The following is a 109,876-nucleotide window of genomic DNA, read 5'->3' as shown; positions in this document are numbered from 1 at the left end:
CCCGCCACCATGCCTGGCTAATTTTTTGTATTTTTAGTAGAGACGGGGTTTCACCATGTTAGCCAGGATGGTCTCGATCTCCTGACCTCATGATCTGCCCACCTCGGCCTCCCAAAGTGCTGGGATTACAGGCATGAGCCACCGTGCCCGGCCCAAAACACTCTTGAACTTGTTTGTCATTTCCCCTTCTAGGGCACTGGGCAGCAAATGTTATCTGAACCATTACTTCACTGTCAGGAAAACCCTGCAGTGGGAGAGAGCTTGGGAAGATGTATCCAATCAGAGCAGAATGCTCTCTGGGGCCCTCCAGCTGGCTCACGGAAAAGAACCCCTTCTTCCTGAGGCCTCCCGTTTCTGTAGCAGAAGGCAAACAATTCTCTCCCTTCTTCAGAGGAATTCCCAGCTTGTTACTTAGGAAACTTCAAAACCACCACTGCAGGTTGCAGGGAAAGAAAAGCAAAACAGACCCGCCTCATGTATTCACTTCTTCAGATACTCATCCCCTTTTGAGAGATGAGCACAGAGCAGGTGGGAGCTATAGCAGCACAAAAATCAAGCCTTACCAGGCCTAAAATTCGAGGTGGAGCCACACACAGATCCCTGCTCTGACTGCAGTCCCTCTCAATGGTGTGCCAGTGTCTGAAAGGAAAGTGTTCTCTCCCTTGCTGCTGAGAAGCTTCTTTCATACAGTCATGAAACCCAGAGTCATAGCTAAGACTCAGCAGCCTCTCTCCTTCAGCTTTACTCAGGGGGTCATCAGTGGATGACTTCAGGGGAGAAGGAAGCAGGCTGGATGGGGAGGCAGAGCTCATCATGCTCGAGCACTATATGCCAGGTGCTGTTCTAAACACTCTACTGATTGGCTCTGAAGTCTTCACAAGAACCCTATGAGGTAGGTACTGTTATTAACCCCATTTTACAGATGAGGAAATTGAAGTTGAGTGAGATTAGGCAATTTGCCTAAGATCAGACAGCTAGTAAGTGGCAGAGTCAGGATTTCAACACCAGCAGCCTGGCTCTAGAGGCATAATGTTCTTAGACATTATGCCATCCTGACGCTACTTCTTTTCCTACTTTCCATTTAAAGACAACTGAAAGCTGTAAGCAAGGAGAAAGTTTCCATGTTCTATAATCCTACCCAGACACAAGGCTCAGAGTGGGCTCAGGAGGAAAGAGGGAAATGAAAGGCTCTCAACCTGAGAAAATTCAGTCTTGAAAGCAGAGTGATGGGACATAAATCATGAGCCCAGAACAAATGGGGGGAGCAGTGAGTCAGACAGAAGCTCCTTCCACTGGGGTTTTAGTGGAAATCTCATTCTTTAAATGCAAAATAAAAAATTAGGGAGTTGCTGGGTAGAATGGAACATGGAGGAAATGTTCAAAGTTGGAGCAAAAAGGTCCCTTCTCCCTCTTCCCTCCAGGGAAATATGGGAACTGTGAGAGGCAGCAGGCAAGTTTTGGGCAGAAGGCAGATACAATGAGTTCATGTGGGAAATCTCTGGTCAGACTAGGTCTGTGGTTCCAAAGGCAAAGGCTGCACCTTGGGCGAGATGAATGCCCTTCCTTGTGTTTATCGCTAACACTTCAAGTGGCAAGCCAGGACATGCTAGCAGGTCAAAGGCCCAAACAGGGCAGGCCCACTATCTGCGAAACAGAGCTCCACCTGGACCTGACTCAAGGAACATTTATATGCAACTGAGGAGCTTTTGTTTAATTTCATTTTGAATAGTCAAGGCAAGTCAATCTTGCTTTCTCTATGTAAAGTTTTACAGTAACCTCCTTTGTAGTCCTTTGAAGATGAGGATTTGAGAAATCCTAACTTCTAAAGTAGGGGAGAGACAGCAGCAGAATAAGGCCCACAGCCAGACCCAAAGGGGCTACCCCGACCCCTGTATATATTGTACCTCTCTCTCTACCCACCTCTCCCCCACTTCTCCCCCATGCCCCACTCTCTCTTATCCTGCCTGTCCCTCTCCCCTACTTCTCTGTCTGTCTCTTTCTCACATACACACACACTCACTCACAAGCAGTACAGTCACTAAGTTGGCTAGGTAATATCCAAAGCATTCTGATTGTCCTACTTTTTGTAAATTGAACTTATTTAATATATTTTAGAAGAGATGAGTCATCTCTTCCTTTGACTCTTCACCCATAACACACATATCATTCTCACAGGAGGCCGCATGGTGCAGTAGTCAGACTTTGGTTCAAAGCCCAACTCTGTCACGTGACAGTGGGCTTGAGTTTCCTCATCTGTAAAAAGGGAAGATTTCCTACTTCGTAAAGTGGTTGGAGAAATTAAAGAAATAGTATATGAAGCCTTGTACATAAGCAGCATTTGACATCTATTAATGCCCTTTTGCACAAGAGGTCAAGAATTGCTTGGGTTCTACCTAGAAATCAAGAGCCTTATTTCTGAGCTGGGTTACTTGGCACCTGTGTTATTTCTCTCTCAAAACTACATAATGGTAGGAGGAGTAAAAGAAAAAGTCCCCCCCTCCCAGAGAAATTGAAGGATCCAGAAAGAAGTGCTTATAGCAGGGAATGTCTTCCCTCACCTCCTGTATGAACATCTCTCTCCTTCCTCCAGTATAGGAGGGTCTACAAAGCTAAAGGAAGGGTTCCTTTGTTACGAGATAGAAAAGTGGTGCCACTTTTAGGATGATTTCTCAGTTCTCTCCTTAGATACTAAACACAAAGGACAAGGGATCAAGCTCAGCAAAGGTATCAGGCATTTAAGGTATCAGGCAGCAATGCGGGAAAAGGCAAACTTTCTTCAATCAGCACAGGATGGTTAGGGAAGAGCATTTATCACTTTGGTTCTTATCCTTCAAGCCATGGGAAAAGCAACAGTGAGTTGGGACATCAGAGACAAAAGCATTTATAGAACTAACGCAAACATTTGACAAGTGAGAAAGCTTTATTAAAGCACACGTACATGTCGGGGGGTGGGAAACAAAAGAGCAAGTTACAACCTGGGATCCCAAGTTATGCCTTCCATTACAATTGCAATCCACACCAAATCAATCTTTGAAAACATTCCTCCATTCGGTTCATACATACAATAGAAACCATTGTAGCTGCCCTTAATCCAGTGTCCTTATAGGAAATCAGTTAGCAGCTGACTCTGTTGAAAGGGATTTCCTCTCTGCTATACACTCCTTCCACACACAACTTTGGCTAGAAACGCTTATAAGAACAGAAAGGTCAGTTTGGATCAGTGAGTACCAGAAGATGAAACTTAGCTCACTAGACCCTTCTTTGAAAAGCCTCAACACACTACACCCATGTAATATGTAGGTCAAATTTAGGAAACAATAGCAAAAACAGGAACTGAAAGCTCATCAAGCAGGAAGTCAGAACCACAGGGAGACTGTCTACATTCCCTTAGAGCCCTTAACAGTCCCCAGCCTGGAGAAACACTGGGCCAGCTGAGATAACACTTGGTTCTTCTGACTGACACAGTGGTATGTAGACCATGCTGTCTGATAACACACCCTAGACACAAACACTAAGACAGATGTGGTACATGAGGATGAATATATCTCATCTTTCATTCGAGAAATGAGGAGCTCTCTCTCCAATGACTGCAATATCAGTTTAAAATACAGAAAATTCAGCATGGGCTGTGAGACACTTTACCCTCAGTCACTCCAGTCCTCTGAGATCAGCTAGAAGCTCTCACTGGGCATGCTCATGACTTTTAGTCAAAATACATTATCTAATTAAAGTGCTTTTCTAAAGCAGCTCCATTATAAGAGTCCCCCAAAGGTCTAGTAAAGATGTCTAGAACTGGAAAAAGCTTGGGAATTCTATTAGCATTTCAAAGAAAAGCATTAGACCAAAGCAAGGTGGAAACTGCTTAAAAACTAGAACAGTTAAATTTAAAAGCCAAGTTCCAGAAGTTTATCAAGGTAGAAAATAAGTTAAAAGCATAAACTGGAGAGGAGAAAGAGGAAGGAACTACTCACCTCTCCTCCACATTCCTCTGTCTTTAGTAACCCAACCCTGCTTCCCAGAGCCTTAAAACCCAGACTGGTCCTAATGCCAAAGGTAGCCAGGGTTTCCTAGGGAAGTAGGAACAATGATAGCAAGACAGAAGATAAAAGCTTGTTTTAAAAGATGTTTTTAAGTTACGTAAACCTTGTAAAGACATAAGAAAAAATGGACTCTGAAAATATACTAGATTATACACAGAAACATTTTGAAGAGATGCTTATTCTTGAGACTGCTTTAAAAAGGAGAACAAGTCTGCATCACTCTAGCCAGCATAATGAGATTTGCAGAAAATACATGTTTGTACACGTACACACACACACACACACACACACACACACACACACACATCTATACACACACATTAAATTATAAATCTTTGCTCTTGGTTTCTTCACTTCCTCTGCCTGGCCCTTGCCAGGGCTGGACCTGCAGAAGAGGACAGGGACTCATAAACCCAGCTTCTGCTTGGCCATTGAGGAACGGAGCTGCAGAGTCCCTTCTGCCCAAGACCCTGGGTACTGTCGCATCTTCTGCCACAGGCTCACTTCTTCCCCAGTCGAGTCCATCCAGTCCACCACTTCCCCATTACTGTTCCCTGAGGAGAAACACCAGAGGAGGCTAAAGAGGGGCCCCACTCTCAGCCCACCAGGGAAGATGGGTTGTACAGCAAGAGTAGCCACCCCATAATAGACAGTTTCCTGTGAAGATGGGCTGATGGGCGCGGCAGTCTGGGAAGAGCTCCCTCACCTGTACTCCTGAGACACTTGTCAAGAGACTCTGGGTTGATGAAATCAGACTCCAAATGGCACGCAGTTACTAGAGACTTTGTATTCTGAGGCTGTTACAGAGTTCTAGCGCCTGACACCTCATGCCAGAGCTATTGCCAAATGTACTTAAACTTTTTCTTTTATTATTATTGTTATTATCATTCTGAGACAGAGTCTCGCTCTGTCACCAGGCTGGAGTGCAGTGGTGTGATCTTGGCTCACTGCAACCTCCGCCTCCTGGGTTCAAGCGATTCTACTGCCTCAGCCTCCAGAGTAGCTGGGACTACAGGCCTGCACCACCACGCCCAGCTAATTTTTTTGTATTTTTAGTAGAGACAGGGTTTCACCATGTTGGCCAGGATGGTCTCAGTCTCTTGACCTCATGATCCACCCGCCTCAGCCTCCCAAAGTGCTGGGATTACAGGCGCGAGCCACCGCGCCCGGCCAACTTTTTTCTTTTAAAGCTAAACACCTTTCCTCTAGCTGCAGACTCCAGGTCAGAAGTAAGGATCGTATGTGGCCCCATTCCTATTATCTTGTATATTCACCCATTAATTCAGCAAACATTTATTGAGTGCCTACTGTGTGCCAGGTACTCTTCTAGGCTCTAGAGACACTAGTAAACAAAGCAGAAAACGTCCCTGTCCTCAGGCAACTTTTACTGGAATAGAGAAGACAGAAAACATACAAGTAAATAAGAGTATTTCAGATAGTGAGATTAACATTATGATGTAAATAAACAGGGTGATGTGTAGTGCCTGATTCAGGACCTACTGTGCAGATGGAGTGGTCTGAGGACTCTCTGAGAAAGTGACATTTGAACCAAGACCTGAAGGATAAGAAGGAACCAGACTTTCCATTCAGAGAAAACAATAATTGCAAAGGTTCTGAAGTGGGAATGAGCTTGGTATATTTGGAGACCAGAAAGTTATGTGGTTGAAGCATAGTGAGCAAGGGGAAGAATGATATGAGACGGATCAGAAAGGAATAGAGGGCACAGGTTACACAGGGACCTGCAGGCATGGTAAGAACTTTGGATTGTTTTCTAAGCACAACAGAAAGCCACTGAGGGGTTTTAACAGGGGACTGACATGAATTGACTTACATGTGTAAAAACATCAGTCTATATGCTTCATGTTAAATGTTCTGTGTGATTATTAATATGTAAGTATATTAATATACAAGTGCAGAGACTGGACAGAGGGCAAAGAAGAGGATCCGAGACTAAGCTCTACCAAGCACCAACATTTAGAGTTTGGGTATAGAATGCAGCAACTACAAAGAAAACTGAGAAGGGGTCAGCAGTAACTTAAAAGGGAATCAGAATGCAGTGTCAATAGAAGTTCAGTGTTTCAAGTGAAGAGGAGTGATCTACTATGTTAAATAGTGCTGAAAATTCTAGTGAGATGAGAACACCACTTTGGCAAGAGCAACTGCTCAGCAGAGTGATGGGACAAAAGCAGATCACAGTGAAGGAGAGCTGAAGGAGAGGTGAGAAGTGGAGACAATTCTTTCTAAGAAACTAGAAGGGGAACATGTGGTCAAGGGAAGGTTTATTTTTGTTTCATAAGATTGGAAATACCAGAGCATATCTGTATTCACCACTGGTAGGTAGGGAGGATGAAACTGAGAGATGAAGATTATAGAAGCGAGGTCATTGAGAAGGGTGGGGAGAGGTGGCCCAGAGCACTTGGAGAGAGCTTGGCTTTTGCTAGCAAGGACCCTTGTTTCATTATTAACAGGAGGGAAGATGGAATGTATAGGTACATACATATAGGCAGGTTTGTACATTTTTTTGGTGGGAAGATTATGGAGTTCCTGGCAATCAGGGTTACATTTATCTGTGCATATATCAGTGTATGAGCTCAGCCTTCCCCTAGTCCTGGCACATAGTAGGCACTCAATAAGTATTGGCTGAATGTTAACTGAAAGGAAAGAAGACAACTGTCATCACAGAGGAGCTTTGTGTTGGGGGGGTGGGGGTGGTAATAGGAGTCAAACAGACAAGAAGCCTTCAAACAAGTGAGGATGAGGGAGGGGATCTCACCAGTGCCAACACCCAGCCTGACCCCTCCCAGGAAGTCATTGCTGGCCAGGGGCTCCCGGTCCCACACAGTCAGTTCCAGGCACATATGTTGTAGATCTTCCAGCCTCACACCATTGTAGACAAACGTATGGTTGTAGTGAGGATTCAGAGTCTTCTTCATCACAGGAGTTTTACGTTTACTGGCCTTGTTCCTCATAGGAAGGAGGTATCTGGCAGAGGGTGGGGAGTAATCAACAGCCTACTCAAAGCTGGCAGTTATCTCTCTAAATTCCCCTTTCCCCTACCACAGGTCTAGCCCAGGAAGATGAACCCACATCCAGATCCTAGTACACACGCCCCTCCTTGAATCTGCTGAAGCAGAGTTCCCACTATCTCTACTAGATCATTCACCTGATTCAATTCCTTTAACCTAGACAGAAAATGAATGTAATAGTATTAGTGAGGCTATTCTGTGCTCCACTGAAAATGGGTTTTAAATATTTGGCTCTGTTTCTACTAGACAATTTATCTCTTTAAATAAAACCAACAGTAATATCTATAAGCTTAGCCAAACATGATTTCTAGATAAATTAAGTCAAATCTGTCATTTGGGGAAAGCTTAAAAATTGTGGGAAACAAAGCCCTGAGCTCCCAAATCTAGACAGTCAGAAGGCACAGGTTTTTACCCAAAATTAATTAAAAGCATGAGTCAGACAAAAGTCAGAACCTGTCTACAACCCTCTTATTTGGAATATCAAGTCTACAGCCCAGTCCAAACTGGGCTCAGAGCAGTGCAAAGGTGGTGGAGGTTTTGTCATTACCTAATTTCAGGAACAAATTTTGTTGCCGGGAGTGGTAAGACACACTGGATAATATCCACAGAGAAAGTTAAATTGGGTTCTTCTCTTAGCTCTCTTGTTCCGAAACTGGTTAGTTTGGGGCTGGTCTAGGGACTCACCCCTTGACAAAGCTGTCTGAAGTCCCTCCTGCTTTGGCAGCCGTCAAGTTCTTGGCTTCTTTGATCCACACCTGGAGCTCTCCCCCTTCCCCACCTTTACCTGCAAGGGATGTCAGCCATAGCAAGTGAGCCCCTTACACTTCTAGGTTTATCTTGAGCTTTGTTTATGCAGCACTTTCTTTCCTTGCTCCTAAAGGCAGCGAGCTCCATAACAGAACCACGCCTGTCCTGTTTCCTCAGTGCCTAGCACAGTGCCTGCCAGTAAGCAATAGGCGCTGTATTAATAACAACCACAATATCAATAAATGCCTATTGAAAACTGGCTATGTGCCAGATACCATGTTAAGCATTTAATTCTCAAAACAACTCTAGGAGAGTCACACTATTTTGGTCCTCATTTTGTACATGAGAAAATTGAGGTTTAGAGACATAAAGTTGCCTGATATTTGTTCAATTATTTAAAAAAGAGGGAACTCCGTTTGAGTTCTTGATTCCACCCCTACTTCACAGGACACACCAGGCATCATCAATTTCAATCCCCACCTCCCAATTGAAATATCTCTTTCTCCACTAGTCCCTACCCCTCAGTCTAAATATATACTAATCTCATCTCTTTGAAAAAGTACTTCTAAAAGAAAAGCTCCCTTTAACCTTATCTCTTCTTCAAGCTATTATCCATGTCTCTACTTTCTTTCACCATCAATTATCCTGAGGGAAAAAAAGTCCACACTTACCACCTCTACTTCTTTGCCCATTCACTCACCCTAGTTTCTAGCGAAATCTGGTTTCTGCTTTCACTGATCCACTGAAAATGCAATCTAATGCCAATTGGCCATGTCTTCTCAGACCTCATCTGGTCTGACCTCCCTGTAGTATTTCAATACTGTTGATAACCCCCGCCCCTTCTTCTTGAAGCTCTCTCCTGATCACCTTTTACTTCACTGGTGCTTCTTTCTCTCTTCATGCTTCAAAATGTTGCTGATTTCTCTGGTTCTATACTTGCCTCTCTTCTCTAATCATTCTACATACCCTCATTGGGGATATCATTGATTCCCCCAAACCTTCTAGATGTGACTCTGCCAAAGGTGTATTTTTTCAAAGAACTTAGGCAACACATTGCCAGTGGATCAAGTGAAACTCTTTAAGTTCAAGGCCCTCTTCAGTCAGGCTCCCACCTCATGTCCAATTCCAGCCCCACACCCACATCTAGTGTACCAAAACTCCAGTCCCACTAAAATAAGGGACACACTCACAACCCCACATTTACCATGCCTTTTTAAAACCTCTGCTTATGTTATCCCCTCTTCTAAAAATGCCCTTCTCTCCTCATCCTGCTCCTTTTCTGTCTGGTAAAGTTTTAAGATCCAGTTTTAATGTTACTTCTTCAAAACTCTCCCAAATGTAACCAGACATAATTGACGACTCCTATATCTGTGTCCTTTTAGCACATGACAGTATTTCTTGCCAAAACTTAACCTCTTCAAGGGAAAGCAAGTATGTTTTACTCATCTACACAACCGTAGTCACTAACCCAGTGGCTGGCATGTTGAATTATTCTTCCCCAGCTTTCAACTTCCTGTCCTTCACACTTTACCACCTCTCCCAGCCACCCTTCTCAGCCCCAAAGTTTCTGTTCTCTTCTGCCCTCTTAGTAGCTTGCCACAGCTGGACCAAGACCAAGTCCATTTAATAGCCTGAAAAAAGAAAAGAATGCCAACCCTAAGGCATTCTCTTCTGGTTGGAAAAACGCAGAGAGGCTTCCTTAGTAAAGGAACCTCCCTAGCAGATCCAGGGAGCACCCCAATCTGGTCTCTTCAACAGTGCTAGCCAGTAGCAAGCACCGGCCTCGCACAGATCCTGTGCAGAAGACTGAGAGCTAAATCCAGGACCCCAAAGAAAACTCACTCTTTTTCCGGTCACCTCCAACAGGGGGTTTGGAGGCTGGGATGTATTTCAATGAAACCACCAACTCGCCTTTGTGTGATGGCAAGCCAGTCGGGGACTCAGCACTGATCTGAAACACAGGGAAACCCAACAGGTCAAGCTGGGTCTCTCAGGAATTGCTGGGACTTCTCCCTGAGAAAATTCTAAAATTACCCCCCAAGAACAGCATCAGGGCAAAAGAGGATCCTTCTTCATATGAATATAATCCAGGGTCCCTAGGCCATGGCAGCCACAGGTTTCTATGGCAGTTTCTTTATAAGGAAACAGGGCAGAACCAACAAAGGGTCTTCTGCAATACCCACTATTTGGGGGTATAGTTACTCTATTCCAAATACTCTCAAAGATCTTCAAGCAAGGTTGCCATACAAACTCACGAAGGACTGACAGCATGACGGAGAATCTTGCTACCAGCATTGTTAGTAATAGCCAAAAAGTGGAAACGACCTAAATGTCAATCAATATAGAAAGAGTTAAATGAATAATTGTAGTGTCCTTGTATGGCATATGGCACGCAATCATCAAAAAAGAATGCAGTGAATCTGTACATGCTGACATGGAAAGATATTCAAGACATAGGGTCAAGTCAACAAAGCAAGATGCAGAAAAATGTTCCACTTATATTAAAATATATTCATATTTGTATATGTGACTATAAATGTATGTAAATAACAATTACCATTATCACTTATGTTAGCCCTTACTATGTGCTAGGCACTGTTATAAGTACTTTGGGTGTATCATTTTGTTTGATGACTGTCTCTATGAGATAGGTACTATTATCCCCATTTTACAAGTGATGGAAGAGAGGAACAGAGAAGCTAAGTAACTTGCCCAAGGTCACACAGTTAGTAATCAGCAGAGCCAAGATTCAAATTCAGACAGACTGGTTCCAGAGTCCATGCTTTTAAACACTATACCACACTGCATAGAAAAACCCAGGATACGAACAAACTTATCAATGTTTCCTCTAGGGAGGGAACAGAATAGGGAAATGAAAGACGATGTTCCCCTTTTTACTCAAATAAACATTTAGTGTCTTTTTAATGTGAATAGTTCATATCATTTGTATGGTATTTCAAATACTTTGTATTTTTAAAAAGAGGGCTTGTTGGGGGGAAAAAAAGAGAGAAAGAGGGCTTTCAGCCAGGGGCAGTGGCTCACATTTGTAATCCCAGCACTTTGGGAGGCTGAGGTGGGCAAATGCCTGAGTCCAGGAGTTCGAGACCAGCCTGGGCAACATACCAAAACCCCGTCTCTACAAAAAACACAAAAATCAGCTGACTGGGTGGTGTGGGCCTATAATCCCAGCTACTTGGGAGGCTGAGGCATGAGAATCACTTGAACCCGGGAGGCAGAGGTTGCAGTGAGCCAAGATCATGCCACTGCACTCCAGCCTGGGTGACAGAGCCAGACCCTGTCCCTCTCCCCAAAAAAAGAAAAAAGGAGGGCTTGCAAGGAGTTGAAGGATAGGTGAAACTCTGTTACACGAATTTGAATATGCCACAATTATAAATTTTGCATTTATGTAAATTACCTTTGATCAATGTCTGTCTCTACCACTAGAGTCGAAGTGCCAAGAGACAGAAATCAAGCCTATTTTTGTTCATCCTAGTATGCCCAACACTTAGCAAAGTATCTGGCACATAGTAGGTGCTCCACAAATATTTACTGAATGAATGTAAGAGTGAACGAATGAATTTCTGGGATGAGCAGCAAGTGGCCTATTGTCTTTGGCTTTGATTGGCAGAACTGGTTTACTCTACTGGATCTCTCTGCATGACTTTGTTCCTTATGCTTTAGTATCCAGAGCACGAGCTGATGCAGACTAAAGGTGCCCTTTCACCTGCTTGTTTTGTTTTTGTTTTTGTTTTTGTTTTTGTTCTTGTTTTTGTTTGAGACAGGGTTTCACTCCCACAGCCCAGGCAGGTTGGAATGCAATGGTGCAATCTCAGCTAACTGCAATCTCTGCCTCCCAAGCTCAAGTGATTCTCCAGCGTCAGCCTCCCAAGTAGCTGGGACTACAGGCGCACACCACCACACCCAGCTAATTTTTGTAGAGGTGGGGTTTTGCCAGGTTGCCCAGGCTGGTCCAAAACTCCTGAGCTCAAGTGATTTGCCTACCTCAGCCTCCCAAAGTGCTGGGATTACAAGCAAGAGCCACCGCACTTGGCCTTGCCTGTGTTAATTGGGGTTCCTCTAACCTAGGTCCTCACCAATGCTAGGAAGGCATAATCCCCACAGGTTTGGATCAACATACCACACACCCAGAACACACAGTTTAATATATGTGAGAGAGACAAAAGAATCAGGAGGTAGATGCAGGCAAGGGAAAACTGAATAGGAGCAAATGGATTGCTAGGGAAAAAACAAAAACAAAACCAGAATCAACAAATGTAGAAGTTAAAATCGATATATAATATGGGAGTGGTCTTTCCGTTGTTTATAAAATGTCTACACAATTTATTCATTTCTAGAAAATTAATTTTTTAGAAAAGTTCTGTGAGTTTCAGTGGATTCTTAAAAATTGGAGTTTAGCATTAGCTAGAAACTGGCATATTTATTTTAGTAGCACATTTTTATTCTGGCTCCAAATATTTGCAAAGAGCAAATACCTCCATGTTAATGTGATTTCTTCTCTTTATATAAAACAGTTTCATGGCAGTAGTTCAAGATGATTTACAGTGACATTTCCAATATAATTATATTGACTGTAGAGAATGACTTGGGTGCCAAATGGTTAAGAAATTCTAAATTTGTAATAATATGTTATAGTTTGGTAATAATTTCTTTCCTGTCTTTTTACTGATGTATAATATTTGTATGTATTTATGGGGTACGTGTGATATTTTGTTACATCCATCATTTTGAACATTTATCATTTCTTTGCATTGGAAACATTTCAAATCTTCTAGTTATTTTGAAATACACATATTTTTGTTGACTATAGTCACCCTACTGTGCTACTGAACGAATTCCTGTTTTTATTAATATTTAAAGGGACAAATTTAATGTTGTCACTATTTTTTTTTTGCAAGGGCAACAGCTATCAAAATATTGGATGTATATTTCCTTTCACTCAGCAATTCCACCAACAGGAATTTCTCTGACAGTTACATTCACAAAAGAAGACCAAGATATATTACAGCATAGTCTTAAGAGCGAAAAAGAATTCAAACAACTCAAATGCCTATTAGTCGGGGAATGGTAAATAAATTATAATACAGGCACATGAAAAAACACTATGCAGCAGCAATTAAAATGAGATAGATCTGTATGTGATGGCACAAAAGGATGCCCATGATATATTGTTAAATGAAAAAACAAAGATGTGTACAATGAGGTGCATGTGAGCCCACTTGTGTAAAAAAAGAAAAAATATACATGTAAATACACGGATGCATATCTGTGCTGCTTAATACAAAATCTCTTTTTCTTTTTTCTTTCTTTTTTTTTTGAGATGGAGTTTCACTCTGTTGCCCAGACTGGAGTGCAAAGGCGCAATCTTGGATTACTGCAACCTCCGCCTCCTGGGTTCAAGCGATTCTCCTGCCTCAGCCTCCCAAGTAGCTGGGATTACAGGCTTGAGCCACCAGGCCCAGCTAATTTTTTTGTATATAGTAGAGACGGGGCTTCACCATGTTGGTCAGGCTGGTCTCAAACTCCTGACCTCAGGTGTTCCGCCTGCCTCCACCTCCCAATGTGCTGGGATTACAGGCGTGAGCCACCACACCCAGCCATAAAAAATTTATAGAAGGATACACAAGTAGCATTAACACTGGTTATTTCTAAGGAATGGAACCTACTTTCCTTTTAATATACTTTATGTTGTTTTAATTTTGAACCATGTGTACATAAGTCCTTTTTTGCTTAATTTTCTTAATATGGTAAAAAGTTCAAATGCTTAAAAAGGGGATATAGAGAAAACTAAATATTCCTTCTACCTCAGTCTCCATTCCTAGAGGCAGCCACTATGACTAGTTTCTCATCTAACTTCCCAAAGATAGTCTATGGACCATGTAAAACCATCCCACATTTAAAACGCTAGTGTAAAAAAAATTAAAGATGAACTTTGTCATGTCATTGTATAGTTCTGATAATCAAGAAGTTGCTGAATAAGTCCTCTGTTTTAGCAGTTTCTTCTTAGCCAGATGATTTCCCTACATTATTTTATAAGTTAAGGGACTCATCTAGTTGGCCAGTGACAGAACCAGGATTCCAATACAGGTCAACACTCAGATCCCAGGCATGATTATGCCATACTGCTACACCCTGGCCTGAGGTGCCATCTCCAAAGTAATATTTCCCTGGCCTCTGTAACCAAGAGCATAGCAATTGGAGCTCCATGAATTGCTTTACTTCCCATTTGGAAGTAAAGCGGTGGCTTGGCAAAAGGATACAGATTAGGATATACACAGAAGGTTAGCTTGGAGAAGAGGTGCGAGTTAGGATGTTAGGATACACCCAGATTCTGGAAGGTTAGGAGACAAAGCTTGGTACACATATGAAAATTTTTTCAAAGCAACACCATGGCTTCATACTTTGCCTGGTTTACACAGAACTCACACTTGATATACAAATGCCTCTGAAATTGCTGTCAAACTCAGAAACAGCAGCAGGGGGCACTAGAACTCCAGAGAAGACTACATTCAAAGACACTACCAACATAGACCAGCAGAGGCTACTGCAGACAATTCTACCTCAGATCCAAACTGCAGGAGTTGTTAAAGCAGACTACCTTTCCATGTAAAGGGAGGCAATGATCCAGTTTCTTATCAAGCTTCCAGGAATCCATCTGGATCTCTGCCTCTCCAAGGAAAGTGTTTCTGCCAAAACGGCCATGATGCCAAACTGAGAACTGCAGGGTCCTCTGAGTCAGGAGAGATTCTGGGATCTCATACTGTGAAGGGAAAGTAGAAGCCCAAGATGATTAGTTTAGGGTAATTCTTCAGACAAGATTATTCCAAAACCTGAGCAACCATTCCTGAAGTCACTAGTCCTGAATACCAAATTACTTTATACTCCCTAAGCACTTTGAGTTTCCTGACTCAAAGCCTCAACTTAACCCATTTTATAAAAACCTACCATATTCCATAGAAGGACCTGGAAAATTAATTTTTTCTTGAGTGGATGAGATAACACTGGATCGTCCAAAAAGAACTGCCAAGGAGACGCCTTATCTCAAATGTCTTTTTAAAATGAGATCTGTGGTCATGTGAATCTCCAACTTCACAACAATCCAGGAAAGGCAGATCGCCTTTGTTCTCTTCACTGGGAGTTCAGGATGTGAACAGATACCCGATGTATCCTCAGACACAGATATGGCCCACTGAAATCCGTGTCACCTGGCCATGTTGCAGAGGAATAGCTACAGCTTAGGGCACAAGACAGAACAAGTTCTCCTACCCTTGGGGTCTAGATACTTACCCTGAGGGTCTCATCATATAGTGGATTAATGGTGTCCCGCTTGATGCTGGTTTTTCTTTTTCCTTGGCGGGACTTGTCAGGCAGAAGGTAAGTCTTCACATATCTAGAAACCAAAGAGAGTACTGAGTAATTTGCTGGCCTTTCTCAAGCCTGCTTTTCACTTTCCTGCTCTCCATATAAATATGCCATGGTGACAAGTGATGACAAAAAAGTCACCTCAAGCCCTCTTAGACATGCCATTCTTGCTTCTTCCCAATCCTGGCTCTTTTCCTACATCACACCTCCCTGCTCCCCCAGAAACAGATAAGCTCTGTTCGAGAGTGCCCAGACAGATGCTGGGGTCTGGTCTCTGGTCTCAGAGCACCCCAGTCAGGTTCCAGAAGCACTCACGGGTTAGAGCGCTTCTTGGCTTCATCAGCATAGGCCAGCTGATGGCACTCCTTCACATGGACAACCAGACTCTGGGTTTGCTGCTCATACTTCAGGGAAAAGGCAATCCTGCCAGTCACAAAGATGTTCCCGAAATCACCAGCTTCACTGTAGATGCTCATCATGCTGCCGATTGTACTCTGAAGACAAAGCACCCACGAACATCTGGGGAAGGCACACTCCCCCGCCCACATCACTCACATCTTCCCTCATGATAAAGCCACAGTCACTCAACAGAAGTTTCAGAAGCCCCTGCAATAAGCCAGTGCTGCTGACATTCCTTGACCCAGAGGGTAAGAGAGAACTACCAGCACTTACAACTGTTCAGGTGAATAAATCAGCTCATGGCTCACCTACCTCTTAGCTTCTCTTCCTCTCCTCTTTTTACAAATTTTAGTGTTCATTTTCACCTGCCCCAGGAGGTGGGCAGGGAGCAGAGGCAAGGCGCAGGTAAGTCCATTTGGGGAATGCGTTATATACACTAAAACACCAGCTAGAAGGGGGCTAGTCACTAACTAAAACAAAGTGCCTTAATTATCTGTGGGTTTCTCTTATCCACCTTATGTCTATCAGGGCCTATAGAGAAAAGAGATTTGGCCAGAATTGGAAGTGAGTGGGAGGGAGGAAACCCCACCAGAAGTGAAAAGGCACCTTCCTCTCTGGTAGTAATCGGTCATGTGAGCTGACATTCTCTTCCCATGTGTGAGTGTGAACAAATTCTGTTCACCCTTTTTCCTATTTCCCTAAATATCAATCTTCATGCTTATGACAGAACCAGGCCCTGATTCTTAAATGTTCCTTTAACTTCATTATCCTGACTGGTATTACTACTTGTTAACCATACCCTGATGTCGATTAACCCTGCCAGAGCCCCTTTCATGACAGTCACTTTCCTCTAATGTTGAGAATTTGGAATGGGCTATGATGACGAAATCTGATCTTGCTCACTTCATAGCCTGGGTACCCCTTCAGAGGATAAGTTAAGGTTATTGTTCACAAAGCTGTGATGAAAAATGTCCCAAGCCTTAATTATCCAATGTCATAATCTCCAGGTGGGGACTCAGGAAGTCACCTAGATGTACGCTAAGCACCTATAGTCTAAACTGAGGATAGGAACAAACAAATGATCTTACTTACCTGAAAAGAGTGACTAGGATGGTTTCCCCAGGTTCCGAGTCTGCTCTAGGGAGGTGCTTCTTTTCTTCCTAGTACCCCAACATGCCTGTAACCACAGACCTAATAGAACTTACCATGGAGGAACCACTTTGCATGCTGCTTCTGGCTAGCTTCTGGCGATGTAACTTCACTAGGTGGTCAATGTCTTCTTCTTCCTCCTCTTCCTGGAACAATAAATGTAGATTCAGAGTTAATAAAAGAAAGACTTTTCTTTAGCTTCAAAGAATAATATCTTTCCTTTAAAGCTCTGAGTTGTCGTGTGTATGCATATGCACATATACTTCTTTTTTTTCTTTTTTTCTTTTCTTTTCTTTTCCTTTTTTTTGAGACGGAGTCCCACTCTTGTTGCCCAGGCTGGAGTACAATGGCGCAATCTCAGTTCACCGCAACTTCTGCCTCCTGGGTTCAAGCAATTCTCCCTGCCGCAGCCTCCACAGTAGCTGAGATTACAGGCACCCGCCACCACAACCGGCTAATTTTTGTATTTTTAGTAGAAACGGGGTTTCTCCATGTTGGCCAGGCTGGTCTCGAACTCCTGACCTCAGGTGATCCACCTGCCTTGGCCTCCCAAAGTGCTGACATCACAGGCGTGAGCCACCGTGCCCGGCCTCATATCCTTCTTTTTACATGTCTTCCCATTTCAGGGTTCCCAGCTCTATTCCAACCATCCTTCTCATATCTCAAAAGAATAAGATAAGAATATTTAACGTTTTTCATAGAAGCTATAACTCTTTTCCATTTGACTTTCCCCAAGCCTCTTTACATTTTAATCAAAAGAAGTATTTATTTGAGCCCCAGCCATATATCCAGCAATTTATTAGAAAATAAAAGAGATGGCCAGGTGTGGTGGCTCACGTCTGTAATTCCAGCACTTTGAGAGGCAGAGGCGGGTAGATCACTTGAGCCCAGGAGTTCCAGACCAGGCTGGGAAACACAGTGAGATCCCCATCTCTCAAAAAAAAAAAAAAAAAAAGTAGCCGGGTATGATGGTTCACGCCTATAGTCCCAGCTACTCAGGAGGCTGAGGTGGGAGGATAGCTTGAGCTCAGGAGTTCAAGGTAGCACTGAGCTATAATTGTGCTACTACACTCCAGTCTGGGCAACAGAGTGAGATACTCTCTCTTAAAAAAAAAAAAAAAATTGGGAGGCCAAGGCAGGTGGATCACCTGAGGTCAGGAGTTTGCGACCAGCCTGGGTCGCCTGGCCAACATGGTGAAACCCCATCTCTACTAAAAATATAAAAAATTACCCGGGCATGGTGGCGCACACCTGTAATCCCAGCTACTCAGGTGAGACAGGAGAATTGCTTGAACCCAGGAGGTGGAAGTTGCAGTGAGCCAAAATCGTGCCATTGCACTCCAGCCTGAGAAACAAGAGCGAAACTCCGTCTCAAAAAAAAAAAAAAAAAAAAAAAAAAAAAAAAAAAAAAAAAAAAAAAAAAAAAAAAAAGAAAGAAAAAGAAAACAGAAAAAAAAAGAGATAGCAAAGACAGTCCTTTCCTTTAGAAACTTGGGGGTATCAAGTTTCATGTTGCCTTTTCCTAAATAATTAAATAGGTTGATTGAGAATATCAGGTACTAAAGCCAACTCCAGATAAGTAAAATTTCATGTAGTGACCAAGTAAAATATAAGGGCACCTACCATATCCACATTGAGGCCTGGGACGGATTTGCTTCTGTCTCCCAAGGAGCCACTTTCATGTCCCACATCTTCTGGGCGAAGATCTATCACAGATTTAGTGTACTCTGAGGGCAAGACCAAAAAAGCCAAATCAAAGAGACTTATTCATACCAAGAGCCCATCAAGGGTACTCAGAACTTCAGTCTCAAAAGACCAGTAAGGAAAACCAGTTACCTGAAGGCCTGAGGATTTTTCTGGTGTTCTTCTTAAATATCATCTCACCCTCATCCACAAATACCACATTTTGACCTCCAGGCTGAGTTTCCTAGGAAGGAACAAGGGCAAGAAAATGGAAAAGGACAGACGGATAGGAAGAAGGAGTGAGTAAGGAATGACAGTCTTAAGAAGAATAAGGCTCAGATTTTCGCTAAACTACGACAAACTTAAAGGAAAGATTAAATGCCTAGAAATAGTACAAAACCTATTTTCTCACACATTTCAACCAAAACTTTAGAAAATGCTCCCAAATGAAATCTGAACTGAAATTTGTTTAGTTGAAATTCCTGATTTAAATTCTGCCTAAGAGAATGGAGGGAGGGAGGGAGGGAAGAAAGAGGAAGAGAAGAGTGAGGGGGAGGGAGGGAGGGAAAGATGGAGGGAGACAGGGAGGTGAAGGAGGAAGGGAAGGAAGGGAGGAAGGAAGGTGGTTCAATAACCTGAAACTTACCTTTTCTACTTGAGATTTGGGAGCAGACATCTTCTTCCATTCTGGAAAGAGGCCAGATTTATCCAGAGAGTCTCTCCTGGAGGTAGATTCAGAAGTTATAACTAAGTCACCTCCTACCCTTCCCCTTCTACCCAGGAATCAAAGCTCTATGGAAGGAGAGCCAGTGGCTTGGGTCATCGTAATAACCAAATTCAGAAGATACATTTCGCATGTGATTTACCTGGGAGGAATGCAGAAGATCAGAGAGGCAACTTTGCATAAACACAAACACTCATACCCTCATTCTTAAGGGACAGCAGCATCAGTTGCTACTGGGCTAAGAAGAATACTCCAAGGTACTGGGGGAACTGACTAGGGATGCCAATATGTTCCAAGAAGCTGTGCTCAGAGCCAAATAGGTAGACATGCTACTTAAAAGACTTCTGGTGAGGACACAGAAAATACTTCGTTCAACTTCCTGAGGACAGAAGTCAGGAACACTGATGATGCAGAACAAAATCACAACTTGGGTTTAGAGGAGATGAGGGAAATGGGGGGAACCCCACCTGGAGGTGCTATCCGAGTCAGCTGTGAAGCTATCCAGACTCTCACTCTCAGCTTCCAATGCACTCTTTCCACTTTTCAGCTTTGGCACTTCAAATAGCACACTAGAATAAAAACCAAGAGCCAATATTGAAAGGAAGCAGGTTCTCCTGCCTCTGGTCAGGCCTCTTTCCAATCCATTCACAATCGTAGCCTGAGTGATCTTTCTAAAATAAATATGAGTATACTTTAAACATATAATAAATAAATTAATTAAGAAATAGGGTCTCACAATGTTGCCCAGGCTGGAGTACTGTGGCTATTCACAGGTACCATCATAGTGCACAACAGTCTCTAACGCCTAGGCTCAAGCAATCCTGCTGCCTCAGCCTTCTGAGTAGCTGGGAGTACAGGCATGTACCATGGTGCCCAGCTGGGTACTTTTTTGTTTTTTGTTTTTTTTTTTTTGAGACAGAGTCTCACTGTGTCTCCCAGGCTGGAGTGCAGTGGCACGATCTCGGTTCACTGCAAGCTCTGCCTCCTGGGTTCACGCCATTCTCCTGCTTCAGCTTCTAGAGTAGCTGGGACTACAGGTGCCCACCCCCAATGCCCGGCTAATTTTTTTGTATTTTTAGTAGAGACATGGTTTCACCGTGTTAGCCAGGTTGGTCTCGATCTCCTGACCTCGTGATCCACCCGCCTTGGCCTCCCAAAATACTGGGATTACAGGCATGAGCCACCGCACCCAGCCCTGAGTATACTTTTAAAACTCTTCAGTGGTTCCCCATTGCTGTTGGGATTTAGCTGAAACTCCTTAGCATGGCAAAAAAAATCCTCATGATTTGGCCCCTGCTCACCCTCTCCAGCCTCATCTTTCACCCCCTACTCCTCCTCAAGCTTTATATTTTAGAAAAACAAAGTTATTTTGTTTCTCTGAATATCCTGAAGCTCTCCATCTTCCCTCTTTTATCTGTCTAAGATATTCTTTTCACAATGGCCACTTTTTTTCACCTGGCTCAATCTACTCCTTCTTCAGGTCTCTCCTTATATGTCAATTCCTCCAGATCTCTCTGGCCACGCCCCCCTAAGTCTGGATTAGTAACCTTTCTCTGCGCTCCCATAGCATCCTAATTTCTTAGTAACAGTCACCACATATGTAACTATTTATGTATTTTAAACAAATGATTTAATTGGTTCAATAATTTAAACAAATTAATGTCTTTCTCCTCCATTCGACAAAGTTCCATAGGATCAGTGACCACCTATCTCATTTACTGATGTGTTCCCAGTGCCTTGAAAAGACACTAGCATAGAGTACGCACTCAAGAATTTTTATTGACTGAATTACTGAATAAATGCCCTCAGTGGGACTGAGATATATCCATAAATAAGCAGTATGTCTAGAAGACAGTATTCAGGTGACCAGAATTCTTTTATTTTAGCTTAATCGCCTTAATGATGGATGACTCTGGGCATTCAAAACACCAGTTCTCATCTTTCAAAGGAAGGACATCGTTCCTGGGCCCCTTACCTCAAAGAATTAGTGAGAGCAGTAGGAAAAAGGAAAAAAAAAAAATCCATTCTTCCTCAAATATCTCAAATGACTTCCCTTGGCTCCCAGGACACCACATTCTCCTGGTTTCCTCCTCCAACCTCACTGGCTGCTGCTTCTCAGTCTCCTTTGCTAGTCCTGCCTCCTCCCATAGACCTCTAATATTTAGATTATGTCCAAACTTCTTCCTCGGGCTGCTCCTCCTCTCTATCTAGAATTATTCCTAAATGATCTCATCTAGTCTCATGGCTTTAAATATCCTCAATAAACTAATAACTCAAATATATGTATTTTTACTTATTTTTTATGTTTTTTGAGATGGAGTCTCTGTCACCCAGGCTGGAGCGCAGTGGCACAATCTCGGCTCACTACAACCTCTACCTCCTGGGTTCAAGCGATCTCCTGCCTCAGCCTCTTGAGTAACTGGGATTACAGGCTTGTGCCACCATGCCTGGCTAATTTTTGTATTTTTAGTAGAGACAGGGTTTCACCATGTTGGCCAGGCTGATCTTGAACTCCTGACCTCAGGTGATCCATCTGCCTCAGCCTCCCAAAGTGCTGGGATTACAGGCGTAAGCCATCATGCCCGGTCTCAAATTTATCTCTTACTCAAACTCCAGACTTGTTTTCCCAATGGCCTACTCAATGTCTCCACGTGGATGTCTCAAACACAGCGAGCCCAAAACCAAAGCCCTAATCTTCCCCCCAAAACTGCTCTTTGCTCTGTCTCATCAAATGGCAATTCCCTTCTTTCATCTCTCAAGTCAAAAATGCTAAAAATCATCTGTTACTCCTTTTTTTCTCACAATACAAATCAAATCTTTCAGCAAATCCTCTTCAATGTATACCTAGACTCTGATCTGTTCTCACTGCTCCACTGCCATTACTCTGGTCCAAACCACCGTCATCTAGCTCTTGGATGGTTGCAGTAGCCTCCTAACTAATCTTGCTTCTTCCCTTGGCTTTGGCTTTCCCTCAACAGCCAAAATGAGCTTTTCAGACATAAAACTATCATATGACCCAGCAATTCCACTCCTGGATACCTACCCAACAGAACTGAACAATATATGTCCACACAAAAATGTTACATGAATGTTCATAGCAGCATTATTCCTAATAGCCAAAAGGTGAAAATGCCCTAAATGTCCATCAATGCATGACTAGACAAACAAAATGTGGTACATTCATATAATGGATTATTCATCAATAAAAGACAATGAAATTCTGATACATGCTGCAACATGGATGAACTTTGAAATCATTATGCTAATTGAAAGAAGCCAAACACAAAAGGCCACATATTGCATTACTGCATTTATATGAAATGTCTAGATTAGGCAAATCCATCAAGACAGAAAGCAGATTAGGGGCTGGAGTAAATGGAGGTGACTACTTAATGGCTATTGGGTTTCTATTTGGGATGGTGAAAATGTTCTGAAATTAGATCATGGTGATGGTTGCACAACATTCTGAAAGTACTAACAATCACAGAACTTTATACTTTAAAATTGGTAAAATGATTTCATGTTATGTAAATTTTACCTCCATTTTTTAAAAGAAGACAAAATAAGGCTGTGTCCCTCAGAGCCATCCTTCTTACTTGGAGTAAAAGACAGAATGCTTACAAGTGCCACCAAAGTCTTAACATGATCTGCTTCTCACCCCATCTCTGTTCTCATCTCCTTCCTCAGCCTCTCTTGCTCACTCAGTTTCAGATTACTCAAAAGTGCCAAACAAAAACTCATCCTAGGATCTTTATACCTCCTTCTTTGCCTATCTACATGCTCTTCCCCCAGATACCCTAAGGGTTTGCTCCCTCATTTGTTTCATATCTTTGTTCAAATGTTACCTTGTTAAGACTTGCCCTGGCTATCCTAAAGAAAACAGTATATGTACACACATTCATTCCTGGCACTCCCTATACCTTTGGTCTACTTCATTTTCTCCACAGCACTTGTCAACATCTGAAATACCATACATTTACTTGACTATCTGTTTATCTCCCACCCCAGAAATCTAAGCCCTACAAACAAGGGGCCTTGTATTCACCAGTGTATCTCAGGTTCTAAAACAATGCCTGACACATAGTAGGCATCCATAGATATTTGTCAAACAAACAAACAAATAGATGCACAAAGAATGAAGTAACCAAAATATATAATGTCTTAGCCAGTAACGAATAAACTCTCCAAGTTGGCACATGATGTTTGAAATAGTTCTGTGAAAACAGACAGCAGGGTTGAAATCCTAGGACTTGCAAGAGGTGAAATGTCGGTCATTCCTTGAAAGATGTATCAGCTGTATAGTACAAGACATAGCAGGGGGGCTTGATTTCACTTTTTACTTTAGAATTGTCCTTTTTCCCCTTTTGCCCCCAACCCCACCCCCACCAAAAAAACCCAAGCAGAACCATTCCTCCAGCGAGGTACTTTTAACGATGGCCCATGGAGAGTGTTTTTTGCTTGTATTTTTTTCCAAAAGATTAATACATACCAATCCGAGCTAATACAAACAACCCAAGGGCAAAAAAGCAATTATTTGACATCTGTGCAGTAAAAAATAGACTAAGAGATGGGAGCCCTGGGCTCTAACTATCTGTATGATCTCAGGTAAATCACTTATCCTGCTTTCTTTTCTGCAAAAATAAAGTGGTTGAATTAAATTATCTCTGAGGCTCCATAATTTCATGGGAAAGATCATTTATGGTCACTTAATCTGTTTTCATGTTTAGGGTAAATAAGAGTCTTCTGGGTCCAATGAGACAAGAGATCACAGACAACCAGAAGCAGTAGGTTTCAGAAATTACATTCTGACTGATGATGTCAGATGTGTTAATCAGGTTCAGCAAATAAAAGCCATTCTTATCCCTAACTCACAAAGAAAAAAGGGGGCCTCATCACCTGGAACAGATGAGTCACCCATCCAAGGCTGTGCAGATAAAAATCACAGTCCGTATATACAATGAAACATCATACAGATGTCAAAAGAATGAAACAGATCCTTGGTGCTGACACAGAAAGATGTTCATGTTATATCTTTCTACAATTCTTTTCTTTTACACTTTGAGTAATAACTGACAAAAATAAGCTGCACACGTTCAAGTGTGCAACGTGACATTTTGACAAATGTAGATATCTGCGAAACTATCACCAGAATTAAGTTAATGAACATATCTATCACTCCCAAAGGTTTCCTCCTGCCCCTTTCTAATCCCTCCCACCCTTCCTGTAAGTGTTGATCTGCTTTCTGTCACTGCTTTCTAGTTTGTATTTTCTAGATTTTTATACAAACAGAACCATATACAGTATGTACTCTTTACTGCTTGGCTTCTTTCACTCAGCATGATTGTTCTGAGATTCATTCATGTTGTTGCATGTATCAATAGTTCATTTTTTCCACTGCTGAGTAGTATTCCATCATATAAACAAATCGGTTATCCATTCACCTCCTGATGGACATTTGGGTTATTTCCAGGGTTGGGCTATTACAAACAAAGCTGCCATAAACATTCACGTAGAAGTCTTTGTACAAACATACATTTTCCCTTCTCTTAAGTAAATACCCAGGAATGAAATGACTTCATCACAAGGTAGGTGCACAACAAACTTTTTAAAATACTGCTAACTGCTTTTCAAATTAGCTATGCCATTGTACATTCCCACCAGCAGTGTACAAGAATTCTAGTTGTTTATAATAGCAAGGAGGAAATGTAGAAAAGAAAAATTTTTTTAAATCCAGTTGTTTTACATCCTCACCAACAATTGGCATGGTTAGTCTTTTTAATTTTAGTCATTCTAGTGGGTATGTAGTAGTATCTTATTGTGATTTTTAGTTCAAATTTATTTAATGACTAAAGGTGTTGAGCATCTTTTCATGTGCTTATCTGACATCTCTATATTGTCTTTGGTGAAATGTCTGTTCAAATATTTTGTGCATTTTCTATGGGATTGTCTATATTATTGAGTTTTTAAAGTTCTTTTTCTTTCACTTTTTTTCACTTAACATGTATATAGGATCATCCTTTTTTTAAAAATAAGAAATTAAAAACTTAGGAACCCAACCCATATATGTATATTTAGACAGTTTGGTAGTCCATATGCCAAAACTATTCACAACTATTAACGATAATTATCTAAGGAAGAAGCAGTGAGGTTACTGGAGGACTTACTTTATACATTTCTATACTGTTTTTCAACAATCATATGAAACATGATAAAGTCATTTCCCTTTGGGTGAGTGAAAGTTTGTGGAAAAAACACACACACCATACAAAAGCTAAAAATTCACCGCCACAATCAAATGAGTCAAAAATAAAGCCTCAAGTCAGATTTCAAAAAGTCATGCCTATGAAAACAGAAGATTTAATTCAGCAAAGCTCCTTAAGTAATCCCTTCCAATGTAGCAATTTGCAGATTAAGTGAGTGAGTAGTCAAGAAAAACAGAAGTCTTCAAGATTTATAGCCCCAGGTACCACTGTAGAACCCCAACAGAGACAGACAAGACTGCTGCAAAATGTCATCTCCCAGGGCACTGGTATGAGCTAAGGGATTAACCCAGATCTGGGACAAGTAAGCACTGAACCAGGACATTTAAGAGAATTTCAAGAGACCAAAACTCAGGACCCCAAGTTGCCTTCTGCACCCACCCCTTCAGGTTACAAGGAAGGAAATATAAAAAGCAATATTCAGTCCTTAAACTAAAGTACAGCTGGGAATGGGGAAAAGATAAATTGTTTCAAGTTGAGGTGAGCAGAAGAATTCACATACACTGTATCAGAGGAAACAAAAGATACAGAGAAAACTTCCCATATTAAAGTTGAGTGAAATGAAGTAAAATAGTCTGGCAGATATATAAATAGCCATGGGGTGGAGAGAAATGAAAATAATTTGCAAGATGGATGAAGAACCGAAGAACCGTGTCTGGAGAAGAATTAACCCTAGTAAAACAAGTAGGTTTCATGTGAGTGCTTTACACTACAGGGGAACTAATAATATAAATTCAATAAAGTGCAAGAATTCAAATACAAGATGATAAAACAAAATAAGAGAAAGAAGATTAGAGCAAAGAACAAATCGAAACCTAAATAATTTACTCAAATAATTAAATTAGAAGCAGCAAAAAGTAAGGAAGGGAAGGGAAAAGGGGCATGGGAAGGGAAATAAACTGAAAACCAAATTAATAGCATGGAGGAATGGGTTGGGCTAATCACAGTTAGCTGCTTTCACCATTTTTCCGATTCCATTCACCAATAAAAGAAAATGACAAAAATAGAGGATAAGAAAATCCAGTATCTCTGAGGTGGAGAACTTAACTAATAAAACAGAAAGAAAAAGAGTTCAGAGATATGATACAGAAAAATTTTCCAGCAATGAAGAAAGAACTCATCAAGGGTATATCACATATAGGGGAAAATGATACAGAATGATCACCATTGAGTTATAATCTTGTTAAATTACTAAACTTCAAGAAAAAGAAAAGAAAATTTTCAGGCAAGTCTAATCTCTCTCTCTCTCTCTCTCTCTCTCTCTCTCTCTCTCTCTCTCTCATCCATAAGAAAGAAAAACAAGAGTCAAGGTGTCCTCAGACTTATTCACAGTTACATTCAATGGAAGAAGACAATGGAACAATGTCTACAACATTCTGAGGGAAAGAAAATGTGGCTCAAGAATATAATATCCAGCCAAGATACCACTCAAGTATAAAGGCACCTGGCAGACATTCTGAACATGTAAGAATACAATAAATATAGCACCTGCAAGCTCTTCTTGAAGGAACTCCTCAATGATGAAATCCAGAAAACCAAGAAATAAATCAGAAATAGAGAAGCTGTGGTATAAGGCCTGGTTGTAAGCATACAGTCCTTTTAAGTATAAAACTAAAAGGAAACAAACAGATAAAACAAACAGATGATTTATGGTTATATAAGAGAATGTAAATATTATAAACCCTGACAAATGAAAAATAATTTGAGTAACAAATAGTGGGGACGGAAGAAAATAACTGGAGGGAAATGTAAGAAAGCTAACTGCTTCCTCTTTCACAGTAAAGCATCCACTGATAATGTTAAATATTGAAACAGGTAGATATTTTAAATGACCACTAACTCCAAAGTATCTATCTTAGAAAAATGAAAACAGGCCAGGCATGGTGGCTCACACCTGTAATCCCAACATTTTGGGATACCAAGGCGGGTGGATCACTTGAAGTCAGGAATTCGAGACCAGCCTGGACAACATGGTGAAACCCCGTCTCTACTAAAAATACGAAAATTAGCTGGGCTTGGTGGTACGTGCCTGTAATCCCAGCTACTTGAGAGGCTGAGGCAGGAGAACTGCTTGAACCCAGGAGGTGAAAGTTGCAGTGAGCCAAGATGGTGCCACTGCACTCCAGCCTGGGCGACAAGAGCAAAACTCCGTCTCAAAAAAGAAAAGAAAAGAAAAGAAAACATACATCCACACAAAACCTTTAATGAAAGTTCATAGCAGTATTACTTTTTTTTTTTTTTTTTTTTTGAGATGGAGTCTCACTCTATTGCCAGGCTAGAGTGCAATGGTGCGATCTCGGCTCACTACAACCTCCGCCTCCCGGGTTCAAGCAATTCCCCTGCCTCAGCCTCCCAAGTAGCTGGGACTACAGGCGCGTACCACCACATCTGGCTTTTTTTTTTTTTTTTTGGTATTTTAGTAGAGATGGGGTTTCAACATGTTGGCCGGGATGGTCTTGATCTCCTGATCTCGTGATCCACCCACCTTGGCCTCCCAAAGTGATGGGATTACAGGCGTGACCCACCGCGCCCGGCCCAGCGTTACTCTTAATAACCAAAAAGTACAAACAATCCAAATGTTCTTCAACAGATGAACAGATAAAACATGATAAATACATATCATGGGTATTATTTGACTATAAAAAGGAATGAAGTTCTCATACATGCTATGACATGGATGAACCTTGAAAACGTTAATGTTAAGTGAAAGAGGCCAGTCAAAAAGGACCATATACTGTATGATTCCATTGACATGAAATACCCAGGATAGGCAAATATATAGAGACAGAAAGTAGACCAGTGATTGCTTAAGGATCGGAGAGGGTGATAGCTAAAAGGGTAAAGGGTTTTTTTTTTTTTTTGAGGTGATGAAAATTTTCTAAAATTGATTCAGGGGATGGTTGCACAACTCGGTGAATAGACTAAAAACTATTGCATTGTATACAAAAAACGGGCAAATTGTATAGTATGTGAATTATATCTCAATAAGGCTGTTACCTAAAAAAAAAATCCACTAAAAAAGTGGCCAACTGCTCAATGGCTTTCATAATATTTTTTCTTAAGCTTAGAGGAATGTTAACAACTAATATCTTTTACTTTAAAAAAACATTTGTCTGAAGATGAGCTATTCTTTCATTTTATTTTGGTGTTTTATTCTGTTAAATTCAAGTAAAATTAAACAGGATGATTTTAATTTATTATACTATGATCCAATATTAAAAGGATTTTTCAGTTTTTCCATCCAGTCAACCCGTTATGTATATACATAGAAGATACATGAAATAATTTCCACATAATGTGAAAACTGGGGTAGTAGGAATGTGGGTGATTTGTTGCTTAATAATGAGTATGCGTTATTTTTATTTGTCTTCAAATTGTTCTTATAAAGAACAAACTATTCAACTTGAGAAAGCTGACTGCAAACTATAAAAAATAAAGAACTAAGTGAATATACCAAAATGTTAATGTCTACATATGAGCAGTGGGATTAGGAATGATTTTTTCCCTCCTTTACTATTTTCTGTACTTCTCAAGTTTTCCTATAATAAACATCTATTATTTTATAAACAGAAGAAGTAAAAAGAATAGTAAAAGAATTAAAGGGATATTGTAAGCATTTCTTTAAACAATTACTTGATTCTTACCTGGGCTCCCTCTGCCGCTCCTGAATGATCTTTCTTCCTGGCCAGATGTCACCCATCTGTGTCTGATGAAGGAGGGACTGTCCCACTGTCTCTCTTTTACTCACTTCAAGACAAACAAAAGTATGCCAGGGTGGTGGTTATGAGTAGGAAAAAAAGGAAACAACCCTCATAGCAAATCCCCTGAAGTACACCATGCTTGCAGAAGGGATGACAATACAATCTTTGATTCTCCACAAACTGGCTGAGCCCATGGATTTAAGATGCCACCAGTCAGAATACACTAGGATTCCATACCAAGAACCATCTCTAGACAGGTCCAGTACCTGCAGGTTTGTGGCGCAGGGACATCCTGATTAGCTCACTACCTGTGCGGTAAGCAAAACGATTCACTTTCTGGTCATAAAACCAGTCCCCAGTTGCTTTCTTCAACTCTCTGGGAAGAAATAAAAGAAAACGATAGATGGATAAAGAATGGTTCTTGTCTAATAAAGGCTAAGGAAAGAAATTCTCACCACAACCAGGGCCTCATCTCCTCTCTATTCAGCCATAGGTGACACTCACATTTCCTTGGCGCACACCTTGCACCTCCAGGTACCATTGCTTTCCTGTATGCGGCAGTCCCGACACACCAGGTGATTACAACCCCGACAAGTATTGGTTTTGGGACTCAAACGGCCCAGGCTCTCCTGGCACCGGGCACAGGTCCGATCACTGTAGTGTTGGCTGCCCCTCTTGGCCCCTTTCCTTTTTATCTCCAGTAACTCATTCTTTAATCGCCTGCCAAGACCCAAAAAAGAAGCATAAGTGGATTCGGGATATGCATAGATTGGATGGAGAGGGGTTGAAAGGTAAACAGAGTAAGACTATTTGGTTCTGTGGAAGCAACAAACTCAGAGCCCAACGTGACCCAATATGTAGTGGTAAACATCACATATACAAATTCCTATGAAAGTCAGGTGGGAGACATAAGGAAAAGCCCAGACATCATTGGTCAAAGGCCTGGGACCCTATTCGTTTTGGGGAACTCTTACTTAATCCTTTTCTCATCTGCCTTCCGGACCTCCTCATCTCGCTGTAGAACACTGAGAATCAAATCCTTTTCTTCCTCAGACAGAAAAGAAAGGTCCAGTAACTCCGACATGATTTATTCAACTTTTTCTTCTACTCTTCTTTCTTCAAAACAACCAGACAAGGAGAGCTACCAGAGTTGCCTGAAATGACAAAAGAACTAATTTCACACAGATGATTTACTCAAGAATAGGCCCACAGCCCTAAACCCTTTCAATAGGTTACTTTCCCCTTGAGCCAAGCTAAAGAGACAAAGTAGAAGTATCTGACCTATTTACTCTTCCTACTCCCATCCGAATCATGCCCTGAAAATGACGAGTCCTTGATTTTTCAGAAAGAAAAAGTTATTCATGACTCTGGGAAAAGGACTGGTTATTCAGTATATGCATCTTAGTCTGGAAAGAACATAGAACAGCTGAGTCAATCTCCCCCTCCACCAAGTGAGTCCTCAATCATCCAATTTTTAATACTTTAAATGTTCTCAAATCTCAAGCCTATTAACCCAAATAACCAGGCAACTGGTCTCTGCAGTGAAGGAGAAAAGCACATGAAGGCTCCTGCCAGTTTTGGCCCAGTTCTCTATTCCTGACCAGCTTCCATTCTCTCAGGAGTCAGTCAGCTTTCTGCTATGCTTCAAAACTTCCATCACCTACTCTATCTCTCAAAGTTCTTATCATACTAGTACTCTAGCACTACCTCCAGGATATCTTTCCCAAATTCATGAATACTTGTTGAGCACTACTCTGACAGGCATTCTGTAAAGTGCTGGGGATACAAAGATGAGTAAGGCACAGTTCCTACCCTTACGAAAATCACAGAGTAGCATAAATACAGTACAACGCATTAAGTGCTATCAGAGGGATTATAAATTAAGTGCTATGAGAACTTAGGAAAGAAAGTAACTCATTCTATCTTGCATAGAGAGAGGAAAGACAGCAGCGTACATGGGAAATTTTACAGAAGAGGTGGATTTTGCCTTATCAGAGGACAAATTTCCTGGTAGGAAAGAATGGTAGGAAAGATAGTTTGGGCCCAGATTATATAACTCTTTTTTTTTATTATTATTATACTTTAAGTTCTAGGGTACATGTGCACAACGTGCAGATTTGTTACATATGTATACATGTGCCATGTTGGTGTGCTGCATCCATTAACTCGTCATTTACATTAGGTATATCTCCTAATGCTATCCCTTCCCCCTACCCCCTCCCCACAATAGGACCCAGTGTGTGATGCTCCCCTTCCTGTATAACTCTTAAAAACTTTTAAAAAAATTTTAAGAATTTTGGCTCAGCATGGAGGCTCTCACCTGTAATCCCAGCACTTCAGAAGGCTGAGGCAGGAGGATCGCTTGGGCAACACAGGGAGATCAGCCTGGGCAACACAGGGAGACTCAGTCTCTACAAAAAGAAAAATCAAAACTCAGCTGGGTGTGAAAGTTCACACCTGCATTCCCAGCTACTCGAGAGGCTGAAGTAGGAGGATTGTTTGAGCCGGTGAGGTTGAGATTACAGTGAGCCAAGATCACACCATCACGTGTGGCCCACTCTAGCCTGGGCAACAGAGCAAGATCCTATCTGGAAGAAATTTTTTTTAATCTTAAAACTTACTGCATAGACAATACAAATCCATCAAACATCTCTGATGTTGCTTTTTGATTCTGGGAAATCACATGGTGAAATTCATTTTACAAAGACATATTATAGCTATATTGCTCTAGCTATAATATGAAAGACCGATTTAGAGGACAAATCAGAGGACAATTTGGTAGTACATACATTTAAAATAAGTATACTACTTAACCAAGCAATATGACTTCTAAGAATCTACCTAATAGAAATATTCATACAAATGCACAAGCAAGATTATATGCACAAGACTATTACTGCAACATTATTTTTAAGAACAGAAACAGTTTTTTAACAGAGGAATCATAAAACAATACGTCCACATAATGGAACATTATGTTGCTATTAAAAATGTAGTAGATACACACATATTGACATAAAAATATGGCCATGAGTGAAAAAGTAGTTGTAGGACAATAAAAAAAGATCTTGTATAAAGAATTTATCTAAATATTTGTATATGCAAAGAGAAAGGTCTAGAAAAAAATCTGCTATCATTGGTTTCCCTTGGTGAGTAGAATTGGGAAGGGGCAACTTTCACTTTTTACTTTATATAGTTCTAATTTGTTTTTATACATATCTTCCATTTATATCTCAAAAAAGAAAACAATGCAAATGAGGCAGAGATATTATTACAATACTCCAGCAAAAAACAACCTAGATTTACTAACTGTGAATCTAAATAATTCGACCAGTCATTTTATTTTTCATTTCATTTTATTTTTCATTTTTAGAGACAGAGTTTCACTATGTTGCCCAGCCTGGACTCAAATTCCTGGGCTCAAGCGATCCTCCTGCCTCAGCCTCCCAAGGAGCTGGAACTAGAGGCAGAGCCACCATGCCCAGCAGAAGTCATTTTATTTCTGACCCTTTCGTTTCTCATCTACAAAACGACCCACCTCAAACGTTGTTTAAAAAATTAAATAATGTGTATTAAAGGGCCAATCACAATGTTTGGAGTACAATGATAAAGGCCTTAGCCGGGCAGCAAGAAAAAACAGAATAGGTTTGAGAAGTAGAATTGACAGAATAGGGAGACTGACTGAGCAGAGAGGATGAAGAAGGTGAAGTCAAAGATGCCTAGTTCACATGTCTGGATTAAACAACTGACTGGCTAGTGACAGCCCTCATAGCGACAGGAGATAGAATGAAAGAAACAGGTTTGGAAGTAAGGCAAAAAATTTTGTTTTAACCCTATTAAGTTAGTGTTGCATACTTGATATCCAAGTAACTGGGCCCAGGAAATAGTTGGAGACACAGGGCTGGACCTCAGGAAGAAAAACTGTATCTGAAAATATACATTTGGTAGTCATGAGAGTCAAAGAGCCCAGGGTAGACAGAGAGTGAAAAAGGAAATGAGAATCACACTTACCTTCTCTCCTCTCCTTTGAAACTACACAACAGGCCCCTTTCACTTTTTTATTTTTTATTTTTCTTTTTTTACTAATTCCCTACAAGACAGTGGAGAAAATAAACAACACGGCAAAGCTATACAGGTTCCTGCAATATTTCCTCAACTTGTATATTTCCTGGTCTTTATCGAACTATAAGATGTTAAGCCTCTTTCACACACCCTTTCTTAGTCTTGAGGAAGTCTTCTTAGTTCTTATCACCAAGGAGAATATATACTCTCCGTGAAAACAAGGACTTTTTCAATCTTCTCCTCTGTATCTGCCCTAGCACTTAATGCAATATCTGGTATGTAATTTTGCATATGCTGCCAATATTGCGATCACTGTCATTGTCACCCCAACAGTATCCTTTATTGAGAATTGACTATATGCCAAACAAGTACCTTACATATATTAACTAATTTAATCCTTGTCACAACACCAAGAGTGAGTGACTATTATTACCCCATTGTATAGATGAGGACTCAGAAGAGGTTAGGCCAACTTGCCCAAGAATAAAGAGCAAGTAAGTGAAATTGCAGGGATTCAAGCCCAGAAAATCTGACACTAGAGTTGGTGCTCTACAGGCTCAGTCTAGGCAGAATTATAACCAAAGCAACTATAAAATACTAAACAGACAAATCAAAAGCATTGTGGAAATGAATTCCCATATGTGTGATTACGGCTGAAACACTGTGCGAAAAAATCAGTGGCTCCTGGATAAAAGAGGTATTATCAGTTACCTGTCAGCTAAAAAGCAAGGATAGCACAGGCACACTAGAAATGAGAACCATAGCAGATTAAAAAACTGGTGCCTGTGGAGAGGCAGCAGAATACTGTGATGAGAAAGGCATGTTGGCATAATAATGAGACCAAGTAATATCAAAATCCAGGGAAGTAAGAAGATCCTTGAAGATAGTATCTTAAGAAAATGGAACTACCAACATTGTACATCTTCCCTTTCTTTTTCATTATGGACCTGACCATGTTGAAAAAGGTCTGCCTTTTTCAGAACTGCCCCCTCTGAAATCTTAAATTCAAGAATTCCCACTTTCCAACCACAGCTCACTCTTGCTGTATCTGTTCTTCAACCTTATCAAGACCACAGTCTCTTGAGCTCCACGTTGTCTCTTGGTCCACTTGCCTTCTGCTGATCTATCTTCCCTCCATACCCATCCTGGATTCCAGATGGCTCAACATTTGAACCACTCTCACCAGTACCTTCCATATCCGTATACCTTCATCCCTCTGCCACAACTGCCCATGAAAATCCCAAACCTGTGCTAATGCTCTAGCCTGCCTTGTCTGCTCCCATACCCAGGTTCTACATAATTCCTGGTCTACAACCTCAGCTGAACCCTCACTGTCACCCATAAATCCTGTTACTTATGCCTGTTCAATTCCTTTACCTAGTCCCTTTGGGTTCTATTTAAGCCTTCATTCATCTCACACTCCCACTTCCCTTCCCGCAAGTCCCATCAGACATGCTAGTCTTATACTTGTAAAAAGATTTTTATAAGACCATCAGCCATGGACTCTATCAGCTCCCTGCCTCCTCTTCCCCATCACTTGCCAATCTGACTCCTTTCAGAAAAGCCATATCCCACCCCAAGCCCCACCTTCCACCATAGGTTGCTGTTGTTTCCAACACTAACCCTGTTAACAGCCAGCTTGTTTGCAATGGGATCTTGCAGAATCAGTAACAAGGAGAAGAAAACAAATTAAGAACAAAAATTAAAAGGCAAGAAGACAAAGGTAAGTGCAGAAAAAATTGAGACAAAGAGAAAACAAAAGGTAAAATGGTAAAAACAAGTTCAAATATATCAATGAATATGAAACTCATATATGAGCAAAATTCACCCTTTGAAATACAGGGATTAACAGACTGGATAAAAGGAAAAAATCCAGTTATGTGCCATTTATGAGAGACACATCTAAAACATAAATTGAAGGGAAAATTGAAAGTAAAAAGATGGGAAAAGATAAACCAAGTGCTAGCCAAAAGAAAGCTGAGGTAGCTACATTAATATCTAAAAGTAAAAAAGATAATAAAAGCATTATAAAGGATAGATAAGATCACTACATAGACAGAATAAACATGCATCCACTAATAAAACATCACTAAATATACAAAGGAACAAGAGAGAGAAATCGAAAAATCGACCATCAAAATGAGAGGTTAACATATACCTCTTTGTTGTTGCAATTATGAATGGTACGAACAGATAAAAACTAGTAAATATATAGACAAGTTGAACAACAAAATGAGCTTGATTTAATGGAAATACGAAAAATTTATATATCCAACTGAGGAATTACATTATTTTCAAGCACATATAGAATATTTACCCCCCAAACTGACCATGTACTAGGCTGTAATGCAAGTCTCCATAATTTAAAAAAATTCCTTCCCATACAGACCAGTCTCTGACTTCGAGGAAATTAAATAAGAAACCAATTTAAAATATGATAATTTCTTATCATGATACTTTTTGAAAATTTAAAAAGACACTTCTAAATAACCCACATGTCAAAGAAGAGATCATAATGGTACTAAATCTATCCTTAACATCTTAGAGAAAAAACCTGCCTCCTACCTCAATACCATCCCCACAGTATGGCATCTAATGTTCTCTAGAAATTCAAAAAGGAAAATATGAAAGAAAAATACAGCTTTCATATGCAATAAACCAAGCAATATATTTTTATGGTAAATAGTACATCATATTTTGAAAACTAGAACTCAGGAAAATAATGGAGGCACAAATACAGTCATAATAAGAAAATCAGACAGATGTGAAGTTAGAAAAGCTATGACTATTCAGATACTCCCAGTTTGTGGCTACTAGGGTTTAATAGAGAAACCAAAGCCCAACAAAACTTAAGACCCTTCATTACGTTCAGTCCCAGGTGTATAATCAAAAAGGCAAGATGATCTGTTGAGAAGATCACGGCTCAGGTAACATGAGTGTCAGAATCTGAGCTCAGATGGACAACTTGTTCTGTGTTAGTCCTGAGGTGTCAAGATTCAGATGAAGTATCTTAATATAGCATCCCTGTGGGACCCGTGCCCATAAAAAGATATTTTAGAAAAGGTGGTTTGTATCATTCTCAGCAAACTAACACAAGAACAGAAAACCAAACACCGCATGTTCTCTCATAAGTGGGAGTTGAACAATGAGAACACATGGACACAGGGAGGGGAACGTCACACACTGGGGCCTGTCGGGGGGTGGAGGGCTAGGGGAGGGATAGCATTAGGAGAAATACCTAATGTAGATGATGGGTTGATGGGTGCAACAAACCACCATGGCACATGTATACCTATGTAACAAACCTGCACATTCTGGTATCCCAGAACTTAAAAGTATAATAAAAAATGTTAAAAAAAAAAAAAAAAAAAAAAAAAAGTAAAGATGGCTTACTTAGCAATTATACCTATTTATTGCTAAAAAAAAAAAAAAAAAAAAATGAGGATAATATGTTAATGCAAATACTTACAAAACCAAAGGAAAAACTAAATCTACCATAAAATGGGAAGTTAGAAGTTACCATACCTCTCTCAATTACTGATAGTACAACAGATGAAAAATGAGTAAATATGTAGACAAGTTGAACAACACAATAAGCTTGATCTAAAGGACATATGTAGAATTCCATATCCAATTGGATATATCCAGTCTATATCCTAATCCTAATGATTGAGAAATAATAACAATGAATGAAAATAAACACTAACACAACTGGTTTTCAAGAAGGGGATGGGCGAGCTATCTCAAATTATTTCAAATTCTGAAAACCAATTTTAAAAATGAAAAACTAGGCAAAACCTGACAGGAAGCATAGAATCATGAAAATAGTGATGAAAGACAGACTTGGGTTCAAATCCTAGCTCTCATATAGCTTAGCTATATGACCTTGGGCACGATACTAGAATATTAAAAAGATGACTAAAAATACAGAATTCCTCGTAAGAATAGTACTCAAATTAAAAATAATAATTGGTGTTCCCAAAATGAAAACTGATGTGAATTAGGAAAACACCAAGTAATGTCCCTGCCCTGAACAGCAAATACAACAGATTTTGCTGTGTTGCATGCAGGCCACACATAAATGTGAAGATGGTAATATATTGTACTTATGCTCAAACTAGAAACATCTACCAGATGTAACCTCTTTGAAGGTAGGTACTATATCTGGATATCATAGCCCCAGGAGCTTGGCACAGTATGTGACACACAGTATGAGTTCAACAAAAGTTTAGTGAATGTCTTTATCCAGAAATCTATCTGTGTTTGCATGTTTAAACTTAAACCCATGGAAATTGAAGAGCTGTAATAGAGCTGAGAGAAAAATGTTTTTGTTTTCCTGAGGCAGTGTGTGAGCTGTGGTTAAAAGCTTGGACTCTGGGCCGGGTGGGTGGCTCACACCTGCAATCCCAGCATTTTGGGAGGCTAAGGCAGGTGGATCACTTGAGGCCAGGGGTTCGAGAACAGCCTGGCCAACATGGTGAAACCCTGTCTCTACAAAAAACCACCACCAACAACAACAACAACAAAAATTAGCCGGGCGTGGTGGCTGGCGCCTGTAGTCCCAGTTACTCAGGACACTGAGGCAGAGAATGGCTTGAACCTGGGAGGCGGAAGTTGCAGTGAGCCAAGATGGTGCAAGTGCACTCCAGCCTGGGTGACAGAGTAAGACTCCGTGTCAATAAAACAAACAACAAAAAAGTTTGGACTCGAGCCAGACTGCGTGAACTAGAATCCCAACTTCCCTATTTACTAGCTGTGTGACCTTGGGTAAGTTACTAAAGCTCTCAGTACCTCAATTTCCTCACTTGTATAATGAAGATAAAAATTGTACCTACCCTTTGGGGCTTGTTGTTATAAAGATTAAATGCGTTTTTAAAATATGTAAAGTGCTTAAAGTAAGGAGAACACAAAGAATGCTAAGTGTTACCTATTTTTGTCAGTTTGTATATGTTCATTTGTGCTTTCAGACTTAAACTAGCTCTTAGAAAATGACATTTATTTTCTTTTAAAGCATGCAGATGAATTGTGAGTTAAACTGTCTAGACATCAGTTAAAGTTTCAGGCTATTGTTTTTGTTATTTAAATTTTTTTATTTCAATAGCTTTTGGGGTACAAGTAGTCTGGGTTACATGGATGAATTTATAGTGATTAATTTCAATGCACTCATCAGAGGTCACTGTTTTTGAAGTGAGGAACCATGCTCACAGTCTTATAGATGACAGAAAATTTTCTTAAATATTGACCCATGCTCAAGGACCAAAAGGCTGAACTGGTATTAAATTATTTCTCTAAAGTTATAAGTAATAATTATATGATGGTTTTGCAAATACCTTCTAATGGATTATCATATCCTGCCAAAGTGATATAATAACAGTATTTTGCTGTTTAGGCTAAAGACAATGGACAATTTTATACCTCACTGAACACGAGAAAGTGACCCAGAGTCTTTCAAAATATATTTGTTTAACCAAGAAGCCTGAATTAAACTGCTCTTGTTAAAATGATACTGTTTTACACAGAAACTGATTAATGAGTTTTATACTGATGTGAGATTTACACTGCTGCATGCCAGATTCTGTATACTTTTGAACATGGGTATTTAGAACTGATTTAGCTATGTCAAGAAATGTGATGGTGTCTACACTTTTTTCAAAAGATGAGAATTTAAATTGGGCTACAAATTATAATTGGTCATAATTGGGGATTATAAAATGTCAAGGTGGAATGAACTTCTACCCTGCCTGAAACAATAACAACAACAACAAATGCACCAAACACATGAAACAATGGTTTTCAAATCGCTGAACATCAGGCAATCAAGGACTATGATTTCTGAGACGGGAAACAAATAAGGTGAGCCCTTTGATTTTCCCAGATTACTGTCTTAAGGGACTTTCCAGATAATGGTACAGAAAGGAAGAACCCAGGTAGAGCCTAGTAAACTCCCTGAGTTCTGGAGACAGAGCTGAGAGTCTGGGAAAAAAACAGGTAGCTGGAGTTCATAGGACAGAGGACCTGAGAGAGCTCCACAGAAAGAGAAAGAGATCTTCAGAGGCCTGCAGAAGATTTCACTCAAGTATTTAGCAAAGGAGTGATTAGCCCATGATATGCCTGTGAGGAAATTACTCTGGGCCAGGGAAAGAACTACCTGAAAGGATTCGAAAGAACAATGCCTGTCATTCACACAGGGCTAAGAATAGTGCCTGTTTCCGCCAGCCGAATTGGAAAACCTCATGATTCACAGGACACGAGCTGAAGGACTCAGAAGGGTCTTGCCTCAGTGGTGGGAAACAGCCCAGATTATGCACTGTTCTGGTCCTGCCTAACAAATATAAACAGCAAAACCTTAAAGGGTCACTCTGTATCTAAGTAATTGAAGTGCATGCCAGAGCTCAAGTATATTTATAGTAATACAAAAATATGCAGTACTCAACAAGGTCAAAGTCATATTTGGTACCCAGTAAAAAAACTCACAGGCATGCACAAAAGCAAGAAAATATGATCCATAATAATGAGAAAAATCAATCAAAAAGACCAAGAACTGACACAAATGTTAGAATTAGTAAACAAAGTCATTAAAGCAGTTATTATAACTACATTCTATATGTCCAAAAAGTTAGGTAGGGGACATGGGAGATGTAAAAAGACTCAAATCAAACCTACGGATAAAAGGTACAATGTCTGAGATGAAAAATACACTACTTGGGATTAACAGCAAATTGGACATTACAGTAGAAAAGAGTTAAGAACTTGAAGACATAGCAATAGAAATTATTCAAAATGGAACGCAGAAAGAAAAAAATTGAAAAAAAAGAAAAAGGAATTAATGAGCTGTAGGACATCAAGCTACCTTCTATACATGTCATTGATGTCACCAAAAATAATGGCCCAAATTTGGTGAACACTATAAACTCACGGATCCAAGAAGCTCTATGAACATTAAGCACCAGAAACATAAAGAAAAATACACCATGTGGCACACCATAAATTGCTTAAAACCAGAAATAATGGGAAAATCTTAAAAGAAGCTAGAGTCGTGGGGTGGGGTGGGGTTGGGGTCTTGGGGAAGGACACATTATATATATACAGATGAACAAAGATCATGATAACAGCAAATTTATCATTGGAAACAATGCAGTGTAAAGACAGAACGACCTCTCTAAAATACCAAAAGAAAAAAAAAAAAAAAAGATCGACCTAGATAGAATTCTACACGCAGCAAGATATTATTCAAAAACAGAGGTGAAATAAAGACTTTTTCAGACATGCAAAAGTTGAAAGAATTAATCACCAACAGACCTGCACTATAAAAAGTGTTAAAGGAAGTCCTTGAGGCAGAAAGAAAATGGTACTGCACAGAAATATAGGTCTACAAAAAGAAATACAGAGCACATGCAATGGTAACAATGTAGGTAAAAATGTTTTTTTCTTATTATTTAAATCTCTTTTAAAATATAATCGACAGTTTAAAGGAAAAATAACGATATATTGTGAAGTTCAAAACATATGGTAGAACAAAGCTGAAACTTAACCTGATTTCAAGAGACACTATAAATCCACAGTAATCAAGTCACTGTGGTATTGGGCATGAAGATAGACAAATAAATAAAAGGAACAGAATAGAGAGTATGGAAATAAGCCCTTATGTTTACAGTCACTTGATTTTTGTAATAAAGGTTAAGGGAAGTTTAGTGGAGAAATGACAGGCTTTTCAACAAGTAGTGCCGGAAAAACTAGATATCCATATGAAAAAAAAAGCAAGCATTTCTGACATGACACGTAAAAGCGTGATCCAGAACTTGATAAATTAGGCTTTGTCAAAATTTAAAACCTCTGCTTTGTAAGAACTTTATTAGAAAATAAAAAGATAAGCCATATACTGGAAGAAAATATTTGCAACTAGTATATCTGATAAGGACTTATATCCAGAATATATAAAGAACTCTCAGAATTCTACAATTTTTTTAATAACACACATTTTAAAAATAGACAAAAGATATGAATAAACATATCACCAAAGAAGATATACAAATAGCAAATAAACACAAGAAAACATGCTCAACATCATTAATCATTAGGGAAATACAAACTAAAACCACAGTGAGATATCACTACACACTTATTAGAATGACCAAAATTTCAAATACACCAAATGTTGGCAGGCATTTGAAGCAACTGGAACTCTCATACACTACAATGGGAATGTGAAATGGTATAGCCGTATCAGAAAACAGCTTAGTAGTTTCTTAAAAAGTTAAACATATATCTCCCATATGATCCATGCTTTCCACTTTTGGTATTTATCCAAGAAAAGCAAAAGCATATGTAGGCCGGACACGGTGGCTCACACCTGTAATCCAAGCACTTTGGGAGGCCAAGGTGGGCAGATCGCTTGAGGTCAGGAATTTCAAACCAGTCGATCAACAGATCAACATGGTGAAACCCCATCTGTACTAAAACTACAAAAAATTAGCCAGATGTGGCGGCAGGCGCCTGTAATCCCAGCTACTTGGGAGGCTGAGGCAGGAGAATAGCTTGAACCCAGGAGGTGGTAGTTGCAGTGAGCCAAGATTGTGCCACTGCACTCCAGCCTTGGCAACAAGAGTGAAACTCCGTCTCAAAAGAACAAAAAACAAAAATTAGCTGGGTGTGGTGGTGGGCGCCTGTAATCCCAGCTACTTGGGAGGCTGAGGCGGGAGAATCACTTGAACCTGGGAGGTGGAGGTTGCAGTGAGCTGAAATCACGCCACTGCACTCCAGCCTGGGCAACAGAGTGAGACTCCGCCTCAAAAGTGGGGGGGGGAAGCAAGCACATGCCCACACAGATTTGCATGGAAATGTTAACAGTATTATTGGTAATAGCCCAAATCTGGAAACAACCCAAATGCCCACTAAGAGGTAAGTGAATAAACAAATTGTAGTATACCCATGCAATGGAATACTATTCAGCAACAGAGAAGAATGAACTACTGATACACACAGCAACATGAATGAATCTCAAAATGATTATGCTGACTGAAACAAGCCAGGCAAAAAAATAACACTGTATGATTTCATTTATATAAAACTCTAGAAAATGCATAGTGACAGAAAACAAAATCAGTGGTTTCAGGAGTTGACAGGGGGTGAGGAGGGTAACAGTACAGAGGGACAAGAAAGAAGGATTACAACATGGCACAAGGAAATTTCTGGAGGTGATAGATGTTCAATATCTTGATTCTGGTGATAGTTTCATGGATGTACACAGATATCAAAATTTGTCAAATTATATACTTTATATATAATTTGTCTATTGTAGTTCAATAAAATGTTTTTAAACATTTTAGTATTAAATGTAACTAAAGTTTCTTCTTGTAATCATGTTTTCCAATCCCAGAATGCCTACAAGACACTAAGAGCCTTTAAATTAATTGAAACACTAAAATATTTTATGTCAAGGTTTTTTTTAATAGAGAATAAACAATACAGAGTAGGTTTGAAATATTTCCCTTACTGTACAGTTTTGTTATCTAAAAGATGTTTCACCTTTTAACTTTTCAATTTGTTAAAAATGTAAAAGACACCAGGTTCAGGAACAGCAATAAAATGTTTGCATAACTGGTGCCTGGAACTGTAATATGAGTATGATTATTTAGTAAGTGCATCCAAACAATATACTTTATTTTAAAATGTATATACTTTGTGAGGCATCAGTCTTTAAAATCAAGTATAAAAATAAAGAGAAGTTAGAATCAGATGTTCAAGTAGCTGTATCATAAACCAAAATTTTGTTTAAATGAAGCACACTTCATGTCATTGGTCTCATCAAAATGAGAGCAAAGGTTATTGCACCATTAATAAATATTAGAATTAATTTTTAAAAGTTCATTTAATCTCTCATCCTTTATTTCTATTTTTGTATTTTTTCTTTGAGACAGAGTCTCACTCTGTCACCCAGGCTGGAGTGCAGTGGCACAGTTGTAGTTCAGCATAGCCTTGACCTCCTGGACTCAAGCAATTCTCCCACCTCAGCCTCCCCAGTAGCTGGGATCGCAGGCACAAGTCACCACACCTGGCTAATTTGCTTTTATTTTTTGTAGAGATGGGGTTTCACCATGTTGCCCAGGCTGCCTCGGCCTCCCAAAGTGCTGGGATTACTAGCGTGAGACACCACACCTGGCCTGTGCATGCTTTATAATATGTGACCAATACAGTGGTAAATAATGTAGTTTACAAATACTTATTTTAGGAGTGATAAAAATTTGGGGTGATAAAGGTGAGTAATCAAAAAAGCTGGGAAGTCCCTTACTTAAAGGCTGGTTAAGGGAAACTATTCCACAAATTGCCATATATTTTCATGATTCTGCTTGTATAGAGATATGATGTATGTTAATTAGGAAAGAATAAATCATTCTGATGATTGTAATGCAGTTGTTCTTATGCAAGTAGTACAGCATAATGAATAAGAATTTTTGCTGTCATAAGACACATTCAAAAGTGGACTCTAGGCTAGGTGAGGTGGCTCATGCCTGTAATCCTAGCAATTTGTGAAGCCAAGGTGAGAGGATCTCTTGAGCCCAGGAGTTTGAGACCAGCCTGGGCAACATGGTGAAACACCATCTCTACACACACACACACACACACACACACACACACACATTAGCCAGGTGTGGTGGTGTGCGCCTGTAATCCCAGCTACTTGGAAGGCTGAGGTGGGAGGATCACCTGGGCCTGGGAGGTCAAGGCTGCAGTGAGCCGAGATCGGGCCACTGCACTCCAGCCTGGGTGACAGAGTAAGACCCTTTCTCAATCTCTCTCTCAAAAAAAAAAAAAAAAAAAAGTGGACTCTATTAACTAATTGTGACAAAGGCAATGACAGTATATAAAGCAGATCAAGCTAAAGTACTGTCAAAACTAATACCCATTATTTGTGTGGGTTTCCAGAACATGGGTGAAGCATAGCCCTAAAAGGTAGCAAAATCCAGTACCCATGGGCGGGGGACTAGTTATTTGATAATCTAAAGGTAAAAGAGTTGATTTGGCCGGGAACGGTGGCTCATGCCTGTAATCCCAGCACTTTGGGAGGCCAAGGCAGGTGGATCACCTGAGGTTGGGAGTTCGAGACCAGCCTGACCAACATGGAGAAACCCTGTCCCTACAAAAAATACAAAATTACCTGGGCATGGTGACGTATGCCTGTAATCCCAGTTACTCGGGAGGTTGACGCAGGAGAATAGCTTGAACCCGAGAAGCAGAGGTTGTGGTGAGCCGAGATCATGCCACTGCACTCCAGCCTGGGCAACAAGAGCAAAACTTCCTCTCCAAAAAAAAAAAGTTGATTTTAGAGCACGGAAAAATGAGACCAAATCCAGAGTATATGGTGGTCTGCAAAACTTAAAAAAAAAAGAAAAGAAAAAAGAAAAACACTCAAGTAGAAAAGAAAGGTTCCAGGGATGCAGGGCTTCCTAAAATTCCCTTGTCTGCATCCAGCCACCCATGCACAAAAATGCCAATGAATAACATCTTACTGGTAACATTTGCATGAGCATACAACATTGCTTACAGTCAATAAAATATTTGCTTTGGGATATTGTGTTGGTTATTTTATAAACTGCCCCTTTCAATTTTAGGGTGATGTCTCTCCTAGAAAACTATAAATATGTTTATTAAAATATATCTGTCTTAGATACCTATTCCAGGCTACTCACACAAATTCAAAGAAGATTCAAATTATAATCTGCTAAGTCTGGCTTCTTAGAAGTTTCAAAGTTCCCTTTGGATTCAGAACCCAGCTCGCATCTCCCCAAATCCTTTCTGGCTCTTGGGTTAAATAATGTAAATTACCTGGCCCCAAAGACTTTTCTGCAAGAGCTCCCTCTGCTGTCCTGGTAATTATCTTTGAATGTGTGCATGGTTTCAGGCCTTCCAAATCCTACTTCTTTCCCTGTCCTAGAGCTCTGTATTCTGCACTGTTACAGAATGCTAACTAGTTAGGAGGGCCAACTATGTGCTAAGTGATACACTAGCTGGCTAAGAAGAAAAGAACAGAGCGTAGTCCATGCCCACAGAGTTCACAGTTTAGTAGCAGAGACACCTAAATGATCCCTAAAAACAAAACAAAACAAAACAAAAAACACGGTAACCAAAGAAATATATGCATGATATATTATAGAATACCAAAGGAGGGCACGTAATTCAGGTTGGGGAAAGGGAACTAGAAAGAGAATATCCAGCAGTAGCATATGAACTGATTGTAAATTAATGTGTTTCAGCTGGATAAGCAGGAGAAAGAGGGCTTTCCAGGCAAAGTGCGTAGCATTTACAAAAGCATGGAGAAAGAGGGCTTTCTAGGCAAAGTGCATAGCATTTACAAAAGCATGGAGGCATAAAGTAACGTGGTATAAGTAAGTAGTACAATGATGCTGGTTGGTTTAAATTGTAAGGGAGGCCGGGCGCGGTGGCTCACGCCTGTAATCCCAGCACTTTGGGAGGCCGAGGCGGACGGATCACGAGGTCAGGAGATCGAGACCATCCTGGCTAACACGGTAAAACCCCGTCTCTACTAAAAATACAAAAAATTAGCCAAGCGTGGTGGTGCGCACCTGTAGTCCCAGCTACTCGGAGGCTGGGACAGGAGAATGATGTGAACCGGGGAGGTGGAGTTTGCAGTGAGCCGAGATTGCACCACTGCACTCCAGCCTAGGCGACAAAGCGAGACTCCGTCTCAAAAAAAAAAAAAAAAAAAAATTGTAAGGGAGAATGCGGAAGAGCCAGGTGGGGAATCACATCACATGTGGCTGGCGGGTGCTCCATATGCTATGCTCAAAAACATGGCTAATTAGCCATTGACAACAGAAATCATTGAAGAGTTTTAGGTAAGACAAGGACTTGTTAGGGCACACTGACAATTTTGCAGAATATGGATTTGAGGAGGCTGTGGCATAAATCCAGGGGAAAGATAACAAGAGCCAAGAGTAGATGGCAGTGGCACTAGAGATGGAAAGGAGCATATTAAAGACAACACAGAGAGAAAATCTGCAGGACCTGTGAATGTTCTGTAACACAAGTACGGCCTCTTCTACTAGGACTTGGAGTTCTGATGTGCTAGATTTCTAATTAACGACAGTATAGCATAGAATTGTGCTTAAAAGCACTGGATCTGAGCTGCCTGGGTTTAAATCGCAGCTTTGCTTTTTCCCTGAGTTAACTTTGGACAAGTTATTTAACCTCCGTGAGTCTGTTTCCCCATTTGTAAAAATGAGGATTAATAATAAGAGCTCCTGCCTATGGCTGTGAGGATTCAAGCATGCATCATGAGTAAAAGGAATAGCATAGTGCCTGGCCTAGAGTAAGCACCCAATATTGGTAGCTGTTTAGTTTTAATTATTATTAACCATATGCTTTGGAAAATATATGAGCATACGGCAGTTTTGACATCTTTCTATGAAATTTGAGAAATCTAATCAGTATTCTTGCCTAGATGGAAGGTCACTGTACCTCTCTGCATGGAGGGAGGCTGACAAGCATAAATATGAAGCAAATGTTAGTAATTAGATATGATCAGTTTAAAGGATATTTATTTATATACTGTTCTAGACAAGATTTAAAGTGACTTACAAAGATGCATAAAACATCAAAAAATAGCATACATTTTAAAATAGGATATAAAAGAAGAAAAATAGGAGTGGAGACAAACTGGTAGAGTCAGTATCAAGGCTCCAAAACCAAAGGGCAACTAAGGCTTCCTAGGAGTCAGCTGGGGTCCAGACCCCCACCTGTCCATCCACGGGGCACATCTATGCCTCACATAAAATCCCCTAGGGCCTGCTGAGTCCATTCTCAAACGCTGTATGGAAGCAAAGCTGTATTTTTCCCTAACAATGAGAAATTTACAATCAGCTCTTAATTTTACAAAATTCTGATTTTGCACTAAGGTTGTGGCTCCCTACAATCCTTTTCAAAATAGATTCTACAAAAGTAGAGTTTGCAGGTGCTGAGGCATTTTGTGCTTTTCACTTTTTTTTTTTTTTTTTTTTGGGAAATGGAGTCTCACTCTGTTGCCCAGGCTGGAGTTAGGTGGTGACATCTCAGCTCACCTCAACCTCCGCCTCCTGGGTTCAAGGGATTCTCCTGCCTCAGCCCCCCCAGTAGCTGGGATTACAGACGTATTCCATCACACCTGGCTAATTTTTGTATTTTTAGTAGAGATGCGGTTTCACCATGTTGGCCAGGCTGGTCTCAAAAGCCTGACCTTGTGATCTGCTCACCTCGGCCTCCCAACATGCTGGGATTACAGGCGTCAGCCATCTCATCTGGCTGGTTTTCACTCCTTTTACGATATCCACCAACTGATGAAGATGATGACAATAATAGTTAACACTTCTATAATGTATTATTTACGATGCACTTTTCTAAGCACTTTAGTCCTCACAATCACCCTATGAAGTAGGTACTAAATTATTATGTCTACTTTACAAATGAGGAAAGTGAGGCACAGACTGAGCAAATAACTTGCTCAAGGTCACGTGCCCTGTGACAGTCTGGTTTTTAGACGCAGGCCATCTGGCTCCACAGTCCAAGCTCTTAACCGCTATACTATATTATACTGTCTCTTCATATTCTGGCAATATTGCTCTATATAGTGATTTTTGGAAAAGGGGACATCAGCCTCAGGAACTTGAGGTGGGGTTTCTAAAAGTCTTCAGCTAATAACAAACATAATGTTTGACAGGCCCTGAGTCTGGCTTACTTTCCCAGACCCCTGACCTTGTCCTGCAATATGTGAAACAGGCCAGAGCAACTCTAGCTCAAAGCAACATTATACACAAGAAAATAACTCATTCCCCTCATCCGGGACATCCCTCCTAAAAGATGGCAGGTGCATAATGGTGGGGCAGGGGGTGGGAGTGGGCAGCAGGGTGGAAGAAGGCAGTGGTAGTAACTAAAATATCTCTTTTGTTAGCTCTTAGAATCATATGTGGGGACAATTTCCTCCAGATGGAATTCACATAGCTACCTTTCAATGCCAACAAATTCTGTTCATAAATGGTTTGTAGAAATTCCCACTTAAAATAATATATAACACTCTAAAACAAGTCCCAGAAGGAAGTCATATATCTTAATACTATATATTCACTTCTCCTGCAGAATGGTTGTTTTGGATATGTGGAAATGTGGTCTTTCATGATTTCACACATTTTTTCCCTTGCTCCTCAGCAACTTTAGAAGATGCCTTAAACCCACCACCAATCCTAGATGGCAGATTTCCATAAATGTGGTACATAGAAGTAAATCTAAAATATTATAAAAACAAGACCATGTGTCCAAACACCCTACTTGGCAACAGGGAAAATACATATATTAAAGCAAATCCCATTTAGCTTTCCGGCTTTCAAAATCTACATTTGAAGCTTCCTCTAACATGAGCCAGACACAAGAGCCTCATAAGGTTGACGGGTGTAGGATGGCCAGTTTACCCTCTTCTCTGACAAAGGCCCCTTCCTTGACACCCCATTTTTTAGATTTTTTTAAAAATCTAAAATCCCCAACTAAAAGAATGGACTGTTTTAAAACCTAGGTCATTTATATGTATAAAACATTTTTAAGTCCAGTGAGAGCTGACACATTGTTATTTTTCAATAAGCCTCATCATCTCCCACGCAGAACACTATTATCTTTCCTTAGTCAACAAGCTTTGATAATGCAGCACCCCCACAGGGAAGACCCTCTTCTCCTGCCAGGATCACAGATGGTGGGGATTTCTAAACTGAACTCTAGCTGGCATCTGATTATTTCTTGCAGACCATGTCACCTAAAAATTACCCACACAGTCCCCTTAAATGTGAAATCATCATGGTTCATGACTAATCCAACCCATGCTCACACATAACTGTGATTTCATGCATTAGGTTTCTTTTTAATTTTAGGGATGCTGTGATCTGGCTATGGCCACAGAAACCTTAAAACAATAAAAAATAACCTGTAGTTGAATTTAAATTGAACTGCATATGTGGCAGGTAATTTTAAAGTGTTACTTGAGGCCTATAAGATGCCAAATAAATGCTAATTTCTTTCAAATAAAATATTAATAAACATATACACGAACATATGTACATTAAAAGGTAGGTATAAATTGGAGGACAATATAAAAATAAATGTAAAATATTAACTTATTACAAGCCCTCTTTCCCTCCTAAACTGCTTAACCATAATTACTTTACACATTATATCAAATCCCTAGAGCAAGATTAGTACATGCATTATCAACATCTGGTCTACAGCTAGAAGCAATATCCTAATATTTTAAAGAAATAAAGTATAAAAAATTAAAACCAATAAAATGTTCAAATTAGATTTGTATATATTTATTTTCAATATTGACATAGTAAGTAAAAACACCTTAAAAAGTTGTAAGGGGACAAGAGGTACGAGTTTTCATAATTCAGTTAGTGTAACTTGAGATAAAGCAAGATATTCAAAATGCCTAGATGGACCTTCTTAGCCCTATATATGTAAATATTTGATCCTAATATTATCATTAGTTACAAATAGAGCTACACATACTGGAATCAGCACATCAATAAGGATGTTCTTTTAGTTTATAAAAATAATCTTCCCCACTAGATTGTAAGCTGTATGAGAGAAGGGACTTTGTTTTGTTCATCTCTGTACCTTTGGTGCCTAGAGCACTGCCTGGATCATAATATGCACAAAATAAATATTTGTTGAATGAATGAGCTGGCATCAAGAATACCATATATCATATTCAGCCACACCCAAGAGCTTATCATCTAGGACTCTTCCACCTTTGATATAATTGATTCAACACCCCCTCTCTGACCACAACCTGCTGTGCTTCTAGCCTATTCAGTCGATGAGCCCCCCAACTAGCCCCATTCCTATTCTCAGATTTCTTGGGTGGGGGCCGTCTTCCATAGACCCTTCTGCTTTCACCTTGTCAGCTCCTTCCCACCTTTACTTCCTTTCCTAGACAATTTAAATTTTATTGTTTCTTTCTCCTTTTTTTTTTTCCTGAGACTTCTCTGTCGCCCTGGCTGGAGTGCAGTGGTGTGATCTCAGCTCACTGCAACCACTGCCTCCTGGGTTCAAGCGATTCTCCTGCCTCAGCCTCCTGAGTAGCTGGGATTACAAGTGTGTGCCACCACGCCCGGTTAATTTTTGTATTTTTAGTAGAGATGGGGTTTCACCATGTTGGCCAGGCTGGTCTCGAACTCTTGACCTCAGGTGATCCACCCGCCTCAGCCTCCCAAAGTGCTGGGATTACTGGTGTGAGCCACCACACCCAGCCAATTCTGTTGTTTCAACTGCACTCTTGTCAATATCCTCAATAATGCATAATTTCACTGCAAATATCTGATTTAAAAAAACTATAGCTCTTCCAAGCCCAACTGTTATACTTTATGCATGTACAAGGACTCCTGAGATCTACTGGAGAAAAACGAAAATCACACTCTGGTAGATTATTATCCATATGAATTATTGGTCACCAAGCTCACCTTAACCCTGCCTGGCACTACAACTATGCTTCCCTAGGCTGCTCTCCTTTTCTCCACAATAACTATTTCAAACCTTCTTCAAACACCACAAATATCTAACTGAAACCTTGTCCCATCTTAACCCCTGCTCTAAGAGGTTGGCCTTAACTATTATATCATAGAGAAATAGAAATACCATCAGACAAGTTCCTGCTGCCAAATCTATGAACCTACTTTCATCTATGCCTATTGAGCATAATCCTCTCTCTCAATCTGGATCCCCTCCCATCTGGCATAAGGACTCTGCCCTCCAAGGATTTTGCTCTATTAATTATTCCCTCCTTCCCACCAGCCTTTAAAGAAACTCAAGTCCCTCCTAAATAAATAACAGGTCCTTGATCTCAACTCTTTGCTTGCTACTACCCTTTCTCCGCTCTTCAAAGCCAGACAGATTTCTCTAAGGAATTGTACATAATCACTGCCTCCACTTCCTCATTTCCCCAGTCATTTCTCAACCCACCATAGTTTAGCTTTCTGCCTCACAGTTCTCTGAAATTGCTCTAAGGTCACCAAGAACTTCCTAAATCCAACAGATAGTTCTTGGTCTTCCTAGATTTCTCTGGATCTTTAGTACCACTGACCATATTTTTAACACAGCCATTTCATTTTGAGAAACTTATTCTACTGATATTCAAGTAAATTCACAAATATATATTGTGAGGATGCTCAATATTTGAAACAGCAAAAAAAAAAAAAAAATTAAAGAACATAAACATCCACTAATAGGAAACTGACTAGTTATGGTACACACATATTAGGGAATATCGTGCCTTTGTTAAAAAGAAGGAGGTACTGTAGTTCTATTTATACTGACACTGAAAGCATATTAGGTTAAAAAATTGCAAATCATATATATTATGATTCCAATTTTATTTGTTTACATTTTAGACAGATTAGATCATGGATGAATGGAAAAATGTCTAGAAAGAAATACAATCTTAACATTGTTAGCTCTGTAGAGTGGGATAAGCAGGAACAGAAGATTTATATGTTATCTTTTATTGGGTCAAGTAATAAAAATGTAGTCCCATCCCTAAGCACAGCAACACTTCAAGGTAAGAAAAAAATTTCACAGGAGATCAAAAGGGAATGGCTGTAGAGACTAGGGGAAAATATTTTAAGGTCGCCAGGGCTAAGAGAGAAAGGAGAGAAGTGTATCTAATGGTTTCAAACATGAAATGAGAGATCTATTAAAAACAAGAAGAGGTAAGTATCCAATAGACACAGAGCGTGAACAGATAATTCTTAAAGGGGAAAAATCAGATGTCCAATAGATATCAAAAAGAAAAAGTTTCACTCTTACTGGCAATAAAGATTTTTGTATGTTTGCTTATTGATTCAGCAAAATTTTAGAAAGACAATTTTCAGTTTTTAAAAAGGATTTAAGAGATATTCTCATATTTTGCTGGCAAATGTAAATTAGGAAGACCTGTTAAAAAGCAATGTGACAATTTGATTTCTAAAAAAACTGAACTTCACAGAACTTATCACAATTGTAATTTAAAAACTATGTGATACAATATTTAATACACACTTCCCCTGCCGAAATAAGTTCCAGGAGAAAAATGGCCATTGTCTACCTTCTTCTCAGCCATACCTCAAGCATCTAGCTGGGTTGATGGATGGATAGATGGATAAATCTACATTGTAGGATCCTGGCTGTAGGCTCTCAGTTGGTACAATGTAAATCCTCAGTAAATCAACACAGAGCATGGCACATCGTAGGCCCTCAGTAAATCAAATCATGCTTTCTGATGAGTTTAAAGATACTGGTACTAATGGTATTCTGATACCTGAATTGATAGAGCTACAAACAAGAAGCAGTGTAGATGCCATGGAAATTTTCTACTTCTTAAAAATTATTCAAGTTCAAGTTAGGTTTGGATACTCACAGATATGAATATGAAAGCCACAGTGGTCCATCATTTCAACTATTCTTCTGCCAGGGCCATCCAATCTCCAGCCCTCTCCCTATTTCTGTCACAGCCACCCAGAAAAAGTCCCTCATACTAGATTGTCCACACTGTATTCCTGGTCTGATGAGTGCTGCCGGAGAGAATGGATACAGGGTTCTGCGACTTCGGGTGGAGACAAATTCAAGTTACCCAAGCCATTTTAAAATTTTTTTCCAGTTTTATGGAGGTATGCTTGACAAAAATTGTACATATTTATGGTATACAGCATGATATTTTGAAATACATATACATAACCTGGATGATATGCCGCTAAAGAACTCCTCTTTTCATCTCTCTCAAATGTTATTCCAACCCTTCACCGTTCTTCCCCTCTTTACTCTCTTGTTGGGGGCACAGGAGCTCTCTCAAAATCCTGCCCCTCTACAGCTCCCTCCTTCTCCATAGTTTTTACCAAGAGGATTAGTGAATCCTCTTGTCTCAATGGAAGAGCCACCACTCTTTCTCTAAGGCTAGCCTTTTCCCCGCTTTCACTCTGGCACTCCCACCCTCTGACTTTCTCAGGGACCTTGCATCATCAAGCTGTATGCCATCTGCACATAAATGGGCTCATCTCTCTCTTATATTTAAAGTAAAACAAAATTAAATAAAACAGCCTTTTTATCCCCTGTGCCTTACCGTCTATAAGGGACACTCTCTCCTTCCCATCATAGCCAAGCTTCTTCAATGTATATACTACATTTTTTTAATAATATAAATTTATGCGGTATACATGCAATTTTGTTACATATGCAGTGGTAAGTCAGAGATTTCAGGGTATCTATAACCTGAATAACATACATTGTACCCATTAAGACATTTCTCATCATCTACCCTTCTCCCACCACTCACCCTTCTGAGTCTCCACTGTCTATCACCCTACTCTCCATGTCCATGTGTATCTACCACATTTTTTATCAGTCCTTCTCAGTCCTCACTGCCCAACCCTCTACAATCTGCCTTCTCTCCTGCTGTACTGATGTTGTCATTGGCCTCCTAATTGCCAAATCTAATGAACATGTTTTTTAAATGTTTTATAGTGGGTTTTATCTGATTACGAGAGGGGTACGCATCATGAACAAAGTTATGACATATGACAGACTAGAGAGAAAAAAACTTGCACTATATAACAGGCAATGGGTAAATATAACTAATAAATATAGTGTTCTTACAAACAAATCAAATATATAACCGAAAAGATAAATGTGCAAAGGATATAAAGGAGCAAGTCTCGGAAAAATACAAATAGCTAACACAAATGAAAAGATGCTCAGCCGCACTAGTGATCAGAGAAATGCCAAGTTAAATCAGTTAGATACTATTTTTCAACTATCAGATTGGAAAATATTAAAAGTGTCATCCATCCTCAGCAAGGGCAGGAGGAAAACCACTCGCAATAGTGAAAGGGTAAACCCTCTTGGATGTCACTCTGGTGATGCCTACTTAAATTGTTTAATGTATATATCCTTTGACCTAACAATTCTATTAGAAAGCTACCCCACAAAAATACTTGCATATATATATCCTTGAGCATTATGCAAGGATGTTTGTGGCAGACTCGTGGTGGCTTGGGCTATGGTGATAGGCAGAGGAGATGGAGACGTGTGGCAGAATACATGACACAGTCTGAAGATCAGGTCAGCAGGACTCCCTCATGAATTAAATTGGGTGGAGGGCAGTGAGAGAAAAAGAAGAATCAAGGGTGATCTTAGGTTCTTGGTTTGAGCAACTGAATGGATGATGGTGACATTTTACTGAGACAGGGAGTGCTGAGGGAAGAGGGTGGGAATACAAGGGCAATCAGGAGTGCCATTCTGGCCACGTTACATTTGAGAGGTCTATCTGATAGACAAGGAGAGATGTCGAATAGGTCATTGGATATATGAGGCTGCAGCTTAGAAGAAAGGCCTGGGTCACAAACATAAATTTGGGAGTGACGAATAGCTAGACAGATGTTCTTCAAAGCCATGCAGCTTGGAAGAGAACCTCTCTGAAGATTTTAAATGGAGAAAAGTCCAGGGACTGAAACCTGGGTCACTGCAATGTTCAAAGGCAGGGGAGACAAATTTAGTAGAAAAAGAAGCTGGTCAGTTTTTTGTACAAATTTGAGTTTCAAATAAGTTAACATATATTAAATGATGAGAATCACATATTTACCACCTTATGAAGGACCCAACTCTTTCCAAGTCTGTCTTCTAAGACATTCTGGCCTCTTCCTTTCTGAACATTTCAAAACACTTTTAAACAGAATAGCACTTTTTTCTTTTATGTTGCACAGTGGTTTCTTCATACTGCACAATCGTCCTGGTAGAAAACTAGTTAAATACAACACAAACAGCACTCAGCTACGGCTTTTCCATAAAGTTCCATAATCCAATAACCACCTCATACCTAAAAGGCTATGGGTAACTTGAAACCAGAAGCCTAATTTGTGCCATCCGTTATTCTTTTGAGCTGTTCGCTTCCCCATTGCACAGTAACTTTCTCCAGGCTCTTACTGATCTTGCAAAAAGACTGAAAGGCCTCAAGACATCTGACAATCCACACCCCTTCCTCCCAGTGCGCCCCGTGTCTACCAACAAGAAGCACAACATTTTTACATTTCCACTTTTAAACTTTAGAGATTTCCATCCAGAGACCCATACTTTTAAAAAATAAGAGAGAGAGGCCAGGCGTGGTGGCTCACACCTGTAATCCGAGCACTTTGGGAGGCCGAGGCGGGTGGATCACGAGGTCAGGAGATCAAGACCATCCTGGCTAACACGGTGAAACCCCGTCTCCACTAAAAATACAAAAAAATTAGCCGGGCGTGGTGGCGAGCGCCTGTAGTCCCAGCTACTCAGGAGGCTGAGGCAGGAGAATGGCATGAACCCGGGAGGCAGAGCTTGCAGTGAGCCGAGATCACGCCACTGTACTCCCTCCAGAGACTCCATCTCAAAAAAAAAAAAAAAAAAAAAAAAAACAAAAAACCCAAAAGTAAGAGAGAGGAAGTACTTCCAACTAGGTCAAAGTTGGCATCAGTAATGCAGTCTCAAAGCAAAAATCAGCAGAAGTAAAGCTGAATTTTGGGCCTGGGGCAAACTTACACCTGCAGGGTGACAAACTGGGTAGGCTTAGTTTCAGGTCCAGGAGTGCCTAACTCCAAGACTGCCAAATTCCTAGAATGTAATGCCATTCATTCATTAACAAATACTAGTATGCATCTATGATGTACCAAGGACTGTTCTGGGTCCAAGAGTCTACCAGTGAATACAACAGACAGCAATCCCTGCCCACAGGGTGTTTATGTTATGGTGGGTGAGGGAGTGGCAGGGCAGACAATAAGCAAGAAAAATGTAATAAGGTAGGGAAAGGGCATATGGAACGTTCAGAGAAGGGATTACACGTTTAAATAGGGTGATCAGGGCAAACTTGTAGCCGTGGTATTTCAAGCGCCTCAGGAAGGTGTCTTCTGTACTCTCAACCCCACCATCACTACACCTCAGCACCTTGAAGGAATGGCATGGTACATCCGGTTACTGGCACAAATATTTGCCAATATCTTATATTTAAGACAAAGGGAGCTCCAAGATCCAGACCTTGCCCTTAGAGAACTTACAGCCTTCCAGGTGGAAAAACAACCAAGCAGTGTTAAGGGCTGTACTGAGGTGTAAACAAAGTGCTTTAGGACACAGGATAACTGGCAATTCCGCTTGGGGGAAGAAGTATGTGTTCAGTAAGGCCGTTCCAAAGAAGGTGACTTTAGAACTCAATCTTGAGGGATGGATAGGAATTAATGTCAGGGGAATGGGCATGGGGGAGGAAAGTTAGCTTTTTAGGAAGCAAAAAAGGAACAGTTTGAGCAAGGTCCCAGAGCTGGGAATAGGGAGGACATTTTCTTCCTATCCCTGCCTGTGGTACTCCATCCATCCCATGACAAAACTAGCACACGATCACCCTCAAGCTCTCTGGTATGGCTGTCAGGAAATTCCTATCACTTATTTCTCCCCTAGCCAGCAGGAGAGGAAGAAATTGAGTCAGGCGCACATCCCTGGAATCCAGGGTTACCCTCCTCTAACTTCAAGACAATTACCACAGAGCTGAGAACCCGGGAGATTTCATTCATCTAGGTACACTCACGGATGTGTACTTATATAGTGGTAATGTGGCAACTGGCCCATGTCAGAAATGAAGTGGGTAAGACATCAGTAAGGTAAGTAGTCCATAGTCTCGGCAGTGAATCTAAGGGGGAATCAAGGAGCAAAACATATACTTGGAAGGAAATTTTTTAATCACTTAGTCCTCATTCATGAGCTATTCAGTGCTCCCAACATCCAAGACAATAGAGGTGGTGTGACAGGATAGGAACACAAGCTCTGCCTCCGAGATTGTGAGGGCAAGGCACTTACCCTCTAAGTCTCTTTTTCATCATAATATGGTTATAACTGTAGCACCTATTGTATAGAGTTACTGTGAGGATTGCATTTTTATGTAAAGAACTTATCACAGTGTCTGGCTCAATGGAGCCTAACAACCAGAGCCTAACAAGCTCAGAGAGCCGGAATGCTACATACACTCACAGATAAGTTACCCCAGAACAGGCCTCCGAGCTCCATTTCACTGCTCTGACCAAGAGTGAGACACCTGAAATCGTGTTAGCAGAAATGTTCATCCCCTGCCCAAAAAGAGCCTCACAAGCCAAGTTGGTGGTGCTTTTCTACTAGGGTGCTAAAAACCAAACCACCAAAAATGCGGAAAACTTCATCAAGGCCACATCTCTGCATTGAACATTGTTCCCACAGCGACAAAAGTCTTAAGTCATTAATACCGCAATATTAATAGATTTATGAGAGATGGGGGTGGGGAGCTTAAAGAGCAGAAAAGAAGCCAGTTAAATATAGGAGGTCCAGGATGTACAGAAGACTCATTTTTTGCCACAAATATACAAGGTCTAGGGTCAACCCTGCCAAGAGCAGTACTCTGGAATTTTACGTCCTCTAGTCCTGAAGAAGAAGGGTACCGGGGGAAGAAAAGCTTGGTTAATTAGAAACTCACCACTTTTCAAGCCACCAGAATTCTAACCAAATGATTTCACCACCCCAAATCCCATCTCAATGTTAAGGGTTGGAGGAACACCTTTTTCTGCCCCATTACAAACCATCACAGGAGACAGAAGCATTCTGTGCCCCTTCTGAGATCTCGGGGACCCTCCTCCAGTACCAGGTCTCTCACAGCCTGCTTGAAGAGCGGCAAGATAAACAGCTCCACAGCACGTAGCCAGGTCCCCAGCCCCAAGCGCAGAGGGAGCCCACTGAGGCAGGACTCCGGCCGACCAGCCTCCAGCCTTTACCTGTGGCTGACTAGTCAAAGCCAGAGAAGCCGACGCCGAGATGTCGGAGGTCCGAAGAGAGTGCGGGTTAGCGACCCCGCTCGACGGCCAAGCGCTGCGAGAGAAACCCACGAAAAGGTGACTGCACGCCTTGGAGGGCGCAGTTCCCGCTAGGAGCTCGGCCCCGCCCCCGCCCCCAGGGCCAGCTCTCGGGAGGGGCACCAGCTCGGGCTGGCGGGAAAAGCCCGGGCACTCCGCGCGAGGAGAGCCGGAGAGGAGAGGGGAGGCGGCTCCCAGAGGGGCACAGCCCGCATTAGTGCTAGGTGGGTCAGGGAAGGGGCCAGAAGAAGCCCTAGAGAAAGAAAAGTGGCCGGGAGGGACCGCCCAAGCAGACGGGAGTCCAAGCCTGGGGGGTGCCTTCGGGAGAGGCGGACGGGGAGAGGGAAGACGAGGTCAGGTAGGGAGAAGGAAAAACTAGGGGAGCAGAGAGCAGGTAGGGAAGACGCAAGACCCCGAGATGGGGGTGGGGGCGCTTCAGCAGCGAAAAGGAGCTGGGGGTCCAGAAGGAGCCCCCAACCGAGGGCGAGGGGGCGGCCGCTGGCTGCTGACCTACCTGTCACCTGCAACAGGTGCCTCCAGAGAGCTAGACGTCCCAGTGCCGGTTTCGAGGGAGGGTCTCTGGCTCCGGGAAGATCGCCACCCAGCTCCGGCGGCCGGCCCTTCTCACCCTCCCGGGAGGCGGAAAAAGCTGCAACTTTCCCTGGAGCTGGGAGGAGCTGGACTCTTAAAGGGGCCGCACAGCGCCCCGGGCTCCTTAGTAGGGGGCCGCTCAGCCCGAAAGGGAGCTCTGGGACCCAAAGCCTTGAGACACAAGAGGAATGAATGTCCTTCCAGGTTAGAAGTGGGAGCCTAGGGACCGAGGATAGGGGTCTAACACTAGACGTGCCTCCCCACCCCCTTACTTCCATCTGTTGGTCGCTCCCTTAGATGGTGAAATCACCTGCCCCTTTCGTTCTGCTGAGTCAAAAGTTGTCAAATTGTCTCACACTTCTAAGGAGATAAAAGAATATGAACTATCTAATTTGAGTAAGTAAAATATGATACCATTCTGATCCTTTAACTTGTGGCCTTTTATGGCAAATTGTCTGTCTAAAATAGAAACGTTTTGGGCAAAGGAGTAGACTAAATTCACACATACACACTCAAGAACACAACTGGTTAAAATATTCAACTCACTAGTAATCAAAGAAAAGCAAATTAGAACAATAATGAGATTATTTGGCAAAGAGTTTTGTTTTTTATTTTTTAAATAACACTTAATGATGACAAAGTAGCCACCAAACAAGCTCTCATAATTGCTGATAGGAGCATATGTTGGTTAAAAACCCTTTTAGAAAGCATGTGAGCAGTATATATCAATAGACTTTAAAATGTTTATACCTACCCAGTAATTGCAGATTCCCCTCCCTCTCTTTCCCATCCCTCTCCCCCTCATTTCACATCAGCAATTAAACATGCTCAAGTATCTACCATCTTAAAACAATAGCCTCCCTACACAGGAGGTCCCTCTTCAGGTCCTCTTTATGGGCAAATGTATTGAAAACATACTTTACAGGTGAAATTGCAATTTTTATTCCCTTACGTCTCATTCATTTCTCAGCTCTCAGAAGTCTGGCTTCCTTCCCCCACTGAAACTTCTCAATGAGATAAAAAACCAATGACCCTCAGTGTCGATAAATCCACAAATAAGTAAGGTATTTTTGGTCCTTATTTTGCTTGACTTCTCCCCTACATTTAACACTGTTAACCATTTCCTCCTCCTTGAAATGTTCTATGGCATCTATGACATTATACTCTTGCTTTTCCTCCTACTCCTTTGCCCTCTCCTCAGTGACCTTTGTAGGCCACTCTTCTGCTATCTGACCTCTGAAAGTCAGACATTCTCAGGGCTAGGATACATATACTCCCTCCCCCAAATAATCTTTTTCACTCACTTGGCTTTAATTATCATATATATGGTCACAACTCTAATTCTATAACTCTACCCAGACCGCTTTATTGAGTTCTGTTTTCTTGACATCTCCACTTGAATGTCCTGCAGACACCTCAAATTCAACACATCCAAAGTTAAACCTATCATCTTTTCTCTTAAATTTGTTCCTCCTCCAGTATTTCCTATATCAGTAAATGGCAACATGCCACTCAAGGCAATGGATTCCAGTCTAGATGCCATTAAGAAAATTCATGATTCATCGGAGAAGGGCAAAATATCAGCATTAACGGGAGTTTGGAAGAAGTTAACTCCAACCCTCATGGATGACTTGAAGAATTCAAGACTTCAGTGGAGGAAGTCACTACACATGTAGTAGAAATAGCAAGAGAACTAGAATTAGAAGTGGAACCCAGAGGCCGGGCACAGTGGCTCACGCCTGTAATCCCAGCACTTTGGGAGGCTGAGGCGGGCAGATCACGAGGTCAGGAGATCGAAACCATCCTGGCTAACATGGTGAAATCCAGTCTCTACTAAAACTCCAAAAAAATTAGCCGGGCGTGGTGGTGGGCACCTGTAGTCCCAGCTACTCAGGTGGCTGAGGCAGGAGAATGGCATGAACCCGGGAGGCGGAGCTTGCAGTGAGCTGAGATTGCGCCACTGCACTCCAGCCTGGGTGAGAGAGTGAGACTCCATCTCAAAAAAAAAAAAAAAAAAAAAAAAAGTGGAACCCAGAGATGTGACTGAATTGCTGCAATCTCATGATAAAACTTGACTGACCAAGGAGTTGCTTCCTGTGTGAACAAATAAAGTGATTTCTTGAGATGGAATCTACTCCTGGTGAAGATGATGTGAACACTGTTGAAACAATAACAAAGGATTTAGAGGCTGGGCGCGGTGGCTCACGCCTGTAATCCTAGCACTTTGGGAGGCCGAGGCAGGCAGATCACGAGGTCAGGAGATAGAGACCACCCTGGCTAACACGGTGAAACCCTATCTCTACTAAAAATACAAAAAATTAGCCGAGCATGGTGGTGGGTGCCTGTAGTCCCAGCTACTCGGGAGGCTGAGGCAGGAGAATGGCATGAATCCAGGAGGCTGAGCTTGCAGTGAGCCAAGATCGCGTCACTGCACTCCAGCCTGTGTGACAGAGTGAGACTCTGTCTCCAAAAAAAAAAAAAAAAAGGATTCAGAATGTGACATAAACTTAGTTGATAAAGCAGTGGCAGGGTTTGAGAGGATTGACTCTAATTTTGGAAGAAGTTCTACTGTGTGTAAAATGGAATCAAACAGCATTGCATGCTACAGAGAAATCTTTTGTGAAAGGAAGAGTCAATCAATACAGCAATCTTCATTGTTGTCTTATTTTAAGAAATTACTACAGCCATCCCAACCTTCAGGAACCATCACCCTGATCAGTCAGCAGCCATCAACATCAAGGCGAGACCTCCCACCAGCAAAAAAATTGCAACTCACTGAAGACTCACAGGATCATTTGCATTTTTTAACAATAAAGTTTTTCTTTTTTTGAGACAAGGTCTTGCTCTGTCACCACCCTGGAGGGCAGTGGCACAACTGTAGCTCACTGTAGACTCTATCTCCTGGGCTCGAGTAATACTGCCACCTCAGCCTCCGAGTTGCTGGGACTATAGGCACACACCACCATGTGCAGATATATATATATTTTTAGTATTTTTATTAGAGACAGGCCTCACTATGTTACCCAGGTTGGTCTCAAACTCCTTAGTTCAAGTGATCCTCCTGCCTTGGCCTCCCAAAAGTGCTGGGATTATAGGCATGAGCCACCGTGCCTGGCCTAAAATATTTTTCAATGAAGGTCGTTGGTTTTTTAGACATAATGAATGCTATTTCACACTTAATAGACTGCAGTATAGTGTAAACATACTTTTATATGTACTGGGAAACTAAAAAATGTATGTGACTTGCTTTATTGTGGTGGTCTAGAACCAAACCCACAATATCTCCAAGGTATATCTGTATGCAAGAATTTTTATTAAAATATTGATAGTGGATGTCTCTAGGGGATGGAACTAAACAAATTTTTAGTTTTACTCCTACTTTTCTGTCTTTTTCAACTTTCTTTTAATGAGCATGTATGGCTTTGATAATATTTTTTAAATCTTCTTGAAAAATCTTCAAAAGCTAAAAAAAAAAAAAAATTAATTCTAGCAGACAAAACAGTAAAAATCCATCTCCCAGGCTCTACCCAGAGTTTTTGTTTGTTTGTTTGTTTTTGTTTTTCTGGGGCTTTTTTATGTTTTAGCCCTTCAATACACTGCCCCACCCTGAAGTGTGAGGCCACTTTGAAAAGGAAATCCTTAGCCTAGATGATGGATTGATAGATGCAGGAAACCACCATGGCACATGTAAACCTTCACGTTTTGCACATGTATCCCAGAACTTAAAGCAAATTAAAAAAAAAAAAAAAAAAAAAGGAAATCCTTTTGTTCTGTCTAGCTTTGCTAATTCAGCTCTCCCTCTAGAGCCCTCTACTCAGCCTTGGACTTTGAATGTGTTCCGGCCCCCAAATCTGGCCTGTGGGAACTCAGACCAGGCACTTCTCTGCTCCTTCTTTGCAGCTGGTGCTTGGCAGGAGCTGGAAACACTGTCAGCCAGAAGTAACTTCGGAAACATTTTGTCCAACTCCCTTATTCCTCAGCAAAATTTTAAACTTTACTTCTTTATATGTGTGCAGTTTCTCACTGTCCAAGGTACCCCTCACTAAAGAGGATGTGAGGATTTGACCCCTCTTCTCTAAGACAGTCTCACTGACCAGCTTCAAATACACAGAGAGACAAACATAACTAATGAACCAAAGCAAAGTTAGTCAGTGGCCTATTTACATACATTCTGTGCTTTGCAAACTGCTGCCCATTTCTGTTTTATCCTCCTCGTCTGCCACAAGTTCAAATTCTTTTATTTTATTTTATTTTATTTTATTATACTTTAAGTTCTAGGGTACATGTGCACAACGTGCAGGTTTGTTACATATGTATACATGTGCCATGTTGGTGTGCTGCACCCATCAAAGTTCAAATTCTTATGCTAAACATTGAGAGAGGTCTAATGAGAGCAAACCCAGGCACTATCCTGGCAAAAATGTAAACAGGAATGTATGGATTATCACCCCATGTATAGTATATGATGTCCTGACCCATTGTGAATGATTGAATTCAATGAGTTGATTTTGCCACGTTGAGAGAGTTTGGACCAGTGCAAACTTTAAAAGATGAAGATTTTCCTCAGCCCCAGGTGAAAGGATACCTCGGTATTGAGCAATTACTCTTTTGAAACAGTTTTAAATTTTTCAAAAACATGTAAACATATAGAGAATAATATAACAACAAGGACATGCCCACTACCCAGCTTATGAAGTAAGGCATTACCAAAACAATAGAAACTCTCTGTGTCCTCCTCCATCCTAAGGCTTTCACAATCTCAGATTTGGTCTTGATTATTTCCATGAAATCTGATTTTGCCACACTGAGCAAGTTCTGACCAGTGCAAACCTAAAAAAATGGAGATTTTCCTCAGCCCCAGGTGACAGGATACCATGAAATTCCTTGTATGTCTATACACATTTACTAAATATGTGTCTATCTCTAAACAATACGTAGTACCTTACAGAAATATTATCTTTCTGTATGTACCTTCTGCAATTTGCTTTCCTCACTCAATATTATTCTTATGAGATTTATCCCTGTTGATAGGGGTAAATTTATTTTCACTGCTATAGAGCATTCCAGGGCAATTTATATATCTGTTTTGCCATTGATCAGGTACCTTTTAATCGCCAAAGTTTTAATTCTGGTTGCCAGGACACTCCCTTTTCATCTCATGTTGAGTTTACTTTTGTAAAAATCAAAATAAAAAAAAACAAAACAGGCTTCCTAACAAGCATATTTAGTACACCAGTGGTCTACAGTGAGTATAAAGTATAAAAAGTAAATTCAAATCTCTCATTCAGTCAAGATCAAGGTTTCTCGGTCTCTACACTATTGATATATTGGAATGGATATTTCTTGGGGTCGGGGGAAGGTGCTATCCCGTGCACTGCAAGATGTTTAGCAATGTATCTGACCTCCATCCACTAAATGCCTTTATCCACTAGATCACTTTCCAAGTTGTGACAACCACCAGTGTCTCCAGATATTTTCCAATGTCCCCAGTTGAGAACCACTGGTCAAGATGTACTCAGTACCCACTACATGTGAAGCACTTTAATAGGTACTATGGGAAAATAGATGAACAAACACTGGGAAAAAAAAAAGGCCATTCATTCAAATATAAATATACTGTGCTAGTTAGGCACTGGGGTTTTGGTGAGTCTTTCTTCTGGGAGTTCACAGTTTATTGAATGGGGCAGGTGAAGGCAGGCAAACCAAAAACATAAATTTACAATACAGTGTGGAAAGTGCAAAGCTGGGGAGATGCTCAAGATATGGGAGAATGCCTCAGAAGGCCATTTACATCAGCCTGATTGGAGAGTGGTCAGTGAAGGGTTCCTGGAAGAGGAAATTGCTTCTCTGAATCTTAAAGGATGAGTAGGAATTAGCTAGACCAAAAAGGTAGAAAGGCATTCCAGGCAGAAGAAGAGCATAAGCAAAAACAGAAAGGCTAGAAACACTGGATATGTGCAAAGGGGGTGCAAGAAAGTTGCTGGAGCATAAGGTGAAAGGAAAAAGTGATGATAGATGAGGCTAAAAGGATGATGTATTAATTTATAAGAAAGTACCAAAAACTGAAGGGAATAAATAACACAAACTTGTTTTCTCACAGTTCTGGAGGCTAGAAATCTGAGATCGAGCTATCTGCAGGGTTCGTTCCTTCTAAGGGATGTGAGGAAAATCTGTTCCATGCCTCTCTCCTAGCTACTGGTGCTGTGCTGGAAATCTCTGGTATTTCTTGACTTGTAGAAGCATCATCCCAATCTCTGTCCTGATCTTCACATGGCATTCTTCTTGTGTATGTGTCTCTGTGTCCAAATTTCCCCTTCTTATGAGGATACCAATCGTGTTGGATTAGGGTCCGCCCTAATGACCTCATCTTAGCTAATTACATATGCTATGACCTTATTTCCAAATTAGCACACATTATTAAGTACTGGGGATTTTAAGTTCAACAGATGAATTTGGGGGCACACAACTCAATCCATAACAGGTAGGTAGGTACTAGAACAACAGAGGCTTTGTGAGTCATGTTAAAGAATTTGAACTTTATCCAGCAGCTAATTACAGCCATTTGAGGAGCCTTGAAATTCCCTACTCCATCATTCTGTGATATCACTCAAATAATTTTTCATCCTTTTGTGACTAAATAATATTCCACTATGTGGATATAATACCACATTTTGTTTATCCACTCAGAAGTTGATGGACAATTGAGATTTTTCCATGTTTTGGCTACTACAAGTAATGCTACCATAAACATTCATGCATGCTGTTTTTGTGATCATATGCTCTCAAAATGCTTGTGTATCTGCCTAGGATTGGAACTGCGGATCATGTGGTAACTCTATGTTTAACCTTTTGAGCGATCACCAGACTGCTTTCCAAAGCAACTGCACCATTTTACCTTCCCATCAGCAATATGTGTGGGTTCCAATGTCTCCATATTCTCAGTAGCACTTGTTATTATCAGTCTTTTCGATTACAGACATCCCTGTGGGTGGATATTGGTATCCCATTGTGGTTGTGGTTAGCATTTTCCTAATAACTAATACTTTTGAGCAACTTTTCATGTACTTGTTAGCCATTAGTGTATCTTCTTTGAAGAAATGTCTATTCAGAACCCTTGTCCATTTTTAATTAGGTTGTCTTTTTGTTGTTGTGTTATAAGAGTTCTTTATATAGTTTATTTATATTCTTGAAAAGAGAGGTGAGTAGGAGGAAAGGAGAAGGACATCCTTAGGAGGGGAATTCTCATGGAGTTGTATGCAGACATAAATAGCAGGTTTTATGGTTTGATTCAAGAGGAGAGTCCAAGTCAGGGGAAAACGTACTAAGTTGTATTGAGGATAGGTCCTTTACGGTTAATGCCAAGTACGTGCTGGTTTGTTCTTTGGAGGTTGGAAATGCAGGGCTGAAAACTTTTAAGACCTATTTTCAAAGATTTATTCTCGTTGGTAATTCATTTTAATAAAAGCATCTTTCAGGGAAAGAAAGCCAATATTTACCAGAACATGAAAGCAAAAATTGGGGCTGCTTGTTACACAAGGCAATGACAATTTTTTAGTTTTATTTTCCTTTTATCCTCTAGCAATGTTTGACACCATTGCCCATGCCTGCCTTATTAAAATCTCCTCTCCTGTGGTTTCTGGACATCATGACCTCCTTGTTCTCCTATCTCTCTGACTTTCTTTCCTAATATTTTGGATTCCACTTTTTCTGCCAATATCTTAACACTGAAGGCTTAAATGTCATATTAATTTATGAAATTCGTGAAAAATCTGAGAGCACTAACATTTACTACATTTACTAGTGCCTGTTATATGCACTGTTTTTTAGGAGTTAGAAGTATAGCAGTAAAGTCTTGCACACATGCAACTTATAAGTCAGAGAAAAATAATAGCACTAATAGCAAATGCATATAGCACTTACTACTACTATTCTAAGGTAGTAATCTAAGATACACAAACACATGCATGCACACATGCACACACACACACACACACACATTTAGTCCTCACAAAAATCCTATGGTGCAGATACTATTATTACACCCATCTTACAGATAAGGAAACTAAGTCACAGAGAGGTCAAATGGTTAACTCAGTATTTGAAGCCAGATAGTGTGACTTCAGATTCCATAATCTTAACTAGTACTCTATTTTGCTTCTCAGCAATAAATAAATAAATATATATATAATATTTCTCTGTGTGTGTGTGTGTGTGTATATATATATAATACATATACACACATACACACATACACACAAGATGTATATTTGTATGTATATGGGGTTATGTGTATATTGCTACATATATTTGGAAAAGGATGTTAAATGGGACTTTTTCTGTTGTTTCCCAAAGTTTTGACTGAGGCTTCAAAGTTAAAGACATACATACCAGGGATAGTCACACATTCTAAAGAGGGGTGTTAGACAGATTCCCACAGGACTTGCTAAGAGGTAACCAAACTGGTATTTCAATTACTAATCCCCACCACTCAACTCCAGAATTATTATAAGATATTTCTAGAGATTAATTGAAGCAACAAAGAGGATTTTTTGAAGGGAACTCATTGGAGTAGAAAGCACTATGGTTCCCCTGCTCGAGACAAGCAAAAAAGATCCTAATTAAGCCTTTCGAAGAGGGACTGGCATCTTACCCCCAGGCTGGAGGCTTGCTGCACTACAGAAGTTTTAGCTTTTGTTGCTACTGAAACAGGATGGGTTCACGAGAGGACCTCACATATGTCCTCTAGTACTATGAAAAGTTGGAAACTTATAGTTGACTTTTACCTAAAATCTGAAGGTGGAAGGCTGGTTTAAATTGCTCGTAATGGCAGAGCAAAGAAAGAGATCTAGACTTCCAAGGAACCATGTTTGCTGTGGACCAGGTAGTTTCTTTTGAGCATAGCTGGCAACTCCCACATAAAAATGAGGATCCCATGAAAAGAAAGTTGTGGGGGCAACAGCCAAGGGGGAAGACGGTCAGATGGTACATTATTTTTATCAGGGAATGGTGTAGGGAAGAGATCCCTGCTAGCAGGAAGAGGAGTGAGAAGGTCCCTGAATAGACCACGAAAGCACACTACAAGAAAAGGCAGTATTTGGGCATCTATGTCACAAAGGATATTCATAGCCAGATTACACCAGCACCAGTCAATTCGGCTTCTCACTGTCCCTTTAAGACTCCCCTCTCCTTACCCACCCCACCCCTAAGCCCTGGAGGAGACAGAAGCAGTAGAACAAGTAGGGGAGAAGGTAGAGCAAGAAGAATGAAAGAACACACCAAGACACTTTTCTGACTAGAGATCTGTAGGATTGCCAGTCAAGCTGCACTGGAGGTTGGGGACTGGAGGAGAAGTTTTAAACTGGGTGTGAGATGGAAGTTTTGATTTGACTGAACTTTTAAGTGCCTACAGATTAAACTATTGTAAATATCTGAAAGTAACAAAAAGCAAGTGGGTTAAATACATAACATAATATGGGATATTGAAACGTTACCCAAAAAATCAGAGTAAAGGAATACAGTAATATTTTATATATGTTAGTCAAGCAAACCCTCACAAAAGAGGTGACACTAATAAAGTACAGAAGCAAGCCATGGGAATGTCTTTGGCCCTCATCTCTCTTCAGTATACTCATTGTCCTTGGATGATCTTAGAATAGAAGCTTGTAAGATAGACAGGGAGCAGGTCATGAAAGTCTTTCTAAGTTATGTATGTATAAGACTCAATTCTGAGAACCACCGAGAACCATTGAGTTTCTCCATGATCCGATTTGGATTTGGGGAAGGCCACTTTGGCAGTGGTGTGGAAAACAGACTGGAAGTAGGGTAACTATTCCAATGGCTTCAGTTTGCCCGTACTGACTCTCAATCTTGTATCTCCAACCTACATTTTCTCCTGATCTTCAGACTCGTATGTTTAATGGCTACCAGCCATCCCCACCTGAATGATCACAATCACCTCAAATTCAACTTTTCCAAACTTAAACTTCATTTTCCTTACAAATCTTTTCTGTCCCCAGTGTTTTCTATCCCAGTGAATAGCACTACTATCTACCTAGCAGCACAAACCAGAAACTGTTCCCACACCTAACTAGTCCCTAGATCCTATTGTTCTCATCACCTAAGTAGATCTTGAATTCCTTCCTACTGTCACTGCCTTAACTCAGGCCATAATCATCTCTCACCTGAACTACACAAACAGCCTCCTGACTGGTTACCCTACTTCCAGTCTGTTTTCCACACCACTGCCAAAGTAGACTTCCCTAAATCCAAATAAATAGGATCATGGAAAAAATCAATGGCTCTTGGTGGTTCTCAAAATTGAGTCTTATACATGGCTTTGAAAGACTTTCAAGATCTGCTCCCTATCTGCCTTATAAACTTCTATTCTACCACTCTTTGTCTTGACCATTCTGTTTCTAGGCAACCTGAATGATTTTCACTTTCCTCTAAACACCAAGTTCTCTCATGGCTCTTCCATCCTCCTTTTATCTTCTCCAGGCTAAGCCTTACTTATCCTTTGACTCAGATATGATCTCTTCTGGAAAGCCTTTCCTGTACCCCGCTAGTGTGGGTGCCCCTCCCCTGTGCTCCCATTGTTCCATAACACTCTTTATATATTTCTGACGTAGTACTCACTACACAGTATTTGCATTGTCTTTTCAAGTGGTTGCCTTTACCACTAAAACATGAGCTCTTCGAGAGCAAGATCTATGTGTTATTAACCTCTGTATTCATAAGGCCTGCATATGAAATAGGTTCTCTTTTTAAAATACGAACTGTTCTTCTGCCCAGACTCTTCTTTCCTTCACCCTCCCTTGCCCTTTGAATTCCCAGTCACTCCTAAAGATTCAATTTATCTACCCCTACAGGGTGTTTGTATGCCAAACAACTAGCTGATTTGTTTCTCCTAGGGTTTATTCTCCACCAAAAACAATATTGTTTCCCCCTGCCCAGGGAACATTTGGCAATGTCTGGAGACATTTTTGGTTGTCACAACCAAAAGGAGAAGTGCTACTGGCATCTAGTGGGTGGAGGCCCAGGATGCTGTTAAACATCCTATAATGCACAGGACAGCTTCCCACAACAAAGAAGTGTCCGGCCCCAAGCTCAGTAGTTCTGAGGCTAAGAAACTTTGCCCCTTAGCTGTGGTGTACTTTTCAGCCTTGTTTCTCTTGTGCTGAATTACAGCGTTTCCTGTGAAATTCAGTCCTGCATTCCGGAGTCCAAGATAATGACAAGAGGAAAAAGGAGTCATAAAGATAAAATTCTTGTGGGCTGGGGTTTCATTTGGTCTTGCTGAGGAGCAAAACACATTTGTACATATGCTAAAACCCATATTTGGGAAAACATTCACTTACAGAGAGATGGGCCATTTGTAAGATAGGGCTTTAAATTCAGAGAACACTTTAAAGCCACTTTTTTGACTCAAGCTAAGCACACTAGACAAACTCCTGTACAAGTGGAAAAAAAGAGGAAAATAATTATTTGTTGAGCTATTTCTATAATGTATCATCTCTTTTAATCATCACACTAACACTATAAAATTAGGCAGTATTATTATCTCCACTTTACAGATGAGAAAACTGGTTCAGAGAAGTTAGGTAACACATTAATGCTAAATGAAGAAACAGGGACGTAAATCCAATGTCTTTCTATCATACCATGCAAGGATGATTTAGTGTTCAAGGCACAAAAAAATTAAAATATTTTCTAATGCTTGCAACATTTTGTTTGTGCTGTCAAACTTAAAAAAAAAAAAAAAGCAGTTTGGCATTCACTGCAAGTCCCGTTAACCCTTTGTTTGAGTCTCCACACTTCAGCAGGACGCATCTCCCTTTGGTATATTTCCATCTAGGGGCACTGTAGTTCAATAGGATCTTGCCTGGGCTGAGAATCAGAACATGTGAGCTTGTTCAGTTTTTTGTTTGTTTGTTTTGTTTTGTTTTTGAAAAAATGACTGTGGCAATTATCTCACTATTCCTTGGTTTCTCATCTGCAAAATTATGTTTTATTATGATAATAATAGACTATGATAAATATGATATATCCAACATATAGGCCTTTCTTTCTTTTTTCTTTTTTTTCTCAGATGGAGTCTTACTCTGTCGCCCGGACTATAGTGCAGTGGCGCTATCTCGGCCCACAGCAAACTCCACCTTCCGGGTTCAAACAATTCACCTGCCTCAGCCTCCCGAGTAGCTGAGATTACAGGCACCCGCTACCGCGCCCGACTAACTTTTGTATTTTTCGTAAAGACGGGGTTTCACTATGTTGGCCAGACTGGTCTCGAATTCCTGACCTCGTGATCCACCCGCCTCGGCCTCCCAAAGTGCTGGGTTTACAGGCGTGAGCCACCGCGCCCAGTCACATATAGGCCTATCTAATATGCAACTTCGGGGTCCCTTTTCAGGCCAAGACTCCCCAGCCAAAGGCCCCTAGGATTCAGTCTTCTTTTCTCTTTCCGAAAGTGCTGCCACTCCCTCTATCCTTTTGGGGTGCTGCTCAATAATCTTTTACTCCCATTCTGTGAAGTGGGACATGGTCTCAATGCTCCAGAAGACAATCACAGGAATTCTTCTACTGTAACCAGTTACAGCACTACTAAGCTAGCTTTCCATTATCAGGAGTAACTATTGCTTTGGCCAGATTCAGAGAAAAACATGGACTGTGCAACTTTTCTGTTGTTGTTAGGAATACCATCAAAGACTGCTCTAGCACCATTCATAATGCTTCACAGGAATGGTGGTCATTGTAATAGGAGTGTACATATCTTATAATGTCTCAATTACTCAATTGTCAACAGCTGCCTCAATGCAAAGGGCAGCTTAGGCTGATGCAGCATATAACCAGAACATTGCACACTATAATTTGCATTAAAAGATAGCCTTTCCACCCACTCTGCTTGTATCTACTCTTATATCACAAGCTTCATCTTCAAGGATCTTGAGGTCACATCTCCACTACCTTGCTATTGCCATTCCATTTTTCATAATGCAGCTCAAAATTTCTCTCTTCAGACTTACAAGGAAGAGCTATCTGCAAATCGCTTCATCTGGGTTTAATCCCTGCTTCCTTTTCCTAAAATTTTCTTTATGATTCTTCTTGCACTCTTACTTGACAATCTTAAAACTGTTCTTACCGCGTATCCAAAGGTATGTAAGAACGAGGCTTGACACAAATAAACTGCAATCGGATGTGAGGGCAGTTACTATGGAGCTTCTGCAAATCTGTCAAGCACTGGCACTCATTTTAAGCAAACAAACAAGTTTACTGAGAGTTCACCCTGCCCAGATACCTTTCTATTTGAAGCTCAGTAAATGTACAACTATCTCACCTCAGCGTGAACTGAAAAGGTACAACAAGATTTCCAAAAGAAAAGTATTTGACAAGCAGAGTTAAAGTGAAAATTAGTATTTTCTTTAAAAAAAATAAGAAGATTGGGTTCCTCTGTGCTCCAAGTCCTATGATTGTTTTTTGACAAATTTTTCACGTTGTTATCTCTTTTGTTAGATCTTCAAAAACGCAGACTCACAAACAGGATATTTTAAAAGTGAAAACCATGGTCTTGAAAAAGAATAGAAAGAACGAGCAAGAAGAATAGTGTCCAAATTCCATTCTTCTGTTGCTACTGCTAACTGTCCAGAAAGGGGAACTGGTAGACAGTTGATGCTTCAATTGCTGTGAAGTAGTGAAATAAATAATAATATAGGAGGCCCCTAGGAAGAAAGACTATGCATTGACACCAAATCAGCCAGCGTAGAGTAGCCTCCACTCTGTATGTCTCTTCTGTACAAATTCCTTCTCTCTAGAGGCTATTTTCCCAGCCTAGTTTATAAACATCATGACAAAAGAGTTGGTTATTTGGGGTCAGCATAACACCGGGCAGTGGAAAAGCAAATACAGAGGACAAGATGTTCTACACGTACATAATAGTGTCATTTCTTTTGAGGAGACACAGGAATCAAATAACAGGGATTTTTGGCTCTTCAGATTCTGAAGGAAAACAAAATGACCTTGGCATCTAGCAAATAAGCTCGAATTCAGAAGATTGCAGTTATTACCCAAAATAAGATTAGATTCTGCCCTGTGGGGACACATTTGTATTCCACAGTCAATTTGGGATTAACCTTTTCAGGGCTGGTGGAGAATTAATTGGTTCTTTACTTCTCTCTCTGGACTGCCTCAGGCTCTAGAGGTTTCCATGTATTCCAAAGGAGCTTTGTGCAGGGCAGCCAGCTGTGCAACTGTGACTTATTTACTCATGCTTCTGGCATAGATTCCTCTGAATGTGAGAACTGGAGAAGGCGCCCCTCCCAGAGAGCACACAAGCCCAACCCAGTATAGCAGGACTTAGTGTGGGTGGGGTCCATCCAGTGCATCAATTATGACAGTCCAGAAGGGGACTGATCTGTGAAACCTCCCCAGGTCTGTTTCCTCCTCCACGGTGCTTCTGTTTTCTTCAGTTGCTCCTGCTTTGTCCACACTACTACAGATTAGGCAGTTATGGTAATTCCAAAAGCCCAAGAATTCAAGCTGGCACTGCCTCAGGAACTGTGTGTTTTTAAAAGAAGCATACAAGTTCAATATGCATAGTTTTAAAAAGATATCCATCAAAATGTTAACAGTGATTATTTCTGTGGAGTGGGACTACTGAAAATTTTTGTTTTTCTCTTTGTGGTTTCCTAAATTTTCTGTTTTGATCATGTATTACTTGTGTAGGTTTTTCAATTTTCTTCTTTTAAAAAGGTAAGCTTCGCAAATGAATCATTTGTTATTTCCCCAGTGCTCTTATCTCCAAGCACTGTAGAATAGCCCTGAAAGTGTACAGAAAAACACCCAAGTGGGGAGTTTCACTTCCAGCATTATTTTTCTTTAAAATCATGGAAATAAGGCAAAGGATGAAGATATGAACACATGTTATCAGTGGGGCTTCAGCAGAAAAGTAATTCACTCCAAATGGCTCAAATGAAGAGAATTTGTGAAAAACTACTTATAGGAAGTGGTCAGGGTTATAGACCTTGTTACAGAAGAAACAAGGGATAGTGAGGTTTGAGTGGGAAACTGTTACTACCCCTACAGCCAAAGGATAAGCAAAGAAACAAAGTTACCAGAACCCAGTAAGTGCTGGGTCTATGGAGGAGGAGTTGTCCAGTGGGCACTCTAGTTGTGCAGAAATGCAGCTACTGCCAGGGATGCAGTGCACAGCAGAGAGAGTAGGGAAGAAATATTCCTGACGCCTCGCTCCTTCACTCTCTGATCTCCTATTATTTTTACCCCTTTACCAAACCCAATGCAAGCCAAGTCAAGGGAACCAAGAATATGCAGTCCATAGGAGTAAACCTTCTAAGACATAAAGAGGGACTAGGAAGAGTAAAAAATTGGTGAAGGTAGGAGATAAAGACCATCTAGCAGTCTACTCCTTTTATTTGAAAAACCACTTTATTGTGGAATAATTGACATAAAAATTATACATATTTAATGTCTACAACTTGAAGAGTTTGGAGAAAAGTATGCACACGTGAAAAAATAACCACAATCTATGTCATAAACACATCCATCACCTCCAAAAGTTCCTCCTACTCTCTTCATTTATTATTTTTTATAAGAACACAACATAAGATCTACTCTCTTAGCAAATTTTTAAGTATATAATGCAGTATTGTTAACTGTAGGCACCATGCTGCACAGGAAATGTCTAGGACTTACTCATCTTGCATAACTAAAGCCTTCCCATTTCCTAATACCTTCCCATTTCCTCCTCTCCCTAGCCCCCAACAACCACTATTTGACTCTCTGCTTCTATGAGTTTGACTATTTTAGATTCCACATAAGTGGTATCATGTAGTATTTGTTCCTCTATGTCTAGACCATTTTACTTAGTATAATGTCCTCCAGGTTCATCCATGTGTTACAAGTGGTAGAATCCCACTCTTTTTAAAGGCTGAATAATATTCCATTTTATGTATATACAGTAGTCCCCCCTTATCTGTGGTTTTACTTTCCACAGTTTCAGTTATCCCTGGTTAACTGCTGTCCTAGATTATTAAATGAAAAATTTCAGAAATAAACAATTCATAAGTTTCACGTTTTGTGTCATTCATAGTAGTCTAAGATCTCACACTGTCCCCCTCAGTCCTACCCGGGATATGAATCATCTCTTTGTCCAGTGTATCCACACTGTATATGCTCTCCACCCGTGAGTCACTTAGGAGCCACCTAGGTTATCAGATCAACAGTGTCAATATCACAGTGCTTGTGTTAAAGGAACCCTTGTTTTGCTTAATAATGGCCCCAAAGCACAAGCATAGGGAGGCTGGCAATTCAGATATGCCAAAGAGAAGTTGTAAAGTGTTTGCTTTAAATGAAAAGGTGAAAGTTCCTGACTTAATAAGGAAAAAAAAATCATATGCTGAGGCTGCTAACATCTATAGTAAGAACGAATCTTCTATCTAGAAACTGTGAAGAAGGCAACAGAAATTCGTGCTAGTTTCGCTGTAGCACCTCAAACTGTAAAAGTGATGGCCACAGTGCATGTCAAATGCTTAGTTAAGGTGGAAAAGGCATCAAATTTGTGGGTAGAAGACATCAATAGAAACATGTCCTGGCCAGGCACAGTGGCTCACGTCTGTAATCCCAGCACCTTGGGGGGCCTAGGCGGGCGGATCACCTGAGCTCAGGAGTTCAATACCAACCTGGGCAACATGGTGAGACCCAAACTCTATTAAAAACACAGAAATTAGCTGGGCATGGTGGCGGGCGTCTGTAATCCCAGTTACTCGGGAGGCTGAGGCAGGAGAATCACTTGAACCAGGAGGCGGAGGTTGCAGTGGGCCAAGATCACGCCACTGCATTCCAGCCTGGGAGACAAAGGGAGACTCCACCTCAAAAAAAAAAAAAAGGAAAAAGAAAAAAAGAAAAAAGAAACATATTCTGACTGGCAGCAATGTATTGCTCCAGAAAGCATTGAGTCTATATAGAAAGACTTAGCAAGAAATTCCCTGAAATGAGCAAGCCATTTACTGTAAGTAAGGGATAGTTATACAGATTCAGGAATAGGTTTGGACTGAAAATATAGAAATTACTGGAGAGGCTGTGTCTGCCAATGAAGAAACTGCTGCCACATGAGCACAGTACAATAAGATATTTTGTGAGAGAGACCACAGTCACATAACTTTTATTACAATATATTATTATAATGGTTCTATTTATTATTGTTGTTGTTAATCCCTTATTGTGCCTAATTTATAAGTTAAACTTTATCATAGGCATGTATGTATAGGAAAAAACATAGCATATAGAGGGTTTGGTACTATCTACAGTTTCAGAGATCCACTGGGGGTCTTGTAAAGTTATCTCCTGAAGATGAGGGAGAGACCACTATACCACGTTTTCTTTATTCGTTTGTCCATCCACAGACATTTAAGTTGCTTCCATGTCTTGTCTATTGTGAATAATGCTGCAATGCAATGAACATGGGAGTGCAGATCCCTTCCAGATCCTGATTTCAGTTCCTTTGGCTATATACCCAGAAGTGGGATTTCTGGATCATCTGGTAGTTCTGTTTTTAATTTTTAAGGAAATTTCATACTATTTTCTATAGTATCTGTACCAATTTACATTTCCATTAACAGCGTTCAAAGGTTCCCTTTTCTCTACATCCTCACCAACACTCGTTTTTGTTTCGTTCGTTTGTTTGTTTTTGTTTTGCTTTGTTTTGTTTTGAGATAAGAGTCTCGCTCTCTTGCCCAGGCTGGAGTGCAGTGGCGCAATCTCGGCTCACTACAACCTCTGCCTCCCAAGTTGAAGAGGTTCTCCCACCTCAGCCTCACAAGTAGCTGGGACTACAGGCACGTGTCACCATGACCAGCTAATTTTTGTATTTTTGTAGAGATGGGGTTTCACCATGTTGGCCAGGCTGGTCTCAAACTCCTGACCTCAAGTGATCGGTCTGCCTCAGCCTCCCGAAGTGCTGGGATTACAGATGTGAGCCACTGCACCCAGCAATACATTATCTTTCGGTGTTTTATAATACTCATCCTAACAGGTGTGAGGTGATATCTCATTGTGGTTTTGATTTGCATTTCCCTGATGATTGGTGATATTGAGCACCTTTTCATATATCAGTTGGCCATTTGTATGTCTTCCTTTAATAAACATCTATTTAGTTCCTTTACCCATTTTCTAATTAGGTTGTTTTTAGTATTGAGTTGTATGAGTCCCTTATATATTTTAGATATTAACCCCTTATCAGATGTATGGTTGGCAAATATTTTCCTCCTTTTCATAGGTTGCCTTTTCACTCCTGCTTGTTTCCTTTGCTGTGCAGAAGCTTTTTAGTTTGATGTAGTCCCACTTGTTTATTTTTGCCTTTGTTGTCTGTGTCCTTGGTGTCTTGTCAAGAAATTGTTGCCAAGATGAACGTCAAAAAACCTTTTTCTCTGTATTTTCTTCCAGGAGTTGTACAGTTTTGGGTTTTATGTTTAATTCTTTAATTCATTTTGAGTTGATTTTTGTGTATAGTGTATGATAAGGGTCCATTTTCATTCTTTTGCGTGAGGGTATCCTATTTTCCCCACAGTTTTGTCACTCAGGAGCCATTCTTGTCCTTGGTTCAAAGGAAGAACTCTCATCTATAATACAGAGGAGACACAAAATTCTATGAGCTACCGTATCATCTGGGGCAGTGTTGATTTAATTACATTCCTATCTGGAACCTAAATTATAATATTAGTCACCATCAGACTGTTCATCAAGGAAGCAAGAAGAGGGGAGTGAGAAAAAGAAATAGTTGATTAACATAAAATATGCATAGCTGTTACAGTATCCAATTGCTGAAATGGGGAATGAATTCCCTCATCTCCCTCTCCCTACACACAGGGAATCAGCCCTCTTCAGCATAATATCTTAAATAAACACCCATAGGGCAGTTACCAGGCAAGCTTGTGTTGAGCCTCTTCTGGATCCACACTCTCATCTGCTTCAAGTCCATATAGAGAGTTAGACTCAACAATAGCATGAATTACAAAAGAACAAGGCCTGGCCCAAGAAAGACAGCTTTTATCCCAAAAGAGTCCTAAGACCTCACCAGTCTGTATTGACTGAAGCACAGGAAGCATGTTCAGAAGTGAGTTCGAAGGGTATGAGTGAGACCAAGGAGGAAGAAATATAAGACTTGATAGAGGTGAATTCTTCAGCACAGGTGTATTCATCCAGAATTCAAAATTTAAAGTTCAAGCACTAAGATATGTTGTAATGGTATGTTAAATTGGCTAATTAAAACCTGGACCCAGGGATGGCCTGCAGTTATTGAAGTTTAAATGCCTGAACTTCTCTGATGTCCTATGGAATACGGAGTCCAAAGGTTCAGGGTAATGGATATAACGAAATGGATCTACGTACAAACTGTTTAGCTATCCCCCTAGCCATGCCTCCTGCAAACACACAGAGGACACTTCCTTCACCAAGGCATTTAGAAAAAGGCATCAATGTCTTTCCTCTTTCCTCTCATTCCTGGGAAATTTCGTCTGAAAGCCATTAGGTGGAGGCAGAGCAATGGAGGCATCTGAAGGGCAGAATGTTAAGTCTGAGTAGAGTAGAAAGGTGTTGTATAGGGTTATGGAGCTTAAGCAGAGTATGAGGGCACCCATGCATGTATGGAGGGCATCACACATAGGAACAGCCTGAATGGAGTGGCAAAGCCCAAACAGGGAAAGGAGGAACTTCGTGAAGAGGGGTCGCCTGGCTTGGGGTTACAGCACTCAAGTAGGATTAGGAGAGTGTCCACACTACTGGACAGTCCAGCATGAGGAGTCACAGCCAGAGCAGAGGGAGAAGGACATCCCTAAGAAGAGGTAGCTTTAGAGTCTGAAGATGGTGAGGAAAGCATCCACATGGGTTAAAGGGGAATGCCTGATGTGGAGAATCAGAGCCCAAGCAGAGTGAGGAAGGCATCCTTCAAGAATGGAACAGGGTGCTTCTTTTTTTTCTCTCTCTCTTTTTTAAAAATTATACTTTAAGTTCTAGGGTACATGTGCACAACGTGCAGGTTCGTTACATAGTTATACATGTGCCATGTTGGTGTGCCGCACCCATTAACTCGTCATTTACATTAGGTATTTCTCCTAATGCTATCCCTCCCCATCCCCCACCCTCTGACAGGCCCCGGGGTGTGATGTTCCCCACCCAGAACAGGGTATTTCAAAGCCTAAGTGAGGTTAAAAGAGTGTCCATAGTGGAGCACAACCCAGCATGCAAAGTCAGCGCTGAGCAGAGTGAGGAAGGCATTCACACAGAGATGCAACCGGGCATGCAGTATCAGAGTCCAAGTGGAATGAGAAGGGTGTCTGTGAAGGCAGGCAGACTCATACAGGGCAACAGATTCTGTGCCAGGTGAAGAGTACCTCAGTGAAATGAGGTGGCAGTCTAAAGCAGGGTGTCAGAACCTGAGCAGGGTGAAGAAGGCATACATGCAAGGGTAAGACCTGGAATGGGGTGACAGAGTCCAAGGAGAGTGAGAAACCCTTCTCACTCTCCCATCCATGGATACCCATCCATGAAGGGGAGAGACTTCCTGGTGCAGGGTGTAAGAGCCCAGGTGAGAGGCTCCCTGGTGTGGGGCATCAGAGCCCAAACAGTGTAAGAAAAGCATCCATGTGGGAAGAGGGGCAGCCTGTCATTGAGGGGTCAGAGCCTGAGGAAGAGCAGGGTAAGGAGGGCATCCCTGGAGAGAGATGGCCTGGCGTGGGGTATCAAAACCCGCAGTGCAGTCAAGAGTATATCCACACAGTGGAGGTGAGGTGGGGTGGGGATGGGCGGTGTACAACATCACAGACTGAGTAGGACAGAATGAGAATCCTCACCAAAAACAGTATCCTGGTATGGCACACCAGTAGCCAAGAAGGGTGAGGAAGGCATCCATGCCGAGTAGTGGCCTGGCAATCAGGTGTCAAAGCCAAAGTGGGGTTAGGAGATATCTTCATAGGGGAAGGGGTGGTAAAGACATAGATTAACTACATAGAGGGAGGGGTGTAATAAAATCATTAAGGATAACTGAAGTCATGTTTCTCACTGTCAGAGAAGGGAGTTACCAATATGGTAAGGGAAAAATAATAAAATAAACCTTATGGTATCCGATTGGAGTCAGAGGTCCAATTAGAACTTGTAATTTTAAATATAAAAATATAGATGTAGGTCAGGCGCAGTGGCTCACGCCTATAATCCCAGCATTTTGGGAGGCCGAGGTGGCCAGATCACAAGGTCAGGAGGTCGAGACCATCCTGGCTAACACAGTGAAACTCTGTCTCTACTGAAAATACAAAAAAATTAGCCGGGCATGGTGGGGGGGGGCGCCTGTAGTCCCAGCTGATGGGGAGGCTGAGGCAGGAGAATGGCGTGAACCCAGGAGGCAGAGCTTGCAGTGAGCCGAGATCGTGCCACTGCACTCCAGCCTGGACGACAGAGCCAGACTCTGTCTAAAAAATAAATAAATAAATAATGATAATAATAATATAGCTAGATAGACAGATAGATAGATGTATACACACACACACACGTATATATATGTCCTAGCTCTATCTGCTGAGATAGCCTGGGATTAATGACATCCCAATAGCAACAATCACATTTAGCATACCAGATCCCAGTTTCTAAATACCATTCTTGGCTAAAAGAAGCCAGAGGTCCTTGGAGAAGTGACTGATTACAGAGCTGGGACAGAAAATGATAAGATGAGCCTGGAACACCCCTTTGAGCTAGAAAGCAAGGAAGTGCTCAAGAATGACTGAAGGCATGTCAAAAGAACATATAAACCAGCTTAAAGTGACTTCCATTGGGCAAATTAGTGACAATTTGAGGATCAGACTAATGATAGTAACACGTTATTGAATAAAATAAGAAACAATGAGTCTATACTGGTACAGATACTGCTTGACTTACCATGGGTTTACACTCCGGTAAACCCATTGTACATTGAAAATATCATGGGTCAAAAATACATTTAATACACTGAATCTAGCAAAATCATAGCTTAGCCTAGCCTACTTTAAATGTGCTCAGAACACTTACACTAGCCTATAGTTGGGCAAAATCATGTAACACAAAGCCTGTTTTATAATAAAGTGTTGTACACAAAAGTGTTGTACACAATTGGGCATTTTGTAGACACAATAAGATGTGAAAACACAAAACACAATATCCAAGTAATGTTGTCAACACAGTCTACTATAAAATTTTGGTTGTTTACCCTCATGATCTCATGGCTGACTGGGAGCTGCCATAGTCGAGCATCGCAGGAGAGTACTATACTGCATATCGTTAGCCTGGAAAAAGATTAAAATTCAAAATTTGAAGTACAGTTTCTACTAACTGCATATTGCTTTCACATCACTGTCAAACATCACAAGTCGGGGACCGTCTGCATGTGTATATATAGCCACAAATGTATTCTTAACAAAATAGGGAGGAAATACTCATGACAATTATAATCTGTGTTTCTGTAACTGGTCTTGTGGTCGTAGCTGGTATTTATAACTATGTTCTACTCCCATTCTATATTCCGTTTGCCTTCAAAAAGCACCTTAGTTGGTTGTGGTTCTTTAATTGGCATGGTGACCCAAACATTTATTTGAAGGGTGTGGGTCATTTGTGCTCCTACCTGAATTGGGTTGTTGCAGTTTCCCCTTAACCTCAGCCAGAAGGCATGCTAACACTAAGATGCCCTAAGGGATCCCTTGTATTCTAAACATACTCTTTCTTACCTCCTTTGTAGAGAACTAATCCAATTTCCCCTTGGTAGTCTGGATCAGTCACCCCAGCTAACACCATAACTCTCTTCTTAGCCTGTTGACTCAGAGTTATGAGGGCCCGAAGTGGCCAGGTGGCAGTTTTAATTTCCAGTTCAGTGGAATCATTGTTATGTCTCCTGGTGGAAGCATTTCTCCCTCTGGAACTAAGACCTCCAGGCCAGCAGAGCATAAAGTCATAGGAACAAGAAGCAAAAATTTTGCTTGTGGGTCACTACAGGTAATGATAAGTGGTGTCATTCCCATGTCCACCTCTTGATTCCTGGACCTGTGCATCATAATTACAGGAGATACAGTACTGTATATTAGACACTGATTAAGAGCAGAAACAGCCTTCCAAAGAACCTTGCCCAGCCCTGCAAAGTACTGTCATCTACCTGCTACTGTAACTGTGTCTGCAAAAGGCCATTCCATACCACACAGCAATTAAAAAAGAACAAAATGGTACCGTTTGCAGCAACATGGATGCATCTAGAGGCACAAATATCTTCACAGTTTTTGCTAGTTCAGATGTCCATCCACATACCTCTTCCCCGTATTTCTTTGTCATCAGTTTCCCAATCATGTTCCTTCCAAATCCCTGACTATGTAGCCAATCCACTGGCCACGTTCCATGAATTGGTCTATAATTACATGTCTGGTTCTTTCTCTTTTCAAGCAAAGTGAAAAGCCAGGTGTACTACTTGGTGTTCTGTCCACCAGGAGGATTTTCCTTCACCATAGTTCTTTAGGGATGTCTCAGAAAGGGGCTGTAGTGCTGTAGCTGTCCACTTTCTGGTGGAGCCTTCATATCATGAAGAACTATCTAAACCAGGCCCAAGTCTTCTCTTCCTCTGTCAACTGATCAAGGTATCTGCAAACTAAGTTATGACATAGGGCTAGAGGGCTGATATACCCCTTCACAGGCAGAACAGTGAAGGTGTATTACTGGCCTTTTCAGCCGAAAGCAAACTGCTTCTGATGGGCCTTATGGATAGGGATGCAGAAAAAGGCATTTGCCAGGTCAATAGCTGCATACCAGGTACCAGAAGATGTGTTAATTTGCTCAAGCAATGAAACCACATCTGGTACAGCAGCTGCAATTGGAGTCACCACTTGATTAAGCTTACAATAATCCACTGTCATTCTCCAAGATCTATCTGTCTTCTACACAGGCCAAATAGGAGAGTTGAGTAGGTATGTGGTAGGAATCACCACCTTTGCATCTTTCAAGTACTTGATGGTGGTACTAATTTCTGCAATTCCCCCAGAAATGAAGTATTGCATTTGATTTACTATTTTCCTAAGTAGAATGCCTCTAATGGCTTCCATTTGACCTTTCCCACCATAATATCCCACTCTCCATAGTAAGGGAACCATTGTGGGAATTCTGCCAGCTGCTAAGTATGTCAATTCCAATTATGCACCTTGGAACTAGGGAAATAACTGCAGGATGCATTTGGGGTCCCAGTGAACCCACTGTGAGTTGGACTTAAGCTAAAACTTCATTGGTAACCTGACCTCCATAAGCTCCTACTCTGAGTGTACGGCCATAGTGATATTCCAGGTCTCCTGGAATCAATGTCAGTTTAGAACAAGTACTCCCTGAAAGATCTGATTTTTCCCTCCAATGCACAGTTACTCCTGTAAAAGGCCACAGATCCCCTTGGAGAAGGCTGGGACAAAGATTAACAGTATACATTTTCGGACAACTCGGTAGTGGCCACTGCGCAGACCAGACTTCGTTCGTTTTCGTGCGCCTCGCTCCGCTTTTCCTCTGCAACCATGTTTGACAAACCTGATATGACTGAGATCGAGAAATTCAATAAGTCGAAACTGAAGAAGACAGAGATGCAACAGAAAAATCCACTGCCTTCCAAAGAAACGATTGAACAGGAGAAGCAAGCAGGCGAATCGTAATGAGGCGTGTGCTGCCAATATGCACTGTACATTCCACAAGCATTGCCTTCTTATTTTACTTCTTTTAGCTGTTTAACTTTGTAAGATGCAAAGAAGTTGGATCAAGTTTAAATGACTGTGCTGCCCCTTTCACATCAAAGAACTACTGACAATGAAGGCCGCGCCTGCCTCTCCCATCTGTCTATCTGGCTGGCAGGGAAGGAAAGAACTTGCATGTTGGTGAAAGAAGAAGTGGGGTGGAAGAAGTAGGGGTGGGACGACAGTGAAATCTAGAGTAAAACCAAGCTGGTCCAAGGTGTCCTGCAGGCTGTAATGCAGTTTAATCAGAGTGCCATTTTTTTGTTGTTGTTCAAATGATTTTAATTATCAGAATGCACAATTTTTTAAATATGCAAATAAAAAGTTTAAAAAAACAAACAAACAAAAAAACAAAAAAAACCCACCAGTATACATTTTCAGTAGTGTACCAGGGTTTTTCCTTGAGGAGACCCAGCCTCCCCTTCATTCAAGGGATTCTGGGTTTGTAAACTGGCTCAAGTCTGAGAATTGATTGAGGGACCATGGTTCTCTGCTTTTATGATTTGGGTTAGACTTTTATTGATTTGACCTGGAAGTTTTCTGCTCACACAGATTAAATAAAAATTTAGTATGCTACCCCAGTATTACCCTAATACCAAAACCAGGAAAGGACATAATAAAAAAAGAAAATTCCATACCAATATCTTTGATGAACATAAATGCAAAAATCCTCAACAAAATATTAGCTAACTGAATTTGACAACCTATCAAAAAAATAATACACCCTGGTCAAGTGGGTTTCATACCAGGGTTGGTTTAACATACGCAAGTCAATAAAGGTGATACAGCACATAAACAGAAGTAAAAACAAAAATCTTATGATCATATCAATAGATGCAGAAAAACCATTTGACAAAATCCAGTATCCCTTTGTGACTAAAACCCTCAGCAAAATTGGCATAGAAGGGACATACCTTAAGGTAATAAAAACCATCTATGACAAACCGACAGCCAACATACTGAATGGGAAAAAGTTAAAAGCATTCTCCATGAGAACTGGAACAAGACAAGGATGGCCACTTTCACCACTTCTATTCAACATATTACTGGAAGCCCTAGCCAGATCAATAAGACAAGAGAAAGAAATAAAGGGCATCCAAATTGGTAATGAGGAAGTCAAACTGTCACTGTTTGCCGATGCTGATTGTATACCTTGAAAACCCTAAAGACTCATCCAAAAAGCTCCTAGATCTAATAATTAAATTCAGTAAAGTTTCAGGATACAAAATAAATGTACACAAATCAGAAGCACTGCTACACACCAACAGTGACCAAGCTGAGAATCAAATCAAGAACTCAACCCATTTTACAACAGCTACACACACACACGCACAAGTTGGAATATACCTAACCAAAGAGGTTAAATATCTCTACAAGGAAAACTAGAAAACACTAGGCCAGGCGTGGTGGCTCACACCTGTAATCCCAGCACTTTGGGAGGCTGAGGTGGGTGGATCATGAGGTCAGGAGATCGAGACCATCCTGGCTAACACAGTGAAACCCCATCTCTACCAAAAATACAAAAAATTGGCCGGGCGCGGTGGCTCAAGCCTGTAATCCCAGCACTTTGGGAGGCTGAGACGGGCGGATCACGAGGTCAGGAGATCGAGACCATCCTGGCTAACACGGTGAAACCCCGTCTCTACTAAAAATACAAGAAAATTAGCCGGGCGTGGTGGTGGGCGCCTGTAGTCCCAGCTACTCGGGAGGCTGAGGCAGGAGAATGGCGTGAACCTGGGAGGCGGAGGTTGCAGTAAGCCGAGATCATGCCACTGCACTCCAGCCTGGGTGACAGAGCGAGACTCCGTCTCAAAAAAAAAAACAAGAAAGAAAGAAAACACTGCTGAAAGAAATCACAGGTGACACAAATGAGTGGAAACACATCCCATGCTTATGGATGGGTACAATCAATATTGTGAAAATGACCTTACTGCCAAAGGCAATTTATAAATTCATTGGAATTCCCATCAAAATACCATCATCATTCTTCACAGAATCAGAAAAAAAAAATTGTAAAATTCATATGGAACAAAAAAGAGCCCACATAACCAAAGCAAGACTGAACAAAAAGAATAAATCTGGAGGGATCACATTACCCAACTTCAAACTATACTATAAGGCTATAGTTACCAAAACAGCATGGTAGTGGTATAAAAAAAGGCACTTGGACCAATGGAACAGAATAGAGAACGCAGAAATAAAGCCAAATACTTAACAGCCAACTGATCTTTGACAAAGCAAACAAAAACATAAAGTGGGGAAAGGACATCTCCACATTCAACAAATGGTTCTGAGATAATTGGCAAGCCACATGTAGAAGAATAAAACTGGATTCTCATCTATCACCTTATGCAAAACTCAACTCAAGATGGATCAAAGACTTAAATCTAAGACCTGAAACCATAAAAATTCTAGAAAATAACATTGAAAAAAATCTTTCTAGACATTGGCTTAGGCAAATACTTCATGACCAAGAACCCCAAAGCAAACACAACAAAAACAAAGATAAATAGATAGGACTTAATTAAACGAAAAAAGGCTACTTCACAGCAAAAAAAAAAATCAGCAAAGTAAAAAGACATCCCAGAGTGGGAGAAAATATTTGCAAACTATGCAACCATTAGAGGAAGGATTAATGTCCGGAATCTACAAGGAACTCAAACAAATCAGCAAGAAAAAAAAACAAATAATTCCATTAAAAACTGGGCTAAGGGGCTGGGCGCGGTGGCTCAAGCCTGTAATCCCAGCACTTTGGGAGGCCTAGGCGGGTGGATCACGAGGTCAGGAGATCGAGACCATCCTGGCTAACATGGTGAAACCCCGTCTCTACTAAAAATACAAAAAACTAGCCGGGCGAGGTGGCGGGCGCCTGTAGTCCCAGCTACTCGGAGGCTGAGGCAGGAGAATGGCGTGAACCTGGGAGGCGGAGCTTGCAGTGAGCCGAGATCCGGCCACTGCACTCCAGCCTGGGTGACACAGTGCGAGACTCCGTCTCAAAAAAAAAAAAAAAAAACTGGGCTAAGGACAGGAATAGACAATTCTCTAAAGCAGATATACAAATGGCCAACAAATATATGAAAAAATGCTCAATATCACTAATTATCAGATAAATTCAAATCAAAACCACAATTCAATACCACCTTAGTCCTGCAAGAATGGCCATAATTAAAAAATAAAAAAAAAAGATGTTGATGTAGATATGGTAAAAAGGGAAAACTTTTACACTGCTGGTGGTAATATAAACTAGTACAGCCACTATGGAAAACAGTATGGAGATTACTTAAGAACTAAAAGTAGAACTACCATTCGATCCAGCAATCCCACTTTTCCTCTGGGTAGAGGAAAATAAGTCATTATATATAAAAACAAACAAACAAAAAAACACTTGCACATGCGTGTTTACAGCAGAACAATTCACAATTGCAAAAATATGGTGCCAGCCTAAATGCTCATCAACCAACGAGTGAATGAAGAAAATGTGGTATATATACCACGGAATACTACTCAGTCATAAAAAGGAATGAAATAATGGCATTCGCAGCAACCTGGATGGAGTTGGAGACGATTATTCTAAGTCAAGTAACTCAGGAATGGAAAACTGAAGATCATATGTTCTCACTTACAAGTGGGAGCTAAGCTATGGGGATGCAAAGGCATAAGAATGATATAATGGGCCAGGCGTGGTGGCTCACACCTGTAATCCCACCACTTTGGGAGGGTGAGGCAAGTGGATGACTTGAGGTTAGGAGTTCAAGACCAGCCTGGCCAACATGGTGAAACCCCGTCTCTATTTTAAAAATATGAAAAATTAGCCAGGCATGGTGGCACAGGTCTGTAATCCCAGCTGCTTGGGAGGCTGAGGCAGGAGAATTGCTTGAACCCAGGAGGTGGAGGTTGCAGTGAGCCAAGATTGTACCACTGCACTCCAGCCTGGGTGACAGAGCAAGACTCTGTCTCAAAAATAAATAAATAAATAAATAAAACTATATAATGGACTCTGGAAACTTGGTGGGAAAAGTGAGAGGTAAGGGATTCAAGACTACACATTGGGGGCAGTGTACGCTGCTCAGGTGACGGGTGCACCAAAATCTCAGAAATCACACCTAAAGAACTTATCCATGTAACCAAGCACCACTTGTTCCCGAAAAACTATTGAAATAGTAATAATAATAAAAATAATTTTAAAAAAGAATGTAGTAGACTTCCCATCTATTTCACTTCTAAGAACACCATGATTAATTGACCAATGCTGTAGTCTACACAAGTCAGAGTATTCTGATGGTTGCTCTGATTCTGCTGTTCACCATAACTATGCTCACCACACCTTTGGCAGTTGAGTGCTGCCACTTGGCCCATGCTACCCTGGGATCCAGTTACTCCCACGACATTTAATTTTACCAATTGAGTCACTGTGGTTCCTACTGCAAGGTCTGGCCTACAGAGAAGAACAATCACAGAGTTTTTCAAGGATGTTGGGGCTCCACTTGGAAATCTATTTCTTAAAGTATTGGCAAAGGTTATGTCTTCTGAACTCTTCCAAAGTGGGTGAGTAGGTCTTAAATGGCAAATCTACCCTAATTACATTCCAATCTCCTTAAGCCTCTCAAGTTCTTCCTGTATGTTAAATCAAGAGATAATAGGCATCTCCAACTTACACACCATGAGTCATCTTTTGATCCATCTTTCAGCTAAACAACCAAACTGTCAAGAGTCCTAACTCCCTGAGTTGCAACATTAAATGAAGGCTCTCTTCTTAGTAGGTCAATATCAATAAATTCATTCTGATCCAACTTTATGTTCCTTCCATTACTATACCAAACCCTCAATATCTATTCCAACCCATATTCCCCAGATTTCTTCTTGTATAAATTGGAAATTTTTCAAGTGGTTCTTTTGGAATGCAGTGCACCTCCTCATGGGTCACACTTTGTACCTCACCTTTAGGGGCCTGCTGGGGCTTCAGTCTAGTTATAAGTCTAGAAACAAAGAGGGGTGGTGGGGGATAGGTCTGGAGAAAAATCTGAATTGTCTTGCTTGACAACTGCCTTAGGGAATGCCATTACCATTTCCTCAGGCAGTGCAAAGTTAATCCCCTCAGACAGAGGTGGAAAGGCAGATGCTGCTGTGGGTGGGGAAGGCTGCTAACATTAAGGTTGGGATGCCACTGCTGCTAGGGGTGAAGAAGCAACTTCCACTGGCATAAAAGACTCATCCAAATTTAGGAGCTCAATGTCCCCAGCTTCATCAGAGTCTTCCCACATGTCCACATCCAAACTTATAGGATCCCATTCTTTCCCAATCAATGCTCTCACTTTAACAGTAAATACTCTGCAAGACTGGGAGTTCAACTTTTACTGTAATTCAATTATATAATAAAACTTTGTGTTTGGTTTTTAGCAATTTTATCCCTGTGGCTACAGACATAAGATTCTCCCTCAGGATACACCTAGAAACTCTTAGGTCACATATGCATTGCTTGAGCCTAGAATTTGAATCTCTGAGCTCATCCTTTTCTTTCATCACTTTATTCAGTGACATTAGGAGCAACCAACCGATATCATTATATTCCTTAGTTTTCCACAAACGTTTGAAAGTATCGTACATAGAGAGTCACTGAGTTCTTTACCCTCTTGTAAGTGGTTAATCAGGTGTATCCAATGCAGACATTTCCCTTATCTCTATAAACAGTTCACACCATGGGCTATCAGTGCTTTCTGTACTATTGGGAAATAGACATTTTAGCATTTTTAAGTCTAATCAGATTAAAAAGCCAATTCCCAAAACCCCAAAACCAATTCAGGAGACTGATCCTTAAAATTCTCTTCCTCTAGAACCACTCTTGGTATGAAAATCTATATTAGTCAGAGTTCTCCAAAGAAACCAAACTAATAGAATGGATGGATAGATAGATCATAGATAGATAGCTAGATAGATGATTGATTGATAGAGAGAGAGAGAGAGAGAGAGAGATAGATAGATAGATAGATAGATAAAGAGGAGAGGAGATTTAATAGGGGAATTGGCTCATATTATTACAGAGGCTGAGAAGTCCCACAACATGCTGCCTGTAAGCTGGAGAACCAGGGAAGCTGGCAGTTTAGCTTAGTCCAAGTCTGAAGGTTTGAGGACCAGGGGAGCCAATGTAACTCTCAGACTGAGGCCAAAAGTCCAAGAACACAGAGAACCACTGGTACAAGTCCAAGAGTCCGAAGAGTAGAGAATCTGGAGTTCTGATGTTCAAGGGCAAAAGAAGATGGGCATCCCAGCTCCGGAAGAGAGAGCGAGCGAGCAAGTTCACATTTCCTCTGTTTGTTGTTGTTGTTCTATCTGAGTCCTCAGATGACTGGATGACACCTCTCCATATTGGATAAGGACAGATCTTCCTTATTCAGTCCACTGATTCAAGTGTCAACCTTTTCCTGAAGCATCCTCACAGACAAATCCAGAAATAATGCTCTACCAGCTATCTGGGTATTCTTTAATCCAGTCAAGTTGACACCTAAAATTAACCATCACAATATATCAACAGCACTTAATAAGCTGACTATCTATTCGATTTCTAGTTACCCGGTGATCAATTAGCCATTGCCACAGATTCTTGTGGGTCAAAACATTCAGATTACCATTCTGTTCCTGCGTACTACTGTGATAATGGTCCCTATCTTGTCCACCTGACCTTTACCACTTTGGGATCCCATTGTTTCTATTTGAGGTCAGGGGACCGAATTGTATTACAGTATCCCTCACCATTATTTCTGGCCTTTAGAATATAGCCACCATTGAGCTTATCAAGGATGCAGGTGCTCCACTTACTAATGCATATTTTTATTAATTTTTTTTTATTTTGAAGCAATTACAAGTATACAGAAAACTTATGGAAAAGTGGTAAATACAAATGACACTTTTTTCTGGAACCTTTTTAGAATAAATTGCCAACCTGCTGCTCATTCACCCCCAAATACTTAAGTGTGTATTTCCTCAGATATTTAAGTGTGTATTTCTGACAAACAAGGACTTTCTCCCATATAATCACAAGTCAATCATCAGTATCAGCAAATTAACACTGCTACATTATTGCCATCTAATCCTCAGACCCCATTCAAGTTGTGACAATTGCCCATCAGAGTAAAAGGATTCAAGACAGAATCATAGGTTGCATTAAGTTGTAACGTACCTTTAGTCCCCTTTAGTCTGGAATGTTTCCTCAGTCTTTCCTTAACTTTTATAATCTTGAAACTTGTGAAGATTACAGTTATTTTGGAGACTGACCCTGAATTTGGATTATTCTAATATTTCTTCATGATTAGATTCATGTTATATATCTCTGGTGGCTTTAATATTTGTCAACAAGTTAGGCTGAACTGCATTTTCCAGAATTCCCTTTTCTCTATGCTTCTTGTTAGGGTGGGCCACAAAAGATTCCTGTGAGACATTTGGAGGATGGAAGTGAAGCAATAGCCGTTTTGCAGCTCACACATTTGCTGCTTATCTGCTGGCTCACCTTCTTTGTGTGAAGCACATCTGGGCCTACAAATGCTCCACCTTCTCTTAGGTCCTCCTTCAACTCCTTCGACTCCTGAGCCAGGTATGTGTTTAACTCCCAGGTGAAAGGCCTGGCTTCTGCAGGATCTCCACACCACTAAGATCAGAGGTAACAATAACTGCCAGCTTGGGCTTGAGTGTTGCAGCTTGTCTTTGTTCTCCCCACTTTATGTTTATCTTCCCCTTCCAATTGCCTGACCTGTGAACTTCAACCTCCATCATCAGACATGAGAACAACAGGTTTGCATAGACTGCTTAATCATTTCCCACAATAGTAGATGATCAAATCTCTGTAACAAATTCCTTGAGACTTTGCTTCTCTCATGGAACCCTGACTAATAGAGCATGTGTTTTAGGCTGTTCTTGTGTTGCTATAAAGAAATACCTAGGGCTTTGTAATTTGGAAGAGAGGTTTAATTGGCTCACAGTTCTGTGGACAGTACATATAGCATGGTGCCAGCATCTGCCTCTGGTGAGGGCCTCAGGAAGCTTACAATCATGGTGGAAGGCAAAGGGGGAGCAGGCGTCCCACATGGTGAGAGTGGGAGCAAGAGAGAGAGGTAGGTGGTGCCTCACACTTTTAAACAACCAGATCTCATGTGAACTCAGAGCAAGAACTCATTCATTACCAAGAAGATGGTGCTAAACCATTTATAAGGGATCTGCCCCCATGATCCAAACACCTCTCACCAGGCCCCACTTAAAACACTGGGGATTACATTTTAACATGAGATTTGGAGAAGATAAATATCCAAACCATATCAGCATCTTTGACAGAAACATCGCAGAAGCAATGCTACATCCTTCTTTATCATATCCTATCAGGTGGTGAATAATTTCTATTTGTCTCATTTTTTTTTTTTTTTTTTTTTGAGACGGAGTCTCGCTCTGTCGCCCAGGCTGGAGTGCAGTGGCCGGATCTCGGCTCACTGCAAGCTCCGCCTCCCGGGTTCACGCCATTCTCCTGCCTCAGCCTCCCGAGTAGCTGGGACTACAGGCGCCCGCCACCTCGCCCAGCTAGTTTTTTGTATTTTTAGTAAAGACGGGGTTTCACTGTGTTAGCCAGGATGGTCTCGATCTCCTGACCTCGTGATCCGCCCGTCTCGGCCTCCCAAAGTGCTGGGATTACAGGCTTGAGCCACCGCGCTGGGCCTATTTGTCTCATTATTAATGGTGTCCGCTTTTATCACTTGATTAAGGTGATATCTGCCAAGCTTCTCCACTGTAAGGTTACTCTTTTTATCTTTTGTAATTGATAAGTATTTTGTAAGCAAATACCTAGAAACTTTAAATAATCATTTCTCATCAAAATTTGTTTATTTGCTTATATGTACACCTTATGTTCCTAGTTTGCTGACAGCTTTTATCATAGAAAGATGTTGAATTTAATGAAATGTTTGTTCTACATTGCTTAATATAATCATGTGATTTTTCACTTTTAGTTTGTGATGTGGTAGATTATACTGAGTGATTAAATATTGAACCAGTATTGAATTCCTGGGACAAATCCCATGTGATCATAATGTATTATAATTTTTACATATTGATGGGTGGAATTTGCCAATATTTTGTTTAGGATTTTCATGTCTATGTTCATGGAGGATATTGATCTACAGTTTTCTCTTTTGTACTGTCTTTACCTAGTCTTGATATCAGGGTAGTGCTGGCCTTATAAAAAGAGTTGGGATTTGTTCTTTTCACTTCTATTTTCCAGAAGAGATTGTGTAGAATTGGTGTTATTGCTTCTTTAAATGTTTAGTAGAATTAGGTGTGCTATGGTTTGGATGTAGTGTGTCCCTACCAAAACTCATGTTAAAATTTAATTGCCAATGTTGGGAGGTGGAACCTTTAAGAGATGATTAGGTCAATAAGATGGATTAATTTCTTTCTCATGAGACTGAGTTAGTTCTCCTGAGACTGGATTAGTTTTCATGGGACTGGGTTAGCTCTCACAAGAGCAGGTTGTTATAAAGTAAGGTTGTACCTAATATTTTGTCCCTTTTGCATGCCTTCTTCCCCTTCCACTTCATGTGGATCGAGTCCAGGAAAGCTATGGGGGCAGGGCTGCCTGACACTAGAGGCCCAAACCTCTAGTGTGTCCAGGAGGTGGCATGTGGAGTGAAAGATTATTTTGGAGCTTTAAAGTTTACAGTCTGCTCTGCTGAGTTTCAGACTTGCTTTGGGCCAGTTACTTCTTTCTTTCTGCCTATCTCTTTCTTTGGGAATGGGAATGTTTTCCCCATGCCTGTCCCACCATTATATCTTGGAAGTAGATAAGTTGTTTTTTATTTTACAGGCTCACAGCTGGAATTTGCCTTGAGTCTCAGATGAGGTTTTAAATTTTTGAGTTGGTACTGGAATGAGTTAACACTTTGGGACTATTGGAATGGAATGATTGTGTTTTGTATTTGAGAAGGACATGAGTTTTGGGGGTCCAAAGGCAGAATGCTATGGTTTGGATGTGGTTTGTTCCTGCCAAAACTCAAGTTGAAATTTAATTGTCAATGTAAACAGTGTTGGGAGATGAAGCCATTAGAGGTGACTAGGTTAATAAGATGGATTAATGTCTATCTCACAAGACTTAGTTAGTTCTTCTGAGACTGGATTAGTTCTTGAGGGACTAGTTCTCACAAGAGTGGGTTGTTATAAAGTGAAGTCATGCCTTAGATGTTATCCCTTTGGCATACCCACTTCCCCTTCCACTTCTTTGACAATTTATAATCCAGTATGAGGCCCTCACAAGAAGCTAACCAGATGTGGTTGCCAGATCCTACACTTCCCAGCCTCCAGAATCATGAGCCAAAATAAACCTCTTTTCTTTATAGATTACTCAGTCTCAGGTATTTTGTTATAGCAACAGAAAATGAATTAACACCAGTGAAACCATTTGAGCCTGGAGATTTCTTTTCTTGGAATGTTTTCAACTGATAATTCAATTTACTTGACAGCTATAAGACAAATCAGGTTATTTATTTCATTTTGGATGATTTGTGGTAGTATGCAGTTTTTGAGGAATTAGTCAATTTGTTTTAAGTTGTAAAATGTATGTGTGTATTATTTTTCAGAGTATTTCATTATTATCCTTTTAATATTTGAAGGTCTATAGTGATATCTACTCTTTCTTTCTTAATATTAGTAATTTGTGTCCTCTTTGTTTCTTTGTCAGTCATGACAGAGGTTTATTAAATGTATTGATCACTTCAAAGAACTAGAATGTGGTTTCTTTGGTGTGTACATTGTTTTCTATATTTAATTTCATTTGTTTCTGTTCTTATCTTTATTATTTTCTTCATTTTGTTTGCTTTAGGTTTGTTTTACATTTGTTTTTCTAGTTTCTTAAGGTAGAAGCTTAGATTATTGCTTTGAGATCTTTCCTCTTTAATAATATAAACATTTAATGCTATAAATATCACTTTCAGCACTGCTTTAACTGCATGCCACATATTTTGATATGTTGTACTTTCACTTTTATTCAGTTCACAATATTTTATAATTATTCTTGAGAATTCTTCTTTGATCCATAGATTATTTAGAAATGTGTTAATTTTCAAGTGGTAGGATGTTTCCTTGTTATCATTCTGCTTTTGACATCTAGTTTGATTTCATTATGGTCAGAGAACACACTGTGAATGATGTCTTATTAATATGTACATATTTATGGGGTACATGTGATATTTTGATACATGCATACAATGTACAATGAGCAAATCAGGGTAATTAGAATATCTATCATCTCAAACATTTATCATTTCTTTGTAATGGGAACATTTCAAATCTTCTCCTCTAGCTCTTTTGAAATACACAATAATTTGTTGTTACCTGTAGTCACTCTACTTTGCTATCAAACACAACTTATTCATTCTAACTGTATTTCTGTACCCATTAAACAACTACTGTTCATCTGCCCCCACCCTTCCTAGCCTCTGATTACCATCATTCTACTCTCTACCTCCATGAAATGAAATTTTTTAGTTTCCACATATGAGTGAGAAAATGAGTCATTTGTCTTTGTGTGCCTGGCTTATTTCACTTAACATAATGACCTCCAGTTCTATCCATGTTGCTGCAAATCGCAGAATTTCATTCTCTCTTATAGTTGAATAGTATTTAGTATTCCATTGTGTATATATATCACATTTTCTGTATCCACTCATCCATAGATGGACACTTAAATTGATGTTATATCTTGGCTATTGTGAATAGTGCTGTAATAAACAAGGACATGCAGATTGCTTTTTGATTTACTGATTTCCTTTCTTTTGGCTACATACTCAGTAGTGGGATTGCTGGATCATATGGTAGATTTATTTTTAGTTTTTTGAGGAAACTTTACACTGTTTTCTATAGTGGCTGTACTTCCACCAGCAGTGTAATAGCAGTACCATTTGTCTGCATTCTTGCCAAAATCTGTTATTTTTTGTCTTTTTCATAGCCATTTTAACTAGGATGAGATGATATTTCACTGTGGCTTTATTTGCATTTCTCTGATGATTAGTGATGCTGAGCATTATTTCATAAGCCTGCTGGCCATTCATATGTTTTCTTTTGAGAAATGTCGGTTTAGATCCTGTGCCCATTTTTAATCAAATTATTTGTGAAGGATTTTTTGCTATTGATTTGAGTTTCTTACATATATTCTGGTAATTAAACCCTTGTTGGATGGATACTTTGCAAGTATTTTCTCACATTCTGTAAGCGTCTATTCGTTCTGTTTATTGTTTCATTTGCTGTACAGAAGTGTTTTAGCTTCATGTAATCCCATTTGTCTATTTTTACTTTTGTTGTCTGTGCTGTTGAGGTCTTACCTAAAAATCATTGCTCAGACCAATGTCCTGAAGCATTTTTCCTGTTGTCTTCTAGCAGTTCCAAAATTTCAGGTCTTACATTTAAGTCTTTAGTCCACTTTGATTTGATTGCTGCATATGGTGAGAGATAGGGTTATAGTCTTATTCATCTGCATATGAATATCCAGTGTTCATAGAACCATTTACTAAAGAGACCATCCCTTCCCCAAGGTTTGTTTTCGTGCCTTCTTTGAAAATTCATTGGCTGTAAATATGTGGATTCATTTCTGGGTTCTCTATTTAGTTCTATTGGTCTATGTATCTGTTTTTATGCCCATACCATCCTGTCTTTGTTACTATAGGGTTGTAATATATTTTAAAGTCAGGTGGTGTGATGCCTCTGCTTTGTTCTTTTCGCTCAGTATTGTTTTGGCTATTTGAGGTCTTCTGTGGTTTGATATGAATTTCAGAATCCCTTTTTCTATTTCTGTGAAGAAAGTCATTGGTATTTTGATAGGGATTTCATTGAATCTGTAGATCACCTTTGGTAGTAAAGTCATTTTTAAGATATTAATATCAATATTAACATAGCAATTTTAACCTCCTTGATTTAATTTATTCCTAGGTATTTTATATTTTTGTAGCTATTGTAAGTGGAATTGCTTTTTTATTTCTTTTTCTGCTGGTTTGTAGTTAGATGATATGGTTTGGCTGTGTTCCCACCCAAATCTCATCTTGAATTGTAACTCCCACAATTCCCACATGTCATGGGAGGAACCTGATGGGAGGTGATTAAATTATGGGGGTGGGTCTTTCCTGTGCTGTTCTCATGATAGTGAATGAGTCTCACAAGAGCTGTTGGTTGTAAAAACGGGAGTTTCTCTGCACAAGCTCTTTTTGCCTGCCACCATCCATGTAAGATGTGACTTGCTCCTCCTTGCCTTCCACTATGATTGCAAGGCCTCCCCAGCCATGTGGAACTGTAAATCCATTAAACCTTTTTTGCCCCAGTCCCGGGTATGTCTTTATTAGCAGTGTCAAAAAGGGACTAATAAAGTAAATTGGTACCAGTAGAGTGGGGCGTTGCTCAAAAGATACCTGAAAATGTGGGAGCGACTTTGGAACTGGGTAACAGGCAGAGGTTGGAACAGTTTGGAGGGCTCAGAAAAAGACAGAAAAATGTGGAAAAGTTTGGAACATCCTAGAGACCTGTTGAATGGCTTTGACAAAAATACTGATAGTGATATGAACAATAAGGTCCAGGCTGAGGTAGTCTCAGATGGAAATGAGAAACTTGTTGAGAACTGGAACAAAGGTGACTCTTGTTATGCTTTAGCAAAGAGACTGATGGCATTTTGCCTCTACCCTAGAGATTTGTGAAACTTTGAACCTGAGAGAGATGATTTAGGGTATCTGGTGGAAGAAATTTCTAAGCAACAAAGCACTCAAGAGGTGACTTGGGTGCTGTTAAAGGCATTCAATTTTATAAGGGAAGCAGACCATAAAAGTTTGGAAAATTTGCAGCCTGATGATATGATAGAAAAGAAAATCCTATTTTCTGAGGAGAAATTCAAACTGACTTAAGAAATTTGCATAAGTAATGAGGAGCCAAATGTTAATCCCCAAGACAATGGGAAAAATGTCTCCAGGGCATGTCAGAGGTCTTCATGGCTGCCCCTCCCATCACACGTCTGGAGGCCTAGGAGGAAAAAAATGGTTTCCTGGGCTGGGCCCAGGGTCCCTGTGGTGTGTGCAGTCTACGGACTTGGTGCCCTGCATCCCAGCAACTCCAGCCATGACTAAAAGGTGGCAAGGTACAGCTCAGACCATTACTTCAGAGGGTGCAAGCCCCAAGGCTTGGCAGCTTCCATGTGGTGCTGAGCCTGTGGGTACATAGAAGTCAATAATTGAGGTTTGGGAACCTCCACCTAGATTTCAGAGGATGTATGGAAATCCCTGGATGTCCAGGCAGAAGTTTGCTCCAGGGGCAAGGCTCTCATGGAGAACCTCTGCTAGGGAAGTGTGGAAGGGAAATGTGGGGTCAGAGCCCACACACAGAGTCCCTACTGGGGTACTGCTTAGTGGAGCTGTGAGAAGAGGGCCACCATCCTCCAGAACCCAGAATCATAGATCCACCAAAAGCTTGCATCATGTGCCTGGAAAAGCTACAGACACTTGACACCAGCCCATGAAAACAGCCAGGAGGGAGGATGTACCTTGCAAAGCCACAGGGGTGCAGCTGCCCAAGACTATGGGAACCTACCTCTTACATCAGTGTGACCCAAATGCAAGATATGGAGTCAAAGGAGATCATTTTGGAGCTTTACGATTTGACTGCCCTACTGGATTTTGGACTTGCATGGGGCCTGTAGCCCCTTTGTTTGTGCTGATTTCTCCCATTTGGAATGACTGTATTTATCTGATGCCTGTATCCTCATTGTATCTAGGAAGTAACTAACTTGCTTTTGATTTTACAGGCTCATAAGTGGAAGGGACTTGCCTTGCCTCAGATGAGACTTTGGAATGTGGACGTTTGAGTTAATGCTGAAATGAGTTAAGACTTTGGGGGACTGTTGGGAAGGCATGGTTGGTTTTGAAATATGAGGACATATGATTTGGGAGGGGCCGGGGCGGAATTATATGGTTTGGCTGTGTCCTTTCCCAAATCTCATCTTGAATTGTAACTCACAGAATTCCCATGTGTTGGGTTCTGATGGGAGGTGATTTAATTATTGGTGGAGGTCTTTCCTGTGTTGTTCTCATGGTGGAATGAGTCTCATGAGAGTTGATAATTTTAAAAATGGGAGTTTCCCTGCACAAACTCTTTCTTTTTGCCTGCTGGCATCCACGTAAGACGTGACTTGCTCCTCCTTGCTTTCCACCATGATTGTGAGGCTTCCCCAGCCATGTGGAACTGTAAGTCCATTAAACCTTTTTTTATTCCCAGTCTCTGGTATATCTTTATCAGCATTGTGAAAATGGACTAATACATTGGGTTATAGAAATGCTACTGATTTTTTGAAGTTAATTTTGTATTTTTCAACTTTAATGAATCTGTTTATCAGATTTAAGAGTTTTTGGTGGAGCTATTAGGGTTCTCTGTACATAAGATCATGTTATCTTCAAACAAAGACGATTTGACTTCCTCTTTTCCAATTTGGATGCCCTTTATCCATTTGTGTTACCTAATTTCTCTAGCTAGGAATTCCAGTATTATGTTGAATAAGAGTGGTGAGAATGAGCACTCTTATCTTGTTCCAGTTCTTAGAGAAAAAAGCTTTTCCTCATTCAATATAATGTTAGCTGTGAGTTTGTCATATATGGCTCTTAATGTGTTGAGGTATGCTCTTTCTATACCTAGTTTGTGAGGATTTTTATCATAAAGGGATGTTGAATTTTATCAAATGCTTTTTCTGCATCTGTTGAGATGATGATACGGTTTTTGTCCTTCATTCTGTTGAGGTGATATATCTCACTTATTGATTTGCTAATGTCACACCATCCTTGCATTCCTGGGATAAATCCCCATTTGATAATGGTAAATGATCTTTTTAATGTACTGCTAGATTCAATTTGCTAGTGTTTTGTTGAGTATCTTTGCATCTATGTTCATTTGAGATATTAGCCCATTGTTGTCTTTTTGTTGTTGTTGTATCTTATTTATGTGTTTGATTTTATTTTGTTTTTTGAGACAGGGTCTCACTCTGTCACCCAGGCTGGAGTGCGGTGATGTGATTATGGCTCACTGCAGCCTTGACCACCTGGGCTCAAGTTACCCTCCTGCAGCTTCCCAAAGTGCTCAGATTACAAGCATGAGCCATGGCACCTGGCCTGTTGTATCTTTATCTGGTTTTGGTATCAGGGTAATACTGGCCTCATACAATGACTTAGGGATAATTCCCTCCTCTTCAATTTTTGAACAACTTTGAGAAGAATTACTATTAGTTTTTGTTGAATGTTTGGTACATTCAGCAGTGAAGCCATCAGGTCTTGGGCTTTTTGATGGGAGACTTTTGTTACTCATAATTAACCTGGTCAAACAATCTATTTCTTCTTGGTTCAATCCTGGGAGGTTTTATGTGTCCAGAAATTTATCCATTTTTGTTAGGTTTTCAATTTGTTGGCTCATTGTTGTTCATAATAATCTCTAATGATCCTTTATATTTCTGTGGTATTAGTTGTAATGCCTCCTTTTATATTTCTGGTTTCATTTATTTGGTCTCTTCTCTCTTTTTTGGTTAGTTTAGCTAATGGTTTGTTAATTTTATCTTTTCAAAAAATCACCTTTTTATTTCTTTGATCTTTTGTATTGTGTAGTGTCAATTTCATTTGTTTCTGTTCTAATCTTTATTATTTCTTTCCATCTACTAGTTTTAGATTTATTTTGTTTTTGCTTTTCTAGATCCTTGAGATTCATTATTGAGTTGTTTTCTTGAAATCTTTCTACTTTTTTGACGTAGGCATTTATTGCTATAAACTTCCCTTTTAATGCTGCTTTTTCTATATCACACAGGTTTTGGTTTGTTGTGTTTCTATTGTCATTTGTTTCAAGACATATTCTTTTTGAGATAAGAGCCTTACTCTATCACCCAGGCTGGAGTGCAGTGGCATGATGCTGGCTCACTGCTACCTCCACCTCCCAGGTTCAAACAATTTTCATGCCTCATCCTCCCAAGTAGCTAGGACTACAGGTGTGGGCCACCATGCCTAGCTAATTTTTGTATTTGTAGTAGAGACGGGGTTTCACCATGTGGGCCAGGCTGGTCTCAAATTCCTAGCCTCAAGTGATCCACAAAGTGCTGGGATTATAGGTGTGAGCCACCATGCCTAACCTCAACACAGTTTTAAAAATTTTCTTCTTAATTCCTTAAATGACCCATTGGTCATTCAGAAGCATTTTTAGATTTTGTTTTCTATATATTTATACAATTTCAAAAGTTCCTCTTGTTATTGATTTCTAGTTTTATTCAAGTGTGGTCAAAAAAGATACTTGATATAATTTGAATTATTTTAAATTTGTTGAGGCTTATTTTGTGGCCTAACATATAATCTACCCTGGAAAATGCTCCATGTGCTAATGAAAAGAATGTGTCTTCTGCAGCAGTTGGATGAAATGTTCTGTAAATGTCTACTAGGTCTGTTTGGTCTAGAGTGTAGTTTAGCTCTGATGTTTCTTTGTTGATTTTCTGTCTAAGTGATCTGTCCAATGATTAGAGAAGAATGTTGACATCCTCAACTATTATTGTATTGGGGTCTATCTATCCCTTTAGGTCTAATAATATTTGTTTTACATATCTGGGTGCTCTAATATTGAGTGCATATATATTTAGAATTGTTATATCTTCTTGCTGAATTGATATCTTTATCATTATATGATGATCTTCCTTGTCTCTTTTTACAGTTTTTGACTTAAAATATCTTTCAAGTTATATAAATATGGCTATAGTCCTGATCATTTCTGGTTTCCATTTGTATAGAGTATCTTTTTCCATCTCTTAACTTTCAGTCTTTATGTGTCTTTACAGATGAAGTGAGTTTTTGTAGGTAGACTATAGTTGGGTCATGTTTTCTTATCCATTCAGCCAGTCTATATCTTTTAAGTGCAGAATTTAATCTGTTTACATTCAAGGTTATTATTGATAGGTAAGGGTTTACTGCTGTTATTTTTTAATTTTTTGTTTGTTTTGTTTATACTTTGTTTCTTTCTTCCTCTTTTTTTTATCATTGTGGTTTGGTAATTTTCTGTAGTGATGAGGTTTCATTCTTTTCTTTTTCTCTATTTTGTATATGCTCTACAAGTGAGTTTTATATTTTTGTGTATTTTCTTTTCTTTTTCTTTGAGACAGTCTCACTCCATCACCCAGGCTGGAGTGCAGTGGTGCAATCTTGGCTCACTGCAAGCTCCACCTCCTGGGTTCATGCCATTCTCCTGCCTCAGCCTCCCAAGTAGCTAGGACTACAGATGCCCACCACCATGCCCAGCTAATTTTGTTTGTATTTTTAGTACAGACAGGGTTTCACCATGTTAGCCAGGATGGTCTCGATCTTCTGACCTCATGATCCACCTGCCTCGGCCTACCAAAATGCTGGGATTACAGGTGTGAGCCACCAGGCCTCGCCATTTTTGTATATTTTCATTATAATGATTATCATCTTTTCACTTTTAGATGCAGGACATCTTTAAGCATTTCTCGTGAGGCCAATCTAGTGGTCACAAATTCCCTCAGTTTTTGATTATCTGGGAAAGACTTGATTTCTCCCTTGTTTCTGAAGGAAAAGTTCACTGGGTATAGTATTCTTGGCTAGCAATTTTTTTTTTAGTACTTTGAATATATTAATCCATTCTATCCTGGCCTGTAAAATTTCTGATGACAAATCTGCTCTTAGTCTAATAGAGATTCCCCTATGTGTGACTTGATGCTTTTCTCTGAATGTTTTTAGAATTCTCTCTTTGACTTCTGACAATTTTATTGTAATGGGCCTTGAGGAGGACCTTTTTGAATCAATTTGGGAACAATGAAGCTTCCTGGACCTGGATGTCTATATATCATCTCTAGGCTTAAGAAGTTTTTAGCTCTTATTTTACTAAATAGGTTTTTTATGCCCTTTTCCATCCCTTTTCCTTCTGGAATTCCCATAATATGAAAATTTGTGTGCTTACTTGTGTCCCATAAGTCTTTTAGACTTTCTTCACTCTTTTTATTCTTAGTTCTTTTTTTTTTCAACTGGGTGGTTTCAAATGACCTATCTTCAAATTAAGAGATTCTCTCTTCTGCTTGATCAAGTCTGCAATCAAAACTGTCTATTGTGTTTTTTTAATTTCATTCATTGAATTTAGCTGTAAAATTTGTTTCATTCTTTTTATGATAGTTATTTCTTTGTTGAATTTCTCATTCATATACTGAATTGTTTTCCTGATTTTGTTGAATTGTCTGTCTTTTCTTTTATTTCGTTCAGTTTTTAAAATATCATTATTTTGAATTTCTTTTCTGGCAATTTATTGATTTCTTTTTTATTGGGATCTGTTATTAGAGAGTTATGTTCTTTTTGTGATGTCATATTTCCTTGCTTTTTTATGTTTTGTGTGTCCCTGTATTGATGTCTAGGCATCTGATGAAGCTATAACCTCTTCCAAACTTTCTAGAGTGGATTTCATGAAGAAAGACTTTCATCTGCAGTTAGGACTTAGTGTGCCAGTTGGGAAGGGTGTGGTGACTCTGTTTCCAGGTAGGTGTAGTGGTGTTGTCTCTGTGCAGCCTCTGTGGCTGCATTCAGTGTCAGTAATAACTGGGGGTGTCTTAGTGGCCTAGGCTGCAGAAGCTTGTGGTAGTGACTGCATATGTTGTTAATGTCCTCAGCTTTGGGTGGAGTAGCGGGGGGTCCTTCTATTCTCATTTTCCCCACAGTGAGGAGATTTAGCTGAGAGGATTCCTCTTGGTATCAGGTCTGACGTGGCCTACAAGCAGCTGCTGTGGCACTAGGTTCCAGGTACAGGTGCTTGGAGTGGCTGTGGGGCCAGAGTCATAGGCTCAGAGTCTCATGAACCTGTTGTGACATATGGGTCTTGGGGTGCAGGTTTGCTTTCTGTGGCAGGGTTGGACATAGGTTGCCTGCAACACCAGGATTTGTGACTCTGAGCTACCTTCTGGCAGCTTGGGTTCCAAAGGATTATGTTATAGCTGTAATTTTACCACTGGGGGGTAGGGCACATCCCTAGCCCAACTCTGGGAAAGAAAGAGACTCTGGAGGCTTTAGCCCAGGGCACCAGGTAGGCCTGTAACTTAGGAGCCTGAGCCAGTGGGGCTCAGTGGCAACTCAAGTCTCTTGAGGATGAAGCACCATATAGGGTTAACCTTACAGCCTGGGATAGTGGGGCCTGGCAGTATCCCAGACTCTGTGAGGCCAGGTACAGCAGCAGCAAGCACCACAGAATGGTCAAGCATGGCTGTTGTTTGGGCCCTGGAGAGCAGGAAGTAGCACAATGATTCCACTCCCCAGGCAGAGGGGTGGAGGGGTGTCTCAACAGCTCAGACTCTAGGGACCTAGTCCAATTTGCAGAAAAGCAGGGTAAGCAGGTTGTTTGGCCTGTAGAGTGAGGCGTTTCAGCTCAGCCACTACTCTGTTTCCCTGGAATGTAGGGAACTGTATCAGCTCAGCATTGGGATATGCAAGTGCTCAATTCGGCAAAGGCACAGATTTCCTGAGAGTGACATGCTGCTTCAACCTGATCAGGCCTGGGGTTTCTGACTGTTTTAGGTGGCCCAGGCACTTTCCCTGGGATACAGGGCTCTGTTGAAGCACTGTCTCCCCAGGATGCCGTGCGCGGTTTTAGTTCAGGCTCCTAGGGGCTGGGCACAGCCACAGCTGAGAGAGGAAGATGGAGCTATTCTGCCAAAGCACTGCTTCCCCAGGAGGGAGTGTCCAGCTTCAGCTCTGGCCGTAGAGGGTGAAGGGGAGGGACAGCGGAACAGTTTCATAGTGGACTGGCTCCACAGAGAAGGATGTAACAATTGCTCACAGCATGGCTTGGGGCTGTTGAGCAACCAGGTAGAACAGGTTGAATGGTGATTTAGCCTCAGGGACGAAGGGGTACCATGACCACTTGTCCCCAGAGTAAGAATGCTCCAGGATTAGTTTCAGCTCCAAGATGGCATAGCCCAGTATTTGTGCGGGCCACAGGGAGTGGGGCACAGTGTCAGCTCCTTCTCTGAGGGAATCGCAGTTGTGTGGCCTCCAGGGAACTCCTTCAGCAGGGCTTAGTGCCTGTAAGGACAGCAGAGGACCCCAGTGGTGAGTACATAGGTGTCCAAGATCTTAGTGTGGGCTGCTGGGATCCTCTTGCCTACCTTTTCACCACAGAGAGAAATTGCTCCTGCTTCCCAGCTGATCGTGGCTGGGGGATGGAGTGGTGGAGTCCTCATGTTTCCTTCCATTTGCTATGTGGCTATCCTAAGTTTCTGTGCTCAGCAGCGTTTTTGTTACCCCTTTGATGTACTCCAGTGTTCTCCTTTAGTTGTTTTCATTAAAATGTAGTTTTTCATTTGTTTTGGTTGTCTTTGTGGAAGGGACAAGTGCTAGTGGTTTCTAGTTGGCCCGTCTTGCTGATGTCTGTGCTATTTATAATTTAAGTTCTTTTCAATTTGCTGAGGTTCATTTTATGAACCAAGGTATAGTCTATCGTGATAAATTTTCTATATGCACCTGAAAAGATGTGTATTATTCTATTGTGGATGGCATGTTCAAGTAATATAAATTAGATTGTGTTAGTTGATGATAATGTTTAATTTTTCTATTTCCTTGATGATATTGTTTAACAGTCCTATCAATTGCTGTGCAAGGGTTGTTGAAATCCACAACTATAATTACTAATTTGTCTACGTCTCCTTTTAATTTTAGCTGCATTTGCTCCATGTATATTACAGCTCTGTTGTTTGGTGCACACACATTTAGAATTTCTATGACTTCTTGGTGAATTGGCCTTTTTATCATTATGTAATAGCGTTCTCTGTCTCTGGTAATTTCCTTTGCTTTGAAATCTACATTATCTGCTATAACTATAGCCCCTTCTACTTTCTTTTGATTGTTCTAATTGCATATATTTTTCATTATTTTAGGTCATGTTTTTCTCCTTTCTCTGCCATCTTGTCTTTAATTGATGTCTTTAAACTATTTACATTTGAAGTAATTATTGAATGTTAGTGGTTATATGGCATTTTGTTATTAATTTTCTGGTTTTTTGTTTGTGTGTTTCTCTGTTCCCTTTTCTCCCCTCCCTGTTGGTTATTTTATCTTTGTTGAGAATTCCATCTTAAATTATGCATAGTGTTTTTTAAGTATGCCTGTGTATAGATTTTTTTTTCTTTGAGACCAGGTCTTGCTCTGTCACCCAGGCTGGAGTGCAGTGGTGTGTTCACAGCTCACTGCAGCCTCCACCTCTCAGGCTCAGTTGATCCTCCTGCCTCAGTCTCCTGAATAGCTGGGACTATAGGAATGTGCCACTATACCCAGCTATTAACAATTTTTCTATATTTTTTAGAGATGAGGTCTTACTATGTTGCTTAGGCTGGTCTTGAACTCCTGAGCTCAAGTAATACTTTCACCTTGGCCTCCCAAAGTGCTAGGATTACAGGCATGAGCCACCATGCCTGGCCTCTGTATAGATTTTGAAGTGGTTGCTCTAGGTATTGCAATAAATATGTGTTATTTATCACAGACTGCTTGTACTGACCTTTTAACTCTTCAAGTGAAGTATAGAAAATTTGCTTCCATTTAGGTCCTTTTACCCTCCCCACATTTTAAACACAATTGTCTTGAGTATATTGTATACATACATTAAGCATAACATCAGATGAGGTCATAATTTTGCTTCAATCATGAAACATGATTGAAAACACATAAAGAAAAAGATAATCTATTATATTTATTCCTAGTTTCACCCATTCATCACTCCCTGTTCTGTCTTCCTTTCTAAAGTTCCAAGTTTTCTTCTTCTTCTTCTTTCTTCCTTCTTCCTTCTTCCTTCTTCCTTCTTCCTTCTTCTTCTCCTCCTCCTCCTCCTCCTCTTCCTCTTCCTCTTCTTTTTAAGACGAGATCTCACTCTATCACTCAGCCTAAAGTGCAGTGACATGATCACAGCTAACTGCAGCCTCAACTTCCCAAGCTCACTTGATCCTTCCACCTCCACCTCCTGGGTAGCTGAGACTACAGGCACACACCACCATGCCTGGCTAATTTTTTGTATTATTATTATTTTTTTTTGTAAAGATGAGGTTTCCCCATGTTGTCCAGGATGATCTTGAATTCTCATGCTCAAGCGATCCTCCCACCTTAGTCTCCCAAAGAGCTGGGATTACAGGCATGGGTCACCACTCCTGGCCATAAGTTTTCTTCTTTTATCATTTCTGTTTGGAGAGCTTCCTTTAGCCATTCTCTTTTTATTGTGATAAAAACCATATGATATTAAGTTTATCATCTTAACCATTTTTAAGTGTAGAGTTCACTAGTGAGTATATACATATTGTTGTGCAACAGAACTCTAGAACTTTTTCATCTTGCAAATTTGAAACTCTATACTCATTAAACACTAATTCTCCCTTTACCTTTGCCCCAACCCTTGACAACCACCTTTCTTCTTTCTGGCTTTGTCTGCTTTAGATACTTCATGTGGGTGGAATCACACCGTATTTGTCCTTTTGTAACTGGTTTATTTCACTTAGCATAATGTTCTTGAGTTCATTCATATTGTAATATGTGATAGGATTTTATTATTTTGGAAGGTTGCATAAAATTTAATTGTATGTATATATGACATTTTGTTTATCCATTCATCCTTTGATGGACACTTGGGTTTCTTCCACCTTTTGGCCATTGTGACTAATGCTGCAATGAACATGAGTGTACAAAGATCTGTTTGAGATCCTGTTTTGAATTATTTTTCTATATATACTCAGAAGCAAAATTCCTGGATCATATGGTAATTCAGTTTTTAATTTTTTAGGAACCTCTATACTGTTTTTCCATGGTAGCTACACTATTTTACATTCCCACCAATAGTGCACGACTTCCAATTTCTCTGCATCCTTGCCAATACTTGTGATTTTCTGCTCTGTTGATAGTGGCCATCGTAATGGATGTGAAGTTATAGCTTACTGTGGTTTTGATTTGCATTTCTCTTATGATTAGTGATGTTGGGTAGCTTTCCATATACTTTCTGGCCATTTGTAAGTCTTCTTTGGAGAATATCTTCTTTGTATATCTTCTTTGGAATCTATTCACTTCTTTAGCCCATTTTTGAATTTTTAAATTATTTTTTAAATTGTTATGGGTACATAGTAGGTGTATATATTTATTAGGTACATGAGATATTTTATATAGGTATTCAATGTGTAATAATCACATCATGAAAAATGGGGTATATATCCCCTCAAGCGTTGATCCTTTGTATTACAAACACTCCAATTAAAATATTTTGTTCTTAAATTTACAATTAAATTATTATGACTTTAGTCACTCTGTTGTGCTACCAAATGCCAGATATTATTCATTATTTCAAACTATTTTTTGTATCCATTAATCATCACTACTGCCCCCACCCCTACCCCTCCAGCTACCCTTCCCAGCTTCTGGTAACCATCCTTCCGCTCTCTATCTCCATATACTCAGTTGTTTTGATTTTTACATCCCACAAATAAGTGAGAACATGTGATGTTTGTCTTTCTGTGCCTGGCTTATTTAACTTAACATAATGATCTCCAGTTCTATCCATGTTGTTGCAAATGACTGAATCTCATTCTTTTTTATGACTGAATACTACTCTGTTGTGTATAGAAACATTTTCTTTAACCATTTGTATATGGATGGACATTTAGGTGGCTTCCAAATCTTGGCTACTGTGAATAGTGCTGCAACAAACATGGGAGTGCAGATATCTCTTCAATATACAATATACTGATTTTCTTTCTTTGGGATATATACCCAGGAGTGGAATTGCTAGAACATATAGCAGTTCTTTATTTTTAGTTTTTTGAAGAATTTCCAACTGTTCTCCATAGTAGTTGTACTAATTGACACTCCCATGAACAATGTATGAGGGTTCCTTTTTCTCCACATCCTCTCCAGCATTTGTTACTGTCTGTGTTTTGGATATAACCCATTTTAATTCAGGTGAGTTAATATCTCATTGTAGTTTTGACTTGTATTTCTCTGATGATCAATTTTGTTGAGCATCTTTCCATATGCCTGCTTGCCATTTGTATGTCTTCTTTTGAGAAATGTCTATTTACATCTTTTTCCCATTTTAAGATCAGATTATTACATTTCTTCCTGTAGAGTTGTTTGAGCTCCTTGCATATTCTGATTATTAATCCCTTGTCAGACAGATAGTCTGCAAATATTTTCTCCCATTCTATGGGTTGTCTCTTCACTTTGTTGATTGTGTCTTTTGCTGTGCAGAAGCTTTTTAAGTTGATGTGACCCCATTTGTCCTTTTTTGCTTTGGCTGCCTGTGCTTGTGGAGTATTACTCAAGAAATTTTTGGCCAAACCAATGTCCTGGAGAGTTTCTCCACTGGTTTTTGTAGTGGTTTTATGGTTTAGGTCTTATATTTAAATATGTAATCCATTTTGATTTGATTCTTGCATACAGCAAGATATAGGGGTCAAATTTCATTCTGCTGCATATGGATATCCAGTTTTCCCAGTACCATTTATTGCAGAGATTGTCTTCTTTCTTCAATGTATGTTTTTGGCTCCTTTGTTGAAAATGAGTTCACTGTAGGTGTATGGATTTGTTTGTGGGTTCTCTATTCTATTCCATTGGTCTATGTGTCTGTTTTTATGCCAGTCTCATGTTGTTTTGTTTACTATAGTTTTGTAGTATAACATGAAGTCAAGTAATGTGATTCCTCCAGTTTTGTTCTTTTTGCTTAGAACAGCTTTGGCTATTGTGTTAGTCCATTCTCACGCTGCTGATAAAGACATACCCAAGACTGGGTAATTTACACAGGAAAATGGGTTTAATGGACTTACATGTCCACGTGACTCATAATCATGGTGGAAGGCAAGGAGGAGCAAGTCATGTCTTACATGGATGGCAGCAGGCAAAGAGAGAGCTTGTGCAGGGAAACTCCCCTTTATAGAACCATCAGATCTCGTGAGACTTATTCACTATCACAAGGACAGCACGGGAAAGACCTGCCCCCATGATTCAATTACCTCCCACCATATCACTCCCAAAATATGTGGGAATTCAAGATGAGATTTAGGTAGGGACACAGCCAAACCATATCAGCTATTTTGTGTCTTTTGTGGTTTTATATAAATTTTAGAATTGTTTTTTCTGTTCCTGTGAATAATGTCATTGGTATTTTGATAGGGATTGCATTGAATCCGTAGATTGCTTTGAGTAGTATGGACATTTTAACGATATTGAGTCTTCCAATTCATGAACATGAAATATCTTTTCTTTTTTGGTGTTCTCATCAATTTCATCAGTGTTTTATAGTTTTCATTGTAGAGATCTTTCCCTTCTTTGGTTAAGCTAATTCCTAGGTATTTAATTTTACTTGTGGCTACTGTAAATGGGATTTTTTTTTTTTTTTAGATGGAGTTTTTTTTTTTTG

At 40.4% G+C, this 109,876-nt stretch overlaps 1 protein-coding gene and 1 pseudogene across 4 annotated transcripts; one reads left to right on the top strand and one right to left on the bottom strand.

The window, feature by feature from the left end:
• Window positions 1-2,901: 2,901 nt before the first annotated feature.
• On the bottom strand, window positions 2,902-58,723 carry SYTL4 (synaptotagmin-like 4). 3 transcript variants are annotated; one of them, XM_011964804.1, is made up of 19 exons: window positions 57,987-58,109; window positions 33,121-33,199; window positions 31,430-31,520; window positions 30,084-30,263; window positions 29,614-29,829; window positions 29,376-29,485; window positions 29,053-29,155; window positions 19,616-19,717; window positions 19,071-19,146; window positions 18,578-18,668; window positions 18,365-18,468; window positions 16,798-16,887; window positions 15,509-15,687; window positions 15,119-15,221; window positions 14,430-14,591; window positions 9,656-9,764; window positions 7,751-7,850; window positions 6,814-7,022; window positions 2,902-4,594 (listed from the first exon to the last, which is right to left on the bottom strand). In XM_011964804.1, exons 4-19 carry the CDS (start codon window positions 30,191-30,193, stop codon window positions 4,446-4,448), a joined length of 2,013 nt encoding a protein of 670 aa, XP_011820194.1. In that variant the 5' UTR covers window positions 30,194-30,263; window positions 31,430-31,520; window positions 33,121-33,199; window positions 57,987-58,109; the 3' UTR covers window positions 2,902-4,445. The 3 variants fall into 3 exon arrangements, with proteins under 3 accessions (XP_011820194.1, XP_011820195.1, XP_011820196.1); XM_011964805.1 differs by lacking the exons at window positions 33,121-33,199; window positions 57,987-58,109 and adding an exon at window positions 58,579-58,723; XM_011964806.1 differs by lacking the exons at window positions 31,430-31,520; window positions 33,121-33,199.
• A 24,422-nt stretch (window positions 58,724-83,145) lies between these two features.
• On the top strand, window positions 83,146-83,768 carry LOC105528181 (annotated as a pseudogene). Its single transcript, XR_001004324.1, has one exon. The product of XR_001004324.1 is annotated as a thymosin beta-4 pseudogene (transcript).
• Window positions 83,769-109,876: the final 26,108 nt, after the last annotated feature.

This window comes from Mandrillus leucophaeus, unplaced genomic scaffold, assembly GCF_000951045.1.
Source record: "Mandrillus leucophaeus isolate KB7577 unplaced genomic scaffold, Mleu.le_1.0 Scaffold706, whole genome shotgun sequence".
Lineage (NCBI taxonomy): Eukaryota > Metazoa > Chordata > Mammalia > Primates > Cercopithecidae > Mandrillus > Mandrillus leucophaeus.
The sequence above is the reverse complement of the archived record's forward strand: the minus strand, read 5'-3'. Positions and strand labels throughout refer to the sequence as shown.

What these genes read in the sequence shown, in the direction of transcription:
- SYTL4 (XM_011964805.1), bottom strand. Translation starts at nt 30,193, where the DNA reads ATGTCGGAGTTACTGGACCTTTCTTTTCTGTCTGAGGAAGAAAAGGAT. An exon ending in GACTCGGATAGCACCTCCAG is followed by an intron (nt 19,147 to 19,615) that starts GTGGGGTTCCCC and finishes ATCTACCTCCAG; the next exon opens with GAGAGACTCTCTGGATAAAT. An exon ending in CAGGCCTCAATGTGGATATG is followed by an intron (nt 16,888 to 18,364) that starts GTAGGTGCCCTT and finishes TTATTGTTCCAG; the next exon opens with GAAGAGGAGGAAGAAGAAGA.